At 34.3% G+C, this 144,179-nt stretch overlaps 1 protein-coding gene across 1 annotated transcript; it reads right to left on the reverse strand.

The window, feature by feature from the left end:
* Positions 1 to 834: 834 nt before the first annotated feature.
* LOC148944563 (glycogen debranching enzyme) lies at positions 835 to 107,643 on the reverse strand. Its single transcript, XM_089100461.1, has 25 exons — positions 107,456 to 107,643; positions 95,007 to 95,229; positions 86,971 to 87,178; positions 82,597 to 82,731; positions 78,311 to 78,529; positions 64,373 to 64,605; positions 60,876 to 61,088; positions 59,476 to 59,667; positions 57,320 to 57,449; positions 51,742 to 51,865; positions 46,742 to 47,007; positions 45,467 to 45,619; positions 44,532 to 44,728; positions 40,682 to 40,882; positions 37,876 to 38,138; positions 36,870 to 36,959; positions 33,917 to 34,094; positions 30,213 to 30,491; positions 26,900 to 27,125; positions 22,463 to 22,610; positions 19,551 to 19,766; positions 12,341 to 12,549; positions 9,520 to 9,705; positions 6,640 to 6,876; positions 835 to 1,385 (listed from the first exon to the last, which is right to left on the reverse strand). The coding sequence occupies exons 1-25, from the start codon at positions 107,544 to 107,546 to the stop codon at positions 1,341 to 1,343; spliced, it is 4,662 nt and encodes a 1,553-aa protein (XP_088956587.1). The 5' UTR covers positions 107,547 to 107,643; the 3' UTR covers positions 835 to 1,340.
* Positions 107,644 to 144,179: the final 36,536 nt, after the last annotated feature.

Here is a 144,179-nt window from a genome sequence, read left to right on the forward strand (position 1 = left end):
TGACAATTTAATTTTGGATGACTCAATCAATATTTTCGCCCGGTCTACCTTGAGAGAACCTATTTGCACTTCAAATGATGACCGAATTTGTACACCAGCTAAAGCTATAGCAAAACAAAGGATTATTGCTCAATCATCTTGGTAAATTTATTTTTCATTGATTCCAACCTGGTTCTTATTTGGTTTTTGTTCTGTCGTTGTCAGACAAACTTTGAAAGGCTTGATTTTCGTTGGTTTCTTTTTTGTTTAGCACTGAGGACGACTTGGCGGAGGTCCTTGTCGAATTATTTGCTTATTTCTTCTTCTTCATGGTTCGCCACTGGCTGACAAGCTCCTCGTTTTTTAACCTTTTTTTTATTTTATTTTTCATTTTGTTATTTTCTTTCCTCTCTGAGTTTCATTTGTCATGTACAGCCAGTGTGGTCTTAGATTGTATTTACGTCTAGCTTGTACAAACATATCTTTAATTCATTAATGAAAATTTTGGGGGATGAATTCCTTACACAAAATGATGAGTACACAGCATAAAAAGCCAACTACGCAATTTGGCACTAAATTACAAAAAAGAAGGAATTTATCTGATTTCTCCGGTGTCTCCACTTCTACAGTTTTTTTTTTACAGTTCAATTTATTAGTTTCACTGCTCACAAGTTCTGCACCATATAAAATATCATTGCAAATAGATGCTACAAAATTGCTAGTTTGTCTTTCTGGTTTTTTAAAAGAGAAATAGAAACACTGGATTTGCCTCGCAGACAACTCTTTCTGAAAAGCAAGAGAGTGCAACAAGCCCGAACTCAGCCACTATGCCTGGCGAAATTCCAAAAACACAAATTTGAATAGCAGCAAACTATAATTTCAAACAAAACGACAAACAAAAGCAAAGAGAGAGAAAAAGAAGTCAGGTCCGCGATCAATCAAACATCCTAAAGTAAGGACGTAATTAAAACTAGAATTAACGCTAAAACAATACAAATCAAACAAATTATTACTAGTTGCCTCAATTGAAGCCTTTTACCTTTCACTGACGATTCAGGAAGAAATTCAGCTACAGAATATGAGTCTTGAGAACAACAAGTAATATTACAGCAAAACATTCTACCCTTTTTAAAACACATATCACTCTTTTTATTATTGCATTCAAATCGGACATTTCTAGTCCAAAAACCACTCGCAACCCCTGTCATCTCCCCACCCCCCATTTCGACATACGCAGGAAGTTCTGAGCGTGCATAATTGAAGTACGCAAGACGCGCAGTTTGGCTACAAGAGATTCTATTCAAAAAATTCGGCAGAGACTGATGAGGCTTCGATGAGGAGTTGCGATGGGGGTACTCATATCAAACGGGTTGACGGGCTTCCAATTCGTCCAGTTTCTGCAACACCTTAAAAGACAAAAACAATCAGGTAAAACCTAAATAATCAACCTTATTTATAAATTTCACAAAAATTCTCGCAAAAACAGATGATGACAAAATTAGATTGAAATGCCACTAATTAAACATCATGAACAAAAAATTAATCAGATTTAAGACCCAGGACCTCAAAATATTCAAACTAAGAGGGTTACAAAAACAAAAAAAAATCGCCACGGAAAGATTCTTTTGCCATAAACAATTATACCACCTGAAATTTATCACACTCCACTACAGCGCTGCTATGCGAGTAATTGCTATTAGTTTCGTACTCCTCCCTATCATCACTAGTTACATAGCTTTTGCAATTAGTTTATGTAACTAAATACAAACCTTGTACATGTAGCATAAAAAAATCAGCCTGTTTAAGGAAAAATGAATTTCTTCTAATCATCTATTCTAATAAATTTCATTGTCGATGATGGTGAGGTGCTAAAGGCACAGATCTTGTGCAGGAATGATTTCTATTGTTTGACTTCATTGACTTCATGTTTACAGATTAAATATTCTTTTGCATTTTTTAGCTTTAGGAAAAGTCAACTATTTTTTTATAAGAATGTTTTATTATGACCATGATAATTATAATTATTATGACGCTTTTAAGTAATAACGCAATAGGTTCAGAATAGCGACTGTCAGCTAAACAGCATCAGTTTTTTTGTCCTATCAATTATCATTTTCTATAAACGTATGCCATCAGAGCTTCAATTACTCTTAATAATAAATGATTGGGCAAAAAACTGATGCCAGTATACCATTATTTTTAATAATACATCATTGCTATTATTTCCTGTAATGTCCTTGTAACTCGAGGAAGAAGATATACTGATCACAGTAGAAAATTGCGAAGACTGAAGACTCTTGTCGATGCCCTACTGGACGCTAAGACCCTAGCTACACCACTTATGACGTCATAGGACGAGGTCAATTTTCTTATAGCTTGACGTCATTCAAAATTATATGTAATGACGCCATTCCCCCAAATAATAACGAGTTCTTTAATCGAGTTGAGTCATTCTTGTCAAATGTATTGTACACGCAACAGGAAAAATACCTTCAACAATTGGTTGTTAACCCATCTGCAAAAATTAAGAAGTATTTCAGCCGTTAATAGTGATTTATTACGTTCTACAGAACCAAAAGGAAAATCCATCGAGCCTGCCCTTAATGATGTTATACCTAAGATTGGTGATTTTGTACTTGCAAATGAAGCAAAATCAGCTGATAATAGGGACAAATACAAGAAAAAGCTGGTTGCAGACTTCATACCCTTTCGAAAAACTGAAGGAAGTAATGGCTGGCACCAAACTATTCGTCACTGTGATCATCATTTAAGTAACAGAACAGAAACGCGTATCTATGCCAAAATAAACAATTCTGTTTATATAAAAAAAAAATCCTTAGTAATGTGGAATATAGGCCGCTTTTAAATATTACACCGATTATGAAAAACGTGATGATTGAAATTAATACTCTAGTTTACCGTGCTTCAGCTATTATATATTACTACATGGGTAAGGTAAAGAGAATTTTTGACAATGGGCTGCTTAATTGTGTGCAAAAAGTAACTACTATTTGGAACTTTAATTGGGTTTAAAAATATATCTATGCACGTAGCATGGCAAATATAGGTTTTTCGGAGCCTTTCCAACAAATTGATGCCGTGTGTAATGTTAAATCCAGTTGTAGAAGACAATTAGGTTTCAACCAAATTCACCAAAGAGGCACAAGTTCAGATTGGTACCAACTTATTCTTGGCCGTATAGAAGAACAGCGTCATAATCATAATAAAAGGCTCTTCGGCATACTGGAAAGCAAAAATAACTTAAACTTCAGGCGAATTCTTAAAAAGATACTGGCAGGAATGAAAAATATAATTGACCACCCTAATGCTATGATTTCTAGAGCTAGATGTGATGATGAGCCCTTATCCAACTTAAGTCATGTTTCCAGGAGCTGCTGCAACCTGGAAAAGAGGTCAAAGTCAAGTATCGAGATGTTTGATGATAAATACTGCTTGAGCAAGACAAAGCTAGGACGAGGACGAAATGGACTTGTCCTCCCTGCAAGCGAAAGAAAATACAACGGAAGAAAAGTTGCTGTGAAAATATTAAAACTAGAAGAAGTTAGGACGATCCGTGATGAAATATTGGGAATAATTATCCCAGTAGAAATTTACTGGCTGAAAAAAGTCAAAAATATAGAAGGTTGCCTAAAATATATTGACTTTTATGTTGACGAAAAAAATGCTGTTATTGTTACAGAATTCCAAGAAAATTCTCTTGATTTGGATCAGTTTATTAGATGCATACTACCTTTAGCCATCAAAGCTGAAAAAGATATGAAACAACACGAAAAAAACGGGCACTGGTGGAATGAATATGAAGTACTTAAAATATTCGACCAAATAGTGTCAATAGTTGCAAGATTAGAAGAATCTGGAATTGCCCATAGAGATCTAAGGACGAATAATATACTTATAGATGGTAATTTTAAAGTAACTATAATCGATTTTGGTTCTTCCAGAGACATGGAAGAGGAAATTGTGAAACCTGAATTTATAATTGATGTTTTATATCCTGCTTCTGAATTGAAAAGTTATCACCAAAGAATGAAAGAAAAATACAATACTGACTATTACGCTTTCATTTCAAAAAGTGACAAAGACATCGAGGAAGAAATGACTAGACTTTATGGAATAGGTCCAGTAACAACGTGGTCCTTGGGGGTAATCTTGGCACAACTTTTACTTATTAAACAGGAAATATTTTGGGAGTGTGCAGAAGCTTTGGAAAGCAGAAAATCCTCATCTCCAATTTCACTGCTGGCGAAGAGTGTATTGTTAAAGTGTTTGAACCAAGATAAAAAAAAAACGGCCAAATACCAAAGAAATTTTGGAATATTTACATTCAAGTATACCTAACATCGTAAATACTAAAAGAGAAATGTCAAACAAAATGGAAAACAGAAGATTTTTGATTAATAGAAACCCTGGTGAGTTACGGTTTAAGTTGCAACTAGATAAAGAAATTAACAAAGAACAGTGTCATAATAAAAATAAAAGGCTGTTTGGTAAATTGGAAATAGAAAAATACTTGAGCTTCAGGCGAATCAAAAATAAGGCAGTAGCTGGAGTGATCAATATTATGGAGCTTGCTAGAGCTGTGATTTTTAGAGCTAGACGGTGATATGTGCTCGTATTCAAAATTAGCCCAATTGTTGTGAAAGAGTTTAAATTTAGATCTTTAGTTTAGTTTCAGTTTAAAGTTTTCGTTTGGAGTTTTAATTTAGATTTTTAGTTTAAGAGTTTTAGTTTATTTTCATTTATTTATCGATGCTGATTTGTGGTAGTTTCACGCTTGGTAGATAATTTGATTTTATTTTGGCTCATTTTTTGTTTAATGGAGTTCTTTACTTTTCTTTGGAAAACTTATTTTGTGGAAACAGTTTGTTTTAATTAATTACAATAAATAACTTATTCAAACTCAAAATAGCAACAATTAGCATGAGTATGGCTGACAACCCCAACACCTCCTCAGGACCAGAACATAATTTGCACTTTACTGAAAACAAAATACATTTCAAATGTTTTCACTTTTTGACTTTAACAAATAAAGAAGTATTAAGACTATAAGGAATAGATATCAGAATATGTAAATCAAACTGACAATACACGTTTTTTTTTTTTTAAGTTAAGTGCAAATTATTTTCTGGTCTGAAGAAGACATTGGTGTTGTCAGCCATACTCCTTTTATTTTTTGCTCGTTTTAAATTTGACTAGGCTAGCTATTGTAATTTCTGTTAGTTTGTGGCTTCATTTATTTGTTAATGGTGATTTGTGGTAGTTTTAAACTTGGAAGATAAGAAAACACACTCGTAGAATTTGACAACGCCTTCGTCCATAAAAACTTAAACAATTTAGAATTTGTTGGTTCCCAAAGCCAGCTATCCTTTCAAAGGACAGCCAAACCTTCTTAAACTTTTTGGTGTCATATGTTTTAGCTTAATTTTGAGGATTGTTCACCTACATTTTTTCCTTCTTCATTTTTTTTTTAATTTGGCACCCGCTGCAGCCAAAAATTGCAGAAGTTCATATGGAAGTCTTTTCAACACAAAGTGATTTGTGCTTTTTTTCTAGGTTTTTAAGATACTTCTGATGTGTAAATTCCTCTTTTTTCCGTTCCTTAGCACTTTTCAACAAAACTAAAAAGAAACTAATTGTACCAAACACGTTTTGCATGCAGACCCACTATACTTTTACGCCCCCCCCCTAATGTGCAAATCTATAGCCCAAATTTATTTCTAAAGTAACGAAGAAACTAACGAAAAAACCGGTGTGTTCTCTAATTTTACACAGTGTAAAGATCAGTGAGTATTTTCCAGGGAGGGGGGGGGTATTTTCCGCAGGGGGTATTTCTCGGAGAGGGGGGGGGTAATCACTGGGGGGGGGGGTAAACGCCTGCCACCATTAAATATATGTTTTACTTCCACCTATCTTAAACTATTCCAGAAATATATGCAAGTTGGCCACATAGATATAACTGGTATCTTTGAGAAGTTTCAGATGAAAAAAAATCGACCAATATTTCAATCAAAGGCTCATAAGCACCGATTATATTTATGTTTGCGTCCTTGAATTCTTCACAGACTTTCATTGAAATGATTTACTCTAGTCTTTCCAAAAAGGAAATAATTTTGCTCTTTAGGGCTATGGGATGAGTTGTTTATAAGATACATACACAAAGTGGAAGAAAATTTGCTAAAGTGGCAAAAAACAGGCAATGTTTATGAAAACAGGAAAATAGAAAAACAACTTTATATGGGGCTGGGAGGGGGAGCATACAGGAGAGGGTTGTTAACATCCGACTAAAGGTTTTTCTTTATGGAATATTATGCCCTTGTTACGATTCCCAATATTTTCACGCAAGATGATGTACCAAAACGGCCATTTTTGGTGCTGCACGCCATTTTACGATGGCTTTATCATGGCAAATTCATGAAAAGTACGTAGACATTAGCAGTGGTTTTTAAAAGAACCATTAGCGTTATCTGTTCGATCTTGCAGTAGCCTGGTAGCCCTCGCAAAAAGAAAAGTAGAGGAAGAGAGAGAGAGAGAGAGAGAGAGAGAGAGAGAGAGAGAGAGAGAGAGAGAGAGAGAGAGAGAGAGAGAGAGAGAGAGAGAGAGAGAGAGAGAGATATGAAATGAACAGAACGTGAGTCATACCTCCAAAACACAACTTATACTCCAAGCTTGGGCAGGGCAGCTGTGATGACAAGGCCTACCATCCCTATTAGTTAACTCCGGCAGTGACCTCCAGTAACTCGTCTGAACTGTCACGAAGTGCTTTGACAAAATTTCCTTGACACGACCAATGCTACGTTGCAATTCTTCTTCTCCTCCAATAAGCTCAGCAAAATGTAATTTAGCTCGAAGAAAGAAACCAATTGGCCACAACCACTCCTGAAAAAAAGGTTAAGAGAAACAGTAGAAAAAATGAAACTCTTTAAAGAGACCATTTTTTTTATAACTTTTCCTCCAAAGTCCTGAGAATGTATAAAACCTTTTTGTGCATTTTTTTTTTCAACGGCATACATTTTTTTACTTAAGTTTTGAAAAAAAATTAGGCGGTAAATAAAACCAGGATATTTTTAGACACACCAAAAATATCATTACCTAATTTTCCCCTAAATTTAAACCAACGGTAAGTACGATTGCATCTAAAGTTATAAAGGTATCCCGACTGCCTGAGTGGATATGGAGTATTTTTAAAAAATAAAATAGAATTTGAAAAAGGTACAAAACTTCGTCTTGCATCACCGAATATCCTTCTTACTTGAATGAAGCAAGAAAGTTTCAAAAAAGAGATACCTTACTCAACTAAGAACGCACAGCAGCTTTTCATCCAAACGGTTCTTTCTTCTCCTAAAAACATTCTAGAGGATATTAAGCCCCCATTCCCAGAACTTTTAAAACATTTAGACCAAAGATTGCACTTTTTTACCCTTAACAAGAAGAAGGAAGTAGTAGGATTAAACAGTATTACACACTTTTGGAAACTACCAACCACAAAATATTTTAGGAAGGGTGAGAACTGGATAAAGTAAAAGCGATTCAAGATAGAAAAGGAGGTAATCTCCTTATATGGTTAGTATTTAGTCAAATACCCTAGACCTGACAATCTATTAGAGTAGCGATCTGTAACGAAAGAAAACCTTTATTCTATAAAATTGAAAGCTAGTTAGCTAATATCTTTTAGTCTTTCAAGCTCAAAATTGCGGATGGAAAGAAAAATAGCACTTAAATTTTTGTATCATCATTTGGCCACAAATAACACAAATGATAATTGAGTAACAAATCAACTTAAGCTGAATAGTTACGAACTTGTTTTAGATAAACATAGTACTCAAAGAATTCTATGTTTCATTCAGTTGTTGTTTTGTGTCAGGATGAGTGACAAGTCAACTTATGCTGAACAATTACGAACTTGTCTTAGGTGAACACAGTTTTCAAAGAATTCCATGTTCATTCAGTTTTTTTTTTTGTCAGGATGAATGACAAACCAGCTTAAGCTTAACAGTTACGAACTTATTTTAAACGAACACAGTTTTCAAAGAATTCTATGTTTCATTCACATGGTTTTTTTTAGTCAGAATCAGGATGAATAACAAGTCAACTTCAGCTGAACAGTTTCAAACTTGCTTTAGATGAACACAGTATTCAAAGAATTCTACGTTTCATTCAGTTGCTGTTTTTTGTCAGGATAAACAATACGTCAACTTAAGCTGAACAATTACGAGCTTGTTTTAGATGAACACAATATTCAAAGGATTCTATACTTCATTCAGTTGTTGTTTTTTGCCAAGATCAAGATTTCCGTGAGCATCAGTTTTCTTTTTTTTCCAGCCATGCACCTTGGTAAGCTTAACTAATTAAATATTTTCTAATTGTATAGCAATATTAAACAAAAAAGAAAAAAAAAACATACTTTTGAAAAAAATAGTTTTCAAGTGGTGAGCTGCAGGATCTGATGGGAGAAGCGAATCAAAGAACAAAGTAGCCTATTAAGCTAAGAAAGCAGACCAGGTATTTCTTTAAGCGTTTTACCAATCAATTTAAGAAAATAAACTTATTTTAGTTTTTATTTTAATAAACTTATCTTTGCCTTTAAGGGTTAGCATTTCAAAATGAAAGGAACTATTTATGTTAAATAATCAATTACGTCAAATGCTATTTTACAATTTTTATATGAACTGGACTATTTTTAGCCGCATCAGGACGATTCCCAAAACTAGACTCGGAGGCAGAATAGTTTTGAGTATTTTTGACCAACTTGAAGTTCCAGGTTTCTAGCAAACATCTCCTTCTGTGATATATAGTTAGTTTACAGCCGGGTAGCCTACACACACCTGACAATCTATGAGACGAAGGAAAACACTTGAACTAATTTCTCACAGAAGACAATAAATTTTGCCAAACGAAAACAACAAAAGGACGGTACTCTACGAATTCCAGACGGTATCGTTTAATACCAGCAAAATTGACATAATAGTAACGGAAGACAAGAAGACTCCTTTGGATGCTTACCTAAAAAAAGAACGTCAATAGAACATTCTTACCCGTGTATAAACAGAAATATAGCATCTATCTTAAACACAACTTCACCAGCCAGAGAAACAAATTTTCCGAACCTTATCCAAATCCTATCCAACATTGAAGTGAACTGAACATTCACCCACATGAATAAATTTTTCGCTCGAGATGGCGTAAAATCTAGCCACTAATCTGACTCTTTTCAAAAGTTTCAAAAGAGCCAAATTGAAAAATGCTTTCGTGTGAATAAATTCGCCCCAAATTTAATAAAAAAAAGATGAGACCTTAATAAGAGCTCTGTGGGATGGTAAAATTTCAACGAGAGAACTCAAGAATACTTCATCTATAAATTTACAGGGCAATCTTTATAATTTTCAATTTGGCTTATTAATTCAAGTTGACAGTTTGGCTTATTAATTCAGGTTGTGCAGGTAATCGAAAAATCACTCGTGCATTACCTACTAGTGATTATTTGATATCTATCTTCTCAAAAAAGAAAAAAAGGGAAATTACCGGTCCCATATGGTAGTTGAAACCATGGGCAACAGTTGGATCTGCACTGTCGTTGGCGTTATCATAATCACCTCTGTAGGCCCAGTCACTAGGATCTAGAGTTTTCATTCCAAGTTGGCCAAGTAGAATTTGTTCTATATTACCAAGACAAACCCAGGCATTGTGGGGGTTAAACATTTCAGGGGCCTAAAATCATTATAATATTCTAATTAGTGATTGATAACAGAAAAAAAAAAAAAAAAAAAAAAAAAAAAAAAAAAAAAAAAAACACACACACATAGCCTACACAAAAACAAACAGATACCTGAGCACGTTCAGTGATTTTTTCTGGATGATACAAGTTTAATTTGAAATTATTTAAAAAGTGCCCTGAAAAGGATATATTTCAGCTTTCCTAGTTAAGGGAGTTGAAACATCAAAAAAATTAATTTTCTTAGATTTGACTCTCAGATTCCGCTGGATATGGTCTTATCCCTAAATGCTATTTTATAATTTTTTTATGAACTGGACTATTTTTACACAGTGCCTAGCACTGTGTCAGTATTTCAATTTTTTCTATTCTTTAGTAAAAACTAAATAATTTTAATGGCAGTTCATGAACTGTATACGAAAACAATCAAATCTTTCCACATTTCCATAAAACACCTGGAGTTTTGCGCAAAAATTGAAATTATATTTTTTTTTAATGAAATGCAGGTATTTTAACGTAAAAGAAATCAAGTGTCTGGTGAAGTTTTATGTTAACTCTTTATTCTAAATTTCAATTGTTTACTCTTTTTTGTTTAAAAAATGTCTTCAAATCTTTTCTATTGCTCATAGTTCTAGCATAATAAGCTTTTAAAATAAAGATAACATCCCGACCCTGCATAAAGGCATGTGCTATACAGTTTCTGCTTATTTCACAAAAACTTTTCCTTAATGGAAACATTGAAAAAACGATATTTTCAAATTCCGTGTAAAAATTGCAGGAGATGCAAAATTAATGTTTTTATAACGCTAAAAACGGAAAAAGCGAAAATACGAAAAAAATACAGAAGAATGACCATTAATAATAAATGTTAGTAATAATAATATTACTAAAATTTTATGTTAGTAACTATTAAAAGAAATTTATTAACTATTAACTATTAAAAGAAATCTCTACTGATATCAAAACACATGTTATCTCCAAAAAGGGTGTAACTGTAATGCAGAGCAAAACACTTGCTATCATAATTTTATTTTTTTATTTTATCTTGATCTCCGGTTTGTTGCTCTGTAATGGTAAACGACGAAAATTTCAAATATTTACCTGGTATGGGATGAAACAGGAAAAAGCAGAATCATTCATAAGTTTCCATAACATTTAGTAACATTTCCTACTAAATAGTAGGAATTTCAATAAAAAAAAGGACTCGTTTGGAAACTTACCTAAAAAAGAATTTCAATGGAGAATTCTTATCCATGCATAAACATAAGGTTTATATCTATTTTAAACTATCAGATAGAAGCTACTGGAAGTCAATAATTTACTGAAGTCCAGATTATTATTGTCAACGTCTCCTTTTCTATGAGTGTTCGTACGTAAGGTTATTAAAAAGAAAGAAAATTAAATAGACCTAACACGAAACTGAAACCGACGTTTCTGGTTAAGGCGAAAGCTTCAGTTTCGACAGACTTTACACATAAGGCACATAGGGCAAAGGTCCAGTGTTAGACTGATAAGACCAAGCCATGGTGATCCAAATCATAGTAGCGAAGTTTGAGATTTCTTAAATCTTGTCATACGAACTTTTACCATACACGGTTGTTGGATCTTAACAAAACATAATGTAAAGCAAGAGCTAGTGTCCTGGTTGTGTCTTCTGGGCATCCAGACTATAACCCTAAATTCTTGTCATCAAGACATCTTACAGAAGGGGTAATCAGATCTAAGCTAAATTTGGTAGCAAGCAAGTGTAGGTTTCTAGTTGCAGCTTTTACGAGTTCACACCCAATCTGTCACCAGCAGGGGGGGGGGGTCCAAAATTTTCACATTGCTACACCTATCAGAAGAGATTATATGATCTCAATCAAATTTGGTTGAAAGTGAGAGTAAGAGTCATGGTTGTGAATCTTTTGGGCCGATACCCAGGCTCGATAGTTGTTCATCAGGAAGGAGAGGTCCCTAAATTCTTGTCATTGCGATATCTACCAGAACGACCGGGCAGATCTTAACATAAATCAGTGAAGAATAAGAGCAAATTTCCTACTTGGGATATTTCGGTGTCCGGTCTGATCTTACCTCTGTAGGGAATGGGGGACCCTAAATTCTTGTCATCAAAATATGTACCAGAGGATGTAATCTTAACCAGAGAAGAAGTAAAAACTAATGTCCAAAAACTCATGCAGGTCCAAGACCCATCTTACATTTTTAAGACAGAGAAAAGCCTTCAAATTCAACTTATCAGTGTCTGTAAGATCTCAGCCAAACTTAATCAGAAGGAAAGTTTAATTTATCAGATACTATTTTTCATAGTCCGAGACCAATTCACCTTCACTGAGAGGGGAGAAAGGTGGACACTAATTTCTCGTCGTTTAAACATCTGCCAGATAATGAGATCAACGCCCTAATGATTGGGTAAAACAATTGAATTCGGGAGTTTGGGTCCAATTTGAACTCTTTGGAAGCAAGGGAAGGGGGTTCTTAATTCTTGACTTCACCATACCTACCAGACGGGGACGTCAAATCCCAACCGAAGTCCAATACAAATAGGAGCTAGTTTCCAAAAATTACTAAATTATAAAACCCTAAAATTATGGAGGCCTTAAGACTTTTTTGCAGTGAGACTTCAATACTTACTACAACCATCGCAACAGCAATGTTAGGTCTGAACTGATAATCGGCCCATGGATGTTCCGACCCTAAGGTATCCTTATACATTCCTCGCCGATGAATCAAGTCAGGACGTCTTTCATAAGGATTCGGTTCAATATCAATAAAAAAGAGTTTCTCAAAGTTTGAATCAATTTTATTTGCCCAGTCGCGATATGTCCAGGTGACCATATTCCCTGCAAAATATCCAAAACATTAATGATGGGCTAAAAAATTCCAGAAGAGAAATACCAAGAATAGGATAAATTAAAAACTGAATGTATGACATTATTTGAATTTCAGTACGGTAAAAAAAACTGCTAATATTGTGAATAACCTATTGAAGTCCGAAATAGCAATTTTTAAGGTAAACTGGAATTAAATAAAGCGAGCGTAATGTATAGGTATAAATCTTTTCATATCAAACCTGGCATGTCTATCAATTGCTTATATATATAGATATACAAGGTGGGGAGCTGTAATTTTCAAAAATAGAGTTTTTAACCACACTGATTCCTATGGCGCACTTTCATTTTCGATCTGATGCTATTCGAAACCATTTTCGAGGGGTTTCAAGAAAATTTCGAAATTTTCATTAATTTGTTTTCGCAATAAACTTTTACAATTAAGATTAACAAAAATAACAGTTTTTTTCCAAAAATATTTCTAAACTATCAATTACTATGGGCAGGATTCTTTGCTAGGTTGCATCTGAAGCTGCAACCATGATAAGTATATGTATATATTATATATGAAAACCCAAAGAACTAAAATATTTTATGCAGGCTTAGACATCAGCTTTCCAAAAATCGACTTTGACTTATCTAGCAAGGGATAGAAAGCGGTAAGTCAGAAACTTGAAAATCGTCCTTTTGATGTCCCCTTTTTTCTCTCTGCAAAGACAGTTTTTCGGTGGGTCTTTCAAGTCCAGTAATTATTCTCCTACGTTTTTTTTTTAATTCTACCCCAATTTATATGTATCTCTTCTCTTAAAAAAAAAAAAAAAATCATTTTCAGAAACCTTCCTATCTGCTAAATGTCCTTGTCTTATTCCAGTGTTTTATTATTGTATGTGTTTTAGTATTTCATAAAAGTCCAGTGTTTTATTATTGTATTGTGCGGCCCACTCGTATTCAGTATTGATTCAGAGTTCAAAGCGATAACACCCATCTAAAAACAGATATTTTTTCGAACATAATCAAATTAGTAAGTTTCGCAATCTAATCTCAGTGAAGTAAAAGAACATTTATTTCATAACGAAATTGGAACGTTTTACGAGCACCATTAGATTAGTAATTTTTGCAATCTAATCTACTGTGGTACGGTGAAGATCAATATATGCAGTAAATAGCTATAGTTATTACATTTGAGTAAAAAAGGATTCTAGTTGTGCAACGTTTGGATTATAAAACTTGGAATATAAAGGATTATAAACAGCACATTTTTTGGATTTTCGGGGGGTAGTCAAACTCCCCCTTGCGAGTAAGTTTCGTTTAATGTTTTGAATTATCATTATGCTCTTGCCCGAGTAACAGCATAGTTCACACGAGGGTGCTTGTTATCAGTGTTCAGTGGCAGATTTGGATTACTTCACGGATTTCCCATATTCCCCTGTTGCCGCTTCTATCACCCAAGTTTGATATTTAGCCATTATTGAGGCGTACCTGTCCTGGTTATATTTTTAGCCGTGCTAGTAATTAACGGCCAAAGCCAACAGTACGTTAAAATTAGAGTGAGTAAACAAATAATTTCTCTATTTGAAGTGGGCGAAGTTGAATTGGTATGGGTCGTAATCGCAAACGTAATCGTCCCGCTGAGGACTCAGAAAACCCGTTGAATTCTACAGCTAATAGTACCGGAAGTTCTATCACCCAAGTTACTGTGGAAACTTTATCACAGAATTTTAATAAAGTACTTGAAGATGTCCAAGAAAATGGTAGAAAACTAGACATGGTGAATGATAAGTTAAAAACACTAGACGATGGTGTTTCCAAATTAGAGGTGACCGAGTGTGACCACTGTTCTCAAGTTGCTATTCATGATAGTAGAATTGAAGTTCTAACAAATGAGAACTCATTCTTGAAATCACAATTATCAGTTCTTTTTGATGAGGCTAAGGCCCAGGGAAATGCAGTTTTGGAAATGTCGGATAGGCTTGTTAAACTGGAAATTGAACAGAGGGGTAAAAACATAATTGTTTGGAATGCTGGTTGCGAAAGTGAAAATGTTGCTGTTGCTTTGTTCCAGGATATTGTTAAAGTGGGTTTAGAACAGCCTACAGTACCACCATTCAAAGTTATTCAGTGTAAAAAGGATGCCAAATTTTTCAAAGTTGAACTAAGTGACAAGGAAACAAAAATTGGTCTATTACGCAGTGCAAAAAAACTGAAGAATAAGAGTATTGGTCCATTCAAGGAATCGTTTCTTAGTGATGATGCTATCCCTGAGTTACGTCGAGATAGAAAAATTTTGTTTTATAAGCGAACCCAGTTGCGTTATGCACGTTTTGATGCTTGGGTTTCTAAATCTTTCCCACTTTGGGTTCCATTTAAACGCCCAGATGGATCAATCGCCAAGTATTTTCAGAATTATGTAATTAGTGAACTTGCTAGACCGGTTATTAGCAATGAGTATGGAGGGCGTAGTCAAAAAGGTCGATTCGGAAAGCAGAAGTGAATGTTTTGCTTGTTTGTTGTTAATCAAGGAAAATTATATTTGTTTTTATAGTTTGTGATGTAAGGTTAAGTAATTTAATTGGCTGTTAGAGTTTTGATTGGATACCCTCTGTGTGATTATGTTGTGCTCTTTGGTGATTAATAATGATTGTTTTCTTCCCTTGCCTTTATTTAGAATTTATATCTTATTTCTTTTGGTGTTTTATCTTTTCATTTTTTCTTTTGATTATTTTTGTTTCATTTTTTGTTGTGAGTATTGAGAGAGTATCTTTAATTGTAATTGGTACATGCTCTATTCGTCACCACAGGCCATTTGGATCTTTAATAGATAGTGGTTAGAGATCTTGTTCAACCCCTGGGGGCTCGTAGTATATTTGATTTGGAAAATAAGAAGGTTAATTTTTATAGTTATTTTAATGAATGTATTAATAGAAATTTGGACTTTGTGGTTCCAGCTTTTATCCCCCCTGAGGATTCTAAATTTGTTTTTAGTTATGATTTTCGTGATGTTGAGTATCGACATGGTGGATCGGAAGATTTTGGGATTTTTCATTTGAATTGTCAGGGCCTAAATACGACATTTGATTTTTTAGCGAATCTAGGTAAACGTAATCTTTTCCATGTGTTTGCTTTGACGGAGACCTGGTTGAAGGACCACAATTCTGCTCTTTTAGATATACTTTGTTTACTCGGAACCGGGAGTTACGTCAACACGGGGGTCTTGCGGCTTATGTTCGTGAAGATCTCCATGTTAGAGTCCGAGATGATCTAAGTGAATATAAGGAAATGGTGTGTGAAACACTAGTATTACAAGTTAAATTGAATAATGTTGATACATATTTAGGAATTGCGTATAGGCCACCGTCTGGTTCTATTCAAGAATATTTTGAGAATCTTCATGAACAGCTGGCAAAAGTACAAATTAGTAATAACCCTTGTTTTGTTCTAGGTAACTTTAATATTAACATGCTGGATATGGAGTCTTTTGTGACTTCTCAGTTATTAAATTTTTGTATGTCTTATGGGCCGTTCCCAACGATTAACATTCCAGCTAGAGTTTCTAGGACGTCTGCAAAACTTTTGGATAATATTTTTTCCAATTCACCTTTTAGATCGCCAGGAGTTCTTGTAAATGTGGAATCTGACCACTTTGGTGTTTTTACAGAATTTGAGGTATCTATCCCTAAGCGAGAAACTCCTGAACGGACTAAAAGAGTTGTAGTTTTTGATCGTAGTGCCCTATTGAAACTAAAAAATCATATGGTTCATATTGATTGGGTATCTCTGTTTGGAAATGAGACTGATGTAAATACTAAATTTTCGCTCTTTTATAGTAAGCTTCTAGAAATGGTTAAGGAAGTGGGAGCAGTGAAGAATTCGAAAGGTCGAAAACATAATGGGAGGAAGCCAGGGATAACTCATGACCTTCTTCGAAAAATAAATGTAAGAGATAGACTGTTTAAGTCACAAGCTTTAAGACCGACGGATGAGAATAAAGAGCGATACCGTGTTTTTCGTAATTGTTTGAATAATCTCCTCCGTGAGGCTAAACAAAAATATTTTAGTATGAAGTTTAATGATGTTAAAGGTAGCCCGTTGAAAACTTGGCAAATAATCCGTAATGTTATAGGTCAGCGGTCTAATATTCTACCAACAGAAGTGACTGTTAATGAGGTTATAATTGCAGATGGTACTGGGATATGTAATGAGTTTTTAAATCATTTTTGTTCAGTAGGCCTACAAAGAGCCGATATGATTTCCTCGTCTCCAGATGACCCACCCTTTGGATCTACTCTACCATCTCCTGCAAATGTATCGCTAAATCTAAAGATGATTACATTAGATGAGTTAAGGGATATTATCTATAGTATGAAAAATAGTTCGTCCGGTAGTGACCTAGTTAGCCTAAAAATTCTAAAATACATTTTCCCTGTATATCTGGTGTTGACATCACTGATTAATGATTGCTTCCGTCAAGGAAGGTTTCCAGATTGTTTAAAAAAAGCAAGAGTGACACCAGTTTATAAAGGTGGTGATAGAAATAATTTGGATAATTATTGCCCAATATCAGTCTTGCCAGTTATTTCTCATCTTATTGAAAAATGTTTCAGTAATCGGTTGACCTATTTTTTAGAGAAGTTTAAATTTTTGAACAATAATCAGTTCGGTTTCAGAAAAGACAGGAAGACAGACGATGCATTGTTATTTTTTACAAGTATAATTAACATATCTTTAGATAAAAGATTTAATGTTGGTGCAGTGTTTCTAGACCTACAAAAGGCTTTTGATACAGTTGACCATGGCCTACTCCTGGAAAAATGCGAGGTCTATGGGATCCGAGGTAAAGCTCTTGACTTTATACGGAGTTTCCTTAGTAACCGGTACCAGTTTGTAGAGATGACTTGTATACAATCAGGCGCCCGCCCAGTGACTAGTGGTGTCCCGCAGGGGTCAGTTCTTGGTCCGATTCTTTTTTTATTGTACATTAATGATATGCCTGATTGTATCCCAAGTTGTTGTTTTAATGTTAGTGATATGGCCAAAAATCCCAGGAATGAGACGGTGTCATTATTTGCTGATGACAAAGTTGCTGTTAGTACCGCGAAGACAGAAGAATTACTTCAGACATCCATGAAAGATGCTATTGATAGGTTATATTCCTGGTTGAGGGTAAACAGATTAAAGATTAATCTGGGTAAGACTAATTTTGTTATTTTTTCCCGTTCACCAGATTTTTATCCATGGTTTCAGGATATTGCAACACAGTATGGACCTTTAAAGCGGGTGTGTTCTTATAAGTACCTGGGGGTTTATATTAATGATGTTTTATCATTCAAGCGCCATGTACATTATGTTTGCAAAACCGTGTCTCGTAACCTAGGTATAATGAGAAAACTGAAGCATTTTTTTCCTCTTTTTGTTATGCGCCTTCTTTATTATTCCCTTATCCATCCATATATATTGTATTGTAGTAGCGTTTGGCTTGGAACATCTCCTTCTATTGCTCGGCCAATACGAGTTCTACAAAACAACGCTGTTCGGCTGTTAGATGGCCTACAACCCCGGGAGTCGGTACGAAACGTGTATGAGCGTGTAAAGATACTGCCAGCTTCCGGATTAAGGGAGTTGTATACACTTCTATTCATTTTTAGGATTCAGAGGGGTATAAACCTCCCGTGTTTTGATAACTTGGCTAACCTGAGATCTTCTGTCCATGATTATAATACTAGGTCATCTGCAGAGATTATTATTCCACTGGTAGTTTCGGCCCGATCGATGTTTTCTTTGCTTCACAGGGGGATCAGAAGTTGGAACCATCTTGATCAAAATACAAAAAATATAGGTGATATTTCTTCGTTTAAGATAGTAATTAAAGGGATGCTTTTTAGTAAGTATGATTTTTAGGTTTTTTTTTTTTTTTTTTTTTTTTTTTTTTTTTTTTTTTTTAATAATGATATTGGTAAATTTTTATGGCTCTTGGGGGTGATGATTATGAATATGATTGCAAATTTAATGAAAATGTTAAGGTTTAAGGTTTGTGGTGCTGTTTGGGGACTGTGATATAGATAGGTTATTATTTTTTTCGTTTTTTTTTTATTGTTTTGTTATGTTAGTGTATTTTTGCCACCCCCTTGGACAAGTTTTTACTTCTTGGGGTGGCCACTAAACTTATGTTAAATTGTTTGTTTGTTTAGAATAAATCTCTCTCTCTCTCACTACAAGCCAAGCATATATGGTACAGAAACTTTTCAATAGGGTACAAACTTCTAGTATCGTATAAACAATTTCAAACTTCTCATTTCTTCTCGAAAGAAACATAAAAAAAAAAAGCTTTGGTCACTGACTTGGAAAGATACGCTACATTGCATTAAAATTATTCGTATGAAGAGGTTTGTGCTTTACACTTCTGTTACAAGACGAGCTTAACTAAAAATAATTTTAGCACATCATTGGTGGCTATACAGTTAAAAAAAAAAAAGAGAGAGAAAGAGAGAGAGAGAGAGAGAGAGAGAGAGAGAGAGAGAGAGAGACAGAGAGAGAGAGAGAAAGAGGGAGAGGGGCAAAGGAGTTAATTTTTATGCCATTGTTCATACTGTTCAAATTTTCGAGGGAATTATTCTCAAGTGCTGAAAAAGAGCCGGAGAGAAAAGGAGGCGGCTTAAGGTCGACAGACTTACTATAGAAAATTACAGAAAAAAGATAAAAAAGGAGCAAATCTATTCAAGATAAAACGTCAAATTTTAGTAAAATAATCTTAGAAGCATGTGCATTCCGGGAAAAAAAAAAAGAAAAAAAAAAAAAAAAAAAGAAAAAAAAAGAAAAAAAAGAAGGAACCTGACAAAACCATTTAAAAAAATTTCCATCCCAATCCCTCGGAAAAATCCTCGAACGCAACCCATCTCCCCACTTTCCCTAGGCGTCACAGCGGTGTGGATTTATGCCAAAAAGCATTAATTTATTTATCAATAGTCAAAGAGGTCACACATATTTTGAAAAGAAAAAGGAGAAAGAATAGCTTATACCTTCAGAATCCGCTCTGGAAACACCTTCATATGGGTAAATACCAGAATCAAAACAGCTTGCTAGCCATCCAACAATACAGCGGCAGAGACCGACCAATTCAATCGCACTGCCATCTCGCGGTGAAGCTGGCTTACCACGAGTTCCAGCTTTCTCAGATGAGCCCATTTTATCCATCCAAGTCCCACAATTGTGAAGATTCCCGCCGTAAACAAAACCTGAAAAATAGGAACCAAATTTATATATATCTACATCTCAGCCGTTCAACCAAAACACATCATTCATAAAGAGAAAGTTTTGAATAAGCACAACTCAAACATGCTAGGTGCCTCACACTTGGTTATTCAATACGGCAGGGCAAATATTAATGTATGATCCATCTAACTCAAACATTTTTGCGAACTTGCATCTTTTAGAATTTGTTTTTTACTTCCTGCACGCCGTATATTTTACGTGTGCGTCATTTGTGTAAGTGATTTCGTAGCGAATTATAACCAAGCTTGAATTCCACAGAAGAAGAAGATTTGAATTGTTGGGAATACTGAATGACAGAAGTATCCAGACAGATTTATTTTTCAAAGCTGAAAATATGCGTGGACAATTCTGTGTATCAGTGTCCAAATAGCATTAGCCTAATTGTTCAAATGGCCTTGGCAATATTTGATTATGTGTTTTTTATTTAGATAAGAAAAATTGCATCTATGAGACTCAGTGGGCTAATAATTTAGTACAAAACTATTCCAGTGCAACTGGATTACGGCAGACCATGCTATTAGCAGCAGGAGCCCATTTATTTACATTGCTTTTCCAGGCTACATTGAACTGGTGGAAACCGTTCCTGTATTTAAGCAATGGCTAAAAAAAAACCTGTTTCAGTAGTTATGGCAAATACCATCTTTCCAATTATATGGTCTAGTTTCACCTGGTCACCCAAATGTCTAGTCAATGGTTATTTTTATTTACCCCATTTCTTCTTCTTCTTATTTTTTTTTGTCTTGCCCTTGCTTTTTTAAGTTTCCTTTTTGACAGCGAGTAGGATACTGGCTTATTTAACGATCATGCGTACTGTAACAAGTGTAATTTATATACAATGCACAATTTTCAAGTATACAGATAGCTGCTTCGAAGAGCCCTAAGGGACTCTCTCTGTAACTGATCAATTAGACTATAGACAAACAAGTGTACTATTGACATTCTGTCTATTTGTTGGAGAAGATTTGAGATTTCTTTTTTATTAAAGTTTTGCGTTGAAGATGTACAAATAGATCTTTGTATTGTAGTGTAATTTGTTATTGTATCTTTGTCTAGGCCTAGTTTTTCGAGCTTGTCTCCCCATGGGCCGATGTCAATTATATACATGTATATGTTAATAATAAAAATGATTGAACTTGAACTTGAACCCGTCCACCGGCATTTCTAGGAAATTATTTAACCACTTGACATACACTTGTGTCATTCATTACTCTCAATAAAAACCACAAAACTTTGTATAATATTTAAAAAAAGATCATAATGTAGAATATGTTTGCGGCTTACAAACATGGCCGGGCATCGATTCCAGCTGCCGCGAGGTTGGGCAACAGGCTTGCCACCTGTCTCTATAAAAAAGACCTGGAAACAGAAACGTCGGTATTTCGCGATATATGCCATCATTGGCTCTGGATGGTTTTATCTATATGCTTACAATCATAAAACAACTTATATTAGACCCCAAAACAACAAAACCTTAAAAAAAGCCCTATGAAAAAGACAATATAAACTGCCACGTGGAGCAGTCTCTCAACACAAGCAATCCTTAAAATGCAACTTTGAAACTTCTTTAACGAGTTTCAAATTTAATACTTCTAACTGAACTTCAGGGATTCATCACCTAAAATTTGCAGGATAAATCTGAATAGATAGTTTTTAGCATAAAAAAAAAAAAAAAAAAAACTCACTGGGATAAATTCAATAATTAACTGCCTGTTATTGTATTTAATTGCAATTATTACTGAGGAACGCAGTCATTGTCCATCTTCTGCTTGGTAACTAATTTCTTTGGCATGGCAAATAGCAAGGTAAGCATTGACCATTTCATTTATCTTTATGAACCGCTTCTCTCTTTAGTACAGCATAAAACAAGAAGAAAATATGATATAGCGGAGATATTGTAAACCCCACCAAGGTATTAAAATTATTTTACAGAAGCTCTTACTCCTTAAATGGTGTTACAAAACTGGGTAATTTTACGGACAAGCAAATTCCTTCAGCGCGGAAGCTTTATTCAGACTATAAGGAATTCATATTCAAAAGCCAAACGAAAAACAGCAGAGTTTTTGAATGGAACACATTTTACAACATCAACTCCAACAAATTTAGCAATGAAAACTATGCTGTTATCATACTGAATTGATCAATTCACAACTTAAGCGTAATTTTGTGCCGGAATAGCTGCAAATCATTTGTGCAATCAAAATACAGCTGCTCCTGTTGCCGATGCCATTCAGATTTCAAATAGTCTATCACTATAAGGTAATTAAGCAACTATTGGTACCTAAAAACAGAGTTTTTTGATTTCAAACACAGAGTTTTAGTTACTATCTACTAAAATTCAAGAAGTTTGTATTATCGTAAAGTGCACACACTGGCGATTTTATACATTTAGAACTTCCTTATAAATAATATTGCATCTAACATAATTATCCCAAAGTAGATGTCGTCACATAGCCACCTACCGGGACCTCCCAAAAACTACTGAAAACAGAGTGCTCCTCACAATGAAAAGGTACCATGCAGGTTACACGTACAAGACCTTAGTATGAACACAAACCCATGTGTCTATGACCACCGTTACAGACTTTAACTTTAACACTTTAACAGTATCTCTAAACTGAGTAACTGAGTATTAGGTTAGTATCGTACATAATGACCTTACCGGTTTGCCAATCAACACCAACTCGGACATTGAAACCCTCATCAATCATATGGCTATCGATGGCATAGCCTGCACCGCGCTCACGGAAAGAAATTCCCTGAAAGTGACGTTGAACGGCTTCTTGCATCACTTCCTTCAGTGGCTGATCCTTTAAAAGATCAAGAAAATAGAAATAAAAAGAAAATTGAGACTTCACTGAATGACGAAGATTTGATTTCTTTCAAAGCTCGACTTATTAAAAAAAAAAAAAATTATGGTGACAGAGAAACTGAAGTTTCAATATAATGCCGGGGCGGCCAGCAGGGCACAATAGAGGAGAATATACCCATCCTTACCCATCAAAAAACAGAAAACAGAATAAAGAAAACATAGGTTCGGTCATATCATGTAGATTTGACTTTTGCCAAAGCTTGGTTAATGGCACAAAAAAATATAAAAATGCGTAATATGAAGTTGAATGGAGGCTGGACCAGTCACCAACGGGGCTGGCAGGAGGAAAATAGAGTATCCTCTTTCAAAGTGGCATATAATCTCTTTGCACATGCACATGTAAGGAATTAAGCTAGTGAAAACTATATTTAGGTCAAATTTAGCTCTCGCAAATCAATATCTTTCACATGCTTACATGAGTTTTTCTCGCTTCTTTTATGGTTAATCTCTAATCTACACGTTCAGTTTCAAAGGCCAGAACCACAAAGGAGCCCAGTATTTTTTTTTTTTTTTTGTTTGAATGCAAAAATTTCCTTTATGAGTTTAATTGTGAGAAGAACGAACGAATTTATTCTTGTGGCCTAGTTTCAGCTCTCAAAGGCTACATAAAAATATAATTAAAAATAAGGAGTAAGTCTTTGGACCATGAGGAGGCTGAGGTACAAACAAAGAGTTTCGGGAAGCAACCCCCCCCCTCCCAAAAGGGGCAAAAAAGAGGGTCAAATGTTTTTATTCCGACCAGCTTAAAACCCATATCCTTTAGTTCTAAAGCAGAACGAAAAGTAGAAAACAAATATTGCTTCCCCCCAAAATGGGGTTTAACAAAGGGGCAAAAACTTGTTTCCTCGGCAGCTTTGCATGGAAGGAGTGGTCGTAAAAACTTGGGAGGGCTCATTGGGACGGAAACGGAAAATTCTAGTGCCCATTTTAAGGCTCGAAAGTGACTGAAATGCAACTAGCCTCCCTCCCGTGCTTTTTTCTGCCACCCAAACCCCCTTATCCCTTTTCATCGGATCAAAATTTTGGGATAGCCATTTTGTCCAGAGAAAATGTCACACAATTCCACCTCCAGGGCCAACATCTTCTACAAAGCCTTATTGGCAGCGGCCCTAAATTATGTAAATTATCCATTGTTCGCAGATAGGTTTAAATAGAAAAGGCGGCCATGTTCGGGCTTGGTTGCCCGATAAGCTAGGAACCCTTTGGGGCCATTCGTTAGGCCAAAATTCCCAGAATTTTCCAAGGGTATACTTTGGAAAAGACACGTGTACTGAAGTAAATTAGAAGACGCTTTGTACACGAGTTTTCAAATTAACTGATGTATTTAGGGAATGACATGGATCGATTTGAAACTTCTAGGGAGTATTCGGAGGGAAGGGGAGAATCATGCGGACCCCCCAGGTATCCAGGTCATTAAAATAGCATATCTGCATCATCTCCGGAATGGCTTGGGGGTGGAGTTGAGACTTTCAGGGAGTTCTGAGTGGAAGTTGGCAAGTGGACATGAAATTACGACTTGGAGGAGAGGAAAGAAGTAAATCAAACTATAATAACATTCATCCAGGTGAGAGAGGCAGAGAAAAACTAAAAATGTTTTGTCTCAAATCCGGCTAAAAGTTTTGGCATTTTAGGCCATATACGACAAGAATCTGTTCACGATGAAGCAGGAATGTAAATCCAAAGATTAACAAGACAATGGTATCAGCAATATCTCAAGAATAGCTTAGAGGTCAAATTGAAACATTCAAGTGGTGTTGGGAAGTTAGGCAAACCTAACATTTTAATTTGGAGAGGGACAGAGGTGAATCTAAAGACACAAGGCGCATCCGGGATATCAACATAGCATAACTACAATACTTCGGAAATGGCTTGGAGGATGCAGCTGAAACGTTCGGGTAGTTGGGGGGGGGCAAGGGCGCTTCCAATTTTGTGCTTGGAGGGGGAGGTTTTACCAATTCACCTAAATATTTTCACACTATAAGCCCCTATGGAAATGAATATCTACTCACACCATAGCAGCGAGGTAAATAAAAAGACTATGGTGCCAGGTTATAATAGTTATGTATTTCTAATACCCCGAGAGTGACTTGAGATATCAAGTTGAAAATTTCAGGGGGTGTTAAGGGAATTTGACCCAAAATTTCAACTTGAATGGATGGAACAAAAGGTGGGGAGGGCTAAAAAAGTTTTTTTTCCCAATTGAAATTAAGTTTTTGCACTATAAGCCCATTTGGAACCTATAATCTATTCACGGTTAAGTAGCGAGGTAAATCAGATACTTTGTGTTGTCAGGTGACCAAAAAGGTGTATTTGCAACATTCTGGGAACGCCTCTTGGGATCAAGTTGAAACTTCCAGAGAGTGTTGAGAAGGGAGGGGGAGGGGAGCAGGGCAAATAGTATAAAGGGAGTATAAAGGGAGGGGAGAGGCAAGGAGACTTAATTCCTTGTGTTTAGAGGGAGGGGACATGGAGGCAAACAAATGAATGTTTCCGATACGTTTCAAAGTTTTGGCAGTATTAGCATAAGTAGAACATAGTAGGTCCCCAGTTCCACTGAATCTATCCACACTGAAGTCACGAGGCAAATCAAAAGACAGTATATTCACGCAGCCTCACCCAATGACGTATATCTAATGTTTTGGGAACGACTGGGGGGACTGAGTAAAAATTTCAGGGAGTGCTTGGGGAGGACAAAGGGCTTTAAATATTATGCTACACTGAAATAATATTATGCGGCTTGAAAGTGATGAGAATGACGGAAGAATTTTGCCTCCTAAATGTTGGTCTGTCCAAAAAAAAGGACCGACAATTATTCTCTAAAGCTTGAAACTTACATCCGTAAGCTATTTGGTCAAAGGGAACATTATAGAGAGGAAAAACTTGAAAAAATATAGTTCGCCAGAAAATGGGCACAAAACTGTTTTTCCGATCAGGTAGGACTCGTAATTTTTTCTTCTGCCCAGTTATTTGACTTCAAATGATTTTTTGATCATTCCAGACCAAAAAATAAAAGATACGGGATTCAAAAATCAGGGCTTTAAATTTCGTCTGTCCAATTGGCTCGAAAATGGCACTTATGAGTCTCTTGGTCAAGTTGATCCTTATATAAAAAACAGGTTGAAAAATAATTTTGGCTGTATCTGTTCATAACACCCTGAAATGATCCCAATATTTTTTTGGTCTATGACAGGCTTTCAACATACATGGCAAGTAGACGGGGTCAGGTAGACCTGTGACATCTAAAAGTTGGCCACAACAAATTCTGTTTCCTCTGATTGGCTTAGACATTCACGGCCTGTATATAGAGAAAGAGAAACCTCAACGAAGAAGGAAACTAGGGAAAAAAGTTGTAGTATTGAATTTAGCCAGAGATTTTGAACGAAAATTTCGAAAATATCCAAGTTTTCTCCAAACTTGAGCTTATAATCCAACATTCCAATTCTCAAGGAAAAAATGATTTTCTTTCTTTACAAATATTCTCAATATTAACTAATTATAAAACTTGGTCCAAAAAATGAAAAGGAACTAATTAAAAAAAAACTTTTTCGGAAAAGAATTTTTCTAAAGAAAAACAAAGAGTCACACTAAAACCTATGACGAGCAGAATTAAAGTCCTTAATAATAAAACTTATAAACGAAACAAAATTACTATCAATGAATAAACAAACCCAATATGAACAGAAACTAAAATGAACAACTATCTGCCATCTTTATGTTTGATGCAAATCAAACATAAAGATGACAGATAGTTTGAACCATTATATTAGTTTATTTCTACTCGTTTTAGGCTTTAAAGAAGCAAAAAACTTCTTTTTTGAAAACATTAAAAAAATTTAATTTCAAAGCAAAGCTTATGCAGTTCACAAACAGTGCCAAAATAATAGCAATATATTATTAGTTTCAACGGAAAAACAAAAACCAAAAACAAAACACACACACAAAAAAAAAGAATTTGAACCGATGTCTGGTTCAAGATCTGCATCGATAAGAAAATTGCAAAACAAGAAGCTGAAGCGAGAAGAACCAGAAGCTTCCAGGGGGAGGGGCAAGCGTGTGAAAACATGCATAAATTGTGAGGTAATATTAGTCTAAATGAGATATCGAGGGGTGGAGGCCCACCCTCCGTATTAGCCTATTCAAAAGAGTTTGGCTAAGACACGCGGCAAAATATAGCGAGACGTGTAATTACTACAGTTTTTATTTTATTTTAAATCAATAACTACTTACATGGACCCCCTGAGGCAGGGGCGAAGCGTCATCAGTTGGGTAAAGTCTGCTCACAAGGTCATCCAAAATGTCTTTACCTTCAGGGGCCTCTTCGATATATTCTTTAATACATTTCAACCACCACCAGACAGCATCTCGGCAGTTATAGCGGGCTTTCAGTCCTCCATCAAGGAGGTTGGGAATCAAACCGTGGCGAAGACATGCAGCAAAGCCCAGGATAATGTATCTGTAAAAATGACGCAGTATTTAGATAAAAAGCTGTTAATTTCTACAAGCAATACAAATGCATTTCAACCACTCCTACGCAACACCTCGTCAGTTATAGTGGGTTAACCTCTCGATCTAAGAAATTGACAATTAAACAATGACAAAGACATGCGGGAAACCAAAGGATATTGCATCAAAAAAGATGAATTATTATTTAGATAAAAAATCGATGCAAAGAAAAATATAAAAGCATCGCAGATTTAAGAATAATTGTTGAGATTCCAAGGTCAGATAAAACAAAAAATATACACCTAATAGCTCTTTTCATATTTTTGTTTCACTTTAAAAAAGAGGTCAGAATAAGTTTTTGACAAGCATGAATTTGTTCTTATTATCAGAATCCTAGCCCAGAATTCACACAGTTGCGACTTTTTCCCAGCCAGGAACGGCTCGTGCATAACACAAAAGATCTCATGTCGAATCTTTTCGTTGCGGACATGTTAAACCACAAACAGCGAAATTAAAAGCGTGAAAACTGACTAGAACACACCCATCCAAAATAAAATAAAAGAAAATGGGACACGTCTTTATGAATTTCCCGTGGACAACATTCTCAAAAGTAAAATAAACAATTTTGAGACATCAATTTTTTTTTTTTTATCGACCTGCAGCAATTTCTGACTCTAAAACAGGTCCATTTTTCAACGGCCCAGTTGAAATATTTCAACTCGGCCAGTGATAGGAGAAACGCATGAACTTAGGAGGTAGAACAGATGAAACCTGACGCAAAAAAAGAAATCATCTCATACGGCTGCGAAAACTAACCCGTATGAATGAAGCGAAATCCTCCTCTTATTGTAACACATTGACCCCTTCATTCATGAATACAAAAAAAAGAACAACGTTTTAGACGAAAGTAAAGAGCGACGTTAAAACTAAAACCAACAAAAATTATATCCTTTATATAAGGGGGGCTACCGCACCCTCAGACCCCCACTCTTAGTATAAGCTAATGATTAACTAGTAATTAACCAAAAGCATTTTAGAGTGCAATAAATCTGGCTAGTTGGTAATTTGCATGTTTTTTATTTACCCATTACCTCTCAAAAAACTTGATTGCGACAGATTGCAAAAAATTGAACTTTTATCATATTGCTCTTCTATAAGAGCGCTCAGTCTTGAAGTATTGGTGATGAAGAAAAATTAATCTTTGGGTTAAAGAGTAGGGGGTTGAACTGGTGGCAGCCCCCACATATACAGGATAATTTTTGTTCTTTATAATCTTTAATGTCACTCCTTATTTCCATCTGAAAAACTTATTTTGTTTTATATTTAATTTCTATTTGTTTATTATATCATGTTGAATGTAAAACAAACATGAGGGTTGAGCTTCCCTTCATACTGCTCCTGGACTTTACTCTAAAGTTTTGACTTTTGCAATCCACCTTTGTGCAGATATGCATATAATACTGATATTTATTGCAAAAAACCCATCAGGTTATTGCAAAAAATAAAATGATAAACTATAATAAATAAATGAACATCTTATGAATATAAATGGATTCAATAATTAAAACTAGTGAACAATGCTCACAGTTTTAACATGCTCCCTACTAATTTTGAGAAGTCTCTCCGGTCACCTAATAGCATCATGAAAATTTAACCTTTAACTAATGTTAAATAATTTTGTGCAATAACAAGGCAGTCCTTCCTTTGCGTTCCTTTGCTCATTTATTCAAAATAAATTATTCTCAAATGAGGGGAAACAAGAGGTTATTTTCCCAGTCTACGCTGATCCGAATAGCCTCTCACAAAAAGTTGAAAAAATATGACCCTAATAATAAACTTTTTGAGAGTTCACCCCCTAACCCACTTCCAAAAGACCTACTGATGTTCCACCCTCCTCCAAAAGCTGTTGTGCGGCAATGCAATACTGTATACACGTTCTTTATCATAGCTCTTCATTTTATATAGACTGTGCATATACTTAGAGACGAATACGGAACCTTTTTGGGCCGAAATTTCTGTTCTGCATCACAAAATGGCAGAAATCGGTACTTTGTTGTGGCTAGATGTGAAACTAAAACCTCACAATAGGGTTCTTGGACATGCTGAATACGATACTGCAATTTGCGTCGAATTCCCATCCCTTTTAGGAGGTATTTTCCCCCTTTTCTTAGACTACCCAGACTTTTCAGGCTCGTAGCTTTTTATTATAGACATTTTCAACTTTAATGGATTTTATATATTTGGAACCAGCATAAAAAGTAGATTCTCTTTGATACATTTGTTGCTATCAGATTGTCCTCCTTTCTTAGAGTTTTTTTTACTATGGAATATATCGCTCTTTACTTACAGTTTATTACCACGAAATGTCTGATACTGTTTCATTTCTGTCATCTTCATTACCGCCTCTTTTTTTTAAATTTCGTCCGATGAGTAAAGCAAACTGACACAACTAGTGAGTAGAGTGATTTTGAAAAATGAATAATAAAAATTATGAGGGCATGGATTGCGGGACGAAAAAACTATGACGGGCAAAAAAGCCAATGAATAAAATAAATGTGTGATAAAGCAACAGTGCTACCTAGCCTTTAACCGGAAAAAAATAACAACCACAGAAACCCGAGCTTGAACAATAATAAAACTTTTATTATTTGAGCAAAAAAAAAAAGTAAAGTAAAACGACAAACATGAGAATAGACAGAGACGGAAATGGAAACAAGAAATTATACAAAAATAAAGGAAAAAGTTCAGTTTGACTGGTTTAATTTGGAAACTATCAGAGGGATGGAAGATTTACAAGTCCTTTTATGAACCATTACCAAGTGCAGTATTACACTTGACAGTTTGTTGAGGATTCAGGCACATAGAGATACTCGGCCTACCTCGTGGGTATTGTGAATGAGTATTGAGACTAACCTTATATATACAGCCGAATCATAACGTAACTTATCTGTACAAAGTAAATATCTGGTCCAGTTTTGCTTCATTGTATCGGCCCAATTAGTATTCCTCATTCATAATGGCGTGCATGGAGCGAATTCATGATAACCAAGGATAAGAAAAAACTTTTTCCAATATTGTGAAATAGGGGGCAACTTACCTTGCTTCATTGAATCGTCCATTCAGCAAAAGTAGTCCACGGAGGGAGATGAACGTATCCCTTCCCCAATTTCGTACATACCCAGTGCTGAAGTGAGGTAAACCAGCAGATACTGTAATACAGTCTTGATATTTCTGTCCACCAACTGCTTTGATTTCTGGCTTCGGATCCTTAAGATTCGGCGAAAGAAAAGGAAGCGGAGCTGTACGAACCATGCCACAAAACTGAATGGAAGCAAGTGCTAAGGCTTTTACAAATGTTGATCCTTCTTTCACAAATCTAAAGAAAAGAAAATATGTCTGAAGAAAAATATAGCAGGGGAAGGGTAATCCTTCATAGATAATAGGAGCTGCCGATAACTAAAGGTACAACAAACTTAGGAGGTTCTAGCTTTAAGCGTATTTGACAAGGTTTTTAATTATTCCCTCTACACAGTACATTTAACAACATAACTTAGGTAAATAATGTGACTACCGACTTTCTTTTATTGGACACCTCGAGATAAAACTGTTTCCAGGAAAACATTTAAATCCTCAATTTCAGTATATTATGAAATTACAGAACTATTCGAAGTACCATTACTTTGGGCACCAACATATTAGGAATTTCGTATGTCAAATTAATCTTCAGTTCTAACTAGGAATCAAAGTTCAGAGTAAATGAAATGCAACTTCGTTTTCATTTCTGAACACATTACACAGACTATCTCTAAATATATATTGTTCAGGGTGGGATGTTTTCAGATTCGTGTAGATTTGTTTCATTTAGTCGTTGAAGAGAGCTTGTTATGGATGGTATGAACAAAATTGGTGGGTATAATTCTTTTTTTTTATTTGCATATATTTCCCGAGTGACATTACACAAAGGGACGCCATAATTTACGGCAGACCCGCCACTTGCCAGGGTAAGGAATTTAAAGCGTCGAAACCCATATTGGCAAGTGTGTATTCCTCTGATGAGCCCTGATGTGAGGTGATCACTTGAGAAGATTTCATTAGACTTGAGGTACTTTGGCTTGTAGTTTTATAACGACTTGCATTTATTATTGATAACCTGGCATGAATTAGGACATTTCTTTTATTCTGATGATTGGGTTATACTGTTTTGTCTTAGGTAATTGGATAGATGAATAAGGTTAAGACTTTGTTCAACTGCATATTTATCTCAATTGCTAAAGTAGGGCAACAGTTTTTTTTATAAGCCAATTAATTACCTTTAATCCATTATATAAATATCTTGATATTTATAAACAAAAATTAATCGGAAAGATTTCAATTAAGTGGAGCAAAACCGACCGTGAGGGTTGTTTAAATCACTCTATATTCCGTGTGAAATTTTCACTTTCTTTTAAACCTAGTTTTAAACCAAAAACTACACAAAATTCTTTTCTTACTCTTAATAAACATTATTTTCATCATTGTGCAGTTATTTTCAAAAGCTTCACCCACCTGTGCCTCTGGCGAAAGCCTTCTGTGCATTCCGAATTTTAATTGTATTTTTGTGGCGAGCCTCTTATCAATCATACATCTATTTTCTTGAACAAATTTACAGTTCGGCGTTTCTGTTGCCGTAATGTTGAGCAAGTTTCAACTCTAATTTAAAATAATTTTCTTCGTTACGAAACGCCAAGTAAAATCATAAGCGCCATAATAATCCATAAAACAGAAATGATTTATGTATTTACACTATTCCGGATTTAATATGGCTTTTTAAGAAAGACTAGGTCATAAACTACCAAGTCCAACTAGAAGCCACTTGACAGGTTCAGTAAATATGGCAATCGCTGGGATCATGACTGGAGATCGTCAGACCATCAACTACAGACAGATACTCATAGAACTAAAAACGTCACAAGATCTTTAACACCACAATGAAGCAAGGGCTGCAGTAACAAAATTCTGCAAATTCCATATCTGAAACTTTAGTCTCAAGTACTCAGTGCTTCAAAGCACCCCATACTTTCGTAATCGTGTTTTTTAGTTATTTCTAATATTTATTTAAAAAGCTTCTCCATGCCTAACAGTTGTTTTCAGCTTATCTTAAATGCAAAAATATTCTGAATAAGCCAGTGTCTCTCAAGCCGAAGATCCCACGTATGAAGCTAAGAAAAAATTTAACGAAACAAACAGCAAAGCATCCAACACTGCCATTAGTTCTTAGCTGCTACTAGTGTGACATAAAATATTTTATATTTCAAGATCTATAAGATATAAAATATATATTGTTTTAAGATACAGATTTTTTACATATATTTTAATATATAAGATATAAAATAATATTTCAAGATATATAAGATATTTTATATTTTAAAATATTTGCGTGGTGCCAAAATATGCGTTCGCGATCCAATTAGATTCAGAAGAAAGTAACCTGATTAATTCTGAGTAAATATATGTATTGGGGTTACGATTTACTATAATCAGTTATTTTTTCTCAAAAATAAGGAAACAGGCAATTAATTTAATTAAAAAGTGCATATTAAAGAGGTTTAATACTATATCAAATTCGTAATCTGAACTAAAAAATAAATAAATATATATTTACCGAGATAATTTTTTCACTTAGTAATTACCAATAGGTAACTTGCACCAATTTTCGAAATTGCATATGAAAAGTAATGTTTAATTAAACTTAATGTTAGATTTTAACTTAATTTGTTTAATTTTAACTTAAGATTAAACTTAATTTTTAGAATATTAGAGCATAGATATTCATATTCTCAACCACTAGCTTGGAAACACATTTCTATTAAATTTTATTAATCATTTAATTCAAACTGTTTAAACGCTGGACATAATCAACTCGGACAACAACACTGTTTATTGTTCGAAAACTAATATAAGATAATTTTAAAATTAAATGAATACAAACAATAATAATATTAAAGGCAAAGACCAGCTCAGTACTCGGAGTAACTTTAAATAACAGTTCGAATAGGGATAAATCCTTGATTCGACAGTGAAAAAAAAAAACAATCAAAAGATATACTGGATATTTGTATCACATGTATAGTGATCGTCATCAGCAGAAATAAATTACCTACGTCGTACATATGAGGAACGTTACCAAAAGGTTTGCTTGCAGGCCAGAAAAAAGGCCAGAGCGTGAGGGGGACATTTCATAGTGTTCTAAGAAAAATGCTATTTATTAGGAACAAAATATTTTTAAGACAACGATTTTCTCCCGGAGGGGATGGTTTAGCTAGAACACTTTCGATATGTGTATAGTAGTAAGTATGACGGCGCTAGACCCTTAAGGTCCAAACCGGCGGTGCCGATCTCCGTTTCGTGGCCCTTCAGTCAGGAAGTGCAATTGGGGGCTGGAGGCCAGTCATCCTGTGCGAAATGTACCTGAGAGGTCATGATATGTGTCGATATGTGCCCAAGAGGTTAAATTCCCCGCGACACTTAATCACAAATGAATATAGTTTGTTAAATCGGAATTCTTTATGATTTTGGGTGGTAGAAAATAGCCCTTAGTCCCTTTCTTTATGTGCCTTAGACAAGGTACATTTTTATTATCTTTACTAAACATAAGACCGATTGCTTTCCTGACATTATGATATTACTATGGATTATTTTGCCACTAGCTCAAGCATAATAAATCGAAACCATAAAAAACGATGAAGCTCGGTCTGAAAAACAAAAAACAAAAAAAACATGGCTCAAAATCAAACAGTGTTAAGTCAGTGAAGGAGGACATACCTGTTCATCAAGTTCCACGTCTGCTTTAATAAGGCTAGATAAACTCCAGTTATGATGGCATCAAAGTAAGCTGGTATTAGGTAACGCGGGATATTATAAAGAGGCTGAAGGTTACGAGAAAGCCAATCACCAAGTGCAAACGTTCCCTCATTTGCTTTAAGCCGGTCGGCTACGTAGCCTATAGTTAAAAATGCATTAATACGTTGTCATTGTTTAAATGAAGGGATAGTATAAATGTAAACACGAAACAACAGATCTTATTTGAAAAGATCCTCATCTTAATTTCTGAAACGGGTATATCCCGTTTTAAGAGATTGACTATATACTATTTCGGCACAACACAATATACTGAGGCTTATTTCAAAATTTCCTTTCTCAACTATGAAAAAGCAAAAATTTAACTTGGAATAACTTGGAAGGTAATCTATCTTTTCTAATTACCTAACCGCCTGAACATTTCACCCTCTAGCAGTTCGATTTGCACCCCCCCCCCCCACCCCCTCTCAGAATACTTTAGTTTTAGTCGACACATATACAGGGAAGCAAACCTTCATCCCATACTCTGCGTGCGTGAAAAATTCCTGCGTGCGTGCGTGGCTCCAAAGCTGCAGACAGACTCTCCTGGAACCAAACATGTTGCAGGATTTCGAGTACCACAATGAGCCATGGACTTGTGAGGGCTTGCAAATAAAAACAATTGTTTGCAAGCCAGCTTTGGGTGTGTGAACTGAACTTAGCTGAGCCAAATGACCAGTTCGGTACGAATCTTGATTATTTTTTTTTTTCAAAAAAGTTTTGCTCGGTTCGAATTCAGAACTGTGTTACCAAGCTCAGATCAGTTCGATCTATTATTAACATTTAGTTCAGATTTCAAGCGCAATATTAGAAAACGTTCGGTGCACATTCAATGCATTCAAAAGAACTGCGATTTGAAGCACAAACCTTACAAGTTATTCCTGCATGAAAATACTCTATCATTGAAAATATGTCATTCATACACAAAACGAAATTTTGATCCACAGTTACTCTATATTCAAATTTACTCTATATTCACATTTCGGATATGTTTCAGTAGATTATTGTCCAGTAAATCTTTTTTTTTGTGATACTTAAAACAAACGAGGCAGCAAGCACTGTTCCATGGGGATTCTCACAATCCTCAGACCTTTTCACGTTTGTTCTTTTTAATGTATTATCTGCCTTGTTAATATTAACCTCAAATCCTTTGTCTTTTTCATTACTTGTTTGGGAATATTTTGTTGCGTTTTCTATTTCGTTTATTTTTTGTGTAACTTGTTTTAACTTAATGACATTTCTTTCCTATTTGACTGGGCAAAAAGATGGTTTCCGACCCTTCCCAACCAAGAAAAAATTTCAGCTAAAATTCGATATGAATTCCCTGAATTCTCGTTTCAGTTCAGTTTTTCGTTTCTGAATTCTCGTTGGGATTTCCCTGAATTCTCGTTTCAGACTTGGGTTGACGTAAAATATACAGAAGGTAAGTTTAATCAATAGGGGGGCCTTTACCCTTGGACCTGACATATTTTTTTTTTTTTTTTTTTTTTTTTAGAAAATAACAAATCTCGCGAAAATTATAAAAATTTCACCAATTATCACCGGATCCTTATGTGTCATTGACACCAGTCGGCTGCATAAAAATATTTAGTATAACGGACCCAAAAAAAACTACAAAAAATCAAATTAACCAAGAAACCAGCACTAGCAATATATTTTGAATCACAAATCTACAAGACCTTACAGACTCATTTTATTGTGAGCACCATGACAACACAGGCAAATCGGAAGAAGGGACGCATTTGTCTATTGTTTATGCAGTCCATCTCTTTATAAAATCGTTTTGAGCATAGTACATTAGTTTTATTGTTCATGTTGTACATGCAAGTTTCCAAATTTCTGCCATGTAGAATCAGCCGTGATTTAAAAGAGCAACAAGCTGAGATGAAATCCCTAATAAAGACAGCGGAGGGGGCAGGAACTTTGTAGGATGATTTTGACTAATTAAGAGGAGTGCCTGGTAAAATTTGGTTCGTTCTTAAAGCGGCTTGCAAGGCTTAGACACGAAGAAACATAAAGAAGGACATTCATAGTTGATGACACACCTTCAAGCCGTTATTATATGTAAGCAGTTGAACAAGCATTGCTCTACTGACAGTGAGAGATGTGGCAAGGCCACTAGGATCAACTGAAAAATAGTTTACCTAACCCCCACCCAAGATTAGCGATTTGGGAAACTCTGTCAGAGTTGAGCAAAAAAAAAAAAAAAACTTCATTTGTCAGAATTGGTTATAAATAGTAATTTCATTAACACAATTTGGATACTCAGTTGCAAAAAAAAAAAACAAAAAAAAAACGAGCTTTATTCAGCATGGCACAAATTTCAATTCAGTTCAGGCTGTACGTCAGACGTTAAAATACGACTAACATGAAACAATATTTGAGCCGTCCAAAAGCCAAATTGACTAGCTCATCGACAAACAGAACAGAAAAACTATATAATGAAAATTTACTATAAAAACTAGGAATAGAACCCATGATCTACTGCCTACAATGGACGCATGATAGTTCAACTCCCATAGTGCACTCTCAAAAAGAATTTGCTTTGACGATTTGATCGCTTATAATAACTAAAAAACCAACAAGATATATATATGTTTATATTTTTTAATATAAAAGATTTAGAGCAGGATTTCATAATGAATTGCCTTTCTCACTGAAAAGCCTATGAATTAAAAGGACTCCTAGCTATGAACAAAAAATAAGTTGCAAATGCCTTGAGATAATTCCTGTTAGATACTTCTAGTATTTGCCTAGTCAAAAAGGAAAAAAATGTCATTATGTTAAAACATGTTACACAAAAAACAAACAAAATAGAAAAAAAAGAAGAGAATATTGAATGCTAAATTAAAATAGCAAAATAGTTAAGATATATTACCTAGCATCCAGTTTCCATCTCGAAGGTTTCCACACAATGGATGCCCAAGGTCATTTTTTGGACGGATTTCAGATAGGAGGGACAAAAGACCTATAAATGAATAATTTTAGCTAGATACCAAGTTTAATAGAAAAAAAAATATACCTTCCGAACTTGTATCATATTCATAAAACGTGTACCCAATTTACAAGATGCTGGTTGTTTAAGCCTCAGGTCCAAGACTACAGCGTTAGAGGAGAGAAATATTCTGAAACTGGATAAAGAAGTAATGGTATTCCTATCATTCTTGCCTGAAGTAAAGTAAGACGAAGGCCAAGCATCTTAAAAAAAAGACCAAAACAAAAAAAGCCAAGGGCTGCAAAAAAAGAAGAAATAATAATAGATATCAATTTCATTGCAAATATCATTTTCCAAAAATTCTCACACATACACCCACAAACCCCAAAAGTTCGATACAAAACGCCCCGGGAACTCATAACAACAAGGAAAACCATATATTTTTCTTTTTATTGACAACCTTTCAGAACAACGTTTCAGTTTGGTATGATATAGAAGTAAATATATTGCATCAACTTTTTAAATCCCACCTGGAAAACGATGAAATAATTTATTATTTAGCATATTTACTATATATTTTATATGCTTTAAATGAACAAGATATTGCTTACTTCTAGGTATAAATAGATGATAAAACCAACACACATAGAATACCCTAAGAATATATGGGCGGAGGGCAAGCCTCTTTTTTAGGGTGGGGCGGGGGTGTCGGAAGAATTTTTGCAGGGGGGGGGGTGGGATCAAAGTACTTAAATCACCCTATTGAGTCCCCAGATACAATTTTTCGGAGAGGCCATTAGACAAAGCCCAAGAGGGAATCATCACTCCCCAACATACAGATATAGTTTTGAGCACAATACTGCATAGGAACATGAGCATTTCATATGAACATGTCATTTTTATTAGTGCCTTACTGCTTGCGTTGAGTGTTTGAATGTACAAAAATTACCTTGTAAACCGCAGTAAACAAGAGGTCCAAATCCGGGGATATCATAGGTTCCAGGTCGACCAGAGTCCGTCTCCTCTTCTTTGCAACGAAACAGAGCTACATTCATATCAGCTAACGATAACTTGCTAACAATATCATAAAATTCTTCAGATTTCTTTGAGCTGACACTGCTCTCTTGTTTGATAACATTTTTTGTAGGAAGGGTTTGAATTATCTGACGAGCTTGACTTATTGCAGCCAAACTGCCAGGGTGCAAAGAAACACTAAAAAATTTTTTATATAATATATATATATATATACATAATAAGGGAGTGTTTATCTTATGTAAGTCCAGACATAAAACCCATTTCTAAAAAAACGTATCAAGCTCATCATTCGCTTTAGATTTATGTTCACTGAAACTATAAGTATATGTAAATAAACACACTTACTATTTAATCGCGAAACTCATTTTAGGTATATAGCGAAAATAAATGTTTAGAGAACCACGGACTTAAGGCCTATGTATAATGACATTTTACTTATACCTTTACATTGAATCTTAGCGTTACTGAAAGCTATTGATCAGGTTTTAATGTTCACTAAAGTACTGGAACCTTTAACAATATTCTATTATAATTTCACAGATGACAGTCAATCAGAATTTTGGGAGAATATTCCGTTTTACTAGCATTGAAAAAGTAAAAACCAATTGAACTCGGTTTTGCCAAATTCAGTTTGTGACAGCTTGACCTTTATTGTCAACAGCTTCCAAACTGAATCCAACTGAATCTACACCCAAGACTGGTTTTTAGTAAAATCTCACTGTAAATAGCAACGTTTGCGATCGTAGCCAGGCGAATGAGATAGAAAAAGCCCAAAAATCAGTTTTTTTTTATTAAGCAAACTTTGGTTAGTTGATTATAATTTAGAAGTACTTAGAAGAAAAGAAAACAGACCCTGGGACTAACTTACAGGTATCCCCAACGGAGAATATTATAGTACTAAACAAATTAGAATAAATTTAATTATAAACCCTAAAAGAAACTGGGCAAAGGCAAAAGAAATATTAAAATTGCTGATCAATGGGTAAGAAATGTAAGACAAAACATGCCTGAAATTATAAAAACGAAAACTATAGAAATACATCATCATAAAAACTTCATCTTACACATCAATGATTCCCACAGTACAATGGTGATGAGACTCTCCTTCTATGTAGAAGCATTCGAGTTCAACCCATTCTGTGGCAACGACTGTGGCTATGTTTAACTTTTGTAAATTTACTTTTATAGCAATTCTATTGCAAAACCCCCGATACGCGAATATAGCCCTAGGATATGAACAAAAGTTAGCTGATTTACTCATTTTTTCAAATTTGCACTAAATAATAGTAATTTGTTTTTACCCACTATAAACAAAACAAAGTGGAGCAATGAATTACATTTTGAAAACTAAGCGGTGATCCGGGAAAAGCCTTAACACTAAAAGAGAAGAACTCATATTTATCCCCATTCACAGAAAGTGCCATAGCGAAAAAAGAACAGGCAACAAAAATAACAGAAACAGACAATCTTTTCGGGGTACGACTAATTAAGTGAATGTCACCTACGTACGGTAGGTATGAGACGTTAGAATTTTCTAAAAAGCAAGTAGTGGTAACACGTCTCGATAAATTAGTCACACAGTTTAAAAATAGGAGATAATTCCCCCTCCCCCTGTCTCAAGCTTTGCGTTAGGCGAATTACAGAATTTGAATAAAGACTGTCATTCATTTTAAGACGGAGGAAAGAATCCCATACGAATACAAAATGAATAATAGAAAAACGGATACCATTTGAAGCAACAGAAAAAGAGGCTGAGCGTGCGTAACAGCGTCAAAAGCTTTTAATAAATCAAGAGAGCATGCATACAGGCATCACCTCTTTTCGAAGCTTGGATTAGAACAGAAGTCTATGGGCGCGCTGACAACCGACAACTTCTAAAACCAAACTGGTTAGTCCCAAAATTAACATTATAACTGACAAAAAGCAGCAAAAGATATCCAGGTACTGTGCTAAGATTACGAGCAAGGGTTATAGGAGGGTACGAAAAACAAGAAAATGAGTCAGTGCTCCTTTTAAAATACAGCTGACCGCGTCACACACAAAGCTATCTGAGACCACCGAGAAACAAACTAACATTTGAGGAAGCAACTGCAAATGGCGTAAAAACAGACTACAATCAACACGTAAATCAACACGACAAAAAGCAGCAAAAGATATCCAGGTACTGTGCTAAGATTACGAGCAAGGGTTATAGGAGGGTACGAAAAACAAGAAAATGGGTCAGTGCTACTTTTAAAATACAACTGACCGCGTCACACACAAAGCTATCTGGGACCACCGAGAAACAAACTAACATTTGAGGAAGCAACTGCAAATGGCGTAAATACAGACTACAATCAACACGTAAATGTTTTTTGCTAATCCCATCTAAACCAATAGACTTGGACTTCAAATGAAGAATGGTATTACACATAGCCTCAGCAAAAATAGGTAAAACTTGACACTGAGAAAGACTCTGTGGGATAACACTTAATAACTTTTCAAAATGATAATGAATATTTTTTGGCATTATGAACTAACTGTTGATAAGAAATAAGTACAAAAATAATACAAATTCAAAATCAGCAACTTTTTTTCCTCACATAGCCTAGGGCCAAGTCCATGCATCAGGAGGGGGGGAGGGCTAGGATGCATTGAAATGGCAGAAAAACTTAAGACATTCCTTTTTTAGATACGTTCGACTTCAAAAAATACTTTACAAATGAGAAAAGCGAACTTACGTAACAGCGACTATGGATCCCGGTGGGAAATCTTTCCAATCGAGTTCTTCGGTATCGTCCCCAGTGACAACTCGATTAAATATCTCACTTTCGAATACCTGCACATTTTTTCGGAAGTTAACTTCATACTCATCCGTACCATTGATTATTGTTGGATCCTTCACAAATTCCAGCGGCTTGCCAACGTGACGACTATTATCTCTGTCCAAACAAAAATGTACCTTTATTTTGCTTTTTATCCCCAAGAGTACCAATTTATTTACAGACAAATTTACGAAAAATAAAAGCAAGAGAACTTGTTGGTTCGTTAGCCAAACTCCAACCTCAAACACATACATCATATATATAAACAAAACATAACACCACCGACGGGCTAACAATATACCTCAAACAACAATTCACTTAGGGGACTACTGAAACAAAAAAGTCTATTCTTAATAGTCCATGGCCTTTAAGGCCACGCCCAGAACTGGGCAGTTGGCTGGGATTGCCCCCCCCCCTGTCCAGAAATCCATGAGTGCCGTAGACTTTTTTGTGAGTTGTTAAGGTTTATTCAAACTGAAGTAAAGACTAGTTGTAAATTTTCAAGACAACCCCAATTAAAGACTTATTCACCGAATATATTTGCAATGCTTCTATGATAATCAACAGGTTTTGTTCAGTTTTACTGAATAAAATGGAGAAAAAAAGTGAGATAAAATTGCAAACTACTCTTGAGGTAAGTAGCCTATTAATGAAACAATAAAAAATAAAAAGAAAGAAAGAAAGGTGAGCGTTGTAAGACCAGTCCTTAAGGCCCGGGTGTTGCCTACAGCCCAAGGATCAATATAAAAACCTGAAACTACACGGCATAAAATGCCATGCGACTCAGAAAAAAACAAGATAAAAAAAGATCAAGGACTAGAAAATTAACACCAAGTTAAGTCAAGACAGAAAATTGACAGCCAGTGCAAGTCCAGTGCAAGCAAGTCAAAAGTTGACAACAAAACTAGACATGAATCCTACAGTAGAAACTACCCAGCACAAAACGACTAAGGATGTAACGTCAGTTGCGCTACCTACGGAAGGTGGGCAACCTAGGGGATTATTTTTATCACATTCTAGTTTCTGTAACATACCGGCAAGGATATCAGCCCATTTCGTGGCTTGTTAAAAGACGTACTGAGAGGAAGGGTCCTCACAATTTGGATGAGATAATTTACTAAACCAGAAGTATGTGATAATTTAGCGAGTAAATCAGATTCTGCACAGAGAAAATGTGCTCTAGGAGTTGAAAGGGGCCCCAAGTTAGCCAGGTTGGTTGACAGTAAGTAAGGGGTGGGTTGGGATTTGAGTGTCTTCAAAGACTATTAAGTTATTAAGACTATTAAGTCTGGCAGAATCTTTACCTTTTCCTTTTTATGATAAACAAACGAAAAATTCCACATTCATTGCTTACTGTATAAGAAATTTGAAAATTTTGTGATTCGTTGTGTTATTTTTAGCAGATTATAAAGTAAATTACAAAATAGACACACATGAGTTGATACATCAGGTTTTCTATCTTCTCTAATATCTAAGATTATATCTTCTAATCGTTTTCTATCTTCTCTAATGTCTGCTATTGCCATTTCTCAGTGTTCTACTGTAGTGCAGCTGTTTTTTCCCAACTTGCCATCTCATTGTTACTTTTACAAACAAAATAAATTTGTTTGTAAAAGAGTTTTTTTCAGTAACATAAAGCATATTGTACTCTCCGTACTGATGTCTACATAGTCCCTTATTCCAGCGTTAAGTTTTATGTTAGTTGGATAGAACAACATTCTGGAGAAAAGTTATAAAAACATAATTTGTCCATTAAAATTCATTCTAAACCCATATGTGCCTTATTATACATCCATGTTTTATAAGTGCTAGTCCAGTGTTGTTCTTTTTTTGTTAGTATGAGCGCCATTTAGTTGGAACTTATTTTATATTAGCATAACTTGTATTAAAAAAAAAAACAGCCTGATTCTGAAAAGAAACTTAAAATCATAAAATGACCCAAATAGTTTTGAGTCTCCGTTAAGACTGTGCGCTTTGGACAATCCAGTCATGGATTACGTTAGGTTGGGTTGAAGAGTTCCGATCATTTAAGAAATCATCCGTTATCAGCAGAATATATATCAGTTATTTGCCAGAATATATCAATCAAGAATTTCTAGCAAAAAATTTTTCTGTCTTTGCATTTTAGTTCCACACGCCTAATTTCTAAAAAAAAGAGGTAACTCACTTAAAGAGCCAGTACAAGTACAGAATACATCTATAAAAAGCTTGCAATAAACAAACCAGCTGCGTCATAAGTCGAGGAAAGAATTTATTCAGAATTCAATATTCGAATTTTATGTTAAAGCAATTACCTGTTTGCTTATCTACGTTGGCTGATTTTTTTTCTATTTTTCCATTTCTATATTCCTTTTTTGTTCGTTTTGTTTACCTAACATTTTGGATTAAATACTGTGTACCATTTTAAACTAACTTATTGAAATTGAGTTTATACGGATCTTTTAACAAAAACAGAAAAAGTTTAAATCAAGTCAAGCAGACCAAATTCGAAAAGGAGACCAGCTGCATCACAAGTCGAGGAAAGAATTCATTCAGAATTCAATATTCAAATTTTATTTTAAAGCAGTTATCTGTTTGCTTATCTACGTTGGCTGATTTTTTTCAATTTTTCCATTTCTATATTCCTTTTTTGTTCGTTTTGTTTACCTAACATTCTGGATTGGATACTGTGCACCATTTTAAACTAAGTTATTGAAATTGAGTTTATACGAATCTTTTAACAAAAAAAGAAACAAGTTTAAATCAAGTCAAGCAGACCAAAATCGAAAAGGAGACCAGCTGCGTCACAAGTCGAGGAAAGAATTCATTCATAATTCAATATTCGAATTTTACTTTAAAGCAATTATCTGTTTGCTTATCTACATTGGCTGATTTTTTTTTCAATTTTTCCATTTCTATATTCCTTTTTTGTTCGTTTTGTTTACCTAACTTTCTGGATTGGATACTAGGGATAATCTCTTATTGAAGATATTTCCAAAAAATAAAGAAAGAAAAACGAAAAAAGCTTAGAAAACAAAGTAATAACACACAGGGTAAAAGATCTTTTTCCTATATTAATATTCTTAAATATTTACTCATTCTGTCATGTCCTATATTAATGCATAGTTTCAACAGCTTATTCGTTTTACACACACTGGCCACAACTCTATACACTGACTTTCTCTATAAGATTATCGTATCTTTCTGATGAGCCCTGTTTGACGAGAAATAATAACTTTTTTTTTCTTACAGCATTTACAGTTTACTTATTTTTTCACTAATTTGGACATTCCCATATATTTCTATTATTTTTCCGATACTTGTACTTATTAGATATTTATATTTGTCTATGCTCACTGCACATATAAGTGTCTTTCAGAACTGGTTCTTAATATTCCTTTAGTATAATTTTCCTCAAATAAATAATTTCCCTTCAGTGCTTTTTCAATGAACTTTCATTTTAGGTGAATTTCAACCTTTGGGACGGTTACTCTTGGGTTAGTCAGGCCCAGAATTTATTTTTAATGGAACGCATTACTCCTTACTATTTCTTCAAAAATATACTTTAATCACATACCCTAATCATTACGTATCCTTCAAGGTTACTTCTGTAGAGCTATTGGGTTAAATGAAACATTAGCTATTCAAATATGGCGGTATAAAGTGACAATTATCTAGAAACTCAGGTCCAAACACCTAGCCATGTTCTGCACCACAAGACAGTTGCATGACAATTTGCATTTCGGATTTTATGCTCGAACAGCTACAATCTAACAAAAAAACTTACTCGTCCTTTTTATGTCTGATTCTGCACTCAAAAAGTACTTCGTCTACATGCCCTTGAAGCTTCAAAGGTCGCAAGAACTTCGGCCCGTTAGACAAGTGATTAAAAACTGTGTGCGAGACCAGTATCACAGATTTATGAGTATTTGGGTTGTGACGTGTGACAGCAACAACGTCCGGATTCATTTGATCAACAAATACCTGTAAAAAGTCAAGGATTAGAATGGTTGCTTCTTAATTAATTTCGAAAATGTGCAGAAATAATTCTTTTTGACGCTATAAAAAAGACAACCAATATAAAGTTTCATTTGAGGTATTTACTGATACTATTGGTACTTAGCAGTACCAGGGAATTAAAGCGTTATTCGCATCTGTTGCTAATCCTGGTATTTTGGAGGATGGGAGGGACTGCTTTTACTCTACATTAGACTGGAGATTAAAGAGCTACTTTGCAACAAGGGCACAATATGTACTTTTGTGTGTTTTTTTTCAAAAAAAATAAGTTTTCCGCATACTTAGCCTTAATTGGAATTCAAATTGTAACAACTTAAATCACCTTGTGTTAATTTTCATCTTTTTCTGAATTTTCTTTCTTCTGAACAACGCAGTACTGTTAGTGCCACTAGCAGTTTTAACTATTATTAAACTGACGTCAGAGTGCCAAAGTTTCTTCTCTTATCACTTTCCGATATTCTTTGAGAGTCACCATTTTGAACCTAATCGAGTCTCGATACAATAAAATAAAAACTTATAATTTTGTAGAACTCTTTTTTTTTTTTATAGAAAAGGAACGTCAAGCGGTAGCTCTTGGGCAAAAGAAACAACTTAGGAATTGACGCTTAAGCAATCGAGTACAGTATACAATAGTCCAAAAATAAAAAATTAACTTTTGATTAGCTCATTTACAAAAAGCAAAGTTTGAGAAGGAAAAAAAAGTACCTGATTATATCCATTTCTTCCTAAATAAAAATGTAAGTCATTCAATGCTTTCTTCACGCGAATAATGCCAGATTCTAGGGATACTAAGCCAGGAGCTGGAGCAACTTCTTCAGACCATGAAGCGTAGGTTCTCTCTTCGCTTACTACATGTATCTACAAGATAACATGCCATATTAAATGAAATGAAAACAAAACTTGGGGATGCACTTAACCTCACAAATTTTGGACAAAACCTAAGCGAAGAAAATATTCCTTTTTATTTTTCGTCTTTACTCAATACAAAATTTTCATCTTTATTAAGTGAAAAATCAAAACATATTCGCGGTAAAGACAAAGTTTTGAACACTTTCACTTTGAAGTTACAATTTTGCACGGAGGACGATGGCAAATACTGTGCTTAAAATCAACTTCAATGACAAAACGAGACAAGCTACATACACCAGGTCACCTCGTAACCTCTACAGTATTAGATCAAAATTTCGAGATAGCCCTTTTGTTCAAAATAGTCGAATAATTAGCCTCTGGGGTTGACGTCATGGGTTGATTATTGATTAATATTTGTCCGTTAGAGGGTTCCAAAAGTTCGCCGATAATAGCATCCGTTATTTTTAGGGGCGACGCGATTATTTATTTTAATTTCTGTTCGTTTTTGGTTTCATTTACTCATTTATAGTAATTTCTATTCGTGTTAAATTTAAATTATTACATGACTTCGTTAATTCTCCTTTTAGGTTTTAAAATGTCTCTGTTTCTCTTTGATTTTTTTTTTAATATTTTTTTTAACATTAATCGTTAAAAAAACAATAAAATTTCGAGATAGAAGAAAAGGGATCAGGAGCCGTATAAATCCATTCCAAATACCTGACGCTCCTTCTTCAACCCAAATCCAAGGATTAAGGCCATTTTAGGCAATCCAATCACACTCTAACCAAAAGCATCCTACTTTATCATTATAGTCTGTTGCATTCAAGTTTACTGTTTTCTTATTCGGCACAATAATTTATCCTAGGTTATGGAGAAATGTTTGACCCCAAAGGATCTCCTTAGAAGAAGGCCAAGAGCCCTGTCAAAATCGAATGTTTTCTTTGGAGGAAACGAGTCTTGTGGCCTGAGAACTTAGAATCAGTTTTTGTGAGTCGTGTTTAGAATACAAAAAAGAGAGAAAAAAGAGAAAAAAAAACAAAAAAACACACAAACTGTGAATGTTTAAGCTCGCAAAAATTTATTTTTAATTTTTCAACGACCCTCCCCCCTCAAAAAAAGTAAAAAACATACATGGTGTGGAACAAGCTCGTCGTAACCACGATTACTTCCAGTGGCACAAAAGGCCATTGCCACAAGGGCTGAACTAGCAATCATGTCATACATTGTCCGTTTTTCAGCTGGGCTTGGATTATCGTGAGTAACATCCATAAAAATAGCGTGAGCAATAGACGGTACAAGTGGACGAATTGAAGGCTGAAAGAATGCACCAACGGGATCTCCACCAAAACGATATATGAGTCGACCCTGCTCATGTGAATCGTGAGCCGCCATTGCTTCTGAAATTAATGAAATTAAATGTAAAATGGCTAAGAAAGAGGGTTTTCGAGGATTCAGTACGATACTAAAGTTTACCAACTTAATATAAAATAATAAAGTTTATATATAAAGTTTTAAAGGTTTATATAAAGTTTACCTAATAAAATAAAGTTTACCTAGTTAATTTTTTGCATTCTCAAAGTACTACTATCCCAAAATAGATAAAACGTTATATAGTTCAGTCAAGTATGTACATAGAATAAACCCACTTTTGGGAATGTCAACCCCAATTCCCCTTGTCTGTTTCGTTTTTGTGTTTCTTTGAGACTCCTAACGTTGAGGACACTAATTTAAATTATTGCATATGTGCCTAATTTCAAAAAAAGTTATAAAGAAAACTAAATTTTCGCACTACCCTACCTTACGTAAGTCAGCAGTGAATTGCAATGAGCCCTTGATTTCCCCGGTATATCTTTGTTTTTATCTTGTGATGGACATCTAATGTACTAATTTTTAGACAGTTAGACAGTTTTCCACGTTAGGCTTACAATTGTTAACTTATCTTGCACAATTATAGGCAGAAATCAGGAATTTAATTTTAGTCACTTAACTTTGGCAGTCAACACCACAGAAATCTTTATACTGGACTTGGTTCACTTTAATTCTGAAGCCTCCGCACTAGTGTTAAATCCCTAGAATTGTTAGCTTGCCAAGTAAAAACCCCGAAAAGGCTCAATTTTACAACAAGTGTGAAAATCCTCGTAACTTTTATTACAGCTTCGTTTACGGAAATTGTTCATATAAGACCTACTTCATTTTCCGTACAAAATCAAATACAACGGAGCCTTCAGAGAGGGACTGAGTTTGTTCTTTGACTGTTTGCCAATAGAAAAGTTCATTAGCCAAATAAATGATTCCCATGGTAATCAATGGGAACTCAATTAATTTTGGGCTCAGACACATTGTTTCGTTTTTAAAAGTTTCATAGGTTTCTTAGCCAAAAAGCCTTTCGGACAAGACATACAAAAAAATAACAAAAACCAAACACAACCAACAAAAAAAAAACCACAAAAACACAAAAAAACGCTAGCTCTTTTCCCTGAAGATCCAAAAGCCAACTGACTGACCTAATCTCCACTGTCCGGGAAAACTGTTATTTTATCCGCTCAAAAGCGTGTACAGCGTCGCATCATAGTTTTCAGATTAGCTATTGGCTGGTTGCATCTTTTCGACAATGTCAATTATATCTAACAGATGTGCGGGAAAAGAAAATAAAGGAATTAATGATAATTTAGTTATAACTAATTAAGAAAACTGTAGTTTTCTTAATTCTATTGAGAAAACTATCTTAATAGAATTATTATCATTGAAATTGAAAATATCTTAATACACTATCTCGATGAAATTGTTTTCATGGATCCGAACTAACGACAATTTTCCTACGTCGGCTATTTCAAAAAGGCGTTAAGCTACGCAACAATAACTTACGGGTAACGACAAAAATTGAAAATATGCTCTCTTTTTTTTTCTTTAATATCATTAATGGCAAGTTGTTTATACAATGAAGACTCCTCAAGATATATAGATATAATTACTTAGGGTGTATTATTAGTAAAGACGGTGGGCGCAGTGAAAATGTTAAAATTAGAATATCCATAGCCCAGGGTGTTTTTTCACAGTTGAAAAAAAGCTTAGAAGAATGGGAAGATAAGTCTGCGAAGCAAGATTAGAATATTGGAAGCTACAGGGATGACAGTGTTCATGTATGGTTCTGAAGCATGGGCGCTCAGAAAAACGAAGAAAAATTTGATAGATGTTTTCCAGAGAAATTGCCTACGGACTGTTTTGGGTACACGACTGACAGGCAGTATTTAAAACAGTAAGCTGTACGAAAAGTGTGGTGTAATCCCGCTTTCTAGGGCTATAATGAGAGAAAGGTCGAGATAGCGGTTATGGCACGTTCTGCTGATGAAGGAAGACACATTGCCAGAGATGATCCTTTTTGGCCAACCGTCTTGGGCTAAACGATAAGCAGGAAAGATTTAAGGAAAATAGGAACTTCCTGGGAGGGTGTAAGGAGGGAGGCTTTGTATAGATTGGGATGGAGGAGCAGTATGCGTAGCTGTGTCGGCCTTAGGCGGCTTGGTGCTGCGATGAGTTAAAGTAGTAGAAGTTGTAGTATTTGACATCCGAAGCTCCATTCCCCAACCATTTATGAAAAAAGAGGATATAACACGATTTGGAGTAAAAACAACATTGTAAATTGCCAAAATTGAAAAAAAAAGAAATCTTTCCGAAGACTCTTTGATCTGAATGAGTATACATTTGACAAATAACAGTATTTAATTTCGCGAGAAGCATTTAATTGAAAGATCTGTAGCAAAATTGTTTATAAAATACCTGAGTTTTAAGCACTAACGCATACAAACAAACTTTTCATATTGGCTTTAAACAAGTTTTGTTATATTTCCGATGAAGTAACTGGCATGCATGCGTAATCGTTTGCTAAAGGGTGACGAAGATTCGTTTCGGCCAGAATGCTGGTTCGTTTCCTATGTTAGAAACTAGACATGAACAAGGAACAGCCGACTGTTTCCTTTTGCCTCCCCCAAGAAGCATTTTGCCCCCTCCCATAGATTAAAAAAACCTTTTTTCTAGTATTTGCATTGAAAAATGTCTGGGTGTTTTCATTCGAAATATTGAGAAAAAGAAAAAGTTATCCCCCCCTCCTAGATTTTTGTAAATATATATTTGGCCCCCCTCCCTCTACATTTTCGTCAATTGGAACCAGTTGCCGGTGCCTTTAGGAGGGCACCAGAATCGGGGTACCCAGAATCAAGGAAGCTGTTTGCTAATGTCGGGACCCAAAGGCATCAAAGCCGAGATAAAAACTTGCTTATTCGGGTACCATACAAAATACAATAAGTAAGAGGGTGTGACTCCTCCCCGAATACAAAGAGCTAAGGAGCTCCGAATGCTCTTCAGAAACAGGGTAAATTAAATCCCTTTTCTAGTCAAACAAGTTTTTTTCTACGGTTCCAAGGGGATGGGCCTCTGAGAAACTTTCTCCTGCTTTTGTTCTTAGTTATAACAACCATGGATACTTACAAAAAAAAGTATTTTTTTTTATTCTTAGGACTTTAAATCTTTGGTTCTTGGGTGGAGATAGCATATTAACAGAGATTTGTTCTCAAGTTCCTCCAATCCTTATTAATGATCCTTATCTTTCTAGCATAACGATTTTAGTAAGTAGTGATAAACGGTACCTTCTGGATACGGATGCGCTGTCATGCTATTTAATCATATTTATTAATTTTCCTGAGGCCCAAAATTAGCAATCAGCATTCCCAATTTTATATACATTAAAATTTTTAGATATCAAAATGAGCAAATAATATTTATTTATTGTTATTGAAAGATTTCATTTGAACGTTCTCGAAATGCATCATACAAAAAATAATCCTTTAGGGAATAAACATAAAGTTAAGTGCTCAATTACATTACGTTTCAACGTAAAAACAGACCTGATCAGGCTACCGAAGAACTGACTGTAGTTTTAACGCGCAGACAATTTATACTTGATTCAATAACAAAGACTTATCCGTCGTCCTATACTTGCTTACGCTGTCACTAAGATGTTTAAGGAGTATAGTTACTGATGAAATAGAGAAATAAACATTCTCTATTTCACAGTTATAGGATACGGCGCAGCGTTAGCACTGAACACATTCTTTGCATCTATTTCTTACTTTAGCTTTTTAGTGTTCCCAGTTTGTTCCCGTGGCAGTGCAAGTAATCAGAGGTCTGTTTTTTTTTACTTTGTTTACTGCAATAATGTCCGTCGTAGCAAAAAAGTCGTCATTTTATGAATAACTGTTTTTGATACGTGGGAACACTACCTACACCGCCACACCATCTATATTTGTCAGTCAACTACATTTTGGACTGATAAAAAGACTACCAGAAAGCAGTATTGTAACGCGTTCTGGGCAATCTCTCCTTGTCAAGCACTGACATCTTCTACCCCCTGCAGCGGACTCAGTAGTTAACTACAAGAAGAAGAACAAAATAGTGCTAGTGCCCTGCAGAACTAATTGGTTTAACAATTCATTTGTCGTTTTTCACTAGTGCCTTTAGTAATATGTCCTAAGAATAAAACTGAAAAAGACAGCACATCTTAATTTGTGATTTTTATCAAAGACTACCAAGGCTGTTTCGAAACAAACGATTATGTAAGCATGACGAAGTGCTGGAGCCTATGAACACTCCACCTGCCATTTCAAACTCGGAAAATCTGCACCATAACGAACGAATTTTCTATTCTAATATTATATTTTCTCTTCTTCTTACCCCCCCCCCCCCCGTAGATTTATAACAGTTTAACCCATAAACCAGGGGATGCGACGCTTTTTCCGGACATCATTCCTTAGAGTTATTACTGTATTTTTCTTTTTGGGTCAAATAACTAGTCATTGTTTTAAAGCCTCCTCAAACCCCCACAAAAAAAAGTAAAAGCAGCAATTATGATCTTTCAATGAAAAGATTGGGAACAGATTCTTGGAAAAATCACATCGCCCAGTACCTTGTGAAAGCGTAGTGGATGAAGCTGAGTCTCCAGGATCAAGGTTTACCGGTTCAATCCCGCGTGTCGCAAGGAACATTTCCTTTATAAATTCACTTAAATTTTTTTTTCATGTTTGAATATTACAATGCTCATCAATAGCTTATAGAACAAAATCACCAGAAACTCTTACCTCGTATCAATGAAGTAATACCAAGTCTATTCACAAAAACATTATCAATAGCATCCGAATTGGTGAAGAGTTCAGCAATGACAAAGAGATCGGGTCTTACACGACGCGCACAGTCAATTAAATACTAAAAAAAAATTGAAACTCAATTAAAACGGCCTAGAAAACAATTAAATATATACAATAGTTTTAGCATTAAAAATATGTATATACTTTCTTTATAAGTGAGCAATAATTGCGAATGTATATTATATATTTATGTATGTATTTTTTTTTCGAAAACGGCTCCATATCTTTTCGGGAAAATTGGCACCCTGGGCGTCTTGAAAATTGGCAAAATTTATAAGTATTATAAATAATAATTCGTTGGAAGAAAAAGAATTTTTGGTCCCATCTCCTGAACAATTAACAAATGTATAATCTGGACCATCATGTAATACTAGAACAATAAGGGCAGCTAAAGAAAAGGGCATTGGTATTATATTCACAATAGGTGAAAATCAACAACCTGGACTGTCAACTGAGACAATATCCAAAAAACAAAAATTTATAAATCTTATAAAGGATAGGTTACAGGCACGAATAGGCGTTAATTTCAATTTAATTGAACAATTAGCATACATATTTCGGAGCACCCATGTGTAACTAGAACAAATCAAGTAAAAGAAGCAAAGGGCATTATCAGTTTTTATTATGTGGTAAAAATCGGATATCACGTAGAGAGAAAAATGTATTTAGCATTCAAATTATAGAGATAATCAAAACATGTCAAAATTGAAAATGAAACGATGAGAATTAAAAGGATTATTCTTTGGAACTACCTGAACTATCAAACGTGATACAACCAAGAGAACAGCCCGAACAGATTAAATTCACAAGGGTGAAAATCAACAACCTGGACTATCAAATGAGACAAGACCCAAAAAATGAAAACTTACAAGTATCATAAATGATAGAGGAAAAAGAAGTTTTTCTAAATGACAGAAAAAGATGTTTTTGTCCCACAACCTCAACAACTAACAAATCTACAGCCTGGACTGTCATGTAAAACTAGACCAACAAGGGCAGCTAAAGCAACGGGCATTGGAAAATTGTCTGAAGTAATGAAAATCCAAAATGAAGAAGAAAGAAAAATGGGGTTAGAAGATATCCATCAACAGAGTCAAAACGTGCAAAAATTGAAAAAGATAGTTATGATAACTGGGTTTGGTATTTTGACATGAATAAGGTCATCAGTGCTTACCATGCCTTTGTTTAAAAAAAAAATTACATTTCGGCGATATGTATTTCATAATGACCGGGCAAACATTTTATAAAAGCTCCAAGCGATGAAACAACTATAAATAACGACGTTAAAGTTTATAAGGACGTTAGCCATGAGCCTGATACTGCATCAGCCTCTGTTAAAAAACAACAACAAAGATTCGGTGTTATGTTTTTCATAATGACAAAAGACAAGCCAAGGCGAAATTAAAGTCTAATAACAAAAAACGTAACTTTACAAAGGCGGTAATTCTAATTTAAGGTTACTTAAAATATTTGAGGGGTTGATTGACGAAAATGACGCACCGATAAATGTGATTAGAAAATTAATGAAAGTGAGAATCGCAACAGCTAAAGAAAAAGGCATGGAACAAACGACAGCGAGAATCACATTGAATTGTAAACAAAATTTTGAATAATGATTGGAAGCTAGAACAGACATATTTGTTATCTATTAAACACCTTAAGAATTAAATGAAATGATGTATGAGTTTAAACTGCTAAACAAAAAGGCGTGGAAAAAACTTTCTGAGGTAAAGATGAACAAAAATGGCCAATGGAACCTACGGTTGGAAAATAAGGAACAGCGAAGACTGGCCACAAAAACCATCTAAATAGGTCAGGATTTTAAAAAAGACATCGTATTTTTCACAGGGTGGCTATATAAAAACTGTGGTGACGTCATGACACCAAGAAAAGGCTCAAATCGTCTGCGGTTAGAAGACAAGCGATAATAAGAATCCATATATAGAAGCCTGCCGCGTGCCGAGTTCCGGGTTACTGTATATATAAACCATAAAAAGAAATATAATAACCAAGCACGAATGTCAACTGCAATACCAAAATGCCGAGTTAAGTATACACCTGAAGCATTAAGGTTTCTGCTCCCTATGAAACATGCTATTTAGCGAAGAGCCTACTGCTGTAACTCGCACCAAAAGATGCTTATACAACTGGATTTATCAGTTTCAGTTCTATTCATTTACCAAGTCCAAATTATGGCTTGACTTGGAATTCTCCTAATAGAATGATCTATAGCTGCTTAAAAATAGGGAAATTTTCCCACTTGCACATTTTTTCGAAAATTTTTCGATCTAAAAAGAAAATGGAAAGTGTTCGATCTAAAAGAAAATGGAAAACAAACCTCGTTTGGAAAACAAAAATCATTTAAGTTATTAAATGATAGCAAAAGTGTCACCACCCGTTGAAACTTCATAGGACTGCAGAAAATAACATCCAAAACTGGCACAGAAAACATAAGCATTAAGACAATCATTTAATATAATTTTTACTGGCAAAGAGTATGAATATAATTATTTTAGTATTCATTTATTTATAATTGTTCAGCTACGTTAAAAAAAAGAGAAGAACAAAACAGAAAAAAAGAAAGAAAGTAACAACCTGCTTTACAATAAGATCAATCAAACCCATTATTTTTTATCCTCAGTATTTTTTCTCCAATTGAAGTTGGTCAAACTCAATTTTGAACGATAAACCTAAATATTTACATTGATCATTTTTCAACTTGAAATATTATACTATGATTCCCCATTGTAGTACAATATTTGCAGGCAAGAATATACAATTAGCCAGATGTAACAGACTTGGGGATTCCTTGTGCAACAGGGCAGCTTTTGTCGATAGGAGCGAATCAGTAACTGCTGAGAACCGTGCAGTGACCAAGATGAACCCCAGGTTCTACAAAGCCTCCACTCAACGGAAAGTCATGGGCCGTCATGCTCTCCGGCCGTAAGCGGGCGTAAGTACTTTGTGTGCACACTTCAGAAAGAGCTTTGGTTCTAGCCTTTGCTGGTGGGACCGTTTGGTTTCCTTTAACACCTAAGGATTTTAATTGTTGAAATAAAAAGAAAATTATGACGTGGAACGTAAGACGTTGAAAGACACGTAATGTATTGACATTTTGACTTAAGAATTTGGGCGACTTACACTGAACTTTTAGAAGTATCAGAGACTGGTTTCTTATTGCTAGGGGACGTCGAGTTAGATAATATTCAAATTTACAGATTGCGGTAAGAAGGGTGGAGCAAATATGCAAGGAGTAGAACTCATGACGAATAAGGAAATTTAGAAGTATCGTTAAGGTGCTTTCCAAAATTAAACTAAAATAAAAAGTACGGCATAAAACGTTATGAAATCGAAAGACTATTATTTTGGTATTTTGACTGATGAATTGAGACCTTTTGAACTAGACTTGTTAGAAATATCAGAACTCATTTTCGAGTGAAAAGAAAAATAAAATTAGGTGACATAATTTTTTTTCAGGTAGAGGGAATGGGGTGTATATTTGCAGGGACTATGACAATGAATAAAAAAGCATGTCAGTCTTGTTTAAGCTGGGAATGTGTTGATAACATAATTACAGCTCCATACTCAATGTTTAAATGGGCAAGGTATCAGTTAGTGGCGTACGCCTCAGCAGAGTTAATTGACAATAGACTAGGAGGAAAATTAAATACCTTTGCAAGAAAGAATAGGCGAGATCCCTGATAGAAGTACGGTATTTTATGGGTTGACTTTAATATGCAGGTTGGTACAAATAGGGATCAATAGCATCCTTCCTAAGGCTATTTTGGCATAGAGGAGGAAAATAACAATGATAATGGACTCTTGCAATTTTGTAAGCACAATAACCGAGTTATAGCCGATACGATATTTTGCTATAAAGTAGCCCTTAAGTTAACATAGTACTTCCAAAGTACTCATTAACCGTAATGATTATGTTATTGTAAAGCAAAGACAGACAGTGCTTAGATTAATAATCAGTGTCTGAATTGTCACATCCCTGAGGTCTGAAGTTTTACAGATTATGTACGAGCATTTGATTCAGTCGCTGCAAAAGCTTTAGTGGAGGTCTCAAAGGGAAGTTTATTTTTTGACTATTGCTACATATGGGAAAAATATTGTTGCACTTGAGGCAAGAAGCGAGGTTAATAGTTAGTTCCATGTAGAATTAAGACGGTTTGGCCCTTATCCACGTCTATATGGATTATTCTGATGGATTTTGTAAAAAAAAAAAAAAAAAAAAAAAAAAAAAAAAAAAAAAAAAAAGACTAAGGGAGGAAATGGAAAGATAAAATTCTTGTGGAATTAGATTATACATAAGATTTGAGCGTCTTAGACAAAAATGTAGGCAAAATGGATTGTTTTTGATGTTTTCAGGGTTGAGATCATAAGAATAGGATTTACAAACAATGTTGAGAAGATCAAGTTGCTTGATCAAGTTGGGAATAAATGGGGACGAAGAGGTGACGTTAAGTACGAAGAAACTTGACATGCGCCTTTTTTACGACGAGGATATCAACTCGGTTGAACGCATACAACGTAGAAAGACAAAATTCTGCCCAACTTTATCTCCCCTCCCTTATGAAAAACAGCTTCGGCGGCTCCGACAACCAGCTTCGGCCTATTGTTTTTATCATGGCGACATGACTGAAACTTAAAGACCTGCAAAGGAACTTCTTATGATAACATTGTATCCATCGAAATTCTACCGCTCAGTACATCAGGTCTACAGGGCCATCACTTCAAACTCCAAGGCAGACAATTCTTCAAGCACACCACAAGATGGACCTTCTCCAACCGGTTCATGAATAAGTGGAATAGTCTGCCCTCGTCAATCGTAATTAGCCCAGATGTGGATTCATTCAAGAAACAAATTGATAATTTTCAGAAATTTGATGTTTTCTAGTTTCTCATTTCACAGAGAATTGTAAGCTTGCGCCTGTTTTTTATTTATTATTACTACATCCATAGGCAGCTTTTTTTTTTTATTAGGAATTCACCTGTTAATCAAAAGAAAAGTAGGACATACTTAAAATAGGGTCAGAAGAGTTAATAAAAAAAAGACTTTAAAGCAGTACAACCTTATTGGAGGGAGTCAGTAGTGAAGCTCTGAATCTTTCCTACCCACAGTGTAACAGAAAAACTAAAGAAAATTAGAAGCAACAAATATTAGTATAAAAAAAAAATCATTATCCAGGAAAAGATTAAACATATTCTGTAACAAGGAAAATAATCCTATTGAGAAAATTGACAACAGAACTCAGATCAGCTGACACGTCACAGTTTCGGAACTGCAACTGCAAGCCCTCCCACTTTATTTGAACCTGAAATTAATATTCTCTATAGCACAAGGCACTTGTTTTCAATAACTTGAAACTAAGATTAAAAAAAAATAAAAAAAATAAATAAGCAATCTTAAATCGAATCAACTGAAAATTTAGCACTGACACTACAAAACCCAGCTGAAAATTGCGCTGGGATGATTAGATGAACACACAAAAGAAGAAACATTTACCTCTGCAACATGAATAGGAGTTGAATGACAATTGTCCAAGCGTATTCCGTGAAATTTTTTTGCAACTTCTTCAACATATTTCCGCATATGCTCCCAAAGGAAAGGACTATCTTCAGCCTTCTCTCCATACCTGAATGAAAGATTGATTAATAGCTGACTTAATTAGCAATTACTAAATTATCTCGGTTAAATGGTTTGTCAGAGTCGATAAAACAAGTATAGACAGGTGTAGATTACTTCCAGAAGTCAGATAGAGTAAAGTGGTGGCATTTCCTATTAATGCATTTATTTCCAATAGTTTCCTTTAATAACCATTTTTGAAAATTCTTTTATCGCCTCACACAATAACTTCAAAGATTTTGAAAAACAGTTTGGCTGATATATTGAAATACCATCTTATGACTATATCGTATCATTTTGTCTTTTTTCCGCTGAATGTAAATTACCTCGTTTTCCTTCGTTGTACAACAATTTCTCGTTTTTTTCGTATCAGTTTGGCTTTAAAAAGGCATGTAGTGTAGAATTCCCAATACGTTTTTTTGCGTTTCGTGACTGAATACTTCTGGATGTATTTGATATCTGTCAACTTGTTTCATCAATTGAAACTAAGCATTTGACCGAGTTAACAACTCGAAAATGCCGAGAATCCTCCAAAATAGAAGCGTTCCACTGTGTTCTATTAAACTTTTGACAATGTAGTTTCAAAATCATAGACTCCCCACCCCCCCCAAGAACCTTACCCATTTTTTACTCAGTGTATACTGACAGCCAGTCTGCCAAACCTCTTTAAAAATCAATTTTTTTTTTTTTTTAATTTTAACATTATTATAGGTCGCATGTAGTAAAGTGACGTCAATTCACGAAAACTAAAGGGGAGGCGGCTGAATGGATTTTTAAAAATCTAGGGGGAAGGCAGGTTTGTATTTTTTTTTATTTGTTCAATAAAAAAACAAAAAAGCATTAGTCAACAAAATACCCCCCCCCCCCAAAAAAAGAATATATTTTTCAAAATCTTGGGGGGGGGGCAAGAAACCCCTCCAACCAGTTGACGACACTGGTACGCACGTAGACATTAATGTTGGCATTAACCTCTTGTGGAAATTCATGAATGTTCAAAACGTATCCGAACTTCTCAATTTTATTTCACACCGTTCATTTTCAGACACAAAATCTAGAATAAAAAAAGTTAAAATAAAAAATTTCTAAATAAAAAGTTCTGAATAAAAAATTAGAAACTTGACAGAACTATATAGAAAAAATTGTTGGAAAATTACAACTTCGTGTTTTACGTGATCCTAGGAAGGTAAAGGTCTCATGATTATGCAGATGATTTGAGTTTCCTATGTCATCAAATACATTCTTAGATGTTTTAAGCGCTCAGGATGCAACAAAATTAATGTTAAGAAGTCTGGCTCCCTTAGTTGTGACAACAATGATATGTTTTATTCAAAACTTTAAACAATACAACATATTTGGTAAATACTACAATGCAATTATATAGGTAAATATTTTAATAAATATAAGCCAGCTTATATCTATTTATACCATGAAATAACTGACCCAGTCAATGTTAGTCCTTAAGAATGAGAGAAAAAAGATGAGGGGCGGGGGAACCAAACCTACGATTCAGAAACGTGCCCTTACGGGAAGGGACCTGTCTCCAAACCCCGTGAAATTCCAAAATTTCCCCCCATGATTTCGATAAAATCAAAAAGTTTACAGATGCACCGCTTACCGATGTTTTGAAGAGTAGCACAACCCCTGTCAAATTATGCATACGTCCCTGAACAGGCTTCATGTTGACGACATATAAAAAGACATTGAGTGTTGATCCTATGACTTAATGTTTTTGATCACCCTATTAAATTTTTTGTCTGGTCAGAGTTTTAGTTCCTCAAGAAAATGCTTCGATTCCACCCACTTTCAGCGAACTGACCTTAATATCAAATTCATTTGAGCCAAAGGTCGTAACTGAGGGTCCAATCAATTTTTCTTCTTGCTTAGCTGTAGAATATATTTTTCTTCTTACAGCATAACTACTATAGTGTCACTAGAAAAATATTAAAAAGTTCCACAAGAAAAACACTAGAAAGCTCCACTGCGCAAAAAAGGAAAAAAAAAGACATAAAAAGCATCGAAAATGACATAAAGAATACCTCAGCTTAACGCTGTCACCCCAAGCAATTAGTTCTCGTCTAAGATAGACCAATGTTCCAGGTTCTGCAAAGTTTCTCAGGGGATCATCACCAATTACCCATCCGTTGTGAGCAAGAATCTGTCCACCTTTTTCTTTCATCATTTCTTCTTCTTCTTCAAGTGAAGCCTCGGGGAAGGCTTGATAGAAATACCTTAAAATGAAAGATATAGTCAATACCGCCACAAGATGTGGATGGTATAAACTGGATTATGACATTCAACGGCAAAGTGAAATAGATGGCGAAATATCATGAACTAAGTCCACTTCGATTTACTTTTTAAGATTTTTTTTTTTCAAGAATTAAAATAGCACTTTTGCTTTTGAAAAGTCTGCCAATCAAATTTAAAGGTCATGCAGCCTTTATGGGATCACTACATTGTATTGATGGAACTATTAATTTTTGTTTATGTTAAATATATCTCATCAATGAATAATAAAAATATTCTAGGGGGGGGGGGTCCTTGACAAAACACCTTTTCCACGTTTGTATTTTCTTTTCCCAGTTTTGTTCAAAGAATATAAGCAAGAAAAGTGAAATGAGGTAAATGCAGTACGAATGAGATTCTTCCTACTTTAAACCACTCTCTGTTTACTTTCTTAAAAGGAAAATGTCATGACAAATGACTCATCTGGTTGTAGTTAATGTATTTAGAGTGCATGAGCCTAGGAATATCTTCTCCCCCCTCTTTTCTTGAAGGGAAAGAAATTGATAATGGCTTGATGATAACTCGTTTTAAATACGATACTTATACAATAAAATATATATTTATGTGTAAAGTCAACGAGCTAGCACGGGCATAGTAAACAGCGATGTCTCTCCCATTTATTATTTATGTTTCTATTTCTGGTAACTTTGTATAAGAAGGGGTGGTAAGATAAACTGGAGAGAAGACTCATTCAATCCGATCTTAAAACTTCCAATGCAATTTTTAACAGCCAGAAGGGATTGGACAGAAACCAGCACCTTCCCCGTACCCCTTAGAGCCTTCAGAGATCGTTCCCGAGACTAAGCACACATTAAATGTTGTAAGTGAGAAGGGAAGGCGTTGAAAGGCCAGAAAAAGCGTTTTTTTTTTCAAATGGTTTGAAACTTAAAACCATGAGCCCATGGAAAAAAGGGACATAACCAAAAAAAAGTTCGAGGTACGGAACCCTCAAAACGGGGCCCAAATACCGGCCAAAACCTTCTTTCGAATCAGCTTACAGTTACATCCTTAGACCCTGACATCGAACCGCCACAATGCATTTACAAAGTCAGTTCAAGAAGAGAGAGAAAGAAAAAAAGAAAAAAAAGAGAGAGGGAGAGAGAGAGAGAGGGAAAGAAAATATGTTACGAAACTACATGATAAAAGAGCTTACTGTGGTACAAGAGGATGGGTTTCAGATACTTCTTTGATACGTGGTCCATCATGTTGAAGCCGCTGATACCGCATCCCAGCTAAAACGTTACTAACTGCAGCGTGAAGATGAGACCAAATCTCAGACTTCTTTGCCTCATTTAAGGATATAAGGTTCTCCTTGAGCCATTGACCAGATTCGGCAATTCTTTCTTCTTCTGTTTGACAGTTCGGTCTGAAACAACAAAGTGATCCTGAATATGATTATGAAGTAAAACTTTCAGTATTCTTTTTCATTTTCGATACGTTTCTTGTCTTATTTAGTTTTGTTGTTTTAGTATATCTCTCGCAAGATCTAAAAGATCTTGGTAGTTAAAACAGTCCCAAACTTTTGGGACAAAGGATCCAAAAACGTATTTCAGATGGGACCAAGCCAAAACTTTGAAGAGTTTGGACCCTCCGTAGGAATTTATTTTCAGGAGGAAGAGGGAACTGAAAAAAGGCATATTATGTGAAAAAAATTCAAAATGAAAAAAAATAACAAGATATAATCGTAAATCACGATTAATCAAGGTATGTTGGTTATCAACCACATTTCCATTTCGAGCGACCATTTAAAAACAAGTGAAAAAGAAACAAGAAAAAAAAATATGAAAAAAAGAAAACATACATGAAGAGAAACAGAAAGTGAATAAACAGAATACCTAGTTGGTACATTGGGGACAACCTTCATCTATAAAAAAGCAAAGAAATTGCTTTTAATACGCTAGGAAAATGCACTCGTATATACAAACAGGCGCGTATGCAAGAATTTATTTCCAAGAGAGGGGAGAAGGACAATTCGAAAGAGCATTAAAATAGCCCAGTTATATAAAAAGCATGTAAACAAACACAAGAGTCTTAAATTCAAGATGAAGTTTAAGAGGGGGGAGGAGGAAGTAAGTTCTGAAATTCTCTTCCCAGGTATTAGTCTGAATATAAAAAATTCCACGACCCAAACAACTGGAATTTAAAGCTACTATACTCCCCCATCCTTACCTGTTATCAAGAAACAATTTTATTTTTAGCCAACAGCTTATAAAACGAATAAGTTGCCACTTGCTTATCGAAAAGTAGAAACAGTTATTCTAATGCCTTCTAATTGGTAAAATCAAGATACCTTAAATCCTCCTTACTTTTACCACAGATGATTCCTGGGAGACAGGTATGCAGAAAATTACTTTGGGGGGATATAGTTGAGAAACTCGAGACATTGGCAGGGAAAATGTCCTGGACCCGGACCCAAAGCCACTCCTCCTTGCATAATATGCAAGATGGTGTATATCGCACAAGTGTATAGGTGTATACTATACACCCGGGCCCTGGATATGTCTATGGTTACAAATACAGACAGACTATCTTTTGTTGTTTTTTAAGTAAATTTTTACTTCATTCTTTATTTCCCTCATTTTCGACACTTTTTTTAACCTACCAAAAAAACGCGGGTAGTTAGGGTAGAAAAATGAGAGGATGTTAGCGAAAAATGTCAGTGCAAAGCCGATATTAGCCAGGAAGCCACGACTGAAAGCCCTGGCAGCTGTGCTTTGCTCCTGATTTTTGCAGGACTCCCCTAACTCCGAGGAGTAGCGAACCTGAAAGTAAATATAGCCAATAAACTAACAAAAAAGAAGCAAAAATGATAGAGGCAGATATTTCGTCAGGGACTTCCGCCCAGCCGTCTTCAGAAAAAAAAGGAAAAGTAATCTTTTGAATTAAATCTAATTGAGCAGAAGAAAGACTGAATCAAACAAACCAGAAAACCAAGCCATAATAAATGAAAGACTATTCACCAATTAGATTGGGCACGAACTCTATGCTTAGTGATTGACTTAGCTTGTCTACTGACCTAATTTTCATTAAAACTGTGGTCAAATGATCTTAATTTAAAATGAAGAAAAATTTTATTTAAATTCATTAATTTAAGCTATTGTACATTGAGCTTATATGAATATTTCCAGCATCTCTATTTAATACAAGGTGCCTCTATTTATGGATTTTTTTTTTTTAATTTCAATAGCCTCCTAAAATAATGTACATAGCCATTCCCTCTAAATATTACAGTTGTTTTTTCAAAAAGAACTACATAATCTGGATTTTCAACAATCGTGAGGGCCAAAGCAGAATCAATATCCTCATTTTTATTTTAAATTTTCCATCTCAGAGAAATCAAGGATTTGTGGCGTCTTTTACCCTGGAGCCAGAGCTTACCCCTCCCCCCATCACCCCCGGAAAATACCCTCAACAAAATATCCCCCCCCCCCGCGAAAATTCCACCTATATTTTACCCTTGGGTAATTCCAGGATTTTCATTAGAAGGGAAATTGAAATTTCTACTCTCATATTTAAGTCAAGAACAATCGTATTGCATTACCTATTGTAAAGACCCATAAGGGTTCAATATATTAATATTTGTTCATTTATTTTTATTTTTTTCCCAGAGGCACTTCATGTGGAAGAGGTTGTCGAATAAGCTTTGGAGGGGGCTCAGTCAATTGAATATCGAAAGTTCCAAAGCCACTTTCTAAAATGTAGCTTGACTTTCAACGAATTGCTACCGAAATGACTACAGTGCCTAACAGCAATTCTTATTCTAGTTTAACGGCCCTTGTGCTTCAGCAGTTGTTTCGAAAGAATCTTCAGATAAATACAAAATTAGCTCTAAGGGAGAGACGATGGGATGGCGGAGGTGGAAATTAAAATTTAATCCTCAGGACCGTATCCTGGACTTTCGTTTGGGGGGGGGGGGTGTAGGGGTGTGGGGGGATTCGGAACAGCTACGGTCACCTGAATCAGAATTTAAGTCTTAAGGAGATGACTATGAAAGTGACTGAATGTTTAATTGTATTTGGTACTTTTATAAATAAATGAAAAATAACATGTATATGATATGAGGAATGTGGCTGAATACGGCTATCTAAATATGCAAGGCTGTTACGGTAACATTTCTTAGAGTTAAATGTTGAAAAAATGACTAATAATGTTACTCCCAAATAATGGTAAATTTGATTTATTTATTTATTTTTTTTTTTTTTTACAAAATATATGTCCGAAATCAGGCACTGTCCGATTGCTGAGGTATTACCCTAGGCACAAGATTACCAAAGGGATAAACTAGACAGTTAATAAAATTGATGAAACTGTAGATGAAGAGGCACTACTGCCGTTTTTAAGCATAGGAAAATCAGAATCATTAAAAAATTTCATTAAAAGCTGTAAGTGATGCTTAAAAAGAAATGCTCAACTAGTCGTGTAGCTACAGGGCAACTTTAAAACAAAATTTTGTCACTGTATTTCCTATGGAGTACCTTATATTACCCATTTTATCTTATTTTATCATTTTTACTTACCGATTTTTTATTTTACGAGGAATCTGGAACTTGATTAGAAATTTGAGTTGTTTATAATTCTGACTGGAAGCACAAAAAATTGCCTCAGCTTTAGATAGAGCTTTGTTTAGGTGCACCCTCCCTCTCCAATTACCTTTGTATGTTATGAATTCTTAGAGCAGCTTCAATGTCAACGGCAGAACTGAATCGCTTAAAATCGGGGTTTTGGATTATTGCCAGGTGATCTAATTGACTAGAATAGGGAAAAGCTCCACGGTTTCGTGCCAACTCGCTAAACTGTTGTGTCAACTCCTCAGGATTTACCATGGAAAGTTCCTCAATTCTCACAGCTGGTAAAAGATCATCCAAAAGTATTGAGCGAACGACCTACAAGATACATGGATAATCTTAGTAATGAAATAATTCATGAGGAAATGTAAGAAACTAAAACATCAAATTTAAACATACTAAACCATCCCTATTGGGCGAGTTTCAGTTAACTCAATGCTATATTTATCAGGTATCAGGTCATATTGCTCTATTCGACTGTTTGTAATATAGAACTGTATGTAATGTAGTTTGCAAAGTGTCATCCGTAGCTTTGATTACGTTTTGATAGCTGTTAGTTTTCTATAACTATAAACTTTATGTTCTCAGTATTGGTATAACAAAGACAACAGCTGCAGGTAAAAATATGCCAACAGCTGCAGGTACAACTTAGCCAACAGCTGCAGCTATAACTAAGACAATAGCTATGTGTAGAACTAAGCTATCAGTTACAGGTACAACAAAGCCGACAGCTGCAGGTACAACTAAACGTAGAGCTGAAAGTAAAGCAAAGCCAACAGCTGCAGGTACATATAAGCAAACACGTGCAGGTACAGGTAAGCCAACAGCTGTAGGTACCACTAAGCCAACAGTTGCAGGTATAACTGAGACAGCAGCCGCATGTACAACTAAGTCAACAGCTGCAGGTACAACTAAGCCAACAGCTGTAGGTACAACTAAGAGAACAGGCACATGTACAACTAAGCCAAGAGCTGCAGGTACAACTAGTCGTAGAGATGAAAGTAAAACAAAGCCAAGAGCTGCAGGTACAACTAAGCCCAACTACAGCACGTAAAACTAAGCCAACAGCTGCAGGCACAACTAAGCTAACAGTTGAAGGTTCAACAAAGCTAACAGCTAAAGGTACAATTTTTATAATCTGGCCCAGATATTTCATTACAATTATTAGCGCAAGAATTTTGCAAAACTCACTGTTGAGTAGACTCGGTGCATAACGAGCCGTTTTGTACACTCGGTAGCTTTCCTAATGGTAGGGAGTCACCTAAGTCCTCCAATGGCGGTGCAGGTGGCCAGATATTTGCTTGTGTTGATGGTAGTGATGGTGGCCTTATGGCGGCTAAATGTTTTGGAGGGGGTTGAGTGGGTAATAAACTAAGAAAAGGATTATTATTTGCATAATTTTTCCCTGGTGCTGCAATATTATCAGTGCAGACGGTGGCTTGCTTTGATGGTGGCCTGATTGTGACTAAATATTTTTCAGGGGATTGAGTAGGAAGGAAACTAGAAAACGGATTATTGTTCACATAAATTTTTTCAGATCCGGGATAATTAGAATCAGAAGCGTTTTGTAGACCTGTTAGTTGAGTAGACGTGGTTGATTTAAGATTTTGCAGCTCTAATGGCAGGGAGTTGGCTGATGGTGGCATTTTGGCGGCTAAGCCGTCCAGAGGGATTTGAATGGGTATAGAACTACGAAAAAGATTAGTGTTTGCATAATTTTTCGCAGGGGCTGCAATATTGGACTTAGACGTGGAATCTCTCTTTAGGTTCGATGAAAAGCTGGCTAAGTCTTCTGCTGGTTTTTGTGGTAGCACCATGGTGGCTTGTGTTGATGATGATAACTTGAAGGTGTCTAAGTTGGTGGGTTGCACATCTTTTGATGCAATAGACTTGGCCGACTCGGAGGCGTTTTGTCCTATTTGTTGACTTGGAGGATATTCAGTTGCTTGCGGACTGGAGTTTATCTGTGATAAGAGCATTCGGTTGTCTTCTTCAAGTTTAGAAATTTCGCAAGCATATTTTAAGTAAAGCTCTTCTTCTCTAGAGGAACGAGGGGCCATAATTCCACTCGAGTTTTTAATAGAACCATTATTATTACTGGTACTTCCAGAAACAGTTGATAGTATGTTGGAGACATTAAGAGTATTTGCTTGAGATTGGATGTTTGTGAGTCTCCTGCTTTCTGACTTCCATTTTTCTAATTTAACCAACAGTTTGTGACCCAGATCTCTTATTGCTTTATTTGTATCTTCATTTTTGCACATCTTCATTTTTGTTAATTCTTGTATTTTATGATGCCATCTGTTACTTATTTCAAGGACTATTGGGCTACCTTTTTCAAACAAATGGTCAAGTAAAACTGACGCCTTTAATAAATGACGTTCATGCTTGTAATCGCCAATTCTCTTTTCAATTACCATCATTATTTTGTGGACTGCCAAAGAATCAAAGGAAAGCTCAACCACTTTCGCCATCTCCTCCGGTTTAGGCATGCATGGATCATTACACGTGATTTGTCTGACATATATCTCAGTGTTGCTGTAGCAGAATAAAAAGTTTTTAACCTGTCTTTTAATATTTCGAAGGATTTCATATTTATTTATAATGCTAATCTTCTTAAAATTTACACAAATGTATCCTCCATAGCCTTTTAAAATAGAGTATTTACTTTTACAGTTGGAATTATAATAAAATAATTGCACAACACGTAACTATTCGTCAAAATATTTCTAGATCTAGGAAATATCCTAAAAATCATCAGTATTATTAAAAAAAAGCATTTGTCAAACTCATCATTACGTCATATCTAATGATTTATTGGTTCTCTATACCAGCATTTCCAAAATTTTTCCTTTCTTCTTTTTTTTTTTAGCACGGCCAGCTCTGAATTTACATTTTCTTTTTTATCGCCCACCTTATGAAAAAATCATCAAATTACAAAATAAATTTTGTTTTCACGATTGTCCAGTAACGGCAAGCAAGTAAAGAACAAACCCTGGCTCATATTAGCAGAAATTTAAAAATTCGTTTTAACCAAAACTGTCTAGTGAGAAAAAATGGCCATTTGTAGCTAAATCAGGAATAGCAACTATATTTCGATTAGCCTTAATCGTGAAATGTTATTTCGAAGCAGATTTACTGGAATTTTAAAAATAGCCTTAAACCTCTAAAAAATGCAGTTCGAAAATGGAAACGGAAAATGGATTGAAAAGCACACCATTACACCATTGAAATTGCCATTCCCGAACACCCTATAAAGGAAAATTGCAACACCCGACCTTGAGTAACAGGGAAAATCACTTTTTTTTTTGCGCGCGGGTAGCGCTGATGTTTCCCTTCTTTTTCTTGTTTTTTTTTCTCTTCACTCCTAGCAGGACACTGGAGTAATAAAGAGAGGTGTTTAAGATCCCATTTGAAAGTTATTTCTAGTACATTTTGTGAGCATTGAAAACATTCTATTAAAATAAAATACAATTTCAGTCAAAACTACATCGTTATACACAATACGATTTAACACGTATCTTTTGACAAGGGATGTGAAATCATGGTTGCAGCGGTAGCTTCCATCTAGTATGGACGGAACCATGGTCAATAGTAACCAAAAATTAAAGAACGTGCAAGAAAAACAGGCAAGAAAAAAAATTCCATTTATAGCTGATTCAGGATGGTAACTATTATCTAAATTATTCTTAATAGTAAAATACCATTTATAAAATAAATTTAAGAGAATTTCTGTAATTAGCTAAAACCCCTAGAAAATGGCGTTGGTTCGAAGAAAAAGAACACTATTGGAATCACCATGGCTGATTCAGGAAGCTTAGTCCCCTGGCTTGAAGAAAAAGCAAAATCATATTTTGCATGAGTAGCACTGATATGCCTTCTTTTCTTCTTATTCTTTTTTTTTTTTTTACACAAGATGACGAACAACTAACAGCCCACATTGAATTACATTGAACTATAAACGAAAATGTCCACAGCGAAATCTGTCTTTAGAAGACAAATTAAAATTACAATAGAATGAAGGAACGTGCTATTTTAGCATGAGTGAAGGATAAACAGAAAGGATGGATTGAATTTACTTCAGAATTTCTTAATTCAATCGAAATTGTCGATTTAGTGTTGTATAATTGTTGACTAATGCGTGATTTAGATATTTCAGAGGATATATGCAATGGAACATGCCTGGTTGTTACAAAATTATATGATTTACCTCACAGCTTCCCTGGGAATAGATTCCAAGTTCCTCTTAGGCTAATAAGTCAAAACTTCAAGATGGACCGGAGACAAAATTTATTTCCCGACATCTCCTTCCTTTAAAAACAAAACATAAAGATCCATTTCCTCCCCCTCTCTCCAACATTCCCTCTCATCCTCCCCACCTGTTGTTCCCAATATGTAATAGAGGTGGCATTTTGATGTCCTGGATGCATTGTTTTTTTTCGATTTACCTCTGACCCTCTCCCCAAGCCAAAGTTTGAGGTCCATGTGAATTGCCAATACCCCCTGACAATTTCAATGAATTCCATAAGCTGTTCTTGAGATAATGCAGATACCCTATTTTGAGAATATGGATACACATGCTTTCTTTCATTCTACATCCCTGCTTCGCAGGTAATAGATTCTAGCCTAACAAAGAGTCATCGTACGACAAAATTTAAACAGATTGGAGACCAAATATTCAGACCTTCCTCATTTGTTCCCTCCCAAGCTAAGATGGGAGGTTTCAGCTTGCCCCCGAAAGCCGTTCTACCACCTTGCTATTTAACCTTGAATAGATTAGAACTCCTTCCACTGAGCAATGAATAGATTGTAACTCACCCCATAGAAGATTACAGTGCAGAACGTTTAGGTGGATCGGGAAACAGACATTTTTAGCAACCCCTCCTCCTCTTTGCAAGTTAAAACTTGAGGTACACTTGGCCTCCTTAAACTCGCTGAAAGTTTCAACCTGATACGCTACAAATACGCTATTTTGACAACCTCGTATAGTGTCTTTATATTTACCTCGTTACTTAGACAAGAAAAAAGTCTAAATTGTCATAGGAGCTGCTAGTGTAGAAACGTTTAAATGGATTGGAAGACAACAATTTTAACCCTTCCCTAACGAAAATTTGGACTACCCTTGCCCCCCCCCCCAGACCTGAAGATTTGAGCTGTATTCCTAGGCCGTTCCCAAAATAATGTAGATTTGCTTCTTTGATAGCCTGGATACGCATCGAATGCTATTTACCGTTACCACCCCCAAGTCAAAATTTGAGGTCCACCCCACAAAACCCCCTGAAAGTTCAAGCTTAACCCCCTCAGGTCATTCTGATCTCATCTTTTAAAAATCCATGCGTGCTATATCACCTTGCCGGCGGCTGTGTTGCCAAAAAAGATTTATTTTTTTTGTGAAAAACTGTATCTTATTTCCATCCATCATGGTTTACCCTCCCCCTCCCCTAAAAAGAACACTTGAGCTTCCAATTTCCAAACAAATAGTCCTTTCTTCAGTTTCCTAAGTTAACTGTTTTCACTTCTTAATTGAAATAACATACACCTTAACTAAGAACTATTTTATTATAAAAGTATTTTAATAAATGACTATTTTAGCCAAGGATAATGGACATTTTAGGCTCGTTGATATACAAAGCCCAAAGTACAAACATTTTGAGTTAATTATTTTTGTAGCAATTGGCGAAAACAAATGTTCAACTTTGAATACTGACAAATTCAGTTCTATATGTAAATGTACCAGCGTTCAGTTCTATTTGTAAATTTGTTTTTCACGGATGAAAGCGTTTGTGATCTTGTCAGTGTAATGAATTCCAAGGATCTGTATGAGACAATTGTTGTCAAACCCCTGGATTGGTTTTTCTAGCCACTTAGTTAAAGCCCCTGATTCACATCCCTATGTCAACACGGAGAGAACATTACTACTGAAGATACGTAACTACACTTTCTATGGAGTAAGCCGTATTCTTCCACACGTTCCTCAGCTTTTTAAGTGCTTCCTGCGTATGCAATACGTGCGGATATTTCACACTCAAGGCTACCGTCAGATTCAATGAGAATTCCCCATAGTACTTAAACTCTTCAATCTCCTCAAGTAAATCAGTTCCAATTTAGAGTGGAGGGACAGGTGCTTCATTTACATTATTTCGCATGATTTTTGTTTTTTCCGTACTAATTGACAGACTCCAATTCATTTGCGAGTTCAAGGCTCAAGTCAGATTCAATGAGAATCTCGCAAGGTACTTGTTTTCTTGAATTTCCTCAAGTAGACCAGTTCCAAGTTGGAGTGGAGTGGCAGGTACTTTATTTACATGCTATTGTGATAATTGTGTCGCAAATCCCCTCCCAAATGTGGTCCAACATAGCCCTAGACTATATAAGTAGACACCTTATAATGATAATCCAACCACGATTTCTGTACCTAAGATTACTAGTGTTTCCCAAGATTAATTTGAAATCATCGTCTTCTTTGAGCGTCTGATTTGCTTCTTGATGCTCCATTAAGCGTTGAAATGTTTTTTGTTTTTTTTATTGGTGATAAAAGTTCGGATTAAAATTTGGAAAACTTTAATAGTTTATAAGATTTTTGTCAACGGTTAGACTTATTTTACGGTTTGTATGATATTTAATTGACAAGAATATATAAATATTACCTTGCATTACCATTTTTTTATTCTGCTTAAATATGGACAGCTTCATTTTCCGTAACACATTTCAAAAGTCTTATACTAAGATGTTGAAAATTGTAATATTTCAGTTACTGTGGGCTAGAGTTCGTACTTTACTATAATTATTGGATTCATTCATCATCTTGTATAAATTTGCAAGACGTTCTATATACCAAGATATTCGTTTCCAGGTATCCACCATGAATTATTTTTGCTTCCATTACGTTGTTTTAATTCAGCAACAAGGTGTTTTCCAAAGCTTATGACCATGGAATATCTAAATTATGCATCAGCATAGGTTATAACCTACGGTTATGAGGTCATTAATCATCACCTGGTATACGAAAATGCAGTTTTTGGCAAGAAATTGGTTTTATTCTAAAAATTATATTTTGTTAATTAAAAAAAGCATTATATATAGCAATTTTCTAGAAACATTCGTCAAAACTTCTGAGCACTTGGGCTAATGGTTTGGTATTCTAAGCTTGAATCAACTGAAAGCTCAATGGCTTTAAAATTTTCTCTGAATTTGTTTCTTCTTTTTATACAACTTCTTGGCAAAGTGCTGTAAAATCTTCTCAGGTCTTATGCATAACACGGACTCCTTTTTGTCTTTTAATGTATATAACTACTTCTACTACTACTGCTAACAACTCATCGTAGAACCAAGCCGCCAGAGGCCAATACAGCTAAGCACGCTCCTCTTCCATCCCAATCCATTCAAAGCCTCCCTCTTTACACCCTACCAGGAAGTTCCCATTTCCCTTAAATCTTTCTTTATGACATCTTCCCACCCCAGCCGAGGACAACCTGCTCTCCGTTTAGCCGTAGACGGTTGGCCAAAAAAAACAATCTTCGGCAATCTGTCATCCTTCATCCGCAGTGCGTGCCCTAACCATTTTAACCCTTCTCTCATTATAGCCCTAGAAAGCGAGACTGAACCACACTTTTCGTACAGCCTACTGTTTGAAATGCGGTCAGTAAGCCGGGTACCCAGAACAATCCGTAGGCAGTTTTTCAGGAATATACCTAGCAAACACTCCACTTTTCGGAGTGCCCACGCCTCAGAACCATACTTGACCACTTTCGTCACTGTAGCTTCTAATATTCTAATCTTGGATTGCAGACTTATCTTTTTATTCTTCCAGACTTTTTTCAACTGTGAAAAAACGTCCTGAGCCTTGGCTATTCTACTTTTAACATATTCACCGCTCCTACCGCCTTTACTAATAATGCTACCTAGGTAAGTGTAGCTGTCCACTTGATCGATCTTTGCGTTACCCAACGTCACCTTTTCATCTTCACTTATCCCTGTCTTAGCGACTTAGTCTTCTTAACTTTGATTATCAAACCTATTCTAGCACCATGACCTCGCAAAACCTCTAAAAGTTCATTCGTTTTGCTCACGCTTTCACCTAGAATGCTTAATTCATCAGCATAATCTAAGTCCAGGGAAGTTTTTCCTCCCCATTTGATTCCGCGTTCTCCCATTGCCTTCCTGTGCTCCTTAAGACAAAGTCCATCAAAATGGACCATATAAAGGGGGATAGAACACAACCCTGCTCAACCTCAGATTTAGTACAAAACCACCTGCTAACCTCATTTCCTACCTTAACCGCAGCAGTGTTATTCTCGTACATAGCACTAAGCACTTTAACGTATTTGCCTGATAGACCACACAAGGATAAGACCTTCGCTAAAGCTCTTCCATCAGCAGAATCAAAAGGTTGCTCATAATCTATAAAACTGAGGACTTAAGATGTTTGATAACTCAGGCACTTCTCAATTACTAACCTATGAGTGAAAATTTGATCGACACATCCTCTACCCTTTCTAAATCCGCACTGTTCTTCTCTTATAACTTTGTCTACAGCATCTTTCAGTCTAAAAAGTATCATATTACTAAGTAATTTGCTACCTACAAAGACCAGGCTAATGCCTCAATAATTATCGAACTCACTCTTATCACCTTTCTTATAAAGTGGTTTAATCAGGGTTTTCGTAAAATCGTTAGCTACTTCTCCTTTTTCAAAAAAGCATATTCATAATCTCCAGTAACTTATTTCCAACCTCTTAGCCACCATATTTAAGAAACGCATCTACCACACTATCAGCACCCGGGGCCTCATTATTTTTTAATCCTTTTAGTACTGTCGCTAATCCTTCCTCACAAAACAAATCTTCCTTCACATCCAAGGTATTACTAACGTTTTCATTTTCCTCTATATCTTTTCCTGCAACTGTATCTCGGCTTAGCACATTCTCAAAATGTTCTGCTCATCTCTTTTTAACTCTTTCCTTATCACCAATTCTGGCTCCATTCCTATCTTTAACTGGGACTAGTCTGGATTGAATACCCCCGCTCAATTTATGAACATGCCAGTACAATTTTTCACTATTATGCCGTCTAGCTGCATTTTCCAGATCCTCGGCAACTTTTCCATGACTTCCACTACACACCTCCTTAGTTCCTATTTTAATGCTTTCTCCGCTTTCCTTACATTCCTCTTGTTTCTATATGATCTACCACTCACATAATTCTTGTACAAGGCCCTTTTGCTCTCTATTAAGCATAAAGCTTTTTCACTAATATTCCTAGCTGCGTTCCTAACTCTCTTCCCAAGACACCATCAGCAACTTCAAAAATTATTTTCCTTATTAGTATTCCATCATCTTCTACATTGTGAAATTTTAAACTCTCTAGTTTAGTATTCGACTGATCCTGGAAAGTTTCTTTCAATTTCACATCCTGGAGTCTACCAGCATCATAACTTCCCAGGAGGTAGTTACCCTTGCAAAAATTCTGCTCTAAATTGACCCTAGACACTACTAGATGGTGATGTTTATTTTTAACATCAATAAAAGCACTCCTATATACCCTAGTAGTTGTATTGATCCTGCCAGTCTTCGGTTTACAATAACATAATCAATAAGGTTGCTGTCTTACCATGACGTGAATATTATTTGATGCTCAAATACCCACAAGAAAATGCCCACGGCCTTTTCTTAGTTGGAATAGTAAAAGAATAATCAACTTTTCCGAAGATATTTGTGTATGACGTCATTCATCATCTTGTACACAAAAATGCAGTTTTTTCTAAGAAGATGTTTTTTTCTATTATTTTACATATTGTGTTTTCTTTAGTACAAAAAGCACTAGATGGGGCAATCTGCTTTAAGATGAGCACTTAAACCGCTCTCTATGATGTTCCAGTGCCCCACTACCAGCGGAGAAAAAAATTCGTCCAATGTAAAAAAAAATGATTGTCCCTGTAGTTCAGGCCAATAGCTTTTCCTTGTTGTTCCAGCCAAGGGACTGTTAGTTTCCTGTATAGTGTTTTAGGCCAAGGCCCAATCTTTACTTTTGTAATTCTCTTTTTGGTGGCAAAAAGGTAACTGGGTATATATAACTTAAGTATTTGATTATTTCTTAAAGCTTCTTTAAAATTATTCACCTACAATGGTAAAAATAATAAGGTAAATTGAATATTATATCTTATATGTTGACAAGGTAAAATCCGTGTGCTGTTTCTAGCCTGATACACCAACCTGCCAATAGTTATGCTAGGAGGTATGCTTCTTTTGTCAATTTTGACCCTCGTGCTATTTTGAGGTGTGCAGACCAGATACAAAAGTCATGAATCAACCGTCAACAGAAATTATATGTGTTCAAAGCAAATATATGGAAAATTTCTGTGATCAACGAGAGAGAAAAGTGGTGATAATGACTGACATTGAAAAAAATATTCCCAGAATATCTGAAACGCCTGTTGATGGCCATTTATAAGCCAGCCTTTTCTTTGTGTTTAACTGTGCATTCATGCATGCAAAACTTACTAAGTAAAAATAGATGCTTAAAAAAGAAGAAGAGGGAAAATCCACTTTCAAGCTGGGAGAAAACTCCAAGTCCAAACGACTTACGGGTTTAAAAATGAACTATATCCAGTGGATTTGAAAAGCAAAATAAGTTTCTATCACAATCTACTAGCCATGAGTCTAATAAAAAGTTTGGGAATAGAAAATTCCACTACTGTATCAGAACAACAAAGAGAAATACAGGGGTTCCATCCATCAAACCACTTTTATCGAGCATGGTCTCGATTTATTTTTCATGGCTGCTCTTTTGTTTCCTCTTTTCAAAAGCAGTACGAATATGAATATAATATCCATTGTGGACAACAATGGGTATATACTCTATGCGAAATGAGAGGTTACAGAATTATCACTAAATTGGAAAGAAAACTATTTGAATAACGATAAAGAGCTTCATGTCTGTGCAAAATATATTGCTAACTTCGACTCTATTTCAACCAATTTGCTTCAATTGCTTTGTTACTTAACTTCGTAGCAACAAGGTATTTTCCATTGTATACACCCCTGAAATATCTAAACTATACATTAGCATAGGTTATAACCTACAAAAAATATTTGTAAAAATATTTATTTGTTTCTAAAAATTAATTTTTGTTAATTACAAAAGGCACTATTATTATTATTTATTGGAAAACCCGTCATACAAAAAAGGAAAAGACGGAGCAATAAAAAAAAAAAAAAAAAAAGCAAAACACATAAAATTAGGAGTTATAAAGTGGTTTTTAGTGACGAACGCTGGAGCAAAGATCTAAATCAACTCTTAGAACAAATTACACAAAACAAGAAAGAAAAACACAATTATACACTGATCTGTAGGTACGCTATATGTTTCTTTTCTTTTTTTAGACTCATAAATACTGAACAAACATAAATAATATGAACATCATTGCACCAAGCCGCAATTGGAAAAAAAAAAAATAAAAAAAAAAAAAAATATATATGTAGGAAATTGCTATATATGTAAAATATAAGAAAACAAAACTGTATGTAGCAATTTCCTTTAAAACGAGCCATTAAACAGCTCTCTATAATCTTTCAGTGCCCCACTAGCTGCAGAGAAGGAGAAACAAAAAGAAAGATGCTTTTGATGCAAAATATCGTGGTTTCAGTCACTCTCCTCGTTTTTCAAATTTCCTTGTTGTTCAAGCCACAGGACAGGAAGTTTCCTTTAAGATGTTTAAGAGGCGGTTTTAATGGTTTATTTTGTGTTTCAATCTGACACCATTTTTAGGAGTTACAGACTACTGTTTTGTTACTATGGGACGTATTCGTCCCTTACTAGGTTGCAGCTACCACTGCAACCACGATGTGTCATTATTCAGTTCTATATGTAAATGTACTAGTGTTCCATCCTATATGTAATAAACGTAATAGTTAACTAGTGTTCCATCCTATATGTAAACGAAAGAGTATTCAGCTCTAAAGGTAAATGTACTAGTGTTAAGTTATCATTACTAAAAAAAGTAACTCGAACTTCGATCTTCCTGGTCAGGAGGGGAGTCCTATAGCCACTGTACTATAGTTACTGTTAATAGATGAGTAATTTTAGAACTGATGATGTTGTATATCTGGACAATACCCCGGCAGGTTTCATAAACTTAGTACAAAAATTATACTAATTTTTTTGTTGGGGATGAAAAGCACGTATAAGTTGACTGGTCAAAAGAGCCAGACTTTGTAATAACTACTAAAAATTTGACAAATGAAATAAAAACGACAAGTACGACTTGTATGACACCTATTAACCATGTATTGACATAGACTTAGATGATGAAAAGTGTAAAAACAATTTGAAAACAGCAATTCTTAAATAATTAAAACGAAATATACAAAAAGGAAAAGAAAAAGTAATTTTAATAACCGTCTTTATTTTATCAGTAATCTTCGCTTTTACATCCCTACTATTTCTTGCATTCCTATTCTATTTCTTGCGTTCATATTAGACTTTTTATTGCGCCTTTTCAGTATTTCAAACCCTGTGTGAAATACTGACTTCATAACCACAACTATAGCCACTGCTAACACATCCCAAGCTACTAGACAATCTACGGCCACTTACTGTTCCTATTACTATTACTTCTACTATTGCTACTGCCACAACTAATACTACTGACACTATTACTACTACTCCTACTACTACTACTACTACACCACTGCTACATCTCCTATTAATACCACTCCAATTCCTACTGCTACTATTATTCCTAATATAGCAACCACAACTAAAAATCCTATGACCGCTTCGAAAACAACTAAAACACAAAAAGTAAAGAAAAACTAATCCTAGAAAAATTAATAGGTGGCAAGAACTGTGACCACAAAAATGATCCACAAGCGGTTGTATTGGAAACTTCAAAAGCAAATGCCAGTATTTGACGGACAAGACAAAGCTTGAAGAAAAAAGGGCAGAGAGAATATGCAACAACGGTATTGGCAGACTTGTGAAATTGAAACTGAAATCGCATCTGAAGAAAGAAATTTTAGTTGTGTTATATACATCAAAGGAATCAACTTTATATGTTGACTCCAAATATACAAAATCCATCAAGTTCAAAGAAATAAAAAATTATCTTGACTTTCAAAAAATGGGGAAAACACCCATAAGAGGGCAACTCGTCTTGACGAAAATTAGACCATCAACTTAAGTATATGAGTGAAACCTGTTATAGAGGTTCAAGCATTGTTTTTCTCGTGAGTGATCTATCGGTCAAGGCAACAGAAACAGATTTGATTTTTATTTAAGGAAACAAACATATTTTATAAGGAAGCTTCCTAGATAAAAATGTTCGTCAATATGGCTTAATGAAGTATAACAAAATACTTCAGGAAGAGTTTTTGATAATACCTCTATTGATTATTATCCAGAATTTAGAATTGCGGAACTATGTATTCGAAACAAAGGTAAGAGAGATTGTGAAGTCTGTGAACACAAGAAATACGATAAAATGATCAGATAAAAAAAAAATTGCCCTGTTAACTTAAAATACCCAAAAAACTTAGTACGGATGAATTAAAATGTTGAAAAAAGGATGGGTTTGAAATTTTAACAAAGAACAACATAAAAAAACAAAAACGACAGGTAGAAAAACTCTTATTATTATTACTCCTACTACTCCTGCTCCCATTACTATTACTCAGACTTCTATTGCTACTAGTCTTACAACAACTACTAATACTCCTACAACTACTTCTCCTACTACCCCTACTCCTACCTCACCTACTAATACTACTCCTACTTCTTTTCCTACTAGTGATACTACTTTTACTAATGATTTTATGATTAAAAAAAAAATCATAGGCAAAACTTTAATAATGAAAACATTAAAACATGAAAAAAAATCATTACTACAGCTCGTATCCATTTTTTTTTATTTTTTTGCTTTCAGTTTGTTTTATTTGGAGGCTGCTCAATATTGTCATTTTTAACAAGGTTTGAATATTATAATCAGGCATACTGGGCACCAAAGAGCTATAAAATTGGGACTTACGGACAGATGCTCTTCGGTATAAGCTTCCCCCTCTAATCCCTTATCTTTGTATTTCCCAGCTCCAATGTCTACAGCCAGATGATGTAGCACTCGATCAAGAAGATACGCAGGCCTAAGATACGGAGCATTATCCAGATTGTAACCAGCTTCAGGATGGTCTAATAGCCAATCTGCTTCGTTAGCTGTGTGATTCAAAACAATATCACAGATGCTTAATACCTAAAACAAGTTGATTCTTAGATAATTTAAATTTTCATTCTGGTGGAGTGAAAAAAGTTTCGATATATCTTAATGGCATACACAGATTCATTATTTAATAATAGTATAATAATAAATTAAATTGCTCAGATCTCTAATTTAACAGCAAATTATTTAAATATTAACGAATTTGGTGTCATTTTTTCCGTATCAAATGAAAAAACTTTCCAAAGTCGTTTTCTTCGTGCAAAAGTGACATTTCCAAGTTTTTATAAAGAACCAGAAACAAGATGGAGCAACACATTTTGTCGAGTCAATTTTCTGCTAAATTACTAATCCCCGTTAGATAAATTAGTATTTAAATAAGGTGGCAAGCAATAAAAAATAAATTAGAAGCAAAATTTAGTGCTGAAAAAAGAAGGACGCACAAATTAGAGGAACCCACAATTCTGAGAGTATAACGTTCCACAACTTCAAAACTAGTTCAAGACGAGTTTCTTACAATAGACTGGAAAAAAAATCCAGTTCAATTTTTATGCAGCTTTAAAATTGATAGTATCCCTCAGGGCCGTATCCAGGATTTTTGTTCAGGGGGGGGGGGGTTTACTAATTTTTAACTTTTTTTTTGGGGGGGGGGGTTTACTAATTTTTGACTCAGTTTTCGACTAATTTTACTGATTTTTACCTAGGTTTTACTAATTTTCGACTTATTTTCGAGTCGGTCAAAAATTTCGGGGGGGGGGGGGGTTAAAACCGGGTAACCCCCCCCCCTGGATGCGGCCTTGGTATCCCTGTAGAGTAAAGAATAGCAAAATAAGAAGAAAGCGAAACTTAGCAGACCAAAGACCAAGGCTGAAAAAGAAGGTGAGAATAGCTAACGAAAGGAGAGAAGATCAATAGAACTTTTATCTCTTACACCAGATTGATATGAATATCAGATTCATTTCTTATGCGGGTTTAAAAGTGATAATATCCTTAAAAAGCGTTCGATCTAACGCTTGTGAAAAGCTTAAAAATAAAGCCTTATTTAATTCTATAAAGCACAATTTGGCGGACTAAAGACGAACGCTGAAACAAGGAGAGAAAAATTTAAAAAATAAAATAAAAGACCAGTAAAAGAAAGAAAATAGATACATGAGAAGCGCATTGGAATGGGAAAAAAAATGACGCGTTATCAGAGGGGATAGGAAAACAAATTCACAGGAGCCAGGCAACATGTTTTAGAAAGATATATGAGTTGTGCTAAAATAATTAGAGCATTTTTTTGTTTTTGAAATTTTTTTTATCCATTTCTCTACCAAGGCCGCATCCAGGGGAGGGTTTAGGGTTTACCCCCCCCCCCTCCCAAAATGTTTGTCTAAGTCGTAAAAACGTAACAAAAATGCATATAAACAAATTTTTGATGTATTTTATAAAGTTTTTTTGTACCCCCCCCCCCCAAAAAAAAATTACCCTCCCCGAATAAAATCCTGGATGCAGCCTTGCCTCTACATCTCAATTTTCACTCAAAAGCAGTGGTTTCATCAGGGCAAGAAGGGATTTGCCCCAAATAACTAGGAAAAAAATTATTATTTAGCCCGTGCTCCTTGACTCTCCGGGCGTAGACTCCTCTCCCCACCCCAATAAAAATACTGAAGCTACGCACCTGCTCAAAAGTGATATAACATTAAAAAAATGAGATATATCAAGATAATATACCCCTTTTTGACCACCTGCAGTCATGGGCGAATATCCAGCATTTTTTTTGGGGGGGGGGGGGCAAGAGGGGTCAATATCAGGATAGTCAAGGGGCATGGGATATATAATAATTTTTTCACACATTATTGGGGGGGCAACTTGACGCCCCTGTCTGCAGCTGCTATCCCCCAGGTATTGCTCCATAAAAAAAAAAATCATCATCTTATATTTTCCATTGAAAGCCAAGATGGGGGTCATTTAGTAAGTTTAGGCAGTAGCTGAAAAGATTCACGGTTGCATGTGGTGTTAAGGGGTAGCTGAAAAACTACTTTCATTTTCTTAGTTTTATCAGGTATATCTGGTTTTTCTTTCAGTGAAAAATTAATTCTACGAAATTATGGCAGCAAAATCTACTCCCTAGAGAGCAATTGGTCACTCAACAAAAGACACAACTAAAGTAGACGATATTTAATGAGCAACCAATTATAACTAATTTCCCCGGCTGGTTGGTTTCAACTTACAAAAAAGGACTAGAACTCTCAATTTTTGATCAAATGAGCATCCTCCGAAATTTCTACGACCATGAGGCGGAGGTGGGGATGAGGAAGAGGCAGACCCCCTCCTATGTGGAATAAATTCTGCTCATTTTGGGGTTTAATGTTACTCTTTACTTACATAATAACAGCATAGACCAAAAATATTCCCAGAAATCAAGAGGGAATAAATATTAATCTCACATTTTTTATGCATTTTATACAGTTTTTTTTGCCCCCCCCCCCAAAGAAAAGAAAAATCCCCCAAAAGTCTTGGACACGGCCCTGTGAACTATACATCAATTTCTACCTCTATCCTCCCCTCGTCTCTCCCTTAGAAATGATTATGTATTTATCTGAAGACTCAACGAGAGTTGGGACGTTTTAGCATTAAAATGCAACTTTTGAGGTACGCCCCTCCCTCCCTAACTACAAAAAAAACAGAGAACTCCATTGTAGAGTAATATGCAAATTTTTGAAACTGTGTATTTTTGCCAAAGAATGATCATGGATAAAAACAACAGCAAGTAAAACAACAGGTACTTTATCTAAGACATCCCTAGGGGAAACAACAACAACAACAAAAAAATAACAACGAAAAGTTCCGTATAAGAGGGGAACTGCCCCTTCCTCATCCCCAACCCCACGTCATGGTCTCAGAAACTTCGGAGGGTGCTCATTAAATAAATATTGAGAATTCTAGTCCTTTTTTAATAAGTCGAAAGTGATTGGAGACCTACCAGTCGCGGGAGGATTTTCCACGGGGGCGGGGCGTATTTTCCTTGAGGGGTATTTTCCGACGGTGTAAACGTCGGCTCTCAATTAAACTGCAGCAACAAAGGACCGAGTTTCACTCTGTGAAGCGATCTTCAGACATGAAAACGGTGTCTGGTGTCTTCTTCCCCTCTCTGCGGACATGAATTGCCGCATTCTAGATTTATGTTTTAACATTCATTTTATTTTCTTGCCTGGTCAATTCAAGAATTGGTGACCCTGAACTATATACAAAGGAAAACCAACTCACTTTATTAAAATTACATTTTATTAATTTTTTTTTTTATTTAAACATTTTGCTATGATCACTCAAAGTTCAATTGACCTGTTCTGTTAACCTGCACGGCGGCTAATTAATTAAACAGTTGCTGCATGTAAATTTGATACAAATAGGAGAAAATTAACCCAACTCGGAACGTTTAAGAATAGCAATGACGTGACTGATATTTACCCACCCTTGTTCGAATGCCAATCATCATTGTTAACAGTTTTTTTTTCAGGTTCTTGGGTCTTCTAATTTTATTCAGCAGACAATTTAAGAAGAATATTTTAAGGGCACTGGGAGAGGGAAACGAATTTCGTTTCCCTCTTTTTCGTTCTTTCTTTAATATATTTTAAATAAAAAAATATTTGTAGTATTTTTCATAAAGTGCCACGAGCCGTTAACAAGTTTTCAGCATGTTCACATAATTTTGATTAGAGTTTAAATTGACAGTGACCTAAGAAGCAGAGTACAAGTTTTAAGACAAAAAGGTAGAAAATTTTGCTATAGAAAATACTTCCATTTAATAACACTTCAACGAAGAGATTGTTAGCACGACTAAAAATAGTACGTCTAGTCTTCGTCAAGTTTTTTCTTAGTAGTTAAGTTTTAGTTCAGTAATTACTATTAGTGTTGTTCTTCTTCTTTTTAAACAAGAACATGTTCCAAGTCACGTTGTGCGTTTAAGCAAACCAGAATGTTATTTAAGAAAAACAGCGCACCATTTACCTTGTTATGCTCGCTATTACAAAACAGTTGATTTTAACGGTAGCATATCTTTTTTTACACTAATGACTTTCAAAGAAAAACGTAAACATCAATCGAAATGAAGTTTAACTTACATTCCATTCGACTTTCATTTCATCTATTAGCTTCCCAACATCTTCAACAGTATATTTCTCATCACCAACATTAAATGAAGGATTTATCTGCAACTGATTTCTCACTGAATATGCAGACCGGGATCCACCAAGTCTCTGAAAAATAATGTTAGAAAATAATCAAGATGGTGCAAAACTACCGGGCTTGTATCAAGGACTTTATTTAGGCGGACAAAGCTGGTTCAACCAAATAGAAACAGAGAGACTAGTTGCAAAAAATCTTATGAATAAAAAATGGTTTGTTCGTTTTCCTGACTTAAAATTTCCCACACGCCAACCAGTTGGAATTTAAACTTTGCTAAAATTTAAATTTCCCCTTTTACTAAAAACAAACAAAACAATTTGTGGGGTTTTCAGTTCATTGTTGTTTTATCAAATAATTTTTGAATTAATAAAATTTATTAGTTTCTTTGTTTTAATATTTGCATTGTATTTTGATCGAGACGGCTATCAGTCATATAGCCGAAATAGTTACTTAAATTGTTTAAATTGCCGTCTTCAAAAAAGTCCTCATTAACATCTTGTTTTTCTTTTAAGTTCTACAGTATGACACTAACATTTCTCAAACTTCAAATAGTTAAACCACCAGCCAACTTCGGCACTAGGAAAAGAAGAGGAAGATGTGCTAGATACATTTTAGAGAAACTAGTCAGAAATAATTTTTATAATTAAGCTTGGGGGATGAGTGGCCAGACGCTAGGATTTCTTAACGAGGCTAATCAACCCACTCACTATATATGTCCTGTAAAAGTAGAACGGGCGTGTCATGTGACCAGACCAAGACCATGTACCAAAAACGATCCAACAATGTAATACACAATGCAGTAATAGACAATTTGAACGCATCAAATCAAGTTAGGAAGAGGTCAAAAATGACTCAGAATATTTGGAAATTTCATGGAAGGTCACCAAAACCAGAAGCTTTTAAGAGAATTGGCTGATAGAGAGTGCTTGCTTGTATGTCAGCCTCTGGTAGTTAAACGCGGCAAGAAGTCTGCAATAGCATTAATTAGTTTAACTATAGAAAGGTATGAACTAAGGGTACAAGTACGATATGGTAATTATATAGTCAGAAAACTCATATTCTAAAGCATCCCACCCAGATTTCAGGAGGTCTGGCTTCTGGAACACTCACCAGGATCTAACCTTCTCCAACAAAAATATCACCAACCACTTCTGAGGGAAGGGATCGTTTAGTAACTGCAAAACCTTCGATATCCCAATGTTTTACTTTTCTTTACATGTAACCTAGATAATTTTGTAACTTGGGACAACTACAGTACAAGGTAAATGCAGTTCGGTACAAGTGCATTAAACGTAATCTTTTAGATACTGTATATGGAATGTCAAACTGGAGACGCTACAGATACCGGGACAGATACCCGCCAGAAGACACCGCTATTAAGAATTGGAATGCAAAGAGTAGTTTTCATTTCGTCTACGATGTTTAACCTGTTGTTTTTGGGGTTTCGGGGGGGGGGAGGTACCTAGGTTAGGTTAAGTATTTAATGTTTGATATGATTTAACCCCCCCCCCCCCCTAGTGTGCAAATATATAGCCCAAATTTGTTTCTAAACTATTATATATTCATTCTATTTATTTTATTTCATTAGCATTAACCAAACTTGATCCTTTAACAGTATATAAAAGAGTACGTTTAATGCGCCAGTACCTACAGTTCTAGTTGAATTTTTTTCAACCAGTCTCCATTTTCTTTTTGATTCGCGGCCAAAAAAGTGGCCTTTTGTGAATACCATATTAGTGATAGGAATTTTGGAGGACACTTAAAATAATTTCTCACTATAAAGCTTAATTTCACACATGCCAAAAAATACATAAGAATTAGACTCGCGAGAAATAATAAATTCAATTTCCCCATAAACGGATAGATCTTCAAATCAACAAGTCCAGCGCTTCGATAGTCTTTGCCTCCTAAAACTCTAGTATCTGGTCAGGGCTAAAAACAATATGTTGTTTAGATGATGCAAGTTATAAAACACTAAAAAACAGAAAAACATCATGGTAATAAAGGGGAGAGGGGCATTTCCTTAATTCCCAGAGTGCACTTGCCTATTTTAGACGTTTGATATCCATAAGAAATAGTAGAGTTTACTACAAAGTAGAGTATACATGAAATAGGGCCATGGCAACAAAAAGAGAGAAAAACATACAAATACAATTAAAAGATTTAATTTAAACTTTTGATCAAAGGGTTTAAAACAAGAAAAAACACCATTCAAAAACATTATTTACTGCACGCTGTATATAATATACTGAATGCGGACTCTAATAATAAAACATCGGTGAGAGATCGGTTCTCTTTTTTCCCCTGTTCTGCATATTTAAAAAGTGTATGATGCAAAGCATAGAAACATAGTACACATTAGATGCAAACATTTTCAAAGATTGTAAAGACGAAATTTTAATGCAATCATACAATTTTTATCAGCTCTTAGTTCACATCCCCTTATTTTGATTCGTTTCCTTGGATTAGAACAAACTGATAATAATTAGTCTGCACCCATGGACAAGATTAATAAAAAAGTTAAATAAACAATGTATGACAATTTCATCAAATAATCAGGGAATTCATATAAAAATACAAACAATAAAAATAAAATGAGGTGTCTTGTCAATAAAACTAACCACGAATACTTTTCCTTTTTTTCTGATTGAAGAAGAGAACATGCCTTAACTTCTTCCCTAAGGAACCACCAGTTACATTTACCACAAAATTTAATAGTACTGTATCCACAGTGATAAACAATTCAAATTCTTTTATAATAGCTACGAGGCATTAAAGTGTAGTCACACAAGGTAGTTCAACCAAAATATGGAAGTCAGTAGTGTGGGGAGAGGGTGGATTAAACTTGGAGAATCATGTTTGAAAATACGGTTTGGGGGGAAATCTTGCTTAATTCCTCTGGGGGAACAGAATCCTAGCTGTTTGTTAAGAAAAAAAAACACACTTCATTGAACTAGCTGACGCGCCAAATTATGAAAATGGTTTTTCTGTAGCCATTATAGCACGGATATAATCTTTTTTAAATCGTTAGGTGTAGAAATCCATAAATTCGGTCTATAGATCGTTTTGCATACAAATCTGTACAAGTTTAAACTTGTTAGAATTTCCAGCCCATTTATCAACTTTACTTCTTTTCTACGGTTTCTTCTTTTCTATGGTTTTCGTTGGGTAACGAAAAGATTAACCAGGTGGACAGCTTCACTTACCTTGGTAGTATTATTAGTAAAGGCGGTGGGAGCAGTGAAGATGTTAAAAGTAGAATAGTCAAGGCTTAGGCTATTCTTCACAGATAAAAAAAAGTTTGTAAAAATAGGAAGATAAGTCTGCAAACCAAGATTAGAATTTGGAAGCTACAGTGATGACAGTGGTCAAATATGGCTATGAAGCATGGGTGCTCCGAAAAGCGGATGAAGATATACTACATGTTTTCCAAAGAAATTACCTACGGATTGTTCTCGGTGCCCGGCTGGCTGATCGTATTTCAAACAGTAGGCTATACGAAAAGTGTGGTTCAATCCCGCTTTCTAGGGCTATAATGAGAGAAAGGTTGAGATGACTAGGGCACGTTCTGCGGATGAAGGATGATAGATTGCCGAAGATTGTCCTTTTCGGTCAACCGTCTAGGGCTAAACGGAAAGCAGGTCGTCCGCAGTTGGGGTGGAAGGATGTCATAGAGGAATATTTAAAGGAAATGGGAGCTTCCTGGAAAGGTGTAAAGAGGGAGGTTTTGAGTATATTGGGATGGAGGATGAGCGTGCACAGCTGTGTTGGCTTCAGGCGGCTTGGTGCTGCGGTGAGTTGTATTAGTAGTACTTCTTTTCTACGGTGCATCTCTAAAGCAAGTATTCGCTAGATATGTTTCAATAAGTGTGCATGTTTGAAATACACACAACGGGTTTCCAACGCCTGTATTATAGCGTCTAAAAATGTCTATACCTAGGCAAGGGTATGCCCCCTAACTCATCCCGGGTGTACCCCCCTAGCCCCAACCCAGGATAGAAAATACATTTGTCATTCACAATTAATTGTTTTTCAAACCTGCATTTTATAATCTTACGGCAGTTACGGCAATGGCTACACCACTGAGTGGTTATTTCTCGAGAGCTAATGAAAATATATTTGTCAGTTAAGATTATTTGCAACAATTAATTTTCTTTCATAACGAAAAAAAAATCACACACTCATTATGCCAGATACCCGTATTATAACCTTAGACAATAATCATAATGCGCTCAACAACACAATATCGAATATCCTAAATTGACGGTCAGTCACTCATGCATAAAATACGTCAAAGTATAATCATATACCTGAACAGGAGTAAAATGAATCACGTTGTAACCTGATTCCATGGCTACTCGCAGCTTCCCTTTCCATGATGGCAGCGGACCGAGACACTTACTCAACACAGTCTGGCATTGGATACAGTTCAATGGTAAAACTTCATCATTGGGACCAACCTTTAGAACCGGATCTACCAGAAAATATCCACTTCCTTTAGGAGTTTCCAGGCTAGGTCTAAAAAAACATCATTTCTTAAATACATAAACTCATTTCTCAATCGTTATTGAACTGTGACCCTCCTCTTAAAAAAAAATCTTCTCCACCATCCTTCGTCTCAGCTACAAACATTAACGTGGGCTTAAGTAGATCATGGGCACCAGCAAGGGGGGCAAGAGGGCCATGCCCCCCTGGAAATTTAGGACTATAAAGTAATTGTAAGGAAACCAAAGGAAAGAGATCAGAATAGGGAAAAACCATGAATAAAATGTTTGTTGCCCCCTTGTTGGCTGCCTGCCAATAATTTTTGACCCATAATAGAGAAGATATAAGTTCTAATTTGTGACTGAGTAACGCCTAACCAGTTTTCCACAAACATTGTTTCTATATGATTTGGTTAGAGCAAAAAAAAAAAAAAAAACCAAAAAAAAAAATCAAATTATTAAAATTAATTAAGGGTAAGTAAATAACGATCCTTGTCAATAAACGAAAGTATAAGAGCCTAACTATTGATAACATTAGCGCCGTTCTTTTACTCATCTTTGTGCTAAGATCTTACATCTTTTGACAAACAACGCTTAAAAGTGAAATCTTAGCACTACGATCTTACATCTTATAGCGTTCTTTTGCAAACTCTTTCATCATTCTGCTCTGATCAGCGATGAGTATAAAATATTTCCCCTGAACCGAATGCTGGGAATTTCTGTATTTTCCCCCTGAACGGATACGTTTTTTGTGTTTTATTATCAATTTTTTTTCTAGGAGTGATTGTATTTATCTAGTCGTCACTTCGAAAAAGATTTAAATTTTTACAGTTATGAAGCATAAAGGTGCCAAGTATATAGGCCTTTGGTATTCACAATTAAATTAAAATATTGAATTAAAAATTTGTATTTAATTTTTTAAATTTTAGTTTCAATGTATCACTTTGGACAAGTTAATTTGATAACGTATTACTGTTTATAAACACTGAGTCTAAAAGTATTAAATACTTTGACATTTGATAACTATGTTCCAAACTGTCGATATTGTTAAAAAAAATATCCGTAAAATGCTTAGGCATTGCCAAACAGAACTAAATGCTGGGTGTTTATATCTTTTTGTAAGTAGGCTATTGATTTGTGTCTTTTTTTGTAATTACTTACTTTTTTCATTTTTATATATTTTTACTTTAATTGACATACTTTTTCCATTGCCTTTAGAAAATTGTTTGTCTCTAAGCTTCATTAAATAAAGAAAAAAAAACAAGCTTTTTCAGCTGAAAGCAAGGAACAGCATTAAAACTTGAAATGAATAGAAATTATTACGCATATGACAGGGTTGCCTCCCTCCTCAACACCTCACTCATCACGCTACAGTTTTTTGGCACTTTAAAAAAAAGTTACTTATTGTTCTAGTTAAACTATTCTTGTGTTTCAGGAGTCATTTTTAAAGAGTTGGGACAAAATTTAAACTTTAGCGCAAAGAGCGAGATGTTGAGGAGGGAGCAGCCCCCTCATATACGTAATAATTTCTGTTCGTTTTAAGTTTTCCCTCCTCAACACCTCACTCATCACGCTACAGTTTTTTGGCACTTAAAAAAATGTTACTTATTGTTCTAATTAAACGATTCTTGTGTTTCAGGAGTCATTTTTAAAGAATTGGGACAAAATTTAAACTTTAGCGCAAAGAGCGAGTTTTTGAGGAGGGGGCAGCCCCCTCATATACGTAATAATTTCTGTTCGTTTTAAGTATTAATGTTGCTCCTTACTTTCCATTGAAAAACTTGTTTTTTTCTGATCGTTTTTTAAATAACGCCAGGATACCTGCCTCCACCTCCACAGAATAATCCCTCCCCATAGAAATATTATCTGGACAATTCAATCCTGGCGAAAATTTACCCCGGACTTAACATCTCCACGCGTAAAATTAAATCGGTAAAGAGAAAGCAAGACATATAAAGAAATTTCATATATGCATTCTGAAAAATTCTCCCAGCGTAAAATTTCTTATTAAACTTTCAACCCCTTGAAGCTATTCTCTCCATTGAAAATTCTCCCAGGATAAAATTTTTCCTCCCCACCCCACCCAAAAAATGTATGCACACTTCCCAATAACAAATAAAACAATGGGCGAATTTTATAGCCTTTCCCTAGGGGCTGTAGGGGTCATTTTATCTCCAAATACATAGTTATTGGGCCTTTTAACTATGCTGCAGAAAAGGACTATCTCAAAATTTTGATCGGACGATTTTAGGAAAAAAGTGGCATGGGAGGGGGCCTAGTTGTCCTCCAATTCTTTTACATCACTTAAAAAGGGCACTAGAACTTTTCATTTCCGTTAGAACGGGCCCTCTCCCGACGTTCTAGGCCTAATGGGTCTATACGATCGCCCCTGGGGAAAAAACACAAATTATTTTATTACCCATCAAAGTCCAAACAGAGATCATGGAAATATTGATCGTTTTTTCTGCGTTACCAAAATTATTGTATTCATAAAACTTTAAAATTTCACGAAATGTAATTAAAAAAATAGAAAAAGTTTTTCAACTAAAGTAAGGAGCAATTTTAAAATTTAAAAACAAATATAAAATACTATTAATAAACATATGTTGAAGCTGCAGAATGTGTACATGTACTTATCAAACTAGCAGCTGAAATGAAAAGTTATTAAAATTAAAAACTAAGTTCAGCAGCTCTATGACTTGAGCCTCAATCAAAAGTCAAGATCTCAGCAGGTCGAGTAATTTGAGTTATCGAAGTTCTGATGTCAGGCTACTGTAACAAAAATGTGTTGAGTAGTCAGTGAGCTAAACCAAAATAGGTCCGGACCTCCCAATCGCTCCGGATAAATTATGACTATAAAAACGTTACTGTGTATGTTTTAAGCCACTACTCCAAAAAGATCCTCCACCCCCCCCCGCAGAGTCAAACATCATTGGTTTACAAAATTAATGATTTGACATATATTCCTCAAAATTACAAATATTTAGAATTTTTCATAACAATAACAAACAGAGTAAGCTTACTAGTGTTTACGAAGTAACAAGTAAGGGCATACCACATAGTTTTTCCTCATCTACTTTGCATATAAGAGGTGGTCGTAGAAATAGAGGGGGGGGGGGCTATTTGATTGTAAATCTAAAGTTCTAGTGCTTTTCAATGGTCAAAGGTGATTGGACGCAGCCAGCCCCTTGCTTGTAAATTGTTTTGCCCACAGGAACCCATTAAACCCTCAGGGGAGGATGATCGACGCAGCCAGAATCTAGCAAAGAATTTAAATATGTAAGATCGAAGGGTGTAGGATTGCGCCCATGACCACCCAAACATCCTCCAACACCCCATATTCCCGACTTTCCCCTATACCTATGATAGTATCACACCAAAATTTTGGCACATCTTCAGCCATTTTGCTCAAAATAGTTAATAGGTCTGATAAATGTGCCTACAAGGATGACATGAACCCCATAGCCCCAGGGACAAGGGCCTTGAACCTCACAAATTACCCGTTTTTTTACTGATTGGTTTAGTAGAATATGTAGGAATAATGTTGCACCTAACTTGAACCAGAATCATGCAAATATTTCCTGGGATTCTTAGCTTAGTTGGAAACTTAAAAGACAAATCTAAGAAATTGCCGCTTTTTAAGCCATATTATTTTGTGCCGTTTAACTCGCAAAACTCAGGGCGCACTTAAAACTTAGAAGGCTTCAAGTATCCTTTTAGTTGGCGATAGTAGAGGCATAAATACTGGGGTAAACATGTAATTGATAGTAGAATCAAACAAGACATTTTTAAAAACCTGTATTAAACGAGCATTAGCTACTTTTCCCAACTTATCTAAGAACAATAAAAAAGCATTAACAATCATTACAAAAATTGTGAAGAAAATTTTATAGAAGTAGGCTTTTAGAATTTTATAGAAGTAGGCTAATTAAAGAACTTTTGAATTTTTTTTAACTTTTATTAAAAGGATTCTTTTTATATATTCTCATATAGTGAGACTTTGGTCTTGCAATAAACAAAATCTCTAGACACGATTGTTTTATGCTGGCACATACATTTTTTCTAGGAAGAGGGAAGGGAAAGTTAAAAAATATAGGCATATCATACGGAAATTTGTAATGCAGTATAGGAAACATCACACAGCTGTTATATTTTTTCTAAGTGAGGGGGAAAGGAGCCATAAGCACTTGTCTTTTAGATCATGTATATCTGTTCAAATGATATAATCAAACAGTTCGTGCTAACGAACTGTAAGTAAGGAGCCACCCGGCTCAATGGTAACCGAAACTCTAGAAAACGGGTTTTTGATACGAATAGATATATCAAAAGAATCAGATTTCAATGATGATTTCAAATATATAATTTTCCTCAAGTTTAGTGCTACTCATCAAAAGTTACGCGCCTGAGAAAATTTGGCTGATTTTCAAAAAAAGGGGGAAAGACCCCCTAAAAGTTATAGAACCTTAATAAAAATCACACCATCATATTCAGTGTATCAGAGAACCCTACTGTAGAAGTGTCAAGCTCGTATCTACAAAAATGTGGAATTTTACATTTTTTGCCAGAAGAATGATCACGGATGCGTGTTTATTTGTTTGTTTGTTTGTTTTTTCCCAGGGGTGATCGTATCGACCCAGTGGTCCTAGAATATCGTGGGAGGGCTCATTCGAACGGAAATTAAAAGTTCTAGTGTCCTTTTTAAGTGACAAAAAAAATGGAGGGCAACTAGGCCCCTTCCCACGCTCATTTTTTCCCAAAGTCACCCGATCAAAATTTTGAGATAGCCATTTTGTTCAGCATGGTCGAAAATATGATAAATATGTCTTTTGGGATGACTCAATCCCCCGAAGTTCCCAGAGGGAGGGCTAAAAGTTATGAACTTTACCCAATGTTAACATACAGTATTGGTTATTGGGAAGTATACAGAAGTTTTCAGGAGGTTTTTTTTTCTGGTAGTGGGTGGGATGGGTGGGTCGGTGTTGGAGGATCTGTTCATGAAGGAAGTTTTCATGGGGGAAGGGAAATTGCCATGAAGGGGGCGCCGGACTCGCCAGCATTATTTATTGGTTATTGGGAAGTATACAACCATTTTCAGCAAGGATTTTTTCTGGAGGGGGGGGCTAGAGGAGGGGGTTACTCTGGAGAATATTTCCGTGGAGGATGTTTCTTTGTGGTAAGGGACATTTCTATGAAGGGGGCACCGGATTTCCAAGCATTATTTAAAAAACGATCAGAAATTAAATAAAAAAACAAACAAGTTTTTTCAACTAAAATGTAAGAAGGAATATTAGAACATAAAACGAACAGAAATTATAACGTATGTGAGGGGGTTCTCACCCAAAACAATACCTCACTCTTTACGCTACAGTTTTTTTTAGTGCTTTCAAAAGAGCTATCTATTCTAATTAAACGGCCTTTGTGATTCAGGGGTTTGTGAATCTAATTTTTTTTTTACTTTTAACGTAAAGAGCGTGGTATTTACTAAGGGGAGAACCCCCTCATATACGTAATAACATATACGTAATAAAAAAAACAATAAAAACAAGCGATACGGCTCAATAGTAATCGAAACTTTTAAAAACGGAATTTTGATGTCAATAAATGTATAAAAAGAATGGGTTTATAATGCTGATTCTAAATATATAAATTTTATTAAGTTTAGTATTACTCATCAAAGGCTACGAGCCTGAGAAAATTTACTCGATTTTTTAAAGAGGGGGGAAACATCCCCTACAAGTGAAAGAATTTTAATGAAAATCACACCGTCAGATTCAGCATATCAGAAAACCCTATTACATAGGTTTCAAGCTCATATCTGCAAAAATCTGCAACTTAGTATTTTTGGCCAGAAGAAAAATATACGAATATAGTAGTTAGTTACGTAAGTTAATTTGTAAAGACATCCATTTAGCAAAAGAAAAGTAAAATTTTTATGCAAATAAAAGCTGCATTAACTAAAAAACGATCAGAAATTAAATAAAAAAACAAGTTTTTTAAACTGAAAGTAAGGAGCGACATTAAAACTTAAAACGAACAGAAATTATTCCGTATATGAAAGGGGCTGTCCCCTCTCAACGCCTCGCTCTTTACGCTAAAGTTTTCTATTGTTTTAAAAATAAAGTTGTGTGACAGAGTCAAACTTCAGCGTAAAGGGCGAGGCGTTGAAGAGGGGTCAGCCCCTTTCATATAGGGAATAATTTCTGTTCGTTTTAAGTTTTAATGTCGCTCCTTACTTTCAGTTTAAAAAACTTGTTTTTTTTATTTAATTATAAACCTAAATAAATATATACCTAATAAGATCAGATATAGTAGCAGTAATTTAACAAATCATCAGCACTTCCTGTAGCTAAACTCCAATAATAATTAAAACTTGTATGTAAAGTAGATTTCAGCACATTGCTTTGAATAAAAGTATATTAGATAGGCATGCGTGGATTATGCTAACATAGAATATAATTCATACTAAAATAATAATACTATTCCTTCCGCATTTAGCCTTGAACACACACACACAAAATAATAAGAAACAAAATTATTTCAAAATAAGGCTACAAATAACACCACTACAAGGCTGCACGCAATAATCTTAGTCTGGAGGGGGGGGGGGGAGGTAAATTAAAAAAGAAACGTATATGAGGAGGATTTCCCCTCCTCAATACCTCGCTCTTCACACTGAAGTTTTTTTTAGTACTTTTAAAGTAGCTTCTTATTGTTCTAATTAAACTACTGTTGTGTTTCAGGAGTCGTTCTTAAAGAATTGGGACAAGATACAAACTTTAGCGTTAAGAGCAAGATATTGAAGAGTAATATTCGCAACAATTTTTGTTCTTTTTAAGTTTTAATGCTGGTCCTTAGTTTCATTTGAAAAAAAATATTCTTCTATTTAATTTCTGATCGTTTTTTTTTAATAATGCCGTGAAATAATACCGGTCAATTACCCTTAACATCTCCACATGTAAAATTGAGTTGGCAAAGAGAAAGTATGACAAATAGAAAGAATTCCACATAGGAATTCAGGCAAATTCTCCATAGGAATTCTGGAAAATTCCCCCAGTGTAAAAATTCCCTTAAAAAGTTCACCCCCGAAAACTCCCCTTCCCATGGAAAATTCCCCCCGTAGTCCCCCCACGAAAAATGTGTGCATACTTCTCAATAACAAATACTATACATAAACAATGGGCGTATTTTATACCTTAAAGACTCTTCTCCAAGGGCCGTGGGAGGGGGGAAGGAATAATATCTCCGAATGCACAGTTATTAGACCTTTCAGCTATGCTGAACAAAATGGCTATCTCAAAATTTAAATCAGACAATTTTGGGGAAATAAGGGGCGTGGATAAAATTGGGAAGATCCAGACAAATTCGTCTCCAAATCAATGAAAGTGCAGTGTCGTCACTTGTGTTTGTGCAATTTCAATCTTTGAAATTACAATAAATAAATGATATAGTACTCACTTTCTATTCCCCTAAGTAAAACAAAAATGGAAAGATCCAGACAACCTCGTCTCTAAATCAACAAACTATGACTACTACATACGACTACTACAACTGCTATGACTAGTCATGCACACAACCACTATGGTATCTCTTAGGCTATTTCTAATAAGGGTTGCTGCCTGTGGCATGAAAGTGCTATTTTAGCACCATTTCATTTGGTGTAGCACTGTAGCATGTGCTTAGGGTGGTCACCTGTAGCATGACAGTCGTATTTTAGCACTATTATAGTCAATTTCTTGACTCTAGCACCAAAAATTGATGTGCAGCATGCAAATTTCGGCAATTGTAGCACTTACGGAACTGACTAAAGTGGCAACCCTGTTTTAAATCTTGGAAATTGCATTAACAAAATACACAGTACTCACTTCTTGCTTCCATAAGTAAAATAAAAATGGAAAGATCCAGACAAATTCATCTCCAAATCAATGAAAAGTGCAGTGTCATCACTTGTGTTAGTACAATCAGAGATCCATTGAAGAAGCCTATAGCCATCTCTGAGAAATTCAGCATCTTTTACAGGTAAATTACAAAACAATTTTATATTCTTTCCAAAGAGAGATGGTCCCAGACGAAATTGGAGTATTTGACCTAAAATAAAAACACCATTAACTAACCAACTAGCGTTTATCTTATATATTAGAAGATAAATTGGAATAGGTAAAATCAGGGATTTTGCTAGAATTGAAATTAATTAAATTCTCTTGATTTTCAATATAATTCCAAAAATTAAGTTTAACTTATCAATGGTTATTTTGGAAATATCACACAGAATGGAAAACACCATGATTTTTTGCTACTAACAGAAGTTGAACAATGGCTCAATTTTGTCTACTGAAATTCTTTTTCTTTTCAAAGTTTATCACTCAAATCTATATGTATATATATATTTTTTTTTATGAAATATATTTCATAGTTTTGAAAGTCCAAACTTTCGAAAAACTAAGTAAAATAATACTTAACTTTACCTACAGGCAGATGCGTCATGTATGCAGGGAGGGGGGGGGGGGCTCCGCCATGTTTTCAGTCAGTTGGTAAAAAATTCACTTAGTAAATACTGGCGCAAAGCACCGCAATTTTACTCAATCTTCTTTTTTATTAGGTAAATAGGCTGACAGAAGTAAATAGCATAAAATAAATGAAAGATAAGCTTCTGTCAGTAAAAATATGAAGTAATTTAATAGCAATATCTCCCAAAGCAGTCAGTGAAAATGACCAGCCAATTGGTAAAATACACTGTCCCCCCACCCATCATTTTGGCTAATAACGCTCCTGTCTACTGGAGTAGACAGGAGTCCTTTTGCATTAGTTCTTTTAAATTGATTTTAAGATTCACTTTTAATGTGTCTAACTTTGATGAAAAATATCCCTATTCAACACAAATGAGAAAATGATATTTTTTTCCAAAATCAAAACTGTTGAGACTTTCAGGAATTTAAAATAGTTTCAAACTATCATATTCACTAATTAATTCATTCCTGTCATTTGGGTTTACCATTATGTTGTTCATTATTTTTGTTGTGAGTGTTTTGACAAATGTTTTGAAAACCACCCAGCTGAAAATATATATTATTTCCCAGTAGAATACACTTATCTTTTTTCCAAACTTTTCATAGTCTGTGGGGGGTGGCTCCACTAATATTTGCAATAGCTCTTATCTGTTGACTTTGATCAGATTTGGGATATTATTTTCTTGCTGATGCTATAACAAATAAAAACAAAATGCTCAAAAGAGAAATCATTTTTAGTAAAGCACAAATGACATGCTGGCCTTTGAAAGGATTAGGGGGTGGCAGCCTTACTCTTATTTGTGGTAGCCTATGTTTGCTTCAAGTTTGAGAAGCATAAAATTGGTCGCCAAGCTTTATCACAGATCTGCAATTATCCAACTGGAAGAATGCAAAAAGTTACAACATGTAACAATGCTATCACTAATTTATGTAGAAAGCAGAGGAGCAATGGAGCAGCTTAGGTGCCAAATTGTTTTTATATTTACCAATGGCCTTTTAGCTGTTATTTAAACTGCTAAGTTACCAAAACATGCATATTCTTGTCTCCACATTCTGAAATGCATGTTTTGCAAGTTCAGATTCAACATTTTTAAAACATTTTATGAAGCATTTATCAGGTAGGAGCAGCATTGCCTTTGTATGTGGCATCTTTTAAACCACTCTGACAGGTTGCAAGTTGAATCCATTAAGAGGCATGAGATAAAGTTAGTCCTGCATTTGAAGCAATTACCATACAGTCAGCATATGGTCAGTGTACACCTTCCTAGTTCACAGTTTTGTGAGGTTAGGTTGATTTGATGAATACATCCCAAATTATTTACAGAACTGTGGACACAAATATATTCTTTGATGTCTCACAATACCGAATTACATGATAACAACATCAAAAGTTAAATCATCAAGAGGTGAATAGAAACACTGACTGATTCTGGTGGCAATAGTTGTTGCACATAAATATTTACATTTATGTGCAATATTATGTATTTATTTTGAAAATGATAAATAAATAAATATTAGGCTTCTATAAGGCTGGAGTGATTCTGATCCCAATACTATAAACACCCTTGAATATACATAAATCTTAATGCACCGTTTTGTCAAAAGAATTCTTTATGTTCTTTATGTTGTGGCTGAATACAGGAATCTCCGAGTTATCTACAAAAAAAATCCAGTTGTGTTGTCTTAAAAAACATTTAATAAATATGAGCACAAACTAAACTATAACACCAAGTGTCTTCACTGAGGCCAATCTGGCCATGCAAAATGTCAAGTAATCAGAGATCAAACAAACTTCAGCCTTTTTTTAGTTTCAGATTTTTATCTTTACCGAATATATTTACTTTCTTTTCAATAAGTTTTGTCCTGAGTGCTTACTAGCTTATATTGCATTTTTTTCCATGTAGTTAAAATTGGAGCCTAGAACTAGAATTCAGGAAAAAGTAAAATTTTGGATCATTAGTAAATACAGATTACTACAGCCTGAACTTATATCATTTTTGCCCCAAAAAAGAATTTTATAGCTTTTTAGTTTCAAATTTGTATCTTTACAAAATACATTTTACTTTCTTTTCAATAAGTTTTGTCCTGAGTGCTTACTAGTTTATATTGATTTTTTTTTATGTAGTTAAAATTGGAGCCTAGAACTAGGATTCAGGAGCAAGTTAAGTTTTGGATCATTAGTAAATACAGATTACTACAGCCTGATCTTTTATCATTTATGGCCCAAAAGAGAATTTTATATCTTTCATTTAAGCAAAGCTGATGCAAAAAAAAAAAATTAAGAACATATTACATTTGACTATATAGGCTATAAAATAAACTATTTGATGGTAGACTATAAGAGAGGCAAAAAGATATTGCAATAGTTTCTATCACCATGGCTTTAAAAAAATTTTGTCTCTGGTAAGATTCTACTGGCCCTGTCTAAAGTTAACTTTAAAGCTGAAGTTCTCTTTTCAGGTGCTAGGTTCAAGAAAGTTAAACAAATATCATTTTCAGATTATTCATGTTCAACCCAGCAAAACCTTGAATTTTTTTTTCATTTTATGATTTCCGATAGTGGGACATGGGTCTTCAAAATTAGAATGTAACAGAATAGCATGGTTAAACATGGGTTCTGGAAGCTCAGTACCTTGGTATTCAAAACAATAATCTGTGCAACCCATATCCAGCTCTGTGTTAAATCAAGAGTTGCCTCAAAATATGGCCCAATTGGAAAATATCTACATGCGGTTTACCTTAAATTACAGTTTGGAACAAGTTAAGGATTCTAATCCTTGTGCTCAATGATGAAATTTGTAGGAAAGTTCCAAAGCTTTATTTGAAAAACAAAAACAAATTGGACCCACTTTTGTTCCAACAAGTTTTTTTTAAATTAGATTCATCCTGGCCCAGGGCGGTAAGCTTAGAAGTAGTTAGTAGACAGTTCCCTTAGATGATATTTCTCAAAATGGTAAAGTTCTGGTTCCATATGTTGAAGGAAAATTTCAGGAATGTATCCAGGGACTAAAATATACCAGAAAAGGTATAACCAAGCTACTGTATTTACCTTTCCTTATATCTAGGGCTTAGAAGATAGCATAGGCTAAATGACTAGTATATAAAAGTCTAAATTTCAACAAAAAAGTTTATACTAAGGACATTTTGGAAATATAATTCCTTTTATTTCAGGAGGATTTTGAGGTATATCAAGACCTTTTAGTAAGGTTCTAATTAAGGGGTTTTAGTAAGGTTCTAATTAAGGGGTTTATTGCTATCTGGAAATGAAGTTGATTCAGGTGAACAAAACTCCCAGGACTTAAAATAAACCCCAGGGAGATGTTATCAAACTACTATTGTTGCCCTTTTCTTATTTCTAAGGCTCAGAATATTATAAACACAAAGGGTCTATATTTACTGAAATTTGAAAAAAAACGTATTTTGCTTAGTTTTGAATTTTCAATCTCTTTGTCATTCTCTTTAGTCTGTGAAAATTTAATTACTATCACTTTAGTAGTATTTAAAGCCATACTAATGGTTTGTCCTAAATCTGAGAAAAAGATTAACACATCTTACAAAGCTTATAAATAAGGATAGAGCTAAGATGTGAATCTCAAACATTTTTCTTTTCGCTCACCTGAACAGTAGATCTGTTTTTCAAGATTTTATTTTTATTGTGGTTGCAGTGTTGCAGCAGGGGCTGCAACCTAGTAAAAGATAAACCCTGGCCCACTGTAACCTCAAAAATAGCCTGAAACCTAAAAATAGCCAAAAATTCAACAAAAAATACACCACTAGAATGGCCTTGGCTGAAAAGCCTATACAAAAAACTTAGAGTCCCTTGGCTTGAGCACCAAGAAAAATTAGTTTTTTGAATGGGAACCACTGATGAGTCCTTTTTTTCCTCTGGTGCTAGAAGTCACTTGAACATGATAGAGAGCTGTTTAAGGGTTCATTTTAAAGAAAATTGCTACATCTAATGGCTTTTGTAAGTATCAAAACATATTTAAAACAAAATCAATTTTCTGACAAAAAACTGCATCTTCATATACAAGATGACAAATGACATCACAATTGTTGGCTACAACCATGAGAGACAATTGTAAAACTATACAATGATGTCAATATCAAAGAACAAATTCTTGCTCATAGCAACCAAAATATTTTTCAAATATGGTGACAAACTGTAGGTATGGAGTGATGGGGCTCAAAAGTAACCAAGACTCCAAAAATAAGAGTTTTGATAACAATAGATACATCAAAAGAATCAAGTTTTGATGTTGACCTAAAAAATATAAATTTCATTAAGTACAGTAGAAATGTGCTAACTTATGTTTTCTACATGTTATTAGATAAAAATTGTTTTTCTTAACTGGAGCGCCCCCCTCCCGAAATTTCTTTTCTTCTTTTTTTTTAAGTGTCAATATAGTAAGTTCCGAAATATTTACGCTTTTAAGTTATTTGCAACACCCGTTCTTTTTTTCATTTCTTGTTAAATAGCTATCCATTTCTCCAGCAAGCTTATATCATTATTTTATCATCAAACGTGGAATCGCCTCCTGTTATCAAACAAGATGTCAAGAAATTTTTCTCACTATTTAACCCCTGCAGCTATAAGTACTATCTTCTCTGCAATGAATGAATTGCGATAAGGAATCGGACTAAGAGGCGATAGTTCATTCAAAGTTTCAAACGTTGCTATATATCCAGTGTAAGCTAAGCATTGAAACGGAAAGGTCACGTGAGAGGAAAGAAAGAAAATTACCTTCAATCGCAAGTCCAGCGAGATAAGGTGGTTTTGAGCCTCCTGTAGAAAACTCGCTGGTGGCGTTTCAAGGTTATGATTTGACATCCCAGTTCAGCCTCCATTCGGCGTTGGCCCAGTCTTGATCAACTCCTTTCTTGAAGGCATCTAGAGTTTTAGATTGGACGGTGGCTTCATATAGGCTGTTCCAGAGTGGGACAGAACAGACTGAGAAGAACTGTTGGCGCTCTTGCTTGATGCAACGGGGGGCCTGCAGCTTCTTGGTGTGTCCTCTTGTGGTAGTTCAGAAGGACAGGGAAAAGACATGACTTAATAGGTCATTTTCTAGACACTTACGAGTTGCTATTACGTCTCCTCTTTTCCTACGGTATACTAAGGTAGGGAGTTTGAGTAAGGTAAGACATTCCTCGTAAGATTTGTCTTGGAATGCAGAGATAAGCTTAGTTGCTCTTATTTGGACACTCTCAAGTACTTTCACATCCATCTTATAGTACGGAGAGGCTAGGGTCATGCCAAATTCCAGGTGAGGACAGACCATGGCTTTGTATAGTTTTGTAATCACTCCCGACTTCCTGGTGGTAAATTTTCTCATTATGAGGCCAAGGGCTTGGTTTGCTTTTGCAACTTGAGATTGTGTGTGGCAGTGAAACTTCAGCTCATTGTCAACAATAACCCCCAGGTCCTTCTCCTCACTGACTGCCTCAAGCTGGGCATCTCCTATGTGATATGCAAGCTTTGGATTATTGCATCCAAGATGTAGAACTTTACATTTTAAGGCTTTGAACTGTAGACACCAATCCAATGACCATCTAGATAGTCTGTCCAGATCTTCTTGCATAGTTGACAGATTTAGGTTGTTCTGGACCAATCCTAGGAGCTTGCAGTCATCAGCATATAGCGTCAAAATATTCTTCAGGTTCGTTGTACAGTTATTGATATACATGCTGACAAGCCTAATTAGTTCTAGTTAGTTCTTGTAGTCAGATACTAATATGAAACAAGTGCTTTACTTGATGAGCGGTTTCTTGGGTTTTCTGTTTGCGGAAATCTCACCGGCTCTGCAGTAGCAAAACAAATCATTGGCCAATGCATTGCATTTGGCTTAAAAATAGAGAAATTTATGGGGGTTGGTGTTGATGGGGCCAGCAACATGTCAGGCTGCTATTCTGGTGCACAGGCAGAAATTAGGAAAAAATATCTGCATGTGATCTACACCCACTATGCATTGCACAGCTTAAATTTGGCTTTATGTAAAACTAGTAGGTAGGACTTGTTAGGTCAACCTTTTCTACTATACAGCAGATTATATCATTTTTATCATCTTCACCAAAAAGAACAAATATGTTTGTAGAAGCAGTCACAGTCGTTTGTCCTAATAGTCCTGTGAGGAAGCTTGTGAAGTTGTGCAAAACGAGATGGGTAGAGTGTCACAATTGCATTTTAGTTTTTATGTCTTTGTATTGTGCGATTATTTCCGTACTTGAGAAAATAGTTGATAGCATATGGTGCAATACGGAAGTTATTTCAAAAGCAATGCGTTGGTTTCAGCAGCAACCAGACTTAGTTTTATGTTCACAAACTTTAATTGTGCTTCATCCTCTGTAGACAATGTTAATATCATTACATTTCTTGCTTTCATGGCTGCTATACTAGGTAGACTGAGGCCCCCACCCCTCCAAAACCAAATTCTGGGCAATTGTCTTTGATATAATATTATTTTTTGTTTCTTTGGTTCTCTAAAACAAGGGTCCCATAGGCAAATATAAGAAATAATGCACTTCTTTTTTTTATATTTTCTAAATTCTGCTGCTTTGTGGCAGTTCCAAAACATCTACTCACCCAAAATAGAAACACTCACTGCTTCTAACTTTTTTTTAAATTCTGATTTTGTTGGCAAAATTTTGTCATCCATTCTCAAACAAAAAAAGTCTACAACTAGAAATACTCATGACAAGTGTGTACTTTTCATTTCTTGACCTGGCTATCCCCCCCCCCCCATACCTCCGCCTGAAATCTTGCACTATGATAGATAATTTTCTTGCTCACATGACTGCTATAAAAAGGTAGACTGACGCCCCCCCCCCCAAAACGAAATCCTGGATATGCCACTGCAGGAAAGGTATATTATGAAAATCCTTAATTTTGCTCCAAGGTGCAATTTAAGGTAATTAAAGGTAAGGTACAACCAAGCAACTGGTTGTACCTTATAAGGAATATTTACCTTTCCTTATATCTAGGGCTTAGAAGATAGCATAGGCTAAATGACTAGTATATAAATGTCTAAATTTCAACAAAAAAGTTTATACTAAGGACATTTTGGAAATACAATTCCTATTATTTCAGGAAAATTTTGAAGTATATCAAGACCTTTTAGTAAGGTCCTAATTAAGGGGTTTATTATTATCTGGAAATGAAGTTGATTCAGGTGAACAAAACTCCCAGGACTTAAAATAAACCAAAGGAAGATGTTATCTAACTATTATTGTTGCCCTTTTCTTATTTCTAAGGCTCAGAATATTATAAACACAAAGGGTCTATATTTACTAAAATTAAAAAAAAAACGTATTTTGCTTATTTTTGAGTTTTCAATCTCTTTGACATTCTCTCTAGTCTTTGAAAATGTAATTACTATCACTTTAGTAGTATTTAAAGCCATACAAATAGTTTATCCTAAATCTGAGAAAAAGATTAACACATCTTACAAAGCTTATAAATAAGAATTGAGCTAAGGTGTGAATCTCAAACATTTTTCTTTTGGCTCATCTGAGCATTAGATCTGTTTTTCAAATTTTATTTTTATTGTGGTTACAGTGTTGCAGCAGGGGCTGCAATCTAGTAAAAGACAAACCCTGGCCCACTGTAACCTCAAAAATAGCCAAAAATCAAACAAAAAGTACACCATTGGAATTGCCTTGGCTGAAAAGCCTATACAGAAAACTTAGAGTCCCTTGGCTTGAGCACCAAGAAAAATTAGTTTTTTGAATGGGAACCACTGATGTGTCCTTTTTTTCCTCTGGTGCTAAAAGGTACTTGAAAATGATAGAGAGCTGTTTAAGGGTTCATTTTAAAGAAAATTGCTACATCTAATGGCTTTTGTAAGTATCAAAACATATTTGAATTAATTACCATATTAATTACCTAGGTCTCATGCTTGACCAAAAACTTAATTTCCACCTCCACATTTCAAACACAATAAAAAAATGCTATAGAAAAGCAAATATACTAAAAAGACTTCTTTCCACACCCTGGGGTTGCAAGGAGAAAACCTTATTCCGGTTTTATAAATCACATATAAGACCCCATATTGACTATGGGCTCATCGTCTATGGTGCATGTGCAAAGACCCAGATACAAAAAATTGAAACAACACAAAATGATATAATACGGCTCATATTTGGTCTTAGGAAACCCACAAGCACCAAGTTTCTGCTTATGGAAAGTGGATTAGCAACAATAAGGGAGAGACATAGCTTTCTCTTGACAAAACATCTTACAAAAATTGAATCAAATAGCTCACACACATTACATAATTGGTTAAGAAATTCAGCCATGTATAGAGGTATTGCAGATGAGTATGCGAATATTCAAAAGAAGTTCCCTGTACCAGCAAAATCTATTGCACCTACTTTCCCCCAATCCCCTCCATGGAATTGGTCATTTCCCATAATAAATACTGAATTTTCAAAATGGAATAAAGATTTGACCCCCATTGCTTTTGTCCAAAAAAATTTGCAGAACTTAATACAATTACCTATAAAAATCACTTCCAAAAATTTGTTGATGGGTCAAAAATGAATGAGAAGGTTGCCAGTGGTGTTTTCCTTCCTCACCTGAAAATTGCAACGGGTGAGAGATTATTTAATAATTTATCTATAATGTCTGCTGAGTTAAATGCCATAACCATGGCATTAGAACACCTTAAGCAAAACCAACCTTTGATCGCAAATTCGAATAATATTATCATCTATTCCCACTCTCTATCAAGCCTTGAGTTGCTGGCCACAGCTCCCCAATTTAAGTTGGACATTGACACTTATCATTGTCTCAATATTATTGATAATCTTGCTTCAAGTGGCATAAAAACTTATTTTCAGTACATTCCTAGCCACTCTGGCATAAGTGGTAATCATCAGGTTGATGAAATAGCAAAAAATGCTATAAATATTGACCAGCCAAGTGGGAGGCCAATCCCAATTAGAGATGTTTACCGATGGAGGCTATCAGATATTAATTTTAATAAGAATAATCCTACCCTATCCCCTTTTCGCAATAAGTATCTTTCTAAAATTTATCATAGAATTCGTTCTGGAACAAATGGACTAAATTTCCTTGCATTCTCATATAAGCTTTCTAATTCAAGTGGTTCAATTCCCCTGTCCCCTCTTTGCAGGCATTGTAATATGAATAATGAAACAATTGACCATTGCCTATTTGAATGTAATATGCTGATGTCTGCACAACATACCTTGCTTTGTAAACTGTTAAAATACTTCAAACACCACAAAATCTCACTATCAGCCAAGAGCCTAGCCAACTATACCTGCACACAGAGCACAGAAATTGATATCTATCATCTTATATTTGAACTCCTTGAGTCAAAAGATCTACTGAAAGATATCTGAGAATATCTAATAAATAAGAGACAACCAAGACAGTAGCTCTGTAGCCCACAGAGTGAAGCTAAAAGAAGAGGGCTAAATAGTACCAACTGAATAGCCTGCCTACTGTGAATTAGAAGAAGAAGAATTTGAAATAAAATCAATTTTTTGACAAAAAACTGCATCTTCATATAGAAGATGACAAATGACATCACAATTGTTGGTTACAACCATGAATGACAATAGTAAAACTATACAATGATGTCAACATCAAAGAACACATTCTTGCTCATAGCAACCAAAATATTTTTCAAATATGGTGACAAACTGTAGGTATGGAGTGATGGGGCTCAATAGTAACCAAGGCTCTAAAAATGAGAGTTTTGATAACAATAGATACATCAAAAGAATCAAGTTTTGATGTTGATCTAAAAAATATAAATTTCATTAATTTTAATGTTAACCATCAAGTTACAAACCTGAAAAAATTTGCCTAATTTTTGGAAAAAGGGGAACACACCTCCAAAACATTGAGTAATCTTACTGAAAACACACCATCAGAATCAGCACGTCAGAGAAAGCAACTGTAAGGGTTTCAAGCCTCTACATATAAAAATGTGGAATTTTGCATAGTCACTCTTTTCTTTAATTGATTTAACAGTTTGTCAAAATATTTGAAAAACCATTGAATATAGACAATCAAGATTATAGAAATAGATACAGCTTTAGTAAAAGTGTATCTATTTCTTAGCTATCTCATCAGTGAGCTAATCAGAATATTTACTTATATGTTCTTTTTATACTTGTTGCATAAAGTAAGAATTTGGTCACATGGGGGTATAAGGGCAGAATTGGGGCTGTTGAGAAGGAATCATGGTAAGAAAGCAACTCTAACTTAAAAATATGAAGAATAGTTGTAGTTAACACATTTTGACTGCAATTACTTTACCCTCATCCCCACCCCCTAATCTACAAATATATATCCAAACTATAGCCTATCTTTTCTATGTGTTTTTTTTTTCTTGATTTTGCCATAGTTTATTCAATTTATAGGTACACAAGCTGAAATAAAAATGACACATATCAAAATATATGTAAAACATGTTATTTGGGCAATATATTAGGGAGGGACAGGGGAGGTATGTACAGTAGAAATGTGCTAACTTCAGTTTTCTGCATGATATTAGGATAAAATTGTTTTCTTAACAAGTTTCCTTACAAACAGCCCTAATTCTAGGCTTATACCTTTTTTGGTTATTTTGTTTGGCAATGAATCATAAAGAAATGGGAACCAAACAATGGAAACAAGCATAAAATTAGCAATCTAGCAATGTGTCTCTTTTAGTTCTAGCATAGGCCTATCTCCTTCTGAAGATGCTCAATTCTATTCCTTTATAGGCTAAAGCAAAAAATGATAAAGTTCTTAGGCCTACAAGAATCAATGAATCACATTTCTATGCTCTTTCCCATTTCCATCAAAATAATTTCATAAATTATCCTTTTAAATTATATTCTAATATAGTAGTAGGATATATGGCTATGAGATCATTAGAGAAAAATGTGGTAAAATTCTACTTTAGCTACTTTTGGCTATCTTGGAATGGGGTTAGGTTAGGAAAATGAAACTTTTAGGGATGGGTCTATAGTGTAAAGTATGTCTTGGGAAGGTATTTTGAAGTACCTACCTTAACTCCTTCTTTCATAAGGGGTTTCTGAAATCTGCCCACATGCAAAGTCCTATACCTATTGAAATTTTGACAAAACAACAACTTAAATTAATTTCCAGTAATGAGTTTGTTTTTTTCTGTTTTTTATTCTGACAACACAATTCTAGTTATTTGGTGGATGTCTATGCCATGATAATGTTTTTTTCAAACTCCAGTGTACGTAAAGGAAGATCTTAAAAACAATATAAGTTGGATTCGACAAGTTGTGAAGCCGAAATTAATTTTGTTGTACTTCATTTCACTAGAAGATCTATTTATGCAAGATTTTAATTTTATAACACAAAGATTTCTAAAGGTCTTTAAAGGTCAGGACTCTAGAGGGAGAAGGATTTGAGGTAGGTACTTCAATATGCCTTCCCAGGACATTGGCTAGGCTACTTTACCCTGTAGACCCATTCCCAAAAGTTTCACTTTCCTAACCCAACCCCTTTCCAAAATAGTCAAAAGTAGCTAAAGTAGAATTTTACCAAAAATGTTTATGCAAAAAAAAACTGAAAAAAGTGACTATAAGATTAGCAACCTAAAAACATTTGTCTTTTTGTTGTAGGCCAGCCATTGCTCCTTCTAGAGCTGCTATTCTACACCTTAATCAAAGCCCCCAATCTAGAACTTTACCAAGGAATCGAGGGTAGGCTACCTAATTACCAGTATTTGTTCACAAAAGGCATCCATACTTGAAATGGTTTGGATTATTGAGAGTAGGGCTACACTTTTACCTAGGCCTAAACACCAACTCACCTTGTTCTAATCTATATAATTGAGAACTCAAGTTCTCTCCATCTGTCAAGGTAATTACCCGTTTCAGTTGAGTTGCACTGTACAAATCCATCTTAACTATAAGTGCATTTGTTTAAAGCAGAAACAAATCTATCTGTAAAATTGAAAATTGTCACTTTTGCCCTTGCACTTGTTTTACCCGCTGGCGGTCAAATCTGTGTTTGTGCGTTTGCGCCGTAAGCGTCAGTGTTTACAGTTATAGTCCACTGCATCAGAATTTCCGACATACCTCTTATCTACCGAGAAGCAGACAGAAAAAACATTAAACATTTTGCTATGTATATCTATCTATACACATATTAATCTATAAACAAACGTATTTTAATTTGACTTGCTTAAATAGCACATCTATGTGCATACCATTCTAAAAATTAGTGTGACTCCTGATTCCCACATGCTGCATTTTACGGAAAACTAAGGACAATAACAAGTGGACTTAGTCGTTGTCAGAAGCATTCACAGTCGCAGTCAGAGATGCAACTAGTTATAGTCACAAGTGGTTGCAGTTACCATTGCAAGTTGTCGTATTCAAAGTCACATTCGCAAGTTAGTAGTGGTAGTTTCAGAAGCAAATAGTCATAGTTGCAAGTAAACGCAGTAGTATTCATGAGAATTTTAAGCTAAAACCTTTAGCTGCTCCTAATATTTTGCACATACGCCCTTTTGATAAGTTGGATGTATACAGTGTTTGTGTCTTCCGATTTAGTTAAAAATCCCCCTCAACATTTTTTGAAGTTTCACCTTAATACCGTGAGCTTTTTCAGACACACCCAGAATCACAAGCCTCTCCCATCCCAATGATAAATCCTAGAAGTAATGAATGGTAAAAATTGCATAATTCACAAACCCTTTTTCCATGGGATGCATAGTTACTAGACCTATTGACTATTTTGGACAAACCGGATTTTTTGAAATTTCTTCGGCATTGAGGGGCGAGAAATCTAATAAGGGGAAGAAGGAGGGAACGGTAAAAGTCATAGTTGCAGCAGTAGCATTAGTTGTCCTGAAAGTTTCATGCTAATGCCTATAGCCTTTAAGTTTCATGCTCGATCCCTCAGTAAACTCTACGACTCACCGCTGACTCAACTGTTTCTGTGAATTAAATACCTGTATTTAATTTTTAGTGTTGAACATGTTTTTCTTCTTTTTTGTTTCATTTTGTACTCCACTTTTTTTTCTCCATTGTAAGCGGTTATAAATAAATATATATATATATATATATATATATATATATATATATATATATATATATATATATATATATATATATATATATATATATATATATATATATATATATACCATTCTTTATATATTACACATGCACCCTTTTGATAAACTGGACATACATAGTGTTTTCTGATTTGGCTCAGCATCCCTTGAAGCTCCACCTTAATAGCCTGAACTTTTTCGGACACACCCAGAATCAAACTTTCCCTCTTTCCCAATGGCAAATCTTTGTAGTAAATACTTATCACGGATTTATTGTTTATTATCCTAGAGACGTAGTTGCTGAACCATTCTAATATGCTGAACAAAATAGCTGTCTTAAACTTTTTACTGAATGTGTTTAGAAAATGAATGGGCTTGGTTGAGGGCTACTTGCCCTGAAGGCCGTGGGGGGGTGTCATCCCGGAAGACCTAATTACTGGACCTTTCAATTATGCTTAACAAAATGATTATCTTAGAATTTTGATTGGATGTGTTGGGGGAACACATGCTAAATGGGCAACTTTGAATAAATTATTGTATTTGAATAAATCCAATTGATAAAAATTAAGCAGACGATCAGTGGCTACAGTAGGCAATTAATAAGTTTTCGGCTTGTTTCTTATTTGCTTGTACTGTTTACAAGTAATATTTGACTAATATCAACGAGTAAAAGAAACTGACAACGCCTCTAAGAAAAGCCTACTTGGATTTCTACCTCTTGAATGGTATGGGGAAAAGAGGTTTAAAGAAAAAAATATAATATACGATATATGTAAATTTTCTTAAATGTAAACCACAGACTTTCAACTAGGCATAGTGGACCATACCCAATACTTTTTCAAAATATTAACACATTAAATTTGAATAAATCAAATTAATAAAAACCAAGCAGAGGATTAGCTCAGAGGCGTTATTTCATTCCAACCTAGGGGGGGGAGAGTTAATTAACCTCTGTGGTCTCCCTAAAGTGGCTAGCTCAGAGTTGTTTAAGAGTAATTAAATAAAAGAACAAGTTTTTTTACCTGAAAATAAGGACCGACGCTAAAACTTAAAACGAACAGAAATTAATCTGTATATGAAAGGGGCTGTCCCCTCCTGAACGCCCCACTCTTTACGCTAAAGTTTTTTTTTTATTGTTTTAAAAAATAGATTTGTGAGAAAAAGTCAAACTTTAGCGTAAAGACCGGGGCATTCAGGAGGGGACAACCTCTTTCATATACGGCATAATTTCTGTTGGTTTTAAGTTTGAATGTCGCTCCTTACTTTCAGTTAAAAAACTTGTTTTTTTATTTAATTTCTGAACATTTTTGAATTAATGCAGATTTTGAATTTGGCTCACCGTACATGAATAATTTAAACGAAATTTGCAGATTAGTTTTGCCTTTTTTAACTAATAATAACCTTATAATAACCTAAGTTTGATTTTGGATCCATTTATTTAGGAAGGACTCCTGAATCAAAAACGCTGTCTAATTAGAATAACAACCTCTTTTAAAAGTTAAAATAAACTTTAGCGTAAAAGCGAGCTATTGAGGAGAGGCAACCCCCCTTATGTACGTACTATTTTCTGTTTGCTTCAAGTTTTAATGTTAATCCTTACTTTCAGTTGAAAAACTTAAATTCTGATTCTTTTTTAAATAATGATGGGAAATCCAGCGCCCCCTTCATGGAAATTCTCTTACCCCATGAAAAATTCCTCCATGGAAAGATCCTCCCACTTAATCCCGTCCCTCTGAACCCCCCCCCCCCCACACACACACAAATACACACACACAAGAAAAAAATCCCCCCCTGAAAACGTCTGAATATTTTCCAATAACCAATACTTTATGCAAACAATGAGCAAAGTCTTAAGTCTTAATTTACGTTCGAATGAGCCCTCTTGTGTCATTTTAGGACCTTTGGGTCGATACGATCACTTCTGGGAAAAAAAAAAAACAAAAAAAAAAAAAAAAAGACACGCATCCGTGATTAAAAATACAAAATTCCACATTTTTGCAGATAGGAGCTTGAAACCTCTACAGTAGGGTTATCTCATGCACTGAATCTCATAGTATGATTTTCAGTAAGATTCTATTACTTTTAGGGGATGTTTCCCCTTTTTTCGAAAATAAGGCAAATTTTCTCAGGCTCGTATGATGGGTAAGATTAAATTTGATGAAATTTATATATTCAAAATTAACATAAAACTAAAATTATTTTGATATATCTATTGATATCAAAATTCTGTTTTTTAGAGTTTTGGTTACTATTGAGCCGCGTCGCTCCTTACTTACAGTTCGTTACTACGAATTGTTTGATATTTCTTCACTACAGTTAGCACAGGCCTCTTCCAAAATCGACTAGTAATAGTACGAAACTATTTAAAGTGTTTAACGAATACAGAGAGAACTTACGTTGGAAAGTAATTCATTGTTTTATTACAACACTGGGAACCTACGAGGTCTCTTATTTTATAAAAATTAAATAATTTTTTTTAACTGAAAGTAAGGAGTGACACTAAAACTTAAAACGAACAGAAATTATTCCGTATATGAAAGGGGCTGTCCCCTCTTCAAAGTCTTGCTTTTTACGCGAAGGTTTTTTAATGTTTAAAAAATAGAGTTGTGACAAAGACGTAAAGAGCGAGACGTTGAGGAGGGGACAGCCCCTTTCATATACGGAATAATTTCCGTTCATTTTAAGTTTTAAAGTCACTCCCTACTTTCAGTTAAAAAAAATTATTTAATTTTTATAAAATAAGAAACAATAAACACGCTTCCGTGATCTTTCTTCTGGCAAAAAATACAAAATTCCACATTTTTGCAGATAGGAGCTTGAAACCTCTACAGTAAAGTTTTCTGATACGCTTAATCTGATGGTGTGATTTTCATTCAGATTCTATAATTCTTAGGGGTGTTTTCCCCTGGTTTCAAAAATCAGGCGCGTAACTTTTGATCGGTAGGACTAAACTTGATGAAACTTATATCTTTGAAATCAGTATTTAAAATTTGATTGTTTTGATGTATCTATTGGTATCAAAATTCCGTTTTTTAGAGTTTCGGTTACTATTGAACCGGGTCGCTCCTTATTTACAGTTCGTTACCACGAACTGTTTGACTATAATCCACTGCGTTAAGATACCATGATTTCACAAAAGCCTTTCAGAGGCAGCTCAATAGCGCTGCCTAAGTAAAGAACGATGTTGGCACAATGTATTATTTTTGGATTATTTTAGACAAGGGCACTTCGTATCGAAGGAGTTGTCGTAGAAACTTCAAAAATGGCTCATTCAATTGAAAATTGAAAGGCCTTGTGCCCTTTTAATAATCGAAGGTGATTAGAGGGCAACTAACAACCCTCCCACACCCACCATTTCCCCAAACACATCCAATAAAAATTTTGAGATAGCCCTTCTGTTCAACATAGCTGAAAGGTCTGGAAATTTTGTCTTTGAGGATGACATTCACCCCAAAGCCCTCAGGGCAAGGGTTGTAAGTTGCGCTCTGGGGTATATAAGGTTCTAATAGAAAGTGTTGTCGTAGAAACTTCAAAAAGGACTCATTCGATTGGAAATTGGAAAGTGCTAGTGCCCTTTTTAATAGTCAAAAGCGATTGGAGGGTAACTAACCCCACTCTTACGCCCACCATTTCCCCAAAGACATCCAATCAAAATTTTGAGATAGCCATATTGTTCAATGTGGTTGAAAGTTTTGTAAATTATGTCTTTGAAGATGAAATACCCCTTACAACAGTAGAGATGCTCGGCTGGATTTGCTGGGGCCCCTGTACCAAACAGGTTTTTCTGGTAGAACCTTATACTTCTACGACGCCCCCATACCAAACAGGTTTTTCTGGTAAACATTTCTACAGGGCATTACACCCTTTCAAAGAGACGGGTTTTCTATTGTGACATCGATTTTTTGGAAGTCAAACTCATGGATACATTTTTATTTTTTATTTTTTTTTTAAACTGGTATTTTTTCAATGAAGTCCATAGTACTTTGCAGAAACCCGTGAATGTATGACTGAAAGTTCAATTGCTAATCAAGTTAGTGTGACCACCATGTTTGATCTGGTTAAGTGGGTATAATCTGGTTTGGTTTGTTATTGCGAGAGAATTACTCAATTTACATCTTAGTGTTAACTGGGCAATGACTAAAGGAACATTTGAAGGTGGAGAAAAAAAAGGGCGTAATTAGCGATTGGATAATTTTAACAAGAAATGACCGAAAAGTGTTTTGGAGGAGATGGAATGAATGTGTACTGCATAATACACAAGTGATGATTTGCACAGTTATGTCAATTTTAAATAGTTTAGAAATAAAAAAATTAACAAGAAATGGCTGAAAAGTGTTTTGAGGGAGTTCAGTTGCACGAGGGTTGACTTGCATGAGGGTTCAGGTACATACGGATTCAGTTACACGGGGATTAGTTAAATGGGGTCGAGTAGCACGGAGATTCAGTTGTACGGGGTTTCGGTTATACAGGGGTTCAGTTACATGGGGGATTCAGTTGCACGGGGGGTATCCCTTTTTCGAAAATCAGGCTCCCTGTTTTCAAAATCCCTTTTTCTTCTGAGGCTTGGATCATTTGGTGGCTAGATATTAAACGTAATGAAATTTATATAATTGCAATCTGCATAAAAACCCAATTCTTGTCAATTGTTATCAAAATTCCATTTTTGAGTTTTGGTTACAATTGAGCTAAGTCGCTCCTTCATTACAATTTAACACTATGAACTTAAAACTGACGTGGAAGCTTCACTGAAAAATTTAGAATTGAACTTTAAATTTCTTTATGTCTTTGTGAAATAAAGAACTTAAGTGGAAGATTTTTATTTTCTCTGGATAAATTAGAATTGAATTGTGTTCTTTGGTAAAATTCAGTAGGGAACTTGAACTTTCCTTGACTTCGTTGAGAAAATTTTAAATTGAACTTTAAATTTTTTCATCTCTTTGAGAAAAGTCGGAACTGAATTTAAGAAAATTTAGAATTAAAGTGAAACTTTCTATCTTCATAGAAAATAATCACAATATTAGTATAACTTTTCCTATCTTCTATGGAAAAATTAGAACTGAACTTTAAATTTTTTATGTGTTGGTGAACTTAAAACTGACATGGAAGCTTCACCTACAAAATACTAAGAAACCTTAGCTCAGACAAGTCTGATATACCCAACTACTTATCCCAAACTAGAATTTCTGTTCATTCGAGCCTTCTTAGGATATATTGGTACAAGTAGGTCGATATACCAAATATATTTTAATCCTGAATTATGTAATCCAGTCACTTTTACAGAAATTGTAAATTTTTGTTACCAAACTCTGGTCTAGATTTCATCTTTAAAGAAATTGTAAATTTTTCTTACTAAATTTTGGTCTAGATATACATTTGATTAGGGAAGCTATAAGAAAACTTGCTAGCTCGAAGTTCTTTGGTGAAATTCAGTAGGGAACTTGAAATTTTCTTCACTTCATCGAGAAAATTTAAAATTGAACTAGAACTTTTTATCTTCCGTGAAAATATTCACAAGTATGGTATTACTTTTTCTATCTTCCACTGAAAAATTTAGAATTGAACTTTAAATTTCTTTATGTCTTTGTGAAATAAATAAATTAAGTGGAAGATTTTTATTTTCTCTGGATAAATTAGAATTGAATTGTGTTCTTTGGTAAAATTCAGTAGGGAACTTTAACTTTCCTTGACTTCGTTGAGAAAATTTTAAATTGAACTTTAAATTTTTTCATCTCTTTAAGAAAAGTCGGAACTGAATTTAAGAAAATTTAGAATTAAAGTGAAACTTTCTATCTTCATAGAAAATAATCACAATAATAGTATAACTTTTCCTATCTTCTATGGAAAAATTAGAACTGAATTTAAAATTTTTTATGTGTTGGTGAACTTAAAACTGACGTGGAAGCTTCACCTACGAAATACTAAGAAACCTTAGCTCATAAAAGTCTGAAATATCCAACTACTCATCCCAAACTAGAATTTCCAGTCAAATGAGCCCTCTTAGGATATTTTGGTACCACTAGGTCGATAGACCAAAAATATTTAAATTCTTGATTATGTAATTCAGTCACTTTTACAGAAACTGTACATTTTTGTTATCAAATTCTGGTCTAGATTTCATTTTTACAGAAACTGTACATTTTTCTTACCAAATTCTGGTCTAGATTTACCTTTGATTAGGGAAGCTGTAAGAAAACTTACTAGTTCGAAGTTCTTTGGTAAAATTCAGTAGGGAACTTGAACTTTTCTTCACATCATTGAGAAAATTTTAAATTGAACTAGAACTTTTTATCTTCTGTGAAAATATTCACAAGTATGGTATTACTTTTTCTATCTTCCACTGAAAAATTTAGAATTGAACTTTAAATTTCTTTATGTCTTTGTGAAATAAAGATCTGAGGTGGAAGATTTTTATTTTCTCTGGATAAATTAGAATTGAATTGTGTTCTTTGGTAAAATTCAGTAGGGAACTTGAACTTTCCTTGACTTCGTTGAGAAAATTTTAAATTTAACTTTAAATTTTTTGATCTCTTTGAGAAAAGTCGGAACTGAATTTAAGAAAATTTAGAATTAAAGTGAAACTTTCTATCTTCATAGAAAATAATCACAATAATAGTATAACTTTTCCTATCTTCTATGGAAAAATTAGAACTGAACTTTACATTTTTTATGTGTTGGTGAACTTAAAACTGACGTGGAAGCTTCACCTACGAAATACTAAGAAACCTTAGCTCAGAAAAGTCTGAAATATCTAACTACTCATCCCAAACTAGAATTTCCAGTCAAATGAGCCCTCTTAGGATATTTTGATACCACTAGGTCTATAGATAAAAAATATTTTGAATACACACACGGAAAAACTCACACACACACACACACAGAAACTTACACAAACACATAAGAAATTACACACACACAGACACACACACACACAAAAACTTACATAAGCATAAACACACTTAAACAAATACACAAACCTCTGTGATAGAAAACGACTCTACGAGAATCTATATAGGACCAAGAAAAAATTTTTTGTCACTCTACTATGCCTATCGCTAGACATAGATTTACAGAAAATTTAAGTTTGAACAATTATTCGTTATTATTTCACCTCATGTTTTACTTAGTCTAGTAGCTATTTACTTTTAGTTGAAAAATTTCATCTTGTGGGTTGTGGAAAAAAAAAGTTTTTGTCACTCTAATAAGTCTATCGCGTAAGGAAACACACCGCCGAATCTGAAAGTCTGATTTAAATTCAGATTTATTGACTTTTTTGGGGGGGGGGTGTTTCTCCCTTTTTCGAAAACCAGGCTCCCTGTTTTCAAAATCCCTTTTTCTTCTGAGGCTTGGAGCATTTGGTGGCTAGATATTAAACGTAATGAAATTTATATAATTGCAATCTGCATAAAAACGAACTTTGAACTTTCCTTGACTTCGTTGAGAAAATTTTAAATTGAACTTTAAATTTTTTCATCTCTTTGAGAAAAGTCGGAACTGAATTTAAGAAAATTTAGAATTAAAGTGAAACTTTCTATCTTCATAGAAAATAATCACAATAAGAGTATAACTTTTCCTATCTTCTATGGAAAAATTAGAACTGAACTTTAAATTTTTTATGTGTTGGTGAACTTAAAACTGACGTGGAAGCTTCACCTACGAAATACTAAGAAACCTTAGCTCAGAAAAGTCTGAAATATCCAACTACTCATCCCAAACTAGAATTTCCAGTCAAATGAGCCCTCTTAGGATATTTTGGTACCACTAGGTCGATAGACCAAAAATATTTAAATTCTTGATTATGTAATTCAGTCACTTTTACAGAAACTGTACATTTTTGTTACCAAATTCTGGTCTAGATTTCATTTTTAAAGAAACTGTACATTTTCTTACCAAATTCTGGTCTAGATTTACCTTTGATTAGGGAAGCTGTAAGAAAACTTGCTAGTTCGAAGTTCTTTGGTAAAATTCAGTAGGGAACTTGAACTTTTCTTCACTTCTTCGAGAAAATTTAAAATTGAACTAGAACTTTTTATCTTCCGTGAAAATATTCACAAGTATGGTATTACTTTTTCTATCTTCCACTGAAAAATTTGGAATTGAACGTTAAATTTCTTTATGTCTTTGTGAAATAAAGAACTTAAGTGGAAGTTTTTTATTTTCTCTGGATAAATTAGAATTGAATTGTGTTCTTTGGTAAAATTCAGGAGGGAACTTGAACTTTCCTTGACTTCGTTGAGAAAATTTTAAATTGAACTTTAAATTTTTTGATCTCTTTGAGAAAAGTCGGAACTGAATTTAAGAAAATTTAGAATTAAAGTAAAACTTTCTATCTTCATAGAAAATAATCACAATAATAGTATAACTTTTCCTATCTTCTATGGAAAAATTAGAACTGAACTTTAAATTTTTTATGTGTTGGTGAACTTAAAACTGACATGGAAGCTTCACCTACGAAATACTAAGAAACCTTAGCTCAAAAAAGTCTGAAATATCCAACTACTCATCCCAAACTAAAATTTCCAGCCAAATGAGCCCTCTTAGGATATTTTGGTACCACTAGGTCGATAGACCAAAAATATTTTGAATACACACACGCAAAAACTCACACATACACACACACATAAACTTACACACACACACATAAAAAATTACACACACACACACACACACACACACACACACACACAAGCACACACACACACACACACACACACACACACAAAAACTTACACACACACACAAAAACTTACACAAAAACAAAAACATCTTTCTTAGAAAACTACTCTACGTGAACCTAGATCAACCCAAGAAAAAAGTTTTTGTCACTCTAATAAGTTTATCGCTAGACATAGCTTTACAGAAAATTTAAGTTTGAACAATTATTCGTTATTATTTCACCTCATGTTTGATTTAGTCAAGTAGCTCTTTACTTTTAGTTGAAAAATGTCCTCTTGTGGGTTATGGAAAAAAAAAGTTTTTTGTCACTCTAATAAGTCTATCGCGTAAGGAACAACACCTTAAACTATTGCAGTTTCTATAAAAATGACTGAACTACAAAATCAAAATTTAATTGCATTTACTACTTTTCGTTTAAACTAATGCAGTTTCTATAAAAAATTTGAAATTATCTCGTTTAAACTATTGAAGTTTCTATAAAGCTAAGTTAAAAAACTGCTCACCAAGTTTAGCGAAATAAAAGCGTCTATTTGCAGCATTCCCCTTCATCTTCCAAATTGTAAGAAGGAACTGAATGTATATCATCCCATTTTGAAGGTATTTCATACTATACCTATAAGTCTCGCTCTTCTTATCAGATTCAAACGCTTAATATCTCAAGAATATGCGAGTCAAATTTCACCTTAAAGCCCCAACGTATCTGATGAAGTAATTTAAGTCTCAGGATCAATTTCATAGGAACACTCGATACCCTTAAAATATCTGATTCAAATTATTAAACCTATGGAAATTCTTGATTATGTAATTCAGTCACTTTTACAGAAACTGTACATATTTATTACCAAATTCTGGTCTAGATTTCATTTTTACCGAAACTCTACATTTTTCTTACCAAATTCTGGTCTAGATTTACCTTTGATTAGGGAAGTTGTAATAATAAATGAAAAGTTATACTATTAAAATCATTTCTGCTCGTTTTGAGTTTGACTCAGTTAATTATTGTAATTTCTGTTCATTTTCGGTTTCTTTTATTCATCGATGCTGATTTGTGGCAGTTTCACGATTGATAGATTATTTGATGTTATTTTTGCAAATTTTTTGTTTAATGGAGTTCTTTACTTTTCTTTGAAAAACTTATTTTGTGGAAAAAGTGTTTTTTTTTCTAATTAAGAACGAAAATCCTTTTGTGGGAACAACTTATGTTTTTGCGAGGAATATCACTTTTGTAATGAAACCCAGAAAGCGTTTCAAAAAAAAATTCTTCCCTGGATTTGCCATAAATTCGCTGCTTACGCTGAATAACCAAGTAAGCAAATATATCGAAGAAAAGAAGACGCCTGTAAGGATTTCCACCACGCGTTGCATAGTTGTGATTTTACACCTTTAATATTTCAAATGAAATTAATATTTTGATTACTAGTGGTTTTATTGACGATACGTGCCCATTAATTGGAATTTAACACCTAAACGCACTTGCAAAAATCACTGCACTGGTGTTTTGGATTTGCCAAGATTTAAATGTTAAGAGTGATAACATTTTTGCGTTTGCGCTAACTAACTGTAAGTATGGAACGAAACGACTCAATAGTAACCGAAACTCTAAAAACCAATATCCCTACTTCGGAAGTTTCAAGCTCCTATCTGCAAAAATGTGGAATTAATTTCTTGAAGTAATTGATACTTAATGAAGAAAAAGGTGAAAATTATAGGTTTTACACACACACACACACAAAACAAAGTTCGCCCTCGCTTAGCATGCACTACCTAGTGTGCATCTTAGAGCACCGCGCGATCTGTACAGTTCAAACCACATTTGGCACATTTCCACCACGCGTTGCACAGTTGTGATATGCTAGACAAACTTCAACGAACTGTAAGTAAGGAGCGACACGACTCAATAGTAACCGAAACTCTAAAAACCAATATCCCTACTTCGAAAGTTTCAAGCTCTTATTTGCAAAAATGTGTAATTAATTTCTTGAAGTAATTGATCCTTAATGAAGAAAAAGGTGAAGATTATAGGTTTTACACAAACAAACACACAAAACAAAGTTTGCCCTCGCTTAGCATGCACTACCTAGTGTGCATCTTGGAGCACCACGCGATCTGTACAGTTCCAACCACATTTGGCACATTTCCACCACGCTTTGCGCAGTTGTGATATGCTAGACAAAGTTCACCACGCTTGGCTGTGTATGTGTATGTGTGATCATAGGTTAGGTTAGCCTATGTACGCGCGCGTACAGTTGAATAAAATATGCAAAGTCGACATAACTTTATTTCATTTTTTAAGGTTAATTTAGACGAGGTTACATGGCTCGCCATGGTGGAAATGTGCCAAATGTGGTTGGAACTGTACAGATCGCGTGGTGCTCCAAGATGCACACTAGGTAGTGCATGCTAAGCGAGGGCGAACTTTGTTTTGTGTGTGTGTGTGTGTAAAACCTATAATTTTCACCTTTTTCTTCATTAAGTATCAATTACTTCAAGAAATTAATTCCACATTTTTGCAGATAGGAGCTTGAAACTTCCGAAGTAGGGATATTGGTTTTTAGAGTTTTGGTTACTATTGAGTCGTGTCGCTCCTTACCTACAGTTCGGTGAACTTTGTCTAGCATATCACAACTGTGCAACGCGTGGTGGAAATGTGCCAAATGTGGTCGGAACTGTACAGATCGCGTGGTGCTCTAAGATGCACACTAGGTAGTGCATGCTAAGCGAGGGCGAACTTTGTTTTGTGTGTGTGTGTGTGTAAAACCTATAATTTTCACCTTTTTCTTCATTAAGTATCAATTACTTCAAGAAATCAATTCCACATTTTTGCAGATAGGACCTTGAAACTTCCGAAGTAGGGATATTGGTTCTTAGAGTTTCGGTTACTATTGAGTCGTTTCGCTCCTTACTTAAAGTTCGTTAGCACAAACGCAAAAATGTTATCACTCTTAACATTTAAATCTTGGCAAATCCAAAACACCAGTGCAGTGATTTTTTCAAGTGCGTTTAGGTGTTAAATTCCAATTAATAGGCACGTAACGTCAATAAAACCTCTAGTAATCAAAATGTTAATGTCATTTGAATTATTAAAGGTGTAAAATCACAACTGTGCAACGCGTGGTGGAAATCCTTACAGGCGTCTTCTTTTCTTCGATATATTTGCTTACTTGGTTATTCAGTGTAAGCAGCGAATTTATGGGAAATCCAGGGAAGAATTTTTTTTGAAACGCTTTCTGGGTTTCATGACAAAAGTGATGTTCCTCGCAAAAACATAAGTTGTTCCCACAAAAGGATTTTCGTTCTTAATTAGAAAAAAAAAACACTTTTTCCACAAACTAAGTTTTTCAAAGAAAAGTAAAGAACTCCATTAAACAAAAAATTAGCAAAAATAACATAAAATAATCTACCAATCGTGAAACTGCCACAAATCAGCATCGATAAATAAATGAAACCCAAAATGAACAGAAATTACAATAATTAACTGAGTCAAACTCAAAACGAGCAGAAATGATTTTAATAGTATAACTTTTCATTTATTATTACAGCTTCCCAAATCAAAGGTAAATCTAGACCAGAATTTGGTAAGAAAAATGTACAGTTTCTGTAAAAATGAAATCTAGACCAGAATTTGGTAACAAAAATGAACAGTTTCTGTAAAAGTGACTGAATTACATAATCAAGAATTTCCATAGGTTTAATAATTTGAATCAGACATTTTAAGGGTATCGAGTGTTCCTAGGAAATTGATCTTAAGACTTAAATTACTTCATCAGATACGTTGGGGCTTTAAGGTGAAATTTGACTCGCATATTCTTGAGATATTAAGCGTTTGAATATGATAAGAAGAGCGAGACTTATAGGTATAGTATGAAATATCTTCAAAATGGGATGATATACATTTAGTTCCTTCTTACAGTTTGGAAGATGAAGGGGAATGCTGCAAATAGACGCTTTTATTTCGCTAAACTTGGTGAGCAGCTTTTTAACTTAACTTTACAGAAACTTCAATAGTTTAAACGAGATAATTTCAAATTTCTTATAGAAACTGCATTAGTTTAAACGAAAAGTAGTAAATGCAATTTAATTTTGATTTTATAGTTCTGTCATTTTTATAGAAACTCCAATAGTTTAAGGTGTTGTTCCTTACGCGATAGACTTATTAGAGTGACAAAAAACTTCTTTATTTTTTCCACAACCCACAAGAGGACATTTTTCAACTAAAAGTAAAGAGCTACTAGACTAAATCAAACATGAGATGAAATAATAACGAATAATTGTTCAAACTTAAATTTTCTGTAAAGCTATGTCTAGCGTAGATAATTTCGGAGACCACACTGCCTTTCCATGACGATAAATAAAAGTTCAAATAGGGATAAAATCCTTTTAATAGACAGTGATGATAGAAATTCACAAAAATACCAGATATTTCGGTCACATATACAGTGACCGTCATCAGTAGTAAAACTAAAATAAAACAATTTAAAACAAAAGTTTATATACTAAATCAAATAACACTACATATTGTTTGAATCTCTAATTCTTTTCAAAGCAAAGGCGGAAGCTATTCTCTTTGACCTTCTTGGATTCGGTTCATTAGCGTTCAATGATATAACATTTGGACAAAGGTCAACTACATTGGGTGAATTGAACTTTACTCTCTCAGATTTTAATAAATTATTATAGATAGAGTTCAGCCCATATTCACCTGTATCTCGATTCAAAGCAATATTCTTGAATAAGATTTTCTTTATTTCAAGAATTTCACGAAAATTTTGCTTTAAACCCCGATCCCTAGAAATCAAAGAGACATTCTCGAACAAAATAAAATGGTCTGGAAAATTAAAAATATGTTCAGAAAGGGCTGAAGTGAAATCTTCAGACTTAGAAACTTGCTTTAAAGCCGAAGAAATAGAATCTTTGTGTTGTAATAATCTCATTTCCAAACTCTGGTTAGTACGTCCCACATATGAGCTTCCACAAGTACATGGGATCTGATAAACCCCACTTTGTTGCCCCATTGAAGTTAGATCCTTCCCAGAATTTAGAAAACTACCCAAAGTATTATTACTCTTTAAAGCTACCCTTAGACCATTGCTTTGTAAAATTCTTTTAAGTTTTTCACTTAGCCCGGGTACATATGGTAAGGAACAAAAAACATACCTCTCCCGAGTTGTCTCCAAGACTTCCTTAGAAATCTTTAGAAACCTTTTTCTTCTTTTTGAAAAAGTCTGGTTAATTAACAATTCTGAATACATATTACTTATTAGTATTTTCTTTAGAAAAGACAACTCCTCCTCAACAAATTTTGGAGAGCAAATACTAAAGATCCAATCAGTTAAAGAAATGATCAAACAAATTTTTACTTGGCGAGCGTGACTGGAACTATAAGAAAAAAATATCTTGTTATTTGTCGGTTTTCTGTAAATTTTAAAATCCAGACTATTTTGATTTTTCAAAAGAAGAACATCAAGGAATGGAAGTTTCCTATTCTCTTCCAATTCAACGGTAAACTTTAAATCCCCTCCCATACAATTAAGACGCTCCAAAAATCCTTTTAATTCCTTCACCCCACAATCCCATACTGAAATAATAGCATCCATCTACCGGCCCCAGAAAATATGTTTAAAAAAATATTAATCTTACGCAATTTTTACAATATTCTCAACAAAAATATTAGATAATAAAGTGGATAAAGGGGCCCCCATATGTAAACCATTTATTTTTTCGAAATACTCCCCTCTAAATTGAAAAAAATAAGAGAACTTATTGCACAACCTTACTAAATTCATAATTATAGAAACTTCCAAATCTGTTTTGCCACTAATCAAATCCAAATTTCTTAAGAGCTTTCCTTCTAGAAGAGTTTCGGCTGCTTCTACATCAATATTTGTGTACATTGATACAATGTCGAAGCTTGAAAGCAAAGAAATGGAAGAAATTACTACTTTTTTCAGATTTTCAACCGATTTTGAGGAATTTTTAATGTAAGAAATATGTGTAGACAAAATTGGTTTATAGATTGACACTAACCACTTGCTCAAAACACTTGTTGGTGACCTTGTACTTGACACATTGGTCGTAATGGTAGGTTAGGATTATGAATTTTGGAAAGTCCATATAATTTAGGGCACAAGGAACTGCGTGGCAGGCATTTGTAATAAAGTTGAGGTGTAATTTTTCTTTCATCCTTTAAGCACTTCAGTTCTTTCTTAAACTTATTTGTAAAAGTGTCTGTTGGATTATACGATAGCTTCTTGTATGTTTTTTCATCCTCTAGTAAACTTCTTAATTTTGATTCGTAGTCCTCAGTATTGATCACAACTAAAGTGTTACTCTTATCTGCTTTTGTAATGGTAATTGAACTATCCTTTTTCAAGTTTTTAAGAATTTTTATGTCTTTGATAGTCGTACTAGGAAAATTTGGTTTAAATACAAAATTATACAGGGTTTTTATGGTAGAAGCTCTTAATAAGCTAACATCTTTTATTATATTTGAGTTTTTATGCAAAGATGTTTCTATTGAAGAGATAATGTCTTCCACGAGGACTTTATCCGGTTTAAAACAAAATTTCGGACCCTTTTCAAGCACTGATTGTTCTTGTATCGTTGAAGTTCTTGATGAAAAATTAACCACACCTGGTCCAAGAATTGACGAAGGTTTTACCGCATTATTTGTTGATAATTTCGAAAACTTTTTTAGCAATCTTTCTCTGGAAACGCGAAAGTCATGATTGAAGAGATTTTTTCCTGTTTGTTGAATAAAACAAAAGTAACTTACACTAACCTTTTTTGATATAAGATTTTTAAGGGAAAGTTTATATCTCACTATTAAAGCTCTTTTTCTACTTTTATCCATAATAACTTTGATTTACAGTCTTGAAATGTAAGGTTCATTCAAACTTTTCTTCCTTGAAAGTGCCCAAATGTAACTTGAATTTTAGTGAAGGTGGCACAATTCTCATCTTCTCACATCGTAGAAGAAAATCCTGTTGGTTGATAACATTTGCATGTTTTTTCTGAGTGTTTATATATTTATCCACAATTTTGGTCAAATCATCCCCATAAATATGACGTAGATAGTTTCGGAGACCACACTGCCTTTCCATGACGATAAATAAAAGTTAAAATATTTATAAAGTCATTTTAATAGACAGTGATGATAGAAATTCACAAAAATACCAGATATTTCTTTCACATATACAGTGACCGTCATCAGTATTAAAACTAAAATAAAACAATTTAAAACAAAAGTTTATATACTAAATCAAATAACACTACATATTGTTTGAATCTCTAATTCTTTTCAAAGCAAAGGCGGAAGCTATTCTCTTTGACCTTCTTGGATTCGGTTCATTAGCGTTCAATGATATAACATTTGGACAAAGGTCAACTACATTGGGTGAATTGAACTTTACTCTCTCAGATTTTAATAAATTATCATAGATAAAGTTCAGCCCATATTCACCTGTATCTCGATTCAAAGCAATATTCTTGAATAAGATTTTCTTTATTTCAAGAATTTCACGAAAATTTTGCTTTAAACCCCGATCCCTAGAAATCAAAGAGACATTCTCGAACAAAATAAAATGGTCTGGAAAATTAAAAATATGTTCTGAAAGGGCTGAAGTGAAATCTTCAGACTTAGAATCTTGCTTTAAAGCCGAAGAAATAGAATCTTTGTGTTGTAATAATCTCATTTCCAAACTCTGGTTAGTACGTCCCACATATGAGCTTCCACAAGTACATGGGATCTGATAAACCCCACTTTGTTGCCCCAATGAAGGTAGATCCTTCCCAGAATTTAGAAAACTACCCAAAGTATTATTACTCTTTAAAGCTACCCTTAAACCATTGCTTTGTAAAATTCTCTTAAGTTTTTCACTTAACCCGGGTACATATAGTAAGGAACTAAAAACATCCTTTTCCCAAGTTGTCTCAAAGACTTCATTAGAAATCTCTAGAAACCTTTTTCTTCTTTTTGAAACAGTCTGGTTAATTAACCATTCTGGATACATGTTACTTATTAGTATTTTCCTTAGAAAAGACAACTCCTCCTCAACAAATTTTGGAGAGCAAAGACTAAAGATCCAATGAGTTATAGAAATAATCAAGCCAATTTTTACTTGGCGAGCGTGACCGGAACTGTAAGACAAAAATCTATTGTTATTTGTCGGTTTTCTGTAAATTTTAAAATCCAGACTATTTTGATTTTTCAAAAGAAGAACATCAAGGAAAGGAAGTTTCCCATTCTCTTCCAATTCAACAGTAAACTTTAAATTCTCTCCCAAACAATTTAGATGTTCCAAAAATCCCTTTAATTCCTCCTCCCCATAATCCCATACTGAAATAATGTCATCCATATACCGGCCCCAGAAAATATGTTTTAAAAAATATGAATCCAACGAAATTTTTACAATATTTTCCACAAAAATATTAGCTAATAAAGGGGATAAAGAGGCCCCATAGGTAAACCATTTATTTGTTCGAAATACTTCCTTCTAGATTGAAAAAAATAAGAGAACGTATTTCACAACCTTACTAAATTCATAATTACAGAAAATTCCAAATCTGTCTTGCCACTAATCAAATCCAAATTTCTTAACAGCTTTCATTCTAGAAGAGTTTCGGCTGCTTCTACATCAATATTTGTGTACATTGATACAATGTCGAAGCTTGAAAGCAAAGAATTCGAAGAAATTTCTACTTTTTTCAGTTTTTCAACCAAAGTCGAAGAATTCTTAATAAACGAAATTTGTGTAGACAAAAGTGGTTTACAGATTGACACCAACCATTTGCTCAAAACACTTGTTGGTGACCTTGTACTTGACACAATTGGTCGTAATAGTAGGTTAGGCTTATGAATTTTGGGAAGTCTATATAATTTAGGGCACAAGGAACTGCGTGGCAGGCATTTGTAATACAGTTGAGGTGTAATTTTTCCTTCATCCTTTAAGCACTTCAATTCTTTCTTAAATTTATTTGTAAAAGAGTCTGTTGGATTATACGATAGCTTCTTGTATGTTTTTTCATCCTCTAGTAAAATTCTTAATTTTGATTCGTAGTCCTCAGTATTCATCACAACTAAAGTGTTACTCTTATCTGCTTTTGTAATGGTAATTGAACTATCCTTTTTCAAGTTTTTAAGAATTCTTATGTCTTTGATGGTCGTACTAGGAAAATTCGGTTTCAATACAAAATTAGACAGGGTTTTTACGGTAGAACCTCTTACTAAGCTAATATCTTTTATTAGATTTGAGTTTTTATGCAAAGATGTTTCTATTGAAGAGATAATGTCTTCCACGGGGACTTTATCCGGTTTAAAACAAAATTTCGGACGCTTTTCAAGCACTGATTGTTCTTGTATCGTTAAAGTTCTTGATGAAAAATTAACCACACCGGGTCCAAGAATTGACGAAGGTTTTACCGCATTATTTGTTGATAATTTCAAAAACTTTTTTAGCAATCTTTCTCTGGAAAGGCGAAAGTCATGATTGCAGTGATTTTTTCTTTTTTGTTGAATAAAACAAAAGTCACTTACACTAACCTTTTTTGATATAAGATTTTCTAGGCAAAGTTTATCTCTCACTATTAAAGCTCTTTTTCGACTTTTATCCTTAATAATTTGATTTACAGTCTTGAAATGTAGGCTTCGCTCAAACTTTTCTTCCTTGAAAGTGCCCAAATGTAAATTGAATTTAAGTGAAGGTAGTACAATTCTCATATTCTTAAATCGTAGGAGAAAATACTATTGGTTGACAACATTTGCATGTTTTTTCTGAGTGTTTCTATATTTATCCACAATTTTGGTCAAATCATCCACATATATATGACGTAGATAATTTTGGAGACCACACTGCCTTTCCATGACGATAAATAAAAGTTCAAATATGGATAAAATCATTTTAATAGACAGTGTTATATAAATTCACAAAAATACCAGATATTTCGGTCAAATATACAGTGACCGTCATCAGTAGTAAAACTAAAATAAAACAATTCAAAACAAAAGTTTATATACTAAATCAAATAACACTACATATTGTTTGAATCTCTAATTCTTTTCAAAGCAAAGGCGGAAGCTATTCTCTTTGACCTTCTTGGATTCGGTTCATTAGCGTTCAATGATATAACATTTGGACAAAGGTCAACTACATTGGGTGAATTGAACTTTACTCTCTCAGATTTTAATAAATTATCATAGATAGAGTTCAGCCCATATTCACCTGTATCTCGATTCAAAGCAATATTCTTGAATAAGATTTTCTTTATTTCAAGAATTTCACGAAAATTTTGCTTTAAACCCCGATCCCTAGAAATCAAAGAGACATTCTCGAACAAAATAAAATGGTCTGGAAAATTAAAAATATGTTCTGAAAGGGCTGAAGTGAAATCTTCAGACTTAGAAACTTGCTTTAAAGCCGAAGAAATAGAATCTTTGTGTTGTAATAATCTCATTTCCAAACTCTGGTTAGTACGTCCCACATATGAGCTTCCACAAGTACATGGGATCTGATAAACCCCACTTTGTTGCCCCAATGAAGTTAGATCCTTCCCAGAATTTAGAAAACTACCCAAAGTATTATTAGTCTTTAAAGCTACCTTTAGGCCGTTACTCTGTAAAATTCTTTTAAGTTTTTCACTTAACCCGGGTACATATGGTAAGGAGCAAAAAATATCCCTCGCCCGAGTTGTCTCCAAGACTTCCTTAGAAATCTCTAGAAACCTTTTTCTTCTTTTTGAAAAAGTCTGGTTAATTAACCATTCTGGATACATGTTACTTATTGGAAGCTTTCACTTCAGCCCTTTCAGAACATATTTTTAATTTTCCAGACCATTTTATTTTGTTCGAGAATGTCTCTTTGATTTCTAGGGATCGGGGTTTAAAGCAAAATTTTCGTGAAATTCTTGAAATAAAGAAAATCTTATTCAAGAATATTGCTTTGAATCGAGATACAGGTGAATATGGGCTGGAATCTATCTATGATAATTTATTAAAATCTGAGAGAGTAAAGTTCAATTCACCCAATGTAGTTGACCTTTGTCCAAATGTTATATCATTGAACGCTAATGAACCGAATCCAAGAAGGTCAAAGAGAATAGCTTCCGCCTTTGCTTTGAAAAGAATTAGAGATTCAAACAATATGTAGTGTTATTTGATTTAGTATATAAACTTTTGTTTTAAATTGTTTTATTTTAGTTTTACTACTGATGACGGTCACTGTATATGTGACCGAAATATCTGGTATTTTTGTGAATTTCTATCATCACTGTCTATTAAAAGGATTTTATCCCTATTTGAACTTTTATTTATCGTCATGGAAAGGCAGTGTGGTCTCCGAAATTATCTACGTCATATTTATGTGGATGATTTGACCAAATTTGTGGGTAAATATATAAACACTCAGAAAAAGCATGCAAATATTATCAACCAACAGGATTTTCTTCTACGATGTAAGAAAATGAGAATTGTGCAACCTTAAATAAAATTCAATTTACATTTGGGCACTTTCAAAAAAGAAAATTTTTAATGAAGCTGACATTTCAAGACTTTAAATCATATTATTAAGGATAAAAGTCGAAAAAGAGCTTTAATAGTGAGAGATAAACTTTCACTTAAAAATCTTATATCAAAAAAGGTTAGTGTAAGTGACTTTTGTTTTATTCAACAAACAGGAAAAAATCACTTCAATCATGACTTTCGCCTTTCCAGAGAAAGATTGCTAAAAAAGTTTTCGAAATTATCAACAAATAATGCGGTAAAACCTTCGTCAATTCTTGGACCAGGTGTGGTTAATTTTTCATCAAGAACTTTAGCAATGCAAGAAAAATCAGTGCTTAAAAAGCGTCCAAAATTTTGTTTTAAACCGGATAAAGTCCCAGTGGAAGACATTATCTCTTCAATAGAAACATCTTTGCTTAAAAATGCAAATTTAATAAAAGATATTAGCTTAGTAAGAGGTTCTACCGTAAAAACCCTGTCTAATTTTGTATTGAAACCGAATTGTCCGAGTACGACCATCAAAGACATGAGAATTCTTAAAAACTTGAAAAAGGATAGTTCAATTACCATTACAAAAGCAGATAAGAGTAACACTTTAGTTGTGATGAATACTGAGGACTACGAATCAAAATTAAGAAGTTTACTAGAGGATGAAAAAACATACAAGAAGCTATCGTATAATCCAACAGACTCTTTTACAAATAAATTTAAGAAAGAATTGAAGTGCTTAAAGGATGAAGGAAAAATTACACCTCAACTCTATTACAAATGCCTGCCACGCAGTTCTTTGTGCCCTAAATTATTTGGACTTCTCTAGATTCATGAACCAAACCTACCCTTATGACCAGTTGTGTAAAAGACAAAGTGGCCAACAAGTGTTTTGAGTAAGTGGTTATTGTCAGTCTGAAAACTACTTTTGTCTAGACAAAGTTTATATATTAAGAAATCTTCGAATTTGGTTGAAAAACTAACAAAGAAATTTCTTTGAATTCTTTGCTTTCAAGCTTCGAAATTGTATCAATGTACACAAATTTTGATGTAGAAGCAGCCGAAACTCTTCTAGAAAGAAAGCTGTTAAGAAATTTGGACTTGATTAGTGGCAAAACAGATTTGGAAGTTTCTGTAATTATGAATTTAGTAAGGTTGTGCAATAAGTTCTCTTATTTTTTTCAATTTAGAGGGGGGTATTTCGAACAAATAAATGGTTTACCTATGGGGGCCTCTTTATCCCCTTTATTAGCTAATATTTTTGTGGAGAATATTGAAACAATTGCGTTAGATTCATATTTTTTAAAACATATTTTCTGGAGCTGGTATATGGATGTTATTATTTCAGTATGGGATCATGGGGAGGATGAATTAAAAAGGTTTTTGGAACATTTTAATTTTTTGTGGGTGGATTTAAAGTTTACTGTTGAATTTAAAGAGAATTGGAAACTTCCTTTCCTTGATGTTCTTCTTTTGAAAAATAAAAATAGTCTGGATTTTAAAATTTACAGAAAACCGACAAATAACAATAGATTTTTGTCTTACAGTTCCGGTCACGCTTGCCAAGTAAAAATTGGTTCGATTATTTCTATAACTCATCGGATCTTTAGTATTTGCTCTCCAAAATTTGTTGAGGAGGAGTTGTATTTTCTAAGGAAAATACTAATAAGTAACATGTATCCAGAATGGTTAATTAACCAGACTTTTTCAAAAAGAAGAAAAACGTTTCTAGAGATTTCTAAGGAAGTCTTTGAGACAACTTGGGAGAAGGAGTTTTTTAGATCCTTACCATATGTACCCGGGCTAAGTGAAAAACTTAAAAGAATTTTACAAAGCAATGGTCTAAGGGTAGCTTTAAAGAGTAATAATACTTTGGGTAGTTTTCTAAATTCTGGGAAGGATCTACCTTCATTGGGGCAACAAAGTGGGGTTTATCAGATCCCATGTACTTGTGGAAGCTCATATGTGACACGTACTAACCAGAGTTTGGAAATGAGATTATTACAACACAAAGATTCTATTTCTTCGGCTTTAAAGCAAGTTTCTAAGTCTGAAGATTTCACTTCAGCCCTTTCTGAACACATTTTTAATTTTCCAGACCATTTTATTTTGTTCGAGAATGTCTCTTTGATTTCTAGGGATCGGGGTTTAAAGCAAAATTTTAGTGAAATTCTTGAAATAAAGAAAATCTTATTCAAGAATATTGCTTTGAATCGGGATACAGGTGAATATGGGCTGGACTCTATCTATGATAATTTATTAAAATCTGAGAGAGTAAAGTTCAATTCACCCAATGTAGTTGACCTTTGTCCAAATGTTATATCATTGAACGCTAATGAACCGAATCCAAGAAGGTCAAAGAGAATAGCTTCCGCCTTTGCTTTGAAAAGAATTAGAGATTCAAACAATATGTAGTGTTATTTGATTTAGTATATAAACTTTTGTTTCAAATTGTTTTATTTTAGTTTTACTACTGATGACGGTCACTGTATATGTGACCGAAATATCTGGTATTTTTGTGAATTTCTATCATCACTGTCTATTAAAAGGATTTTATCCCTATTTGAACTTTTATTTATCGTCATGGAAAGGCAGTGTGGTGTCCGAAATTATCTACGTCATATTTATGGGGATGATTTTACCAAAATTGTGGGTAAATATATAAACACTCAGAAAAAGCATGCAAATGTTATCAACCAACAGGATTTTCTTCTACGATGTAAGAAGATGAGAATTGTACCACCTTAACTAAAATTCAATTTACATTTGGGCACTTTCAAGGAAGAAAAGTTTGAACGAAGCTTACATTTCAAGGCTTTAAATCACATTATTAAGGATAAAAGTCGAAAAAGAGCTTTAATAGTGAGAGATAAACTTTCCCTGAAAAATCTTATATCAAAAAAGGTTAGTGTAAGTGACTTTTGTTTTATTCAACAAACAGGAAAAAATCACTTCAATCATGACTTTCGCCTTTCCAGAGAAAGATTGCTAAACAAGTTTTCGAAATTATCAACAAATAATGCGGTAAAACCTTCGTCAATTCTTGGACCAGGTGTGTTTAATTTTTCATCAAAAACTTTAGCGATGCAAGAACAATCAGTGCTTAAAAAGCGTCCGAAATTTTGTTTTAAACCGGATAAAGTCCCCGTGGAAGACATTATCTCTTCAATAGAAACATCTTTGCTTAAAAATGCAAATTTAATAAAAGATATTAGCTTAGTAAGAGGTTCTACCGTAAAAACCCTGTCTAATTTTGTATTGAAACCGAATTGTCCGAGTACGACCATCAAAGACATAAGAATTCTTAAAAACTTGAAAAAGGATAGTTCAATTACCATTACAAAAGCAGATAAGAGTAACACTTTAGTTGTGATGAATACTGAGGACTACGAATCAAAATTAAGAAGTTTACTAAAGGATGAAAAAACATACAAGAAGCTATCGTATAATGCAACAGACTCTTTTACAAATAAGTTTAAGAAAGAATTGAAGTGTTTAAAGGATGAAGGAAAAATTACACCTTAACTCTATTACAAATGCCTGCCACGCAGTTCCTTGTGCCCTAAAGTATATGGACTTCCCAAAATTCATAAGCCTAACCTACCATTACGACCAATTGTGTCAAGTACAAGGTCACCAACAAGTGTTTTGAGCAAATGGTTAGTGTCCATCTGTAAACCACTTTTGTCTACACAAATTTCGTTTATTAAGAATTCTTCAACTTTGGTTGAAAAACTGAAAACAGTAGAAATTTCTTCGAATTCTTTGCTTTCAAGCTTCGACATTGTATTAATGTACACAAATATTGATGTAGAAGCAGCCGAAACTCTTCTAGAAGGAAAGCTCTTAAGAAATTTGGATTTGATCAGTGGCAAAACAGATTTGGAAGTTTCTGTACTTATGTATTTAGTAAGGTTGTGCAATAAGTTCTCTTATTTTTTTCAATTTAGAAGGGAGTATTTCGAAAAAATAAATGGTTTACATATGGGGGCCCCTTTATCCCCTTTATTAGCTAATATTTTTGTGGATAATATTGAAACAATTGCGTTAGATTCATATTTTTTAAAATATATTTTCTGGTTCCGGTATATTGATGAAATTATTTAAGTATGTGATTATGGGTAGGAGGAATTAAAAGGATTTTTGGAACATATTAATTGTTTGGGAGTGGATTTTAAGTTTACCGTTGAATTGGAAGAGAATGGGAAACTTTCTTTCCTTGATGTTCTTCTTTTGAAAAATCAAAATAGTCTGGATTTTAAAATTTACAGAAAACCGACAAATAACAATAGATTTTTGTCTTATAGTTCCGGTCACGCTCGCCAAGTAAAAATTGGTTCGATCATTTCTTTAACTGATCGGATCTTTAGTATTTGCTCTCCAAAATTTGTTGAGGAGGAGTTGTCTTTTCTAAGGAAAATACTAATAAGTAACATGTATCCAGAATGGTTAATTAACCAGACTTTTTCAAAAAGAAGAAAAAAGTTTCTAGAGATTTCTAAGGAAGTCTTTGAGACACCTTGGGAGAAGGATGTTTTTTGTTCCTTACCATATGTACCCGGGTTAAGTGAAAAACTTAAAAGAATTTTACAAAGCAATGGTCTAAGGGTAGCTTTAAAGAGTAATAATACTTTGGGTAGTTTTCTAAATTCTGGGAAGGATCTAACTTCATTGGGGCAACAAAGTGGGGTTTATCAGATCCCATGTACTTGTGGAAGCTCATATGTGGGACGTACTAACCAGAGTTTGGAAATGAGATTATTTCAACACAAAGATTCTATTTCTTCGGCTTTAAAGCAAGTTTCTAAGTCTGAAGATTTCACTTCAGCCCTTTCAGAACATATTTTTAATTTTCCAGACCATTTTATTTTGTTCGAGAATGTCTCTTTGATTTCTAGGGATCGGGGTTTAAAGCAAAATTTTCGTGAAATTCTTGAAATAAAGAAAATCTTATTCAAGAATATTGCTTTGAATCGTGATACAGGTGAATATGGGCTGGACTCTATCTATGATAATTTATTAAAATCTGAGATAGTAAAGTTCAATTCACCAAATGTAGTTGACCTTTGTCCAAATGTTATATCATTGAACGCTAATGAACCGAATCCAAGAATGTCAAAGAGAATAGCTTCCGCCTTTGCTTTGAAAAGAATTAGAGATTCAAACAATATGTAGTGTTATTTGATTTAGTATATAAACTTTTGTTTTAAATTGTTTTATTTTAGTTTTACTACTGATGACGTTCATTTTATATGTGACCGAAATATCTGGTATTTTTGTGAATTTATATTATCACTGTCTATTAAAAGGATATTATCAATAATTTAAATTTTATTTATAGTCATGTAAAGGCAGTGTGTTCTCCAAAATTATCTACGTCATATTTATGGGGATTATTTGACCAAAATTGTGGATAAATATAGAAACACTCACAAAAAACATGCAAATGTTGTCAACCAACAGGATTTTCTTCTACGATGTAAGAAGATGAGAATTGTACCACCTACACTAAAATTCAATTTACATTTGGGCACTTTCAAGGAAGAAAAGTTTGAACGAAGCTTACATTTCAAGGCTTTAAATCACATTATTAAGGATAAAAGTCGAAAAAGAGCTTTAATAGTGAGAGATAAACTTTCCCTGAAAAATCTTATATCAAAACAGGTTAGTGTAAGTGACTTTTGTTTTATTCAACAAACAGGAAAAAATCACTTCAATCATGACTTTCGCCTTTCCAGAGAAAGATTGCTAAAAAAATTTTCGAAATTATCAACAAATAATGCGGTAAAACCTTCGTCAATTCTTGGACCCGGTGTTGTAAATTTTTTATCAAGAAATTTAGCGATGCAAGAACAATCAGTGCTTAAAAAGCGTCCGAAATTTTGTTTTAAACCGGATAAAGTCCCCGTGGAAGACATTATCTCTTCAATAGAAACATCTTTGCTTAAAAATGCAAATTTAATAAAAGATATTAGCTTAGTAAGAGGTTCTACCGTAAAAACCCTGTCTAATTTTGTATTGAAACCGAATTTTCCTAGTACGACCATCAAAGACATAAAAATTCTTAAAAACTTGAAAAAGGATAGTTCAATTACCATTACAAAAGCAGATAAGAGTAACACTTTAGTTGTGATGAATACTGAGGACTACGAATCAAAATTAAAAATTTTAATAGAGGATGAAAAAACATACAAGAAGCTATCGTATAATCCAACAGACTATTTTAAAAATTAGTTTAAGAACGAATTGAAGTGCTTAAAGGATGAAGGAAAAAGTACACCTCAACCTTATTACAAATGACTGCCACGCAGTTCTTTGTGCCCTAAATTATATGGTCTTTCCAAAATTCATAAGCCTAACCTACCATTACGACCAATTGTGTCAAGTACAAGGTCACCAACAAGTGTTTTGAGCAAATGGTTAGGGTCAATCTGTAAACCACTTTTGTCTACACAAATTTCGTATATTAAGAATTCTTCGAATTTGGTTGAAAAACTGAAAAAAGTATAAATTTCTTCGAATTCTTTGCTTTCAAGCTTCGACATTGTATCAATGTACACACATATTGATGTAGAAGCAGCCGAAAATCTTCTAGAAGGAAAGCTCTTAAGAAATTTGGATTTGATTAGTGGCAAAACAGATTTTGAAGTTTCTGTAATTATGAATTTAGTAAGGTTGTGCAATAATTTCTCTTATTTTTTTTCAATTCAGAGGGAAGTATTTCGAACAAATAAATGTTTTACCTATTGGGGCCCCTTTATCCCCTTTATTAGCTAATATGTTTGTGGAAAATATTGTAAAAATTGCGTTAGATTCATATTTTTTTAAACATATTTTCTGTGGCCGGTATATGGATGACATTATTTCAGTATGGGATTATGGGGAGGAGGAATTAAAGGGATTTTTGGAATATCTAAATTGTTTGGGAGGGGATTTAAAGTTTACCGTTGAATTGGAAGAGAATGGGAGACTTCCTTTCCTTGATGTTCTTCTTTTGAAAAATCAAAATAGTCTGGATTTTAAAATTTACAGAAAACCGACAAATAACAATAGATTTTTGTCTTATAATTCCGGTCACGCTCGCCAAGTAAAAATTGGCTTGATCATTTCTATAACTCATTGGATCTTTAGTCTTTGCTCTCCAAAATTTGTTGAGGAGGAGTTGTCTTTTCTAAGGAAAATATTAATAAGTAACATGTATCCAGAATGGTTAATTAACCAGACTTTTTCAAAAAGAAGAAAAACGTTTCTAGAGATTTCTAAGGAAGTCTTTGAGACAACTCGGGAGAAGGAGGTTTTTTGTTCCTTACCATATGTACCCGGGCTAAGTGAAAAACTTAAAAGAATTTTACAAAGCAATGGTCTAAGGATAGCTTTAAAGAGTAATAATACTTTGGGTAGTTTTCTAAATTCTGGGAAGGATCTACCTTCATTGGGGCAACAAAGTGGGGTTTATCAGATCCCATGTACTTGTGGAAGCTCATATGTGGGACGTACTAACCAGAGTTTGGAAATGAGATTATTACAACACAAAGATTCTATTTCTTCGGCTTTAAAGCAAGTTTCTAAGTCTGAAGATTTTACTTCAGCCCTTTCAGAACATATTTTTAATTTTCCAGACCATTTTATTTTGTTCGAGAATGTCTCTTTGATTTCTAGAGATCGGGGTTTAAAGCAAAATTTTCGTGAAATTCTTGAAATAAAGAAAATCTTATTCAAGAATATTGCTTTGAATCGAGATACAGGTGAATATGGGCTGGACTCTATCTATGATAATTTATTAAAATCTGAGAGAGTAAAGTTCAATTCACCCAATGTAGTTGACCTTTGTCCAAATGTTATATCATTGAACGCTAATGAACCGAATCCAAGAAGGTCAAAGAGAATAGCTTCCGCCTTTGCTTTGAAAAGAATTAGAGATTCAAACAATATGTAGTGTTATTTGATTTAGTATATAAACTTTTGTTTTAAATTGTTTTATTTTAGTTTTACTACTGATGACGGTCACTGTATATGTGACCGAAATATCTGGTATTTTTGTGAATTTCTATCATCACTGTCTATTAAAAGGATTTTATCCCTATTTGAACTTTTATTTATCGTCATGGAAAGGCAGTGTGGTCTCCGAAATTATCTACGTCATATTTATAGGGATGATTTGACCAAAATTGTGGGTAAATATATAAACACTCAGAAAAAACATGCAAATGTTATCAACCAACAGGATTTTCTTCTACGATGTAAGAAGATGAGAATTGTACCACCTTAACTAAAATTCAATTTACATTTGGGCACTTTCAAGGAAGAAAAGTTTGAACGAAGCTTACATTTCAAGGCTTTAAATCACATTATTAAGGATAAAAGTCGAAAAAGAGCTTTATTAGTGAGAGATAAACTTTCCCTGGAAAATTTTATATAAAAAAAGGTTAGTGTAAGTGACTTTTGTTTTATTCAACAAACAGGAAAAAATCACTTCAATCATGACTTTCGCCTTTCCAGAGAAAGATTACTAAAAAAGTTTTCGAAATTATCAACAAATAATGCGGTAAAACCTTCGTCAATTCTAGGACCAGGTGTGGTTAATTTTTCATCAAGAACTTTAACGATACAAGAACAATCAGTGCTTGAAAAGGGTCCGAAATTTTGTTTTAAACCGGATAAAGTACCCGTGGAAGACATTATCTCTTCAATAGAAACATCTTTGCATAAAAACGCAAATATAATAAAAGATATTAGCTTAGTAAGAGGTTCTACCGTAAAAACCCTGTCTAATTTTGTATTGAAACCGAATTTTCCTAGTACGACCATCAAAGACATAAAAATTCTTAAAAACTTGAAAAAGGATAGTTCAATTACCATTACAAAAGCAGATAAGAGTAACACTTTAGTTGTGATGAATACTGAGGACTACGAATCAAAATTAAGAAGTTTACTAGAGGATGAAAAATCATACAAGAAGCTATCGTATAATCCAACAGACTCTTTTACAAATAAATTTAAGAAAGAATTGAAGTGCTTAAAGGATGAAGGAAAAATTACACCTCAACTCTATTACAAATGCCTGCCACGCAGTTCCTTGTGCCCTAAATTATATGGACTTCCCAAGATTCATGAGCCTAACCTACCATTACGACCAGTTGTGTAAAATACAAGTTCGCCAACAAGTGTTTTGAGCAAATGGTTAGTGTCAATCTGTAAACTACTTTTGTCTAGACAAATTTTGTATCTTAAGAATTCTTCGAATATATTTGAAAAACTGAAAAAAGTAGGAATTTCTTCGAGTTTTTTGCTTTCAAGCTTCGACATTGTATCAATGTACACAAATATTGATGTAGAAGCAGCCGAAACTCTTCTAGAAGGAAAGCTCTTAAGAAATTTGGATTTGATTAGTGGCAAAACAGATTTGGAAGTTTCTGTACTTATGTATTTAGTAAGGTTGTGCAATAAGTTCTCTTAGTTTTTTCTATTCAGAGAGGAGTATTTCGAACAAATAAATGGTTTAACTATGGGGGCCCATTTATACCCTTTGTTATCTAATATTTTTTTGTAGAATATGGAACAATTGCGTTAGATTCCTATTTCTTAAAACATATTTTCTTGGGCCGGTATATGGATGTAATTATATAATTATGGATTATGGAGAGGAGCAATTAAAAAGATTTTTGAAACATCTTAATTTTTTGGAAGAGGATTTTAAGTTTACCGTTGAATTTGAAGAGAATGGGAAACTTCCTTTCCTTGGTGTTCTTCTTTTGAAAAATCAAAATAGTCTGGATTTTAAAATTTACAGAAAACCGACAAATAACAATAGATTTTTGTCTTATAGTTCCGGTCACGCTCGCCAAGTAAAAATTGGTTTGATCATTTCTTTAACTGATCGGATCTTTAGTATTTGCTCTCCAAAATTTGTTGAGGAGGAGTTATCTTTTCTAAAGAAAATACTAATAAGTAACATGTATCCAGAATTGTTAATTAACCAGACTTTTTCCAAAAGAAGAAAAAGGTATCTAGAGATTTCTAAGGAAGTCTTAGAGACAACTCGGGAGAAGGATGTTTTTTGTTCCTTACCATATGGACCCGGGCTAAGTGAAAAACTTAAAAGAATTTTACAAAGCAATGGTCTAAGGGTAGCTTTAAAGAGTAATAATACTTTGGGTAGTTTTCTAAATTCTGGGAAGGATCTAACTTCAATGGGGCAACAAAGTGGGGTTTATCAGATCCCATGTACTTGTGGAAGCTCATATGTGGGACGTACTAACCAGAGTTTGGAAATGAGATTATTACAACACAAAGATTCTATTTCTTCGGCTTTAAAGCAAGTTTCTAAGTCTGAAGATTTCACTTCAGCCCTTTCAGAACATATTTTTAATTTTCCAGACCATTTTCTTTTGTTCGAGAATGTCTCTTTGATTTCTAGGGATCGGGGTTTAAATCAAAATTTTCGTGAAATTCTTGAAATAAAGAAAATCTTATTCAAGAATATTGCTTTGAATCGAGATACAGGTGAATATGGGCTGAACTCTATCTATGATAATTTATTAAAATCTGAGAGAGTAAAGTTCAATTCACCCAATGTAGTTGACCTTTGTCCAAATGTTATATCATTGAACGCTAATGAACCGAATCCAAGAAGGTCAAAGAGAATAGCTTCCGCCTTTGCTTTGAAAAGAATTAGAGATTCAAACAATATGTAGTGTTATTTGATTTAGTATATAAACTTTTGTTTCAAATTGTTTTATTTTAGTTTTACTACTGATGACGGTCACTGTATATGTGACCGAAATATCTGGTATTTTTGTGAATTTCTATCATCACTGTCTATTAAAAGGATTTTATCCCTATTTGAACTTTTATTTATCGTTATGTCTAGCGATAAACTTATTAGAGTGACAAAAACTTTTTTCTTGGGTTGATCTAGGTTCACGTAGAGTAGTTTTCTAGCAAAGATGTTTTTGTGTTTGTGTAAGTTTTTGTGTGTGTGTGTAAGTTTTTGTGTGTGTATGTGTGTGTGTCTGTAAGTTTTTATGTGTGTGTAAGTTTCTGTGTGTGTGTATGTGTGAGTTTATGCGTGTGTGTATTCAAAATATTTTTGGTCTATCGACCTAGTGGTACCAAAATATCCTAAGAGGGCTCATTTGACTGGAAATTCTAGTTTGGGATGAGTAGTTGGATATTTCAGACTTTTCTGAGCTAAGGTTTTTTAGTATTTCGTAGATGAAGCTTCCATGTCAGTTTTAAGTTCACCAACACATAAAAAATTTAAAGTTCAGTTCTAATTTTTCCATAGAAGATAGGAAAAGTTATACTATTATTGTGATTATTTTCTATGAAGATAGAAAGTTTCACTTTAATTGTAAATTTTCTTAAATTCAGTTCCGACTTTTCTCAAAGAGATGAAAAAATTTAGAGTTCAATTTAAAATTTTCTCAACGAAGTCAAGGAAAGTTCAAGTTCCCTACTGAATTTTACCAAAGAACACAATTCAATTCTAATTTATCCAGAGAAAATAAAAATCTTCCACTTAAGTTTTTTATTTCACAAAGCCATAAAGAAATTTAACGTTCAATTCTAAATTTTTCAGTGGAAGATAGAAAAAGTAATACCATACTTGTGAATATTTTCACGGAAGATAAAAAGTTCTAGTTCAATTTTAAATTTTCTCGAAGAAGTGAAGAAAAGTTCAAGTTCCCTACTGAATTTTACCAAAGAACTTCGAACTAGCAAGTTTTCTTACAGCTTCCCTAATCAAAAGTAAATCTAGACCAGAATTTAGTAAGAAAAATGTACAGTTTCTGTAAAAATGAAATCTAGACCAGAATTTGGCAACAAAAATGTACAGTTTCTGTAAAAGTGACTGAAATACATAATCAAGAATTTAAATATTTTTGGTCTATCGACCTAGTGGTACCAAAATATCCTAAGACGGCTCATTTGACTGGAACTTCTAGTTTGGGATGAGTAGTTGGATATTTCAGACTTTTCTGAGCTAAGGTTTCTTAGTATTTCGTAGGTGAAGCTTCCACGTCAGTTTTAAGATCACCAACACATAAAAAATTTAAAGTTCAGTTCTAATTTTTCCATAGAAGATAGGAAAAGTTATACTATTATTGTGATTATTTTCTATGAAGATAGAAAGTTTCACTTTAATTCTAAATTTTCTTAAATTCAGTTCCGACTTTTCTCAAAGAGATGAAAAAATTTAAAGTTCAATTTAAAATTTTCTCAACGAAGTCAAGGAAAGTTCAAGTTCGGTTTTATGCAGATTGCAATTATATAAATTTCATTACGTTTAATATCTAGCCACCAAATGCTCCAAGCCTCATAAGAAAAAGGGATTTTGAAAACAGGGAGCCTGATTTTCGAAAAAGGGGGAAACACCCCCCTCACCCAAAAAGTCAATAAATCTGAATGTAAATCAGACCTTCAGATTCGGCGATGTTGTTCCTTACGCGATAGACTTATTAGAGTGACAAAAAACTTTTTTTTTTCCACAACCCACAAGAGGACATTTTTCAACTAAAAGTAAAGAGCTACTAGACTAAATCAAACACGAGGTGAAATAATAACGAATAATTGTTCAAACTTAAATTTTCTATAAAGCTATGTCTAGCGATAAACTTATTAGAGTGACAAAAACTTTTTTCTTGGGTTGATCAAGGTTCACGTAGAGTAATTTTCTAGCAAAGATGTTTTTGTGTTTGTGTAAGTTTTTGTATGTGTAAGTTTTTGTGTGTGTGTGTGTGTGTGTAAGTTTTTATGTGTGTGTGTAAGTTTCTGTGTGTTTGTATGTGTGAGTTTTTGCATGTGTGTATTCAAAATATTTTTGGTCTATCGACCTAGTGGTACCAAAATATCCTAAGAGGGCTCATTTGACTGTAAATTCTAGTTTGGGATGAGTAGTTGGATATTTCAGACTTTTCTGAGCTAAGGTTTCTTAGTATTTCGTAGGTGAAGCTTCCACGTCAGTTTTAAGTTCACCAACACATAAAAAATTTAAAGTTCAGTTCTAATGTTTCCATAGAAGATAGGTAAAGTTATACTATTATTGTGATTATTTTCTATGAAGATAGAAAGTTTCACTTTAATTCTAAATTTTCTTAAATTCAGTTCCGACTTTTCTCAAAGAGATGAAAAACTTTAAAGTTCAATTTAAAATTTTCTCAACGAAGTCAAGGAAAGTTCAAGTTCCCTACTGAGTTTTACCAAAGAACACAATTCAATTCTAATTTATCCAGAGAAAATAAAAATATTCCACTTAAGTTCTTTATTTCACAAAGACATAAAGAAATTTAAAGTTTAATTCTAAATTTTTCAGTGGAAGATAGAAAAAGTAATACCATACTTGTGAATATTTTCACGGAAGATAAAAAGTTCTAGTTCAATTTTAAATTTTCTCAATGAAGTGAAGAAAAGTTCAAGTTCCCTACTGAATTTCACCAAAGAACTTCGAACTAGCAAGTTTTCTTACAGCTTCCCTAATCAAAGGTAAATCTAGACCAGAATTTGGTAAGAAAATGTACAGTTTCTGTAAAAATGAAATCTAGACCAGAATTTGGTAACAAAAATTTACAGTTTCTGTAAAAGTGACTGAATTACATAATCAAGAATTTAAATATTTTTGGTCTATCGACCTAGTGGTACCAAAATATCCTAAGAGGGCTCATTTGACTGGAAATTCTAGTTTGGGATGAGTAGTTGGATATTTCAGACTCTTCTGAGCTAAGGTTTCTTAGTATTTCGTAGGTGAAACTTCCACGTCAGTTTTAAGTTCACCAACACATAAAAAAATTAAAGTTCAGTTCTAATTTTTCCATAGAAGATAGGAAAAGTTATACTATTATCGTGATTATTTTCTATGAAGATAGAAAGTTTCACTTTAATTCTAAATTTTCTTAAATTCAGTTCCGACTTTTCTCAAAGATATGAAAAAATTTAAAGTTCAATTTAAAATTTTCTCAACGAAGTCAAGGAAAGTTCAATTTCCCTACTGAATTTTACCAAAGAACACAATTCAATTCTAATTTATCCAGAGAAAATAAAAATTTTCCACTTAAGTTCTTTATTTCACAAAGACATAAAGAAATTTAAAGTTCAATTCCAAATTTTTCAGTGGAAGATAGAAAAAGTAATACCATACTTGTGAATATTTTCCCGGAAGATAAAAAGTTCTAGTTCAATTTTAAATTTTCTCAATGAAGTGAAGAAAAGTTCAAGTTCCCTACTGAATTTCCCCAAAGAACTTCGAACTAGCAAGTTTTCTTACAGCTTCCCTAATCAAAGGTAAATCTAGACCAGAATTTGGTAAGAAAAATGTACAGTTTCTGTAAAAATGAAATCTAGACCAGAATTTGGTAACAAAAATGTACAGTTTCTGTAAAAGTGACTGAATTACATAATCCAGAATTTAAATATTTTTGGTCTATCGACTTAGTGGTACCAAAATATCCTAAGAGGGCTCATTTGACTGGAAATTCTAGTTTGGGATGAGTATTTGGATATTTCTGACTTTTCTGAGCTAAGGTTTCTTAGTATTTCGTAGGTGAAGCTTCCACGTCAGTTTTAAGTTCACCAACACATAAAAAATTTAAAGTTCAGTTCTAATTTTTCCATAGAAGATAGGAAAAGTTATACTATTATTGTGATTATTTTCTATGAAGATAGAAAGTTTCACTTTAATTATAAATTTTCTTAAATTCAGTTCCGACTTTTCTCAAAGAGATGAAAAAATTTAAAGTTCAATTTAAAATTTTCTCAACGAAGTCAAGGAAAGTTCAAGTTCCCTGCTGAATTTTACCAAAGAACACAATTCAATTCTAATTTATCCAGAGAAAATAAAAATCTTCCACTTAAGTTCTTTATTTCACAAAGACATAAAGAAATTTAAAGTTCAATTCTAAATTTTTCAGTGAAGCTTCCACGTCAGTTTTAAGTTCATAGTGTTAAATTGTAATGAAGGAGCGACTTAGCTCAATTGTAACCAAAACTCAAAAATGGAATTTTGATAACAATTGACAAGAATTGGGTTTTTATGCAGATTGCAATTATATCAATTTCATTACGTTTAATATCTAGCCACCAAATGCTCCAAGCCTCAGAAGAAAAAGGGATTTTGAAAACAGGGAGCCTGATTTTCGAAAAAGGGATACCCCCCGTGCAACTGAACCCCCCATGTAACTGAACCCCTGTATAACCGAAACCTCGTACAACTGAACCTCCGTGCTACTCGACCCCATTTAACTAATCCCCGTGTAACTGAATCCGTATGTAACTGAACCCTCGTGCAAGTCAACGCTCGTGCAACTCAACTCCCTCAAAACA

Source organism: Artemia sp. Qi Xiang Cuo, chromosome 14, assembly GCF_049724085.1.
Source record: "Artemia sp. Qi Xiang Cuo chromosome 14, ASM4972408v1, whole genome shotgun sequence".
NCBI classification, from domain to species: domain Eukaryota; kingdom Metazoa; phylum Arthropoda; class Branchiopoda; order Anostraca; family Artemiidae; genus Artemia; species Artemia sp. Qi Xiang Cuo.

Bases quoted from the DNA above. Each gene is read 5' to 3' on its own strand.
- LOC148944563 (XM_089100461.1), bottom strand. From the start codon at position 107,546: ATGGATTTGTACAGTGCAACTCAACTGAAACGGGTAATTACCTTGACA. The intron at 64,606-78,310 runs GTAAGTCCCAAT...TGTATCTTGTAG, and splicing joins ATACCGAAGAGCATCTGTCC to GTCGTTCGCTCAATACTTTT. The intron at 45,620-46,741 runs GTATGTTTTTTA...GTTATCTTGTAG, and splicing joins ACGAGCTTGTTCCACACCAT to ATACATGTAGTAAGCGAAGA.